Source organism: Henckelia pumila, chromosome 2, assembly GCF_033568475.1.
Source record: "Henckelia pumila isolate YLH828 chromosome 2, ASM3356847v2, whole genome shotgun sequence".
Taxonomy (NCBI): Eukaryota; Viridiplantae; Streptophyta; class Magnoliopsida; order Lamiales; family Gesneriaceae; genus Henckelia; species Henckelia pumila.
Window position 1 is genome coordinate 61,227,581 of NC_133121.1, and position 144,179 is coordinate 61,371,759.

The 144,179-nt window shown below is 38.6% G+C and overlaps 1 non-coding gene across 1 annotated transcript; it reads right to left on the reverse strand.

Annotated features, from left to right (window-relative positions):
• Nucleotides 1-124,830: 124,830 nt before the first annotated feature.
• LOC140885953 (small nucleolar RNA R71) lies at nt 124,831-124,936 on the reverse strand. The gene has a single exon (XR_012151365.1). It is a non-coding gene; the product is annotated as a small nucleolar RNA R71 (small nucleolar RNA).
• Nucleotides 124,937-144,179: the final 19,243 nt, after the last annotated feature.

Here is a 144,179-nt window from a genome sequence, read left to right on the forward strand (position 1 = left end):
TAATTTATTGGAACGTCTTTTAGTTTTAAGTTATATAGATCATTTTCAAGTTGTCCATTTCCAATCAAACATTCATTCTTGTAAATATTGCAAATCCCATTCACAAAATTGCAAGAATAACCATCTCTATCAAGCATAGAAACAGAAATAATGTTTTTAATCAAATCCGGAACAAATAAAACATCTCTCAAAAGTAACTTAAAACCGTTCTGCAAAATTAAAAAAATATCTCCCACAGCTTTAGCTTCAACTCTGGAACCATTTCCGAGCCTCAGCTGGGTCTCACCCATTCTAAGCCTATTACTTCTTGTCATCATTTGCAACTCATTGCAAATATGAGATCTACATCTGGTATCCAATACCCAAGAAATAGTACTAAGAAAAACATTTATTTCAATGTAAAACATACCCTTTGCAGTTCGCAACTGCTCGAGGTATTCCTTGCAGTTACGTTTCCAATGACCGGGTTTCTTGCAGTGATGGCAAACTTGTTTAGACTTGTCCAATTTTGCATGTAACATTTGGCCTTGAGATCATGGTCCAACCATTTCTCTAGTTCGGCCAACCTTTCGGCAGTTACATCAGTCGGGGCTGTTTTCGGAGAAGCCTTTTCTAACACTTAGAAAATCTTTTCCGAACTTAGGACAATCTTAACTTATGGAATCATTCTGTATTGTTTGCGCCAATAAGTTTGTTTTGTTGGAGAATTGAAACATGTGGATTACGAAGATTCATCATAATGATATACTGAGATGAAACAGACAATTATCGATGATTGTTTAATTAATTTACTAAGACATAAAATAGGCGAAATTTATTTTATGAATCTCACTCCCACTATTTTAACGATTTCACTACCCTCTAGTGAAAACGGGAAACTGTTTTCCTTAGTGAGAACATGGAGTCCAATTGACAAACTATGGTCCCGAATAATATCAGCCAACCATAATTTTCAAAAGGTAGAGCCCAATTGCTTTCAAAAAAACCTCCACGTTTTTACTTCATGTCCAATAAGGGCCCAATAATATGACGCCGTTTATTGTGACATGTCAAGATGACCCATCAATATTAAGTTGTGATGGACGGTCGCCATGTGGATCCCCCAATAATATGAGCCGATCCCATGGGAGTTCCACCCAACTTACAACATGTGTCGATCCAATGTACAGCTTTCCGACGAACGGGCCCCCCCAATAATATGAGCCGGACCGTATCCGCGGGTAGCATCTCATACATTGACCGTTGATGGAAGGTAGGAACATTTAAATAATTTTAAATTTCCTTTATTTATCTTGATATCAATTTTAAATCATATTTAAAATGAGGGATTTTAATTTTGAAAATTTGTCTCATCATTTTAAAATTTTGTATGCTTGCCGGATTCACACAATTTTGTCTAAAACATGCATACAACAATAATATCATATATTATATAGGATGATCGATTCCATTTCTAATCGACCCGTGGTTGCCAATCATGAGTCTTAGTCCAATCCTAGGTAATATGCAGTATGCAATGCAATCCTATTACATTGAGCTTCCAATTTACATTTCTTCTGTCTTTATTGTCTGCTGGGCCCACCTCCATCTTCAAATCTTCATCTCCCACTAAATCTAATGTATTTACAATAAATAACAATGACAAGTAGGGGATACATTTTTAAGGGGTGGGAACGGGCCATAAACCAAGCCCACTTTTATTACATATGACAATTCATATTGGGCTATAAACCAGTCCCATTAATAAATCCAACAACAATAAAAACAAATGTAAATTCCTAACATACACCTACAAAATTGGTCATGGCAATCGATCATCCTTATCAAATAACATTTAATTCAAAATTAATTTATTGGATAACATGCATTGGCAATTTAAATTTAAAAGGATAAAATCATATTCCATATATAAAATCTTATTTTACATACAAAATCATATTTTATCTTTTTATCAAATAAAATCATATTTTACATATAAAATCCAATTTTATACATAAAATCATATTTTACTCAATATTTCCATAAGATCATATCTTATCATCAATTGTACCAAAAATAATTAATTTCAAAATTCAATTTAACGGATAAAATATTTAAATTTTCCAAAAATTCAAATTTATCCAAAAATCAATTTTAAAATTTCGGACTCGAACAATTCGATCCGATGCCTCGTGGACCAATCAAAAACAATTTTCGATCGGACCAAAAATAGAATTTTAACATATTAAAATTTAATTTTAAAATTAAAAAATTAATTTTTCGCGGGCCGCCCGGGACACTCCCGGGCTGCCCGCGCCCCAAAGGGGCTCGGGCCGGGCAGCCCGGCTTCCCCTAGGGCAGCGATCACGTCGCTGCCCATGAGCAGCGCCGTGCGCCGCCCTGCGCAGCGCTGCGCTGGGCAGCGCCGTGCGCTGCCTGGCCGTGCAGCGATCCAATCGCTGCCCGGGTTTTGCCCGAAAAAAAAAAATTTTATTTTTAAAATATTTATTTTGTTTCAAAAACCGAGGCTTAAAAAATTTTTGTACAATCGATTAATTTAATCGCTTGATCTGAGCAACCTGGCTCTGATACCACTGTTGGAGAACGCGGCGATCAGATCAATCAGAATTGATACCCGGTGCAGCGGAAGTTTAAAAATTTTATATGGAACGATTCCATAATGGGTATCAAAACTTTACGATTAAATTGTGTGTGTAAAAATTAAATAACAATTATAAATTTTTACCTCCAATCTCGAATCGAGATAATGGACACCAACAGATTGATCTGCTCTTGTTGTATATCCCTAGAACTGATGGACGAACTGTTCTTCAATCAGGTCCACGAATGGATAATTAATCCCTCTGATAGATTGCACTAGAAAATCTATCAGAAGTTTCTACGAAGAGAATTAACGAATTTGATCCGTTAAACCAGACTGTAATTCAAAATTCACAGACTGGATTTTACCGAGCAGAGGGGAAAAAGGGGCGGCCACTTCAGAGAAAAATAATGAGGGTTTTCGAAAATTTGTGACCTGTTGTGTGTAATTTCTGTACTGCAATAACTTATTTATAATGTAGGCCGCTAACAGCTTAGGGCCCATTAGTCATAAGTTCAAGCCCGACAAGCAAAGCCCGCATTTTCAGAAATTAATATAAAATTCATCATGACTCCGATTGATAAACCGATTTCACCAATGTGCACAGAAACCATTTCTGCACCTTTTAAAGTCAAGATAAATTTTTCTGAATCCGAATTCAGTGATTTCCAAAAATGCCCATCCCTATGTCATTTTAGGAAATCTTACTCCTCTACTCTTAAATAAGAAGTCCAACTTCTTTGTTCATTAAATTTAACTCTTTAAATTTAACTATCTCAACGGGGATTAAAAATCCATTACTCTGTGTGACCCTCAATGGTTCAGAGATACAGCTAGCCGTGGGCTCACAACTCCTTGTGACTCGGAACAACAATTTCCGACTTGCCCATCGAATCATGGTAAGAGCGCCTAGCAACATCGCCCCATGATTCCCTAAGTATCACTGATAGTGCCTGCAAGAACCAATAGATTTTGGTTAGCGTACAGTACGGTCCCTTCATCCATATATCCCGATCGAATCAACAACCATTGGTAAATCGAGAGTCGTTCGAGATTCGATAACTATGCAATACATCTTGAAGATCAAATAGTGACATCGCATGTGCTACTAAGAAACCATTTCTTAAACCACATCATGTACTCTGGCCAGAGATTCGACACACTAATATCTCCTCAGATCGCATAGGATATCCACACTCGCAAGTATGTGGTGAATCCTTGACAACAAAGCATCGACTCCTATATGTGTTGTAACTGTACCCAATCCCGACACCTGATGACCCCAATAGAGTCGGTAAACGAGTCAAAGCACAGTACTAGCATATAGAGCCTCAATGATGTTTCAAGTAGTAAGGACTAATGGTGTACAACCAAAACCGCGGACTTTATCCACTCGATAAGTGATAACCACTTGGAAAGTCCGGATAGGGTAGTTCGATCATTCATCGTATGAATATCCATTTGCATTCTTCGAACATCTCTATGTTCCTTACCAATGAAACGTGGTACTCTGCATCGCAAATGCTAGTCTCAAACTCGAGCGATCCTTATCCTTATTATCGGACGGCTCAATCGACTAGGAACAGTTTAGAATACACAGTGACTATAAGATGTGTTTCATGATAGACATCTCCATGTTCTACCACATCTTACATACACTATAGTATATTCAAGGTCTTTATCAAAACAACAATAGTATATCACAATATAACAATATGAAGAAAGATAAAGTCATTGCCATTAATAAAAGTGTAAATTATATTAAACAAAAGATTGTTTATACAAAGAGTCATCAAAGCCCTTAGCCACAAGTTGGCTCACCGGGCACCTACTCTTTCAACAAAAAGGGCGGTTCTGCCCGCTGAATCAACGTAGGCTCAAGATGAATTCATAACAGAAACATAAAACATAAGCCACATAGTCAAAAGCAAATTCAATCAACAAAACACAAGTTCCTCATGCTAGAACAAGTGTAGATGCAATATGTGATTTGAAAGGGGAAACTCGAGAACCAACTGTCCCGAGTATGCTATCCCGCTACGATGACTGCTTTTACCTTTCAAGGCAGTAGTTCCAACTTATGGGAAGCTACAACAAAAGATTAAATCAAAGTCTAACCAATCTAAACAACAACAAGGCTCAAGGTAATTCTCTATACCGTTCTTCGTCCAAATCTCTGAAACGAACAAATGTTGTTAACCCTGGGCTTGACAAACTCCAAACGAATATGTTCAGATACAAATCAAAGATCAATAATCATGATCAACTTACAAGCCAAGTTCAACAACTCAAAAATGGTTCGAAATCCCAAAACTCAAACCGACGGCATAACGGCTAGAAACTGAACAAATCGGAAACGCAGACAGCAGTTCATTACCGATATCAACTCAATTCAATGCTAATACAACAACAACAAGGCAATCCCAACAAATCTCAAAACACACATTTTCGAAAATGATTTCCAAAAATCATAACAATTTCAAACGTCGCTCTATTTCAAAACCGGCAGATAATAAACGATCAGAACTCCGCCAAGAACAACATACTAGAATCTAAATCGATTCTAACAACCTCCGAAAAACTAAACATATCCAATCGGAGAAATACATACAGTATAACGGAGCTCTCACTGCAGTGATCACTAATCTGCCTTCAGAAATAATTTCCAACGGCTGGATCGAGCTCGGACTGAAATCAGAAAGCTTGGAGGCTCAATGGATCGGCTTCAATGGAGATGGCGTGCAAAAAGGAAGAAGGAGAAGACTTTTCAATCTCAATTCTAAGTGTAGATAATATATAAAATCCAATAATTGCGTTTTAGTCCCTGAAATTTCCAAAATTTTCAAAAAGGACCCTGATCAAAATCAAGTCGGCTCGTGAACTCTGTAATATCCAATTAACTCAAATAAACTCATTTAAGATAAAAATGGAGCATTCCAGTCTTCGAAGGAACCGATCTATGATTCCTTCATTTTCATCCATACCGACTAGTTCTTTGGGTCCGAGGGGCCAGTCTTTTAAGAAGCAAGGTGGTACTTCTTCTTCTTCTTTCGGATCTGGTGGAGTGCATCATTTCGGTAGCCAGGGGATGATACGTTGTCGTCAGTGTAGGCGTAATCATCCACCAGGCCCGTGTCCTCGATCGACTGAGCGTGTTTTCAGTGTGGACTGGAGGGGCACATGAAGAGAGATTGTCCTACTCTTCTGGGAGGAGCTAGTGGTTCTGGAGAATCCCAGGCGTCAGTACAGCAGCAGTTTCAGCAGCAGCCTTCTCATCAGCAGCGCCAGCAGTCGCAGCCATCGCAGCGATAGAATTCTTCCCGTGGTCATTCTTCTTTGCGGCCACGTGTTCAGGTGCAGGTCTTTGCACTTAACCAGGAGCAGGCGGAGGCAGACAGTGACCGTATGATTGCAGGTACCTGTAGTTTATGTGGTTTTCCTGCGTATGTTTTGATTGATACGGGTGCGTCACACTCATTCATCTCAGCACATTTTGCTAAGAAGTATAGATTGCCGTTTATTTCTTTAGACGTGTTGTTAGTGGTTTCTACTCCGATGGGTAGCGAGGTCTTAGCTAAGCGTCTAGTGGTTGGTTGCTCTTTGGATTTCGAGGGGTATCAGCTTAGTGCTAACCTGATGATCCTAGCTATGGAGGATTTCGACTGCATTATTGGGATTGATCTCTTGACTACCTACAGTGCGATAGTGGATTGCTATCAGAGGTTTGTTCAGTTTCGTCTTGAGGATGGCGAGGCATGGTACTTCTATGGTGAGGGAGCGCGACCCCCGATGCCAGTGGTTTTTGCTCTAAAATCCCGGCGTGCTTTAGATTCTGGCGGGGAAGGCTACCTTATCTACGCCAACGATGCATCCTTGGAGGGACCAGACATCCAGGAGATACCCATAGTCCGTGAGTTTCCCGATGTGTTTCCAGAAGAGATTCCATGCTTACCACCAGTGAGGGAGATCAAGTTTGGCATTGAGTTAGTGCCAGGGACAACACCGATTTCTAGAGCTCCATACCGTTTAGCACCCTCTGAGATGAGAGAGTTGCATAATCAACTTCAAGATCTTCTTGATAACATTTACATTCGTCCGAGTGTTTCGCCATGGGGAGCCCCAGTACTTTTTGTTAAGAAGAAAGATGGGTCGATGCGCCTTTGTAAAGACTATCGCCAGCTTAACCAAGCGACGGTGAAGAATACGTGTCCTCTTCCGCGGATAGATGATATGTTCGATCAGTTACAGGGTACTTCTGTTTACTCAAAGATCTATTTAGGGTCGGGATATCACCAGTTGAGGGTTAGAGATGAGGACATCTCTAATACAGCATTTCGTACGCGGTATGGTCACTACGAGTTCTTAGTGATGCCGTTTGGATTGACAAATGCTCCAGCAGTCTTCATTGATTTGATGAACAGAGTATTTCGTGACTTTCTGGATAAGTTCGTGGTAGTGTTCATCGATGATATCGTGGTGTATTCTCGCAGGTTCGAAGAGCACATGTTCCATCTTTGTACAGTACTGCAGATACTGAGAGAGAGGCAGTTGTATGCTAAGTTGAGCAAGTGTGAATTCTGGATTGATCGAGTTGTCTTTCTTGGTCATGTGATTTCACGAGACGGTGTTTCCGTTGATCCTAGTAAGACGGAAGTCATTTTGAATTGGTCGCGCCCGACGACATTTTCAGAGATTCGTAGTTTTCTTGGGATGGCAGGCTACTACCGGAGATTCATTGAGAATTTTTCTCAGATTGCTAAGTCTTTGACGCAGCTAACGAGGACGAATGTACCTTTCGTTTGGACGTCGGAGTTCAAGGAGAGTGTTTACAAGTTGCGACACCATCTGACTACAGCTCTAGTGTTGGCTCTACCGTCTGGATCAGGTGGCTTTGTAGTTCACACCAATGCTTCTCTTCAGGGGTTGGGATGTGTGTTATCGCAGAGAGGTCATGTGATTGCCTATTCCTCGAGGCAATTGAAGACTCACGAGGAGAACTATCCCGTACACAATTTAGAGCTTGCAGCCATCGTCTTTGCTCTTAAGATATGGCGTCATTATTTTTATTGTGAGAAGTTTGAGATCTTCACTGATCATAAAAGTTTTAAGTATATGTTCACTCAGGCTGAGTTGAATATGAGGCAGCGTCGTTGGATGGATTTGCGGAATAACTACGATTGTGAGATCAAGTACCATCCAGGAACTTCTAATCCTGTTGCAGATGCTCTTGTTGGAGAACGGTGATCAGATCAATCAGAATTGATACCCGGTGCAGCGGAAGTTTAAAATTTTTATATGGAACGATTCCATAATGGGTATCAAAACTTTACGATTAAATTGTGTGTGTAAAAATTAAATAACAATTATAAATTTTTACCTCCAATCTCGAATCGAGATTATTGACACCAACAGATTGCTCTGCTCTTGTTGTATCTCCCAGGAACTGATGGACGAACTGTTCTTCAATCAGGTCCACGAACAGAGATTTAATCCCTCTGATAGATTGCACTAGAAAATCTATCAGAAGTTTCTACGAAGAGAATTAACGAATTTGATCCGTTAAACCAGACTGTAATTCAAAATTCACAGGCTGGAATTTTCCCGAGCAGAGGGGAGGGGGGCAGCCACATTTAGAGAGAAAATTAGGGTTTTTCGAAAATTGTGACCTGTTGTGTATAATTTCTGTACTGCAATAACTTATTTATAATGTAGGCCGCTAACAGCTTAGGGCCCATTAGTCATAAGTTCAAGCCCAAGAAGCAAAGCCCGCATGTTCAGAAATTAATATAAAATTCATCGTGACTCTGATTGATAAACCGATTTTACCAATGTTCACAGAAACCATTTCTGAACCTTTTAAAGTCAAGATAAATTTTCCTGAATCCGAATTCAGTGATTTCCAAAAATGCCCATCCCTATTTAGGAAATCTTACTCCTCTACTCTTAAATAAGAAGTCCCAATTCTTTGTTCATTAAATTTAACTCTTTAAATTTAACTATCTCAACGGGGATTAAAAATCCATTACTCTGTGTGACCCTCAATGGTTCAGGGATACAGCTAGCCGTGGGCTCACAACTCCTTGTGACTCGGAACAACAATTTCCGACTTGCCCATCAAATCATGGTAAGAGCGCCTAGCAACATCGCCCCATGATTCCCTAGGTATCACTGATAGTGCCTACAAGAACCAATAGATTTTGGTTAGCATACAGTACGGTCCCTTCATCCATATATCCCGATCGAATCAACAACCATTGGTAAATCGAGAGTCGTTCAAGATTCGATAACTATGCAATACATCTTGAAGATCAAATAGTGACATCGCATGTGCTACTAAGAAACCATTTTTTAAAACACATCATGTACTCTGGCCAGAGATTCGTCACACTAATATCTCCTCAGATCGCATAGGATATCCACACTCGCAAGTATGTGGTGAATCCTTGACAACAAAGCATCGACTCCTATATGTGTTGTAACTGTACCCAATCCCGACACCTGATGACCCCAATAGAGTCGGTAAACGAGTCAAAGCACAGTACTAGCATATAGAGTCTCAATGATGTTTCAAGTAGTAAGGACTAATGGTGTACAACCAAAACCGCGGACTTTATCCACTCGATAAGTGATAACCACTTGGAAAGTCCGGATAGGGTAGTTCGATCATTCATCGTATGAATATCCATTTGCATGCTTTGAACATCTCTATGTTCCTTACAAATGAAACGTGGTACTCTGCATCGCAAATGCTAGTCTCAAACTCGAGCGATCCTTATCCTTATTATCGGACGGCTCAATCGACTAGGAACAGTTTAGAATATACAGTGACTATAAGATGTGATTCATGATAGACATCCCCATGTTCTACCACATCTTACATACACTATAGTATATTCAAGGTCTTTATCAAAACAACAATAGTATATCACAATATAACAATATGAAGAAAGATAAAGTCATTGCCATTAATAAAAGTGTAAATTATATTTAAACAAAAGATTGTTTATACAAAGAGTCATCAAAGCCCTTAGCCACAAGTTGGCTCACCGGGCACCCACTCTTTCAATCTCCCACTTGCCCTAAAGCCAACTAGTCATACTACGTAGACCCATTGCTTCGCGATGTTTGTCAAATAATGGTCCTGGCAAGGGCTTAGTAAGTGGATCAGCGATATTGTCTGCAGAGGCCACTCTTTCGACAGTGATGTCTCCTCTTTCCACAATCTCCTGGATGATGTGGTATTTCCTCAGTACGTGTTTGGATCTTTGATGAGACCTTGGTCCCTTTGCCTGTGCAACGGCACCCGTGTTGTCACAGTACACCGGGACTGGACCAACAACTTCAGGAATGACGCCCAACTCTTGGACGAAATTCCTCATCCAAACGGCCTTTTTAGCAGCAGCATCAATGTATTCTGCCTCAGTGGTGGAATCCGCTGTGGTGTTCTGCTTGGAACTCTTCCAAGAGACAGCACCGCCATTGAGCATGAACACAAATCCAGAGGTTGACTTCGAGTCATCCACGTCACTTTGGAAGCTAGAGTCGGTATAGCCTTCCAATTTTAGTTCTCTTCCTCCATATACCATGAACATATTCTTAGTCCTTCATAAGTACTTAAGAATGTCCTTCACGGCTTTCCAATGCATTTGACCGGGATTAGCTTGATATCTGCTCGTGACACTCCGAGCAAATGCTACATCCGGTCTGGTAGATATCATCCCATACATGATACTACCTATGGCTGACGCATATGGTACATGTGTCATTTTCTCTATCTCTTCATCAGTCTTGGGACACATAGACCTGGATAGAGAAACTCCATGACACATAGGTAGATGTCCTCTCTTGGACCCATCCATTGAAAACCGTTTCAATATGGTGTCGATGTAGGTTGCTTGAGTGAGTCCTATCATTCTCTTAGATCTATCTCTATAGATCTGTATCCCTAGAATATAGGATGCCTCACCCAAATCCTTCATCGAGAATCTACCTGATAACCATATCTTTGTTGACTGCAACATCCCTACATCATTCCCAATGAGTAGGATGTCATCAACATAAAGTACTAAGAATGTCACAGCATCCTTAACTACTTTCTTGTACACGCATGGTTCCTCTGGGTTCTTGATGAAACCAAAATCCTTTATTGTTTCATCAAATTTCTGGTTCCAACTTCTTGATGCTTGTTTTAGACCATAGATTGATCTCTGAAGCTTGCATACCTTATGCTCGCTTCCCATGGATGTGTATCCCTCAGGCTGCGTCATATAGATCTCTTCCTTAATGTTTTCATTAAGAAATGCAGTCTTCACATCCATTTGCCATATCTCATAGTCATACCAAGCAGCTATGGCAATAAGGATTCTTATGGACTTGAACATTGCAACTGGTGAAAAGGTTTCATCATAGTCAACTCCTTGTCTTTGAGTATAACCTTTCGCCACCAATCGCGCCTTGTAGGTCAATACCTTACCATCAGGCCCAAGCTTTCTCTTGTAGATCCATTTACACCCTATTGGAACAATTCCATCGGGAGGATCTACTAAAGACCAAACTTGGTTTGTATGCATCGAATCTATTTCCGACTGCATAGCTTCAAGAAATAAATTTGAATCCGCATCAGAAATTGCTTCCTTGAAGTTTCTTGGATCACATCCAACGTCGGGTTCATCTTGATCCCCTTCAAGAAGAAGACCATATCGAATAGGAGGTCTAGAAGTCCTCTCGGATCTTCTAGGTATAGGCGTGTCCATCATTGGTTCCTGAGGTGTAGGATCATTATTTTGTATTTTGGGTTCTTCTCGAATTTCTTCGAGTTCCATCATCTCGCCTTTCTTATCCAATAAGAACTCCTTCTCCAAGAAGGTGGCATTCCTTGAAACAAACACTTTTGTTTCAGTAGGATGATAGAAATAATATCCGATTGAATTCTTTGGATACCCTACAAAATAACATAAGGTGGATCGACTATCCAACTTATCTCCCACTGTCTGCTTCACGTAAGCTGGACATCCCCAAATCCTCAAGTACGAATACTTAGGAGCTTTGCCATTCCATAATTCGTATGGTGTTTTGTCCACTGCTTTGGTGTGGACGTTGTTCAACAACAACTCCGCCATTTCAAGCGCGTAGCCCCAAAACGAAGGTGGAAGATCAGTGAAGCTCATCATGGATCGAACCATGTCCAACAAAGTTCGATTACGACGCTCCGATACACCATTTAGCCGAGGTGTCATAGGAGGAGTCCACTGAGAGAGAATCTCATTCTCTTTCAGATAGTCCAAAAACTCGGTACTTAAGTATTCTCCACCTCGATCCGATCGAAGTGCTTTAATACTTTTACCTAGCTTGTTTTCTACTTCAGCCTTGAATTCTTTGAACTTTTCAAATGCTTCAGACTTATATTTCATTAAATATAAATACCCATACCTTGAATAATCATCAGTAAAGGTAATGAAGTAGGTATGGCCAAATTGAGTACCAATTCTAAATGGACCACAAACATCTGTATGGATCAAATCCAACAGATTTTGACTACGCTCAGGTTTCCCCTTAAAAGGAGATTTAGTCATTTTTCCTTTCAGGCAGGACTCACAAGTAGGTAGAGAGTTAATATCAGACATATCAAACATGCCCTCTCCCACTAGCTTGTTCATCCTCCTTGAGGAAATATGACCTAGTCTAGCATGCCAAAGGTTTGCCGGGTTTTGACTATCGATTTTCCTTTTGTTTGTTGTTACCGGTTTATCAACATAATTTATTGGAACGTCTTTTAATTTTAATTTATATAGATCGTTTTTAAATTGTCCACTTCAAAACAAACATTCATTCTTGTAAATATTGCAAATCTCATTCACAAAATTACAAGAAAACCCATCTCTATCAAGAATAGAAATAGAAATAATGTTTTAATGAAATCTTTGGCACAAATAAAAATATATTTATCATAATACAACTTAAAATTAGTTTGCAAAATTTAAACAAATATTTCCCATAGCTATGGATTTAACTCTGGAACCATTCCCGAGCCTTGACTGGGTCTCACCCATCCTTAGCCTATTACTTCTTGTCATCATTTGCATCTCATTGCAAATGTGAGATCTACATCTGGTATCCAATACCCAAGAAGTAGTATTAAGAAAAACATTTATTTCAATGTAAAGCATACCCTTTGCAGTTCGCAACTGCTCGAGGTATTCCTTGCAGTTAAGTTTCCAATGACCGGATTTCTTGCAGTGATGGCAAACTTGTTTAGACTTGTCCAATTTTTCATGTAACATTTGGCCTTGAGATCATGGTCCAACCATTTCTCTAGTTCGGCCAACCTTTCGGCAGTTACATCAGCAGGGGCTGTTTTCGGAGAAGCCTTTTCTAACACTTAGAAAATCTTTTCCGAACTTAGGACAATCTTAACTTATGGAATCATTCTATATTGTTTGCGCCAGTCAGTTTATTTTGTTCGAGAATAGAGAATAGTGGATTGCGCGCATTCATCTTAATGAAATACTGAGATGAAACAGACAATTATCGGTGATTGTTTAATTAATTTACTAAGACATAAAATAGGCGAAATTTATTTTATGAATCTCACTCCCACTATTTTAACGATTTCACTACCCTCTAGTGAAAACGGAAAACTGTTTTCCTTAGTGGGAACATGGAGTCCAATTGACAAACTATGGTCCCGAATAATATCAGCCAACCATAATTTTCAAAAGGTAGAGCCCAATTGCTTCCAAAGCAACCTCCACGTTTTTACCTCATGTCCAATAAGGGCCCAATAATGTGACGCCGTTTATTGTGACATGTCAAGATGACCCATCAATATTAAGTTGTGATGGACGGTCGCCATGTGGATCCCCCAATAATATGAGCCGATCCCATGGGAGTTCCACCCAACTTACAACATTTGTCGATCCAATGTACAGCTTTCCGATGAACGGGTCCCCCCAATAATATGAGCCAGACCGTATCCGCGGGTAGCATCTCATACATTGATCGTTGATGGAAGGTAGGAACATTTAAACAATATTTAAATTTTCTTTATTTATCTTGATATCAATTTTAAATCATATTTAAAATGAGGGATTTTAATTTTGAAAATTTGTCTCATCATTTTAAAAATTTTGTATGCTTGCCGGATTCACACAATTTTGTCTAAAACATGCATACAACAATAATATCATATATTATATAGGATGATCGATTCCATTTCTAATCGACCCGTGGTTGCCAATCACGAGTCTTAGTCCAATCCTAGGTAATATGCAGTATGCAATGCAATCCTATTACATTGAGCTTCCAATTTACATTTCTTCTGTCTTTATTGTCTGCTGGGCCCACCTCCATCTTCAAATCTTCATCTCCCACTAAATCTAATGTATTTACAATAAATAACCATGACAAGTAGGGGATACATTTCAAGGGGTGGGAACGGGCCATAAACCAGGCCCACTTTTATTACATATGACAATTCATATTGGGCCATAAACCAGGCCCATTAATAAATCCAACAACAATAAAAACAAATGTAAATTCCTAACATACACCTACAAAATTGGTCATGGAAATCGATCATCCTTATCCAATAACATTTAATTCAAAATTAATTTATTGGATAACATGCAATGGCAATTTAAATTAAAAGGATAAAATCATATTCCATATATAAAATCTTATTTTACATACAAAATCATATTTTATCTTTTTATCAAATAAAATCATATTTTACATATAAAATCCAATTTTATACATAAAATCATATTTTACTCAATATTTCCATAAGATCATATCTTATCATCAATTGTACCAAAAATAATTAATTTCAAAATTCAATTTAACGGATAAAATATTTAAATTTTCCAAAAATTCAAATTTATCCAAAAATCAATTTTAAAAATTTCGGACTCGAACAATTCGATCCGATGCCTCGTGGACCAATCAAAAACAATTTTCGATCGGACCAAAAATAGAATTTTAACATATTAAAATTTTAATTTTAAAATTAAAAATTAATTTTTCCGAGGGCCGCCCGGGACGCTCCCGGGCTGCCCGCGCCCCAAAGGGGCTGGGGCCGGGCTGCCCGGCTGCCCCTAGGGCAGCGATCACATCGCTGCCCATGGGCAGCGCCGTGCGCCGCCCTGCGCTGCGCTAGGCAGCGCCGTGCGCTGCCCCGGGCAGCGACCATCGCTGCCCCCCCCCCCCCGGGCAGCAATCCAATCGCTGCCCGGGTGTTGCCTGAGGAAAAAAAATTTTTTATTTTAAAATATTTATTTTGATTCAAAAACCGAGGCTTAAAAATTTTCGTACAATCGATTAATTTAATCGCTTGATCTGAGCAACCTGGCTCTGATACCACTGTTGGAGAATGGTGATCAGATCAATCAGAATTGATACTCGGTGCAGCGGAAGTTTAAAATTTTTATATGGAACGATTCCATAATGGGTATCAAAACTTTACGATTAAATTGTGTGTGTAAAAATTAAATAACAATTATAAATTTTTACCTCCAATCTCGAATCAAGATTATTGACACCAACAGATTGCTCTGCTCTTGTTGTATCTTCCAGGAACTGATGGACGAACTGTTCTTCAATCAGGTCCACGAACAGAGATTTAATCCCTCTGATAGATTGCACTAGAAAATCTATCAGAAGTTTCTACGAAGAGAATTAACGAATTTGATCCGTTAAACCAGACTGTAATTCAAAATTCACAGACTGGATTTTTCCCGAGCAGAGGGGAGGGGGCGGCCACTTTTAGAGAGAAAACTAGGGTTTTTCGAAAATTGTGACCTGTTGTGTATAATTTCTGTACTGCAATAACTTATTTATAATGTAGGCCGCTAACAGCTTAGGGCCTATTAGTCATAAGTTCAAGCCCGACAAGCAAAGCCCGCATGTTCAGAAATTAATATAAAATTCATCGTGACTCTGATTGATAAACCGATTTTACCAATGTTCACAGAAACTATTTCTGAACCTTTTAAAGTCAAGATAAATTTTCCTGAATCCGAATTCTGTGATTTCCAAAAATGCCCATCCCTATGTCATTTTAGGAAATCTTACTCCTCTACTCTTAAATAAAAAGTCCCACTTCTTTGTTCATTAAATTTAACTCTTTAAATTTAACTATCTCAACGGGGATTAAAAATCCATTACTCTGTGTGACCCTCAATGGTTCAGGGATACAGCTAGCCGTGGGCTCACAACTCCTTGTGACTCGGAACAACAATTTCCGACTTGCCCATCGAATCATGGTAATAGCGTCTAGCAACATCGCCCCATGATTCCCTAGGTATCACTGATAGTGCCTACAAGAACCAATAGATTTTGGTTAGCGTACAGTACGGTCCCTTCATCCATATATCCCGATCGAATCAACAACCATTGGTAAATCGAGAGTCGTTCGAGATTCGATAACTATGCAATACATCTTGAAGATCAAATAGTGACATCGCATGTGCTACTAAGAAACCATTTCTTAAAACACATCATGTACTCTGGCCAGAGATTCGTCACACTAATATCTCCTCAGATCGCATAGGATATCCACACTCGCAAGTATGTGGTGAATCCTTGACAACAAAGCATCGACTCCTATATGTGTTGTAACTGTACCCAATCCCGACACCTGATGACCCCAATAGAGTCGGTAAACGAGTCAAAGCACAGTACTAGCATATAGAGTCTCAATGATGTTTCAAGTAGTAAGGACTAATGGTGTACAACCAAAACCGCGGACTTTATCCACTCGATAAGTGATAACCACTTGGAAAGTCCGGATAGGGTAGTTCGATCATTCATCGTATGAATATCCATTTGCATGCTTTGAACATCTCTATGTTCCTTACCAATGAAACGTGGTACTCTGCATCGCAAATGCTAGTCTCAAACTCGAGCGATCCTTATCCTTATTATCGGACGGCTCAATCGACTAAGAACAGTTTAGAATATACAGTGACTATAAGATGTGTTTCATGATAGACATCCCCATGTTCTACCACATCTTACATACACTATAGTATATTCAAGGTCTTTATCAAAACAATAATAGTATATCACAATATAACAATATGAAGAAAGATAAAGTCATTGCCATTAATAAAAGTGTAAATTATATTTAAACAAAAGATTGTTTATACAAAGAGTCATCAAAGCCGTTAGCCACAAGTTGGCTCACCGGGCACCCACTCTTTCAGCTCTTAGCTGCAAAGTATACGTGATTTCGCTTCGTGCCAGCTCAGTTGCGCGAGTGGTAGAGGAGTGTTGTTCCTTGGGTTTCACTTTTTGGCATAAGAAGGAACAGCAGGGAGTTCGCGTTTTGTCAGTGCTTGCTAAACCAGCCTTGTATACTCATATACGTGAGTCGCAGGCCGTTGATCTGAAGACGCAGAAGTTAGCCTGTTTGGCTCGGGATGGGAATACTTTTGGTTTTCATTTGCAGAATGATGTTCTGTTGTGCCTCTCTGGACGTGTGATAGTTCCTGATGATTCCACATTACGAAAGGAGATTCTGTCTCAAGCTCACCGTAGTAGATTTTCTGTACATCCTGGTAGCATGAAAATGTACAAGGATCTACGTACGAGGTTCTGGTGGAAAGAAATGAAGCGCAGTGTATCAGTTTGTATCTCGATGCCTTGTGTGTCACCAGGTCAAGGCAGAATATCGACGACCCGATGGATTTCTCTAGAGTTTAGAGATTCCTGAGTGGAAGTGGGAGCATGTGACGATGGATTTTGTCACCCACTTACCGATGTCTTCCAGGAACTGCGATGCTATTTGGGTTGTTGTTGATCGATTGTCAAAGTCCGCGCATTTCTTGCCTTACAATCGGGACTTTACTTTTGACAGGATGGCACGTCTATACATGCAAGAGGTGGTTCGTCTGCCGTTGAGTATTGTCAGCGACAGAGATCCGAGGTTTACCTCTAGGTTTTGGGGTATCTTCCAGCGGGCTCTTGGCACTACTCTGAGTTTGAGTACAACCTACCACCCGGAGACCGACGGGCAGAGTGAGAGGACTATTCGTACTCCCGAAGATATGCTTCGAGCTACAGTCATGGATTTTGGTCCAGCGTGGCATGACCACTTGGCGTTAGTGGAGTTTTCTTATAATAACAGTTACCCCAGCAGCATTGTCATGGCACCATTCGAGGCCTTAAACGGACGCCGCTGTCGTACGCATTTGTTTTGGGATGAGGTTGGCGAGCGTCAAGTCAAAGGCCCACAGATGATTCAGCAAATGACTGATGCAGTGGAGATGATTCATAAGATGATTAAGGCAGCCCAGGATCGACAGGCTAGCTATGCTAACACTCACCGCAGACCGTTACATTTTGAGGTAGGGGAACATGTGTTCGTGCGAGTGTCACCTTTTCGGAAGGTGATGAGATTTGGACTCAAATTCAAGTTGTCACCGAGATTTATTGGTCCGTTCAAGATTCTTGAAAAAGTTGGAGACGTGGCTTATTGTTTAGCTTTGCCACCGTATCTTTCCAGTATCCATGATGTGTTTCACGTGTCTTTGTTGAGGCAGTACGTGGAGGATGAGTAGCACATCTTGCATCCGACTGAGGTGCAATTAGATCAGGATCTGTCCTACGTGGAGAGATGACCGCGTTAATCAGTGTGAATAAATTCAACTGGCAAGCATATCAGGTCAAGTAATAATATAGTGGACAAAGGTCCAAGTGTCGAACCCACAGGGACTGTATAAAAATGATTACCAAAATATATTTATTTCTAACTAATCTAGACTAATCAAAAATAGCGATTTCAGATTTTAACTAATAATTAAAAATTGCAATTAAAATTAAATTAAGTAAAAACGCAGCTGGAAAATTTTGGATTACTTCAAATTTGGGAAAAGTTCGATCAAGGACTCACGTAGGTACCAGACAATTCATGTAACAAGCAGTAGATATAAGACATCAGATTTAATCTTAATTCACGGGAATTTTCCTAATTTGTTCAAAGAACTATTTCTAGAACAATCAAACCTATTCAAATATTGATGAACTAATCTTTCGTAATTCTAATCAAACTTAAATGCATGAATAACTGTGAAAATTCAGTTTACACCCAAACCGCATAATGAAACCATATTCTATTTCTAGTCATGTTTTACACTATGTTGACTATCAAAGTGATCGAATTCGAAACCTCCTCTGTCGACTTGGAATCGATTAACAAGCAAACAAATAACTGGCCAAGAAATTTGTAAGACAAATATAAATTCGATAATCAATAAAATCAATCAAGTCTGAAAATCTCAAATAAACAAACGAGTTTTATACATAAATTGTCTGGCCCAATCACGTGGCCTTGATCGAAAGGGAAAACTACTCAAGAATCAATTTCATAATTCAAACAAAGTTTTTGATCATGAATTGAAAATAAAAATAAGAAAAGAAGAAGAAATGAGAAATCTTCTCTCCCAAGTTGTAGTAGCCTGTAGCCGCCTCTGAAAATCTGGAACTGGAACCCTTATTCTGATGCTAAAAAATATATTTATAGGTCCCAAATATTAAAAAGATAAAATCCTTCTCGAGCAAGAATTTTTCAAAAAATAAAACTCTGGTCCCGCGGCTCGCTCGAGCGAGCATAGGGTCTCGCTCGAGCGAGCACTCTTCTGCTCCGAAGAATTTGAAATCACGTCTCGCTCGCTCGATCGAGCACCACCTCTCGCTCGAGAGAGCATGTTTCTGCCCAAAGAATTAATTCATACATAGACGTTGCGTGATTGCTTCCTCTTCAGCGCTATCGCACTTGCTCTCTTCTCTTCATCACAACTCCACGCTCTATCGCGCTTCATTCCTCCTTGTTAGCGCTAGTTTCAGCTATTCCCATCTTCTCTTGCTCGTTAGCACTCCCTCATGCGCCCTTCATCTTCAATCATGCGTGATAGCACCTTCCTTTAGCGCAGATCACAACTGGTTTGCACAACACCTTGCGATGTTCACTATGCTCACTTGCGCGTTTGCGCTTCCAGCTGCGCCCTCCATCTCTTCATCAGCGCATGATCTTCATTTGTTCTTATTTGACGCAGCTCGAAGTCCATGCTTCTGTTCTTGAATCCTTTGTTCCGGCTTCTGATCATTCATTCACGTAATTGTTGCTGAAGCTTGCACTAAATCATGCGCCTAAACTCGATCTTCAATCTCCAAGGAAATAGCGTCTTGTCATCGCAAATGTCGAGTTTCCTATAAATTAAACCAAGGGGAATGATGTGAACAATATGCATGAAACGACACAAAATGCGTATAAAATAATACGAAGTAATGCAAGAACGATATAAAAACATCACAATAATATGCATACAAAATGTAGTTATCAACACCCCCATACTTAACTTTTGCTCGCCCTCGAGCAAAACATGCAAAACAAAATGCAAACAAAAACATAAGTAAGGACGATTCATAAATGTGCAAAGCCTCCGAGAAGTTCAATCATAAAACCAAAAACACAGGCATGCTCTCAAATTTTCATAATACACCTTCGATTTAACGTGAACGTGTGTGTGTGAAATGTCATTCCAGTTTCATACAACTCAGACCGAATTCGTCTCAAATCTGCTTAGCGACCTATAACAAATCAGTGCAAGTTTCACTTTTCATGTGCACATTCCTTTCAACGACCTCTAGACATACCCACCTCCCTTGAGATAATGAATTACACACCTCCGAATTTTGCACCCGGTATTGCTTTATCCCCAATAATTACCCGCTGACTTAGCTATAACTGGCTAGGATACAAAAAATCATTCAATTTTTTTTTTCTAATCCCCTCGTCTATAGCCCGGATGGAGCATCAATCCCATTTAATCCGCATACTTAGCCTTAAATTTAATTTTTATAGGATTTTAATCCTATCAAGGCTCGTATGGAATTGTATAAAAAAAAAATTTCTAGGTGCGCCCAAGATCATAAGTGTCTTACTAGAGCCTCATCAAAATTCATAGAACACAATCAAGATCCACAAACCACCTATTGCCATGCAATGGTCAAACAGACAGAAACTTCATCAAATCTTTCGCTACAATTCACTGGTCTAACATTAGTGCTTAAAAATATTCACGGTTCAACCTACAGTTTCTCATGTCCAGTCAAGAGCAAAATTTAAAAAAAAAAAAAAAAAAACTTCATCATCATTGGTTATCATGACTCATCCTACTCATGTCAGACAACATAAACACAAAACATAACGATATGCATGAATACGAACTATATGCAATAAACTATACCAAAAGAATGCAAACAACAACACAAACAAAACTAATCTACCCCCCCCCCCCCCCATACTTATCCATAGCATTGCCCTCAATGCTTCAGAACAATGAACAGAATGCATAACAAACACACAAATGCAAAGACGAACAAAAACACAATGAGAAAAAAAATAAAACTCCCCTGGTTTTCGATGCATCCTCTTCCTTCTTGACAGTAACCTCTGGGACGGTATCAGCAGTCTAGATATATCGGCAGGCATGACAACTGGCATGGGAAAGAAACAAAAATCAAATAAAAACAAAACAAAAACAGAATAAAAATCAAAAGCAAAAACACTGGGTTGCCTCCCAGTCAGCGCTAAATTTATAGTCTATAGCCCGACTTTACTCCTCTCTGAGCGGTGAAATTCAAGGTGGTTTATCCACCGTCTGTGACAAACTCAAATCAGTCCTGCACTTGCATGCTACACCATTAAAGAATTTGTGCACTTGACCAATTCCTGCAGACAACTGCACTTGCTGACATGCATCACCAACAACATCAAGTATATCAATCAAACGAATAGCAGAACAAGCTTTCAAAATTGGGCTCTCAGTAGCCGACTTAGACATAGTAAAAACTACTTGTTCATCGTTCAGTCTCAACACCAACTCTCCTCTCTCAACATCAATCAACGCCCTACTAGCAGCAAGAAAAGGATGTCCTAAAATCAGGGGAACCTCTAAATCCTCTACCATGTCAAGGATAACAAAGTCTACAGGATAAATTAAATTATCAATCTTGACTAGGACATTCTCTACAATCCCTCTTGGATATTTAATAGAACCATCAGCAAATTTGAGAGATATAGCAGCAGGTTCAATATTCTCTACACCTAATTTTTGAGCAATAGAATATGACATTAAATTTATGCTCGACCCTAGATCACACAGCACATTATCAAAATACAGACTTCCAATATGACAGGGTATAGAAAAACTCCCTGGATCTTGAGATTTGATTGGAAGCTTCTTCTGCATCACCGCCGAGCACTCCTCATTCAGTGTAACCTGCATCGGATCATTCAATTTCTTCTTGTTTTTCAGCAGGTCTTTCAGAAACTTTGCATATCTCGGCATCTGAGCTAAAGCATCTGCAAAAGGTATGTTAATATGTAGTTTCTTAAAAATTTCAAGAAACTTTTTAAATTGAGATTCAAACAACATTTGCTTAGCTCTATGAGAGAAAGGTAGGGTAGATATATCAACATTATCATTAACTTCAAATTTTGAAGTCTTACCTTTCTTACCTGCCGTGGAGGAATTTTCAGCAAGCGCATCCTCCTTGACTTCTGAGATTTTCGGCCCCTCAATCATCTTCTCTTCTTCCGACTGCTTCTCAGATTGCGCTCGAGTCACGACCATAATCGCATTAACGCCTCTGGGATTTGGTTTAGTGTTGCTAGGCAATGCCCCAGTAGGACGAATAAAGAGTTGGGTTGCTATCTGAGCCATCTAAGTCTCCAAATTCTGTAGCATGCTCTCCTGATTCTGCAAGAAAGCCTCAGTACCCGCCACGTACTTCATCATGATCTCCTCAAAACTCGGCTTTTTCTCCTCTTGCTTGGCCTGCCAGTTCTGACTGTAGTTGTTGTTCGAGTTGTATGTCTGCCTTCCTTGATTGCCCATAAAATTCACAGCCTCAACTTCAAACAACTGCTGGTCTTGTTGCATATTCCCTTGTGCTTGATTGACTGGCGCTGTTTTCATGAGTGCCACTTGGTGTGTCAGCGCGTCAATCTTCGCATTCAGGGCCATTAAAGCATCAACCTCTAGAACTCCAGCCTTCTTCTCTCTCTTCACATCCGGCCACCCAATGTTACTCTCTGCCATGTTGCCAATGATTTCCCAAGCTTCAGCTGGTGTCTTCCTGAATAAACATCCATTAGCAGCAGCATCCAGCATAGATCGAACCGACTGATCGGCTCCATTATAGAACGTCTGGGTTTGCTGTCCTTGTGTGAGATTATGTTGAGGACACATCCTCAACATCTTTTTAAATTTGGTCCACGCCGCATGTAGAGATTCCCTCCTTTTGCTTGAAAGATATAATATCTGAGAACAACTTCACCATCTTTGTAGGAGGGAAATACTTGTTCAGAAAATTCTGAACAAGTTGATCCAATGTAGTAATGGAACCAGCAGGCAGATCATCTAACCACTCCGTAGCTTCCCCTTGTAGAGAGAATGAGAATAACCGCAGTCGCACTGCATCAGATGTTACCCCATTCACCTTGAACGTGTCACAGATTGACAGAAAATGCTCCAGATGAGCGTAGGGGTCTTCAATAGATGTGCCCCCAAATCTAGCTTGCAATTGTATTAGCTGAATAGTAGAGGGTTTCAGCTCAAAATTTTTTGCCTCAACAGCGGGGCGAACGATGCTAGATCCATAGCCTTCAACTGGCGGCCTAATAATATCCCAAACAGTACGGTTGTCCGCCATGTCTTCTTCTGATTCAAATTCTGTTTCAAGTACTAGATTAAGATTCTTCCTTGCTTTCCGGATATTGCTGAGCGTGCGTTCGATCTCCAAATCAAGTGGTAGAAGTTCCTTAGATCGAATGTTATGCATGCACAACAAGCTAGTACCTGAAAATCACAAAGAACAGAAGAAAATTCAGAATTTTTAATAAAATAAAAAAAATAGTCTAATCTCAAGCGAAATAAAAATTCTGATATCTAAACAGTCCCCGGCAACGGCACCAAAAACTTGACCGCGTTAATCGGTGTGAATAAATTCAACTGGCAAGCGTACCAGGTCAAGTAATAATATAGTAGACAAAGGTCCAAGTGTCGAACCCACAGGGACTGTATAAAAATGATTACCAAAATATATTTATTTCTACCTAATCTAGACTAATCAAAAATAGCGATTTCAGATTTTAACTAATAATTAAAAATTGCAATTAAAATTAAATTAAGTAAAAACGCAGCTGGAAAATTTTGGATTACTTCAAATTTGGGAAAAGTTCGATCAAGGACTCACGTAGGTACCAGACAATTCATGTAACAAGCAGTAGATATAAGACATCAGATTGAATCTTAATTCACGGGAATTTTCCTAATTTGTTCAAAGAACTATTTCTAGAACAATCAAACCTATTCAAATATTGATGAACTAATCTTTCGTAATTCTAATCAAACTTGAATGCATGAATAACTGTGAAAATTTAGTTTATACCCAAACCGCATAATGAATCCCAATTCTATTTCTAGTCAGTTTTACACTATGTTGACTATCAAAGTGATTGAATTCGAAACCTCCTCTGTCGACTTGGAATCGATTAACAAGCAAACAAATAACTGGCCAAGAAATTTGTAAGACAAATATAAATTCGATAATTAATAAAATCAATCAAGTCTGAAAATCTCAAATAAACAAACGAGTTTTATACATAAATTGTCTGGCCCAATCACGTGGCCTTGATCGAAAGGGAAAACTACTCAAGAATCAATTTCATAATTCAAACAAAGTTTTTGATCATGAATTGAAAATAAAAATAAGAAAAGAAGAAGAAACGAGAAATCTTCTCTCCCCAGTTGTAGTAGCCTGTAGCCGCCTCTGAAAATCTGGAACTGAAACCCTTATTCTGATGATAAAAAATATATTTATAGGTCCCAAATATTAAAAAGATAAAATCCTTCCCGAGCAAGAATTTTCCAAAAATAAAACTCTGGTCCCGCGGCTCGCTTGAGCGAGCATAGGGTCTCGCTCGAGCGAGCACTCTTCTGCTCCAAAGAATTTGAAATCACGTCTCGCTCGCTCGAGCGAGCACCACCTCTCGCTCGAGCGAGCATGTTTCTGCCCGAAGAATTAATTCAAACACAGACGTTGCGCGATTGCTTCCTCTTCAGCGCTATCGCGCTTGCTTTCTTCTCTTCATCACAACTCCACGCGCTATCGCGCTTCATTCCTCCTTGTTAGCGCTAGTTTCAGCTATTCCCATCTTCTCTTGCGCGTTAGCACTCCCTCATGTGCCCTTCATCTTCAATCATGCGTGATAGCGCCTTCCTTTAGCGCAGATCACAACTGGTTTGCACAACACCTTGCGCTGTTCACTATGATCCCTTGCACGTTTGCGCTTCCAGCTACGCCCTCCATCTCTTCATCAGCGCATGATCTTCATTTGTTCTTCTTTGACGCAGCTCAAAGTCCATGCCTCTGTTCTTGAATCCTTTGTTCCGGCTTCTGCTCATTCATTCACGTAATTGTTGCTGAATCTTGCACTAAATCATGCGCCTAAACTCGATCTTCAATCTCCAAGGAAATAGCGTCTTGTCATCGCAAATTTCGAGTTTCCTATAAATTAAACCAAGGGGAATGATGTGAACAATATGCATGAAACGACACAAAACGCGTATAAAATAATACGAAGTAATGCAAGAAGGATATAAAAACATCACAATAATATGCATACAAAATGTAGTTATCAAGAGACCTCTCAGGATTCTTGACAGAAAGGACAAGGTGCTTCGCAATAAGAGCATACCTCTAGTGATGGTGCAGTGGCAGCGCAGAGGAACTGAGGAAGCAACTTGGAAGCTGGAGAGCCGTATGCGAGCTGAGCATCCAGAGTTGTTCTGATGTTTTTGTACTTTTCTTAGTAAGAAAGATTTGTACATTGTAATGTTCAATTGCAATAAAGAACAACTATTGACTTTTCGTGTTTTCCTCTAGACTTAAATTTCGATGACGAAACTTCTTAAGTAGGGGAGAATGTAGTGACCCGCAGTCAGAATTAAGGATTAATTGTAATTAATCCAAAGATCATGTTTAGATTTAGTAAAACATGATTAAGGGGTTTCCAAAATGATCTAAGGAGTTCAAAAATGGGTTCAGAACGCTCAAAAATGGCCTGGATGGTTCCGAGGGTTCGGAGGATCCGAACCAGGTTAGGAGGCTCCGAACGGGTTCGGAGGGTCCGAACCTGAGATCGGAGGCTCCGAACTTGCATGGCCAGCTGTCCGAGAAAAATACGTCATTGGTGACGTAACTGATGGGACTTCGGAGGATCCGAAGTCAGGATCGGAGGATTCAAAGTCAAGAACGGCTCCGATCCGGTTCGGGTTTGGAGGCTCCGAACTTCGCCTATAAGTAGAGGGTCCGAGAGCTCATTTCACTCGCACTTCTCATCTATTTTCTGTCGATTCCTAGGCCTTCTAACTCATATCTACGGAGATCTAGGCGTCCTATGGGGAATCCGGAAGTGGCATAGCGATCCAGGCGTCGTAGCGGAGCTGTGGCCTAGTTTTGAGGCAAGCGGCAGCAAAGGGCTGACGACGGATGCAGGTATAGCTTTGGCCTCCTAAAAATATATAGGAGTATGAAATAGCTTAGTTAAGTCTTTTAGAGCTTATTTAATGATGCATGGATGTTTGCATTGTAGACACATTAGTGTGAACTTGTAGGCGTGGGATCTAGACCAGTGGTGCTAGGATTTGCCTGCAGTGTTAGAGGTACGTAAGTACTGACCGAGATAGCCGACATGATATATATGCTTATATGTTGCATGAGTATGTGCTATATGTTTTACCATATTTTACGGCTTTAGCACATGCATGTTTTTACATCGAACTGCATCTGGTATGATATGAGTCATGACAGTTTCCATCGGTGATGAGTTACTCTTTATGGATTCGTGTCTGGGGACACTTAGCCCCTGGTTTTGCTATCACTAGGAGCGACCACGACGGTGGAGTAGACGCTATAGTGGATAGGGGAATATACGAGTATCCCGCGGAGTCGCTCTCTTAGCACGGTACTGTATATTCATGGCGCCCTGAGTAGACTGTTTTAACCAGTATTTTAAAGTCATTTGTTTGCTGCATATTAGTCTATATATCATTGCTTTCGTATTGAGTGTTGTCGCTCACGCCCCTGTGTTGATTTCTTTTTGGATTCCTTGTGACGGGGCAGGTTTGAGGCTGGACGGTCTAGGTGATTTGCAGCAGGGTTGAGATTGTTACCTGTTACAGCGAGGTTTTAGTGGTAGGGTTTGTTACCCTAAGACTTTCGATTTGGTTGTATAAAAGTATTTATACACTATTTTGTCGTCGGTTGTATTCTGCCAATTTGATTTGTTGTATTTTAAATATTTCGCTCTTTAAGCTTTTAATGTTAATGCATGCGCTATTTAAACTCTGATTAGGTAGTGGATTCGTGTAGGTTCGCTACAGTGAAGGTCACTCACCTCTCTCTTTCTCTTGAATGATTGGACACCAGGACCGCATTCGTCGACTACATTGTTAGAAACATTGGTCGTCAACTATCTAGATTTGGTGTAGGAGCCATCTCTTTATGCGACAACGCTGCATCCTGCACACCGTGTCGCCTCCAAAGTGAGCATTGCGGATCTTGTTGATCTCTGGTATCATGTACATGTGTATACATGTATCATATAGAACTACTTGCTCATACTTTTTTACAGGACAATTTATCACTTGCGTCATCGGATTTTGTTTTCCTTGACATCCATTCCACAGGACAAATCCTAGGTTAAACAAACCGATGAAAGCGGGCAGTGAACCATGGTTGTCGGAGCATCAAGGGGAGTTATATGTATTTGCTCTATTTAAATTTGGGCATAGGATGAATTGTATAGCTTCCGATGTTAATATTTTGATTTTTACTAAATTAAAATTTTATAAGTTTTGATTAATAAAATTTTGTTTTCCCTAAAATTTTGGTTAATGTATTTATCGTTTGAATTAAACAGTTTCTAATTCAATTTAATTCGCTCAGCTTCAACTAAAAGTTCGATTAGTTATGTCCTGCTTCACTGAATCAATGAATGCTCGGGTCCGTTGTAGCAGCTGGATCAGATCCAATGGAGGAAATGAGCATCTTCAATTCTCATAACACCTGCTGCTGCTGCATGTAAACAAAACAAACTCTTGATCAATAATAAATACCACAATTCTAACTATAGCAATAATGCAAAACCATTACTAACAATAATAATAATAACGATAAATCACAATAACAATCATGATTATAGTTTTAACTACATTTTTTACTCCTTGGATAGGTTACTTAAACTTAAAATCTAACACAATTTTATTTTATTGGAAAAAAGATCCAACTGGTGGGACAATAAAAGACCATCGGAACAAGGATTGACCGGTTCAAATCTTACGTAAAAAATTTTGACAAGAAAGACAGAACCCTGTCGGTTCAATGGTTAAATCCACCCAAACCGTTGAATTATCGTAATTTTAATTTGTTAAGTACCCGAGATTTGCTATATTCTGCAAATCTGGTCCAAAACTTGTCATATTTACCAAAACACAACCAATCTCAACCGGATAGAACAATCGCCAAAATCATTCGTCCATGTTTTAAAGATTATTCCAGAAATGAGATTCGACTTCAATTTTTTTTTTAAAAAAAAAATTAAAAATAAAGAAAGACAAGTGAATAAAGCAACACTAGCAACTTGGACATGTGTGAAATGACAAAACTGCCCTCATCCAAGTTCAAACCCCACCGGTTCAAACCTTGTATATACAAAAACATCGAAAATTTGGCTATAAGCCGTCGGCTTTGAACATCACGGAGAGCCGGCTCTTCTGCGGCCGGAAATCCACGCGGCGGCGTTGGCTGTGGGAAGACGGGCGGATCAGAGCGGAGAGGGCTCTTCTCAGCAGATCCCCCTCCACCGTGCCGATCCGAACCAGAGAATTCGTCATCGCAGATCTCCGCATATTCAGGTGGTGTTGGCTCGGACGATAGGACGTTTGATGAGTGCTGTACCCAGGGGAGAGGCTTCCCTTGTGGAGGCTGCACCTGAAGGAACCCGGATGCGAAGTAGGGGAGCACATACACGTCTTTTTGGGACCCGGATTCAAAGATCGAGGGCTAGGTCTCTGGTGGTGGTGTGCGGCGGCGAGGGGGTGCCTCCGGGAGGCCGAGAATTTGACGGACGGAGACGGGGAACCGGATCTGCCGAGGGTGACCCGGGTGGGGCTGGTCGGGCGGGGCAGAATCGGATCGGAACGGGGCGGAAAGGCGGTGGAAGAGGAGGCGGAGATGGAGGAGGGGAAGAAGCGGCCCGACGGGGAGAGGGAACGCTGGAAGTGGCCCACGAGTGTGGTACCTTGCGGGGATCTATTTCTGCTAGATGCTTCCATGGCTTGTACCTTCGATTCAACTCATCGATTTCTCCGAGAACCAAAAAAAATATTTAATTAATATATTTTTTCTTTAAAAAAAAAAGAAAATATAGAGAGAATTATTATTTATGGAGAGCCGTTTGGCTATCTATTTTGGCAAACACCACAAGAAGTGAAGCATCGTTTATATAGGAGAAGACAGGGAATGGTGTTTTGGTAGATAAGATGGGATATGAGGGTAATTTTGGTAATCTGCAGTTGACCGGCCGTTGGGTTGGGATTAAAAAAGGTGGTGAGTTGTGCCCCATTATCCAATGGGCTGTTGGAGGGAGAATCTACCACGCTCTATTGTAGTGCGTTTAGGGGACGCGCTTATGTTGATGTTGGAAGGAAGGACGAGATTGGTGCGTGTAGTCCACTTCCGATCTGATTGGAGTGGGAGTGTGGGGTCTGGGGAGAAATCCTAGAGGCGCCGAATTTGCCGCCATATGTCACGACATTATTGAGACAATTTCATGTGATAGATCTTCAAAATATTGTAAATTAAATATAAAGGACATGTTTGGATGTTTTTTTTGTTAGATGGATAACTCATAGTTTTTTCTAAAAAAACGTAAAATGTGTCGAATCGTGCAAATCAATTTTCAAGTTTTTCAAGCTTGAGCGAGTTTAGAACGAATTTAATCGTGAAAAAACGTTTTTAATTTTTACTATAATTTTAATTATTTTAAGACAAACATTAAATAAAATGTTAGATTAACCATAAATATATGATTTAATAGAAAATTCAAGTTCTAAACTATAAATATACATATTTATAAAAATGTTTTCATTTTAAAAAATAAATGAAATATTCCGTTCTAAAAAACGGTCACTTAATCGAGCTTAAACAAGCGTATTAAAACTTGAACGAGATTAAATGTCGCTTAAGCGATCTTTTTAAAACATTGATATTTTTTATAGCACCAGATCGTTACGATTCGATTCCAGCCATATATAGAACAACCATCTCGCAAGTGCGGTTCATGAAAGCTGAATATGTGATTTCGGATTTTGTAAGATTTTTTTTAATGTTTTCTTACCTATGAAAAATTTTGTTTGTGAACATTTAGAATTCAAATTTTATTAGTTATCGCATTGTTAAATTTTACTCTCTTTAAGGTAACGTTTTGTAAGTATGATAAGATAAATAATACATAAATAAGTAATATAATGTAATAAAAAATAAATAAAAAATGATACTTAATATATTATTTGATTTGATTGATAGATTATAGTTTATTTGATTTGATTGGTTAAATTTTATCTAAAAATAATAAATTACCATTTTGTTCTTTTAATAATAAATAAAATATGAATAATATTATTTATAAGTGTAATATAGTAATTTATATCAATGATTTGATTGATGTAAGATAAATAATTAATAATTTGATTGATGTAAAAATAAATAATTAATAGATGGATATGATGAGTAGAATACGAGATTGAATAAAATAATTTATACATATATTAATAATACAGAATATCAAACGATACCTTACTGTTAAATTCTCGCACCTTCCATGTTTTGTCTGTCATACAGTGGTACTACCAAATCATCAAAACATTTTTGTACAAATAATCTTTTTTATATTCTAGATAATGATTATTAATTTATTACTAGCACTTGAGCACATAATATATGTGCAATAGAAACATATTTTCATATATAAAATATTATATAAATTTAAAAGATACTTTTTTGTTTTGTTATTTCTTCGACTCTTTCTTTTGTTTAGAAGTTTGAGAATTTTTCTCGTTGGTTAATCTTGTAATAAACGATCTTTTACAATAAAATTACAAGCAATATCGTTAAAAAAAGATAGTTTTTTTAATCCAATTTAAAAGATACTTAATCATTTAAAAATATTATTTCCAAAATATAACTTATATGATTTCGTTAATTATAGGATAAAAAAATGTAAAACATCTCCTTGAAGATTTTTTCAAAAAAAATTTATTTTTAGAAAATACAAAAAAAATATTCACGGGGAAGATTATTATTTAGGATAGGGCTAAATGGCCAGAATCTGGCCAGCTAGAATGAAGTTTTTGGTTATTTTGAGGCTCATTATTAAGGATATCCATGTAATATCATATTTTATGAGACAAATATTTAAATTTAAAATTTATCTCTCACCACATTTAATTGATTGCATTTCCAAGAAAGTAGTTGAAAAGACATCCAATCATCTCCAACACTTTGTCCTACAAATTTAAATTTAATAAATTAATATTTTATATTAACTATTACTCAAAATAACTACTAATATTTTTTTTTCACTTCTTGTTTTTATTATAATCCAAGAATATTTAGTATTTATGAAATATTGATATATAATAAAAATCATTGATTTAAAAAAATTTATTTTATTTAAAAAATATAACACTATAAACATATATGCTTTTTAAAATATATTTGTACGTGCAAATATTCATAATTTTCATTAAAAAGAGATAAGAGTCAATTATGAATAAATCCCCAAACCCAAACCTTTCTTTCTCCCAACTCTCTCCCTTAAAGATTCTTTCTTTGCACTCCCTAAGAACCACAAAACTTGATTATTTTAATATTTAATTCTTGTACTCAATATGGGTTGTTTTGTGCTTAGATCTGAAGGTTTTATACTTATATCTAAATATCTAAAGATCTCTGTGCTTATATCTCATGTTTTAATGCTTATTTTGGAACAAAGAATTATGTGCAAGATTATGAGAAAAAATCCAACGTTACAAAAGTACCAGGGATTTTCGGCAGGACAAGTAGAAAGAGTCTTAGGCAACCTAGGGCTTAGACAAAGAAGACATAATTTGATTTACAAAGTATCCAGAAGGGAAATGGCAATCCCCATAGAGTTAACAAGTAATCAAATAGAGATGCAGTTAATTCCTTTTGAAGAAATGTGAAGAAGATTTGCCAAAAATTGCTGGATGAGATTTCTCTCGAAGAATTTTAATTCTTTGCAAAGGAATAAAACAAGCAGAGATCCTTATAGGAGGAGTAGGTCAGACACCTTGGTACAAGGTAAAGACACCACCAATCTATTTCCATGATACAGGAGCTGATATCCTGTCAGGAAATAACTTCTTACAAATGTTTAAGAAGTACACACAAGACAATGAGTCAAGAAGACTTATGTTCACTACAATTTGTGATCATAAAATTATCGTTCAAAGACTCAAAGTTGCTTTTTATCGATAATTGCCGATAATATTTTGTAGCCAGCGTGGTGATAAGGGACAACTTTTTCACCAAAAAATGAAAGATCCAAGAAGGTTTGGAGAAACCATGTTGAAAATAACAACAGAACAAGAACTCCAAACAGAGGATATGGAGCTTCTCAAGGTAACTCTAAATCATAGAGATATAGAGTTAGAAAATAAGGTATCCCTTGAAGATGTCAAAAAGAGGCCCAAAGAAAGTTATAATGAGCATCCTTTGGCATGGTGGGATAGAAATCAACTCAAAGTCAGTCTTACTCTAAAGGAAGGCAAAGAGTACGAATTCGTCAGATATAAGCCTATCCCGATGAACATAACAGATCAAAGGGATATGAGAATGATTATCAAGGAATATTTGGACCTTGGTCTAATCAAAGAAGGAGTTTCACCATATAGTAGCCCAAGTTTTCTGGTCAGAAATCATGGTGAAATAAAAAGAGGAAAACCCAGGTTAGTTATTAACTACCAAGGTATTAATAAAATCCTGGAGTTTGACGGGTACTTCATACCTAGTAGAGAACATCTAATTAGCTGTGTACGAAATGCTAGAGTGTTCTCAAAATTTGATTGTAAGTCTGGATTCTACCAGATAAGAATGGAAGAAGGCAGTAAGAAATTCACAGTCTTCTCTACTCCACAAGGACACTATATTTGGGAAGTTATGCCTATGGGATTGGCTAATGCACCCCAGATATTTCAAAGAAAGATGGATAACCTTTTTAAAGATTATTTCAACTTTATGTTTGTTTATATTGATGATATTCTTATAGCATCAAAAAATATAGACGAACACGTTAAACACTTAGAGATTTTCTCTAAAATTTGTAAACAAGAAGAACTGGTGTTATCTGAAAAGAAAGCAGTCATAGCAACAAGGAAAATTGAATTTCTCGGTATTGAGATTGATGAAACTGGAATAATTCTACAACCCCATATTGTGGAAAAGGTAAAGAATTTTCCAGATAAACTCAAAGATGTAAAACAACTCCAGAGTTTTCTTGGAGTATTTAATTTTGCAGGGATGTTCATTAACAATCTAGCAATGTACAGAAAGGTGTTCAGTCCTTTGTTAAAAAAGGATGCTAGGTTTATATGGACCGATGACCATACTAAAGGGATAAACAAATTAAAATATATATGTAAGAATCTCCCAAAAATGGCTATACCCGTAGATGAAGATGATCTGGTATTATTTACGGATGCCAGCGACGATTGGTGGGCGGCAGTCCTTACCAAAATCACTCCAGATGGGGAAATACCATGCATATACTGTAGCGGTCTTTTTTCAGAATCTGAGGCCATTAGATGGCATATCAACGAGAAGGAATTTTATGCGGTTAAAAGGGCTTTTGAAAAATGGCCATTATTTTTATTTGCTAAAAAATTCACTCTGAAGGTTGATAACACCCAGGTAAAAGCTTTCCTAAAGAATAAGATTGAATCTAAACCTGAGAAAGCTAGGTTATTAAGATGGCAAGCATTATGTCAAAATTATATTTTTGATATTGTTATTATTAAATCTCATGAAAATATTCTTGCAGATTTTTTAACAAGAGATGGAAGGCAGTGACGTGGATTCCATCCTGAAAATGCAGAGGCATCTCAGGGAACACCTTGGGTTTCTTCAAAACGAGTTCAACCAGTTAGCCATTAATGCTGAAATGGCCGGCAGGTTACAACAAGCTGATCGGATCAAAGTATCTAATCGAATTACAGGATGTATGCAAGCTCAAACACAACTATGGGCTGCTATTCAAGGGCCAATTATGAAGGCTATAGAGAAACCATTGGTTTCTCATAAACAAGATATACTAAAACCATTGGTTTTACAAGAACAAGAAATACAACCACCGGTTGTGAAACAAGATGTTGAGGAATCTAAAACTCAAGAAACAAGAGTTAATCTATCATCAGCCTTTGATGATCTGGATGAAGCAACAATTGATGAGGATAACTCATCAAGTCAACCCTCCGCCTCTGGGGTAAAAGAGGAAGAGATCAATCTTAGGCCCAACACTGACAAGGGAAAATCTAAGATTGATACTAATCCATCTATTATTTCTCCATTCCAGGTTTATCAACAGAAGTTGGAGAAATTGAATACAAGGAATGAAATCAACCCGAACACTTGCAGGGTTGATGCTGCAGGAATATATCCAAGGGTTTGGCTAAAAAACAATGTCAATCCTAAAGATGTAAAACTATGGTATGAATTTGGGGCTTTGGCCTCAGTTTATACAACGTCACCAAGCTTTCTGGAGATATCATAGTTACCAAAATGGATTCAGGAAGCAGTCCAAGAAACATGGGCAAATAATGATCATTTTTCCAGAGGAGATGTGCTTGAGTTATATTTTTTCAGTGCAGCTCCAGAACCAATAGTGAAAGGATCACACGAACCCTTTCATTTTATCAAGCTGAGGAGACCTGATATAAACAGTCATAAATTTATCAAGGATCCTAAAACTGAAGAAATACCCTTGGTGTCCACTTTCGGGGAAAATGAGATCTCAACCAGAAGGGCATAGGGTATTTGGGTCTGTCTTACTGAGATGGACAAAGTCAAGTTTCCATTCAAATTTTATCAGAATTCTGTGAACGGATCGTTCCTGTTGAACACAATGATAGGAAAAACTACAGCATTTGCAAAAGAACTCTTCGAAAAGAAGAGAAATCTTTTGTGGAACAACAAGCTGCCGGGGAGTAAAGAAACTCGCCGAAAATTTTGTAACATGGCTCATATTGGACGATGGTCAGAGAATATCTGCCCAGAATGCCCAAATCAGAAGGAGCCAGAATTTGGAAAAACCTTTAGACCCCGAACGGATCAAAAGGATTTTTTCGAGACAAACAAAGGTGGACAAGGACCACCAAAGATGCATTTTCACAGGGGTCTACTTCAAAAACAAAAGATGCCCCGACAACAATAAAGCAGGCATGTGAGAAGAATAAAGCCAAAAGAAAGTGGCAGACATGTGATTCCTCCACTAGTAAAAGATGCCATCAATAATGGCATAAAGAAATACAAGACAGCTGTAAGATTCCCTGAAGTTTTTCGGTGAAACGAGTGGAACTACAGCTATAAATACAGGTATTTGAGGAAGCTGAAGACATCGATCATTCCCTTCAGTTTTTTTACAAATAAAATTGTTGTAATATATCTCTTTCTATTGTAATAAGTTTTCGTTTATGTATTTCAAGAACGAGGCTACTATGAGTAGCTAAACAAGTTGTCTTCTCCTCTTCAAAGGAGTTGATTTATGCAATAATATTATGTCTGAATAATTTTTCTAAAGTCTCTTGTTCTTTCATGTTCATATTTTATAATTAAATTTATATACCATACGCCTTAAGGTAGAAAACGAATTAAGGCTGTGCTGGGTGTCGTTGAAGGAGCTTGTGCAGAAACCATCTGTTGCGACTGCGTGGTTGTAGTGTGAGGAGCACTTCGTAAAACTCGGCAGGTATGACCCGACGACATTATGATCAAAGAGGTATTTAAATTTAATTTACTTTACGGAAGCATGTTGGACCCTAATCTAAAGTATATAGGCTGGAAACCTTGCGCAACCAATAGTTCTTCACGACATGAACTGGTTCGATAGGTAAACTAATGCCAAAGTACAAAAGATTAGTTAAATACTTGTTTAATCAAAATTGGGGACCACTAGAGAGTGCAAACTAAAAAATTTGAATGTAGGGAGTTAGGATAAATTTATGTTTAGGTTTAGGGATTTTAAAATAATTACCCCAAGAGATAAATGCATATTGATTAAAATTTAAGGTAGTAAATTGTTTAGCTAAATTAGTTCGAATTCAGCTTGAGAAAATATTATAAAAAACTAACTTATTATAAGAAATATTTAACTATGGATATCAATATTTCTATTTTTAAATATAAAAATTAAAAAAATTCTTTTTTCATCAAATCTCAGCATTTGTGAAAGTATTAAAATATCATATTAAATTATAACAAAAAACAAAACACTATATGTATTTTATTTTCTTCGTTTTATAAAAAACAATAAAATATTTCTATCTGAAGCAAAAAAAAATAAAAATCAAGTGCATTGTTATTACCATTTGTTGTTATTAAAACATGTAATTTTATCCATTCATTTTGCTCTTACATGTAACTCGATTAACCATGTTTTATCAATTTATTTTTGAAATAATTCACACGTATATAATGTTAGATGATATTAAATAGATCACTAATATCAGTTATTCAATTAATCACGAGATAGACATTAATTCGAGATAATTTATACAACTTGTATACTTATAATATTACTAGTACATATAACTTGTGGTATACATTGACATCAGTTACTGATGCATGTTAACACAAATCAATATTTAATATGATGTTATTTTATTTTGTTTTTTTTCAAAATTTCAAATATAATTTACTGGAATCAATTGCTGGTATACATTGAAAAATCGAATTACTGAGATTATTGTTTATAAGTTAATTAAATGAGTTAGAAAGAAATTGTATTACTTGTTGGTTGAGAAAAATTGGATTAGATTGATCAAACAAAGGGGCAAAAATGTGCTTATTAAACTATTTAAGATGTATATGGAATAATGATTGATAAATAATATCATGTTTATTAATTTTGTTTAATTAAATTAGAGATAAAGTTATAAACACTGTTTTCAGAATCGAACCGGGAACCGTTCGCCGGACCGGTCCGAAACTTCACCAAAAATTGAAAAACCGGTTCAATCGATCAGAACCGAGAAAAACAGGTCAAGAACCGATTGGACCGGTCAATAACCGGCAAACCGGTTCAGCCTGCCGATTGAATCGATTTTTCGAATTTTTTTAAATTAATTTTTTTTATTTTTAAAAATTTAAATTTAATATTTGTTTATATATATACATGATTTTTGGAATTTATACTTCATTAAAAAAATTATTTTAATAATTATTGGTTTTTTAAAAAATAAATAATTTTTTATTTAAATAATGTAGAACTATAATTGATATTTTGAATATATTTACATATGTATTTAGCTTTCAAACTATGACAAATATATATATTTTTGTCTACTTATATATATTTTGTAGTTTGTAAAACTCAAAATATATTATTTATTATATTATATTGTATAAACGGTTTTTCGGTTCGATCGTCCGGTTAAAACGGTCTTGTTGAATCCGATATTTTGGTGATAACAAACAAACAACTCATTGTATAGGAATGTGCTGCCAACCATTGCATTTCAGGAACCTACTACAACTTCTACCGGAAGCTTGTCAACCGCCTTTGCTCTCGACCGGCTGAAGTCACAAGCCTATCAACTGGCTATCAAAACCAGCAGAGGATAAATCTATCTACCGGAAGCTTGTCAACCGCCTTTATCTCTCGACCGGTTGAAGTCACAAGCTTATCGACTGGTTATTCAAACCAGCAGAGGACAAATATCTCTACCGGTAGAATGCCAACTGCCTATCTAGATATCTCGAGACAAGTACCTGTGACAAGATGTTCTTTGCAGGATCTTTTATTAAAAGCAGAACCGGCGTTTCAGAAGATTTGTTGACTCCTGCAAATCAAGACAACAGGTTGTACCAAAATGGCAAAAATACAGAATGACTGCAGATAAAGCATTCGACCGTTTATTCCAGTTTTGGACCCTGGAAGTTGTCTGCAGTGTACGATCCTCATGCAGAATCATCAATGCATTTATGAGCATTAAATGTGCATTCAATGCAGCATCAGAACGTTCAAAATAAAGACGTTGATGATTGACCTATATAAAGGGAAGATTGCTCAAACAACAACAAGAAGTGATACGAGACAACGAAGAGAGACAAGCAACTCAGAAAAATTTCAATCACTTGACTAATATCAGAAGTCCTCATCTGATATACTTGAGCACACTTACAAGATCATTCATCTGCTGCTCAAATAAACCCTCGCCTACAGTTCACATATCTGATCGTCAAGGATCATCCTAGGGTTTTCAAGCCTCTCGACCGCTCTGCAGTCTGAGAAGCTCAACTCAACTATACTCAGTGTTGAAGAGACTTGAAGCTGCTCTGAAAGCTTCCACCAGTCTGATAAGAACTGAGAATCTTATCTGTGTAAATCTAGGAGTTTCGGATTAGGCATTGGATAAGTCCTAAGTCTGAAGTGGGTGTATTACAAGACGTTGTAATAACCAAAGTCTTCTAGTGAATTCCTTCCTAAGTGGAAGAAGGGGAGACGTAGAAGGATTAAGCCTTCGAACTTCCATAAAATCGTGCTTTAGCATTTACTGCCACTTATCTCACATCCTGCTCATACATTGCATTATAAACTTTGCATCACTAAAACCTCTGAACTTTTTCCGCACTATTTAAGTTGTTCAAAACGTTTTAGAAGTTGAGAAAACTGATTAAGTGAACTAAACCTCACTTGATCATTTTAAAGAAGAAGAAGATAAGTTTCAGAGTGTATTCACCCCCCCCTCTACCCTCTGAACCGATCCCAACAAGTGGTATCAGAGCGGGTTCCTTTCTCAACTGCTGATCTGAAGTTTTCAAATCATGACTTCTTTCAACAGAATTCCTATGTTTTCTAAAGAAGAGTATGATGATTGGAAAATTCGCATGCAGGCACATCTTGCAGCACAGGATGATGACATGCTATATGTCATAACAGACGGTCCTATCAAAATTATGAAGGTCAACCCAGCTCTAGCCGATGGTGCAGGACAAATGATTGAGAAACCAAGAGCTGAGTGGACCACTGAGGACAAAAAGAAGGCCAATCTTGACAATGTGGCCCGGGACATCCTATACAAAACACTGGACAAGAATATGTTCAGCAAAATCAAGTCATGTTCCACAGCAAAGGAGATTTGGGAGAAGCTCACTCAGCTGTGTGAAGGGAATGACCAGACAAAGGAAAACAAGCTCACTCTGGCCATTCAAAAATATGACAACGCCAAAATGAAGCCAGGGGAAACCATGGCTGAATTTGATGAACGGTTCAGTAGTATCATCTGTGATCTTACTGCTTTAGGTAAAACTTATACTAACCGTGAAATTGCTGTGAAGGTTATGAGAGCTCTGCCCAAAGAATGGGAGATCAAGACAGTGGCCATGAGAGAGTCAAAAGACTTGAGCAAGGTTGAACTGCATGATCTCTTTGCTGATCTCAAAGCCTACGAGTTCGAGCTCAACATGAGAACAGAAGATGAACCATCCACATCTCAACCAACCAAGGCCTTAACCTCAACCGTGATACGTCCACCGGTCGAGGAACCTCCAAAGAGATCAGCTGAGCAAATCAGCAATGAAGCCATGACACTCTTTGTCAAGAAATTTGGTAAATTTATGCGTAAAAACAATTCTAAATTTAAAAATTATCATAAATCGGACCATACAAACGATGGTCCTACTTGTTTTAACTGTGGAAAGCCAGGCCATTTCATTGCAGACTGCACCAAGCCTAAGAACAATGATCAGAAGCAATTCTCCGAAAGAAGAAGGGGTAAGGAGGATAAAAGGACGTTTAGAAAAGGAAAAGACCAAAGGGTTCTAGTAGCAGATGAAAGCAAAAGCAAGTGGGCTGAGTCTGACTCTGACAACTCCAATACCGGAAGCTCTTCAGATGACAGCGATGATGAAAAAGTGGAATGCCTTATGGCCGACATCGAAGAAGAAGCTGAGGAGGTATTTGACTTTGGCTCACCTGAATTTACTCACAGTGATTTAGTTACTGCTTTACACGAAATGGCTAATGAATACAAAGCATTATCCAAGGAGTTCGAGGAAGTAAAGGCAGAAAGAGCTAACCTAAAAGATAAGTCAAGCAAATCAAGCTGCATGCAGCAAAAAGAGCTTGATGGTCTTAAGGTCAAGCTAAGTCTGCTGGCTACTGAGAACGACACCTTGAAAAGAGTATTCCAAGCTACCTTGATTGAAAATAAAAAACTACTTGAAACCATTAAGGCTTGGAATAAATCTTCGGTAACCATTGACAAGATTCAAGAAATCTAAAGACCGGTACATGATAAAACCGGTCTAGGGTTTGGAACAAATGAACAGTCCATGGAATCCTGTATTCAGTCAAGCCTGGACAAAGGCAATCTTAACAAAATAAGATTTGTCAGGTCCAGCACGATATATGAACACGATAAGTGCAGCTTTGACAAAAATCAGAAAGTATCGAACGAACGAAGCTCTAAGCATAGAGGGCTGGGATATGTGGATCCCCAGACCTCTAATCAAAGAGGAACTTGGATCAAACCAAAACCTAATGAAAGAAGAAAGGGAAACCAATCTAATTTCAAAAGGCCATGGAATGAGTCTAACTACTCTAAGAAAATATGGTCAAAGGAGAAGCCTTACCAGTACTTTAATTGCAGGCCAGTTCAAAAGAGGTACATGCTAACTGATGAAAATAAAAAAGGCAAGCAGCACACAGCAACCTCACAAGCACACACATTTACTGCCTATCGACCGCACAGATTTCTGGACACACACACGGGCAAACCTGTAAGGGTGTTCCAGGTGTGGGTCCCGAAAGGGCTAATCCGACCTGGACCCTACTAGATATGGGTACCAAAAGTTCTTCACTCTTTGCAGGTACTAAAAGTCCAAACGGGCGAGAAAACCACTTCTATCAAGGACACTACCTGGTATTTAGATAGCGGTTGCTCACGACACATGACAGGGAATCCAGAACTTCTAACAGAAGTGGTGTTGTGCAAAGGACCAAAGATCAGCTTTGGAGACAACTCCAAAGGTAAAACCGTGGGTAAGGGTAAGATCATCCATGGTAACATCATTATTAAAGATGTGTTACTTGTTGACAAACTATGCTATAATTTGATAAGTATTAGTCAACTATGTGACAATGATCATTCGGTCGAGTTTCACAAACACACTTGCCTCATAAAAAATGACAAAGGTGAGACTCTTATGACCGGTGTACGAGACCTAAACACCTACAAGGTAAACTGGTCTTGCTCACATATTTCTTCACCCACTTGTCTTACTGCTCATCATGATAAACATTGGTTGTGGCATAAGCGGTTAAATCATCTAAATTTTAAGTCCATTTTTAACTTGAGGAAGCATGATTTGGTTTCTGGTCTGCCCGAAGGAGATTTTATAAAAGACAAAGTTTGTCCTGCTTGTCAACTAGGAAAGCAGGTGAGAGCAACTTTTAAAAATAAAGGGTGTATGTCTTCTTCCAAATGTTTAGACTTACTTCACATGGACCTATTTGGTCCTATACCAGTAAGAAGCATAGGGGGAATGAGATATGCTCTTGTTGTTATAGATGACTTTTCTCGATTTACTTGGGTCATCTTTCTCTCTTCAAAAGATCAAACTGCACCTCACCTGATTAAGCTTTTTAAACGCTTGCAAAATGAACAATCTACTGTGATAGATAGAATCAGGAGTGATAGAGGGACTGAATTTTTAAACACCACTCTTATGACTTATCTAGATGATCAGGGAATCAAGCATGAGTTGTCAGCTGCTAGATCCCCACAGCAAAATGGGGTGGCTGAAAGAAGGAACCGTACTTTAAAAGAAGCAGCCAGAACTATGATTGCTGATTCAAATGTTTCTCAAAGACTTTGGGCAGAAGCAGTTAACACAGCTTGCTATACTCAAAACAGATCTATGATTAATAAACGATTTAACAAAACTCCATATGAGATCTGGAATGGCACAAAACCTGACATTTCTTATTTCAAAATTTTTGGGTGCAAATGCTTTATCCACAACAATGGCAAAAACCATTTGACAGCCTTCGATGCCAAAGCAGACGAAGGAACTTTTATTGGTTACTCAGCCGTTAGCAGAGCTTATCGAGTGTTCAATCAAAGATCACTAACGGTCGAGGAAACCATTCATGTTGTTTTTGATGAATCTACTCTATGTACAGAACAAACTCAAGGGAGCATAAATGATCTGAGTCACAGACTGGAAAACACAAATCTACAGGAAGAGAGTGACAGTGATCTATATCCTCCAAAGAAGGATGATCCAGTTCCCTCTACCGGGTGTGATCAAACAAGGCCAGAAGTGGATCCACCGGTTGATAACAATCCTCCAGCCAATGATGATCCAGTAAACGAGGACGTTCATCAACCAATTGATGACAACCCTTTAGGGAATTATTTTAGGTGGAACAAAGATCATCCACCTGGGTAGAGCCCAAGAAAATAGATGAAGCTCTATCAGATGCCAGCTGGATTGAAGCTATGCAAGAAGAGTTGAATCAATTCACCCGCAACAATGTTTGGCATCTAGTTCCTCGACCGAAAAATCAAAATGTGATTGGAACTAGATGGGTGTTTCGTAACAAGCTCGATGAACATGGCACTGTTGTGCGTAACAAAGCTCGACTTGTTGCTCAAGGATTCAGACAAGAAGAAGGCATAGACTTTGAGGAATCTTTCGCGCCAGTTGCAAGACTAGAAGCAATCCGCATCTTTCTTGCTTATGCAGCCTTCAAGAATTTTAAAGTTTATCAAATGGATGTGAAGTCTGCATTCCTCAATGGTCTACTTCAAGAAGAGGTGTACGTTGAACAACCACCAGGTTTTGTCAATCCTACTCATCCTCAATATATCTATAAACTTGACAAAGCTCTCTATGGATTAAAACAAGCACCGCGTGCTTGGTATGACACTTTGCTAAAATTTTTACTGGAACATGATTTCCAAATTGGAACGGTCGATAAGACCCTGTTTAAATTTGTAAAAGGTGATCATGTGTTACTAGTACAAATTTATGTTGATGACATTATATTTGGGTCAACTAACCCCAAGTTGTGCTCAAAGTTCTCTAAACTGATGAAGGAGAAGTTTGAAATGAGCATGATGGGCGAGCTAAAATTCTTTCTTGGACTTCAAGTAAAGCAACTTGAAACTGGAATATTCATCAATCAGTCCAAGTATGCCAAGGAATTGGTAAAGAAGTTTGGAATGGAACAATGCTCAACTGTATCTACCCCCATGAGTACATCAATTAAGCTTGATAAAGATGAAGGGGGAATTCCGGTTGAGGTAACCATGTATCGAGGCCTTATTGGTTCACTGCTCTATTTGACTGCCAGTCGACCGGATATCATGTATTCAGTTTGTTTATGTGCTAGATTTCAAGCCGCACCTAAGCAATCTCATTTCATTGCTACCAAACGAATACTTAAATATATTAAAGGAACTACTAATGTGGGTCTTTGGTATCCCAAAGATTCAAATCTTAATCTTATTGGCTATTCAGATGCAGATTATGCAGGTTGTAGAATTGATCGTAAAAGTACAAGTGGCACATGTCAATTCCTTGGAGATAGACTAATTTCGTGGTCAAGTAAGAAGCAGACATCAATTGCTACCTCGACCGCCGAAGCAGAATACCTTGCTGCTGGCAGCTGTTGTGCTCAAATACTCTGGATTCAACAGCAGCTTAATGATTATGGGATTCGGTCGAGTGAAGCTCCAATCTACTGTGACAATACAAGTGCCATAGCCATCACTCACAATCCAGTGATGCACTCTCGGACAAAGCACATTGATGTCAGGCATCACTTTATCCGAGATCATGTCTTAAAGAAGGAAATTAGGCTGGAATACATCTCTACCGATCAGCAAGCAGCAGACATATTCACCAAGCCTCTACCGGACGCTAAGTTTTCATATTTTCGAAATATTCTTGGCTTAGTAGATTTAAGTTAGTATGCATGTGTTTAGGGGGAATGATTGTCAATATGACATTAATAGATTAGCTGTTACGTTGCCATTAATATTGGCATATCATCCGCCTTTAACTAGTCTCTGACAGGCTTCGTACTAGCAGCTTGGTGCTTTGAACCAAATGACATTAATTGGGCGCCGTGATTATGCTCTTCAAAACTTTTTGAATTTCAAAAATACTTTTCATGACATCACCCTATGGCCCATAGGTTCCTATATATACTTCTTTACACTCGTATATCAATCTTTCACCTTTGCTAAAAACTTTCATATTGTATTAAACGCTCCATCGAATTACTCTCAAGCTTTTGCTTACTCTTTGCTCGAGTTCTTATCTATAGATATCATGTCGATCCAGAAGACTTGCCTCGCCATCAACTTTGATTCCGTTGTTAAGGCAAACAACGCAGGAATAACTGAGGTCTTCACCATGCTTGAAGCCTCTGGACTGAAGAAATTTCTGGAATGCAGCGCCATCTGCGATTTGCCTGTTTTGAAGGAGTTCTTCGCAACCGCTCAAATCGAGCATGGGACTATCAAATGCTTGATCAAGACAGAGGTCTACTCCTTCAATCAGAAGTTCTTCGCCAGCACATTTGATCTGCCCTCCAGGGGTTTGACAAAATGCACGGATCTTCCAGATGGTAACTGCTCTTATTGGTTGAAGGAGTTCTCAACTACTGATGCTCCGATCAAACTGCCGGCCCAGAAGACATCTCTCAAAGCTCCATTCAGGCTACTGACTAATATCGTGGCCAAGAATCTTCTGGCCAAGGCTGGATCTTACGACAAGGTGACGCTGGAGAAATTTCAATACATGGCTTGTATTGCCTCCAAGATCAACATAAACTGGTCAGACATTCTGTTCAATATTCTATGTGAAATGATCAGGGGCAAAGGGCAATCCGAGGGATTTGCTTTGCAAATCTGCCACATCTTGGGCGTCCTTGGAGTGGACTTTTCCAAGACTGAGCCTCTGCATCCCACCAAATGGCTCAACAAGTCTACGATTCTCAAATTCCTGAACAAGAAAGAGACTGCGGTCGACACCTTGCCCTCAACCGCAAAGGTTATTGCTATCCCTCAACCGCTTTCAACGGTTTCGGTCGTGGCCAAACCAGTCCATACCAAAAAGTCTGCCAAGCGTCAACTGATCATCGAATCTGACTCTGAAGATGAATCACGTGAGAATGTTCCACTGATTCAAGCTTTCAGCAGGTCATCCCCTTCGGTCTCCAAAGCAGCTGTGTCATCCACGCCTGCAGGCGAGAAGAAGAGGCAGCACAAGAAGCTAAAGTCTCTTTCTGGACTTGCTCCTACCCTGCCAACGGTCGAGACTACTACCGTTGTTGCTTCTACTGCTCCTCGTCCTACAAAAGGTGTGATAATCCGGGAAGGTGCCTCATCAGCTCCTGAGGTCATTCTAGCTGATCCCAAAGACAAAGGGAAAGGTGTGATGATCTACACACCCAAGGCTCAACCAGCAGCTACGATAGAACTCAATATGATCATCTCTCACGTACTCCGTACTGTCAAGCGTCATCTACAACGTTTTGACAGATGGCATCACTCCCGCACTCACTTGACACTCGCTCAAATATTTCCTAAATGGAAATCTCTAAACGTCATTGAGCAGAAGATGCTTCTATTTGCTGATACTGAAGACATCGTGGAGGCTCTGGGAAGAAGACATCTCATAGACTTGAAGCTTCGAGGAAGCCTGCTATCACTGCTAATTAATGAGCGTGTCAAGAATTTCAAATCCAAGAGTCCTACCGCTGCCGATGACTTTGTGATTTTGACTGGACTACAGGATAGTCTACGTCAAATCACTCAACTACTTCAGCACTTCCAAGCTCTCAACAATGTCAAAACACCAGCTTCAGCAGCCTGTTTGCAAGCTTATGTGCTGGAAGCACAAGTGATGATGAAAACCTTTCTCACTCAAGATCAGGGTGAAGAAGACGTCTATGCTCTTCCTTCTTCAGATGGGATTCTGACCGATCTCATCACTGCTGACCTCTTTCAATCATATGCTCTAAGATCGAGTGTAGCAGCATCTTCATCGGTCGACCCCTCCTCAACCGCAGTCCAAGCAGTTACTCAACCGGAAGCAGTTGTGATTGCTCGCTCCTCTCCCGTGACGACCGCTCACACTTCTCCCGGTCATTCACAAGATGTTTTAGAAGTGGTTGCACAAGAGATACCTGTCACCTCTGTGACAGAGGCTCCTTGCAGTAGTGAAGCAACAGTGCCCCCAACGGAGATATCAAGCACTATTGTATCACCTGCATCTCCAGAACAGCAAGTGACTGATGCTGATCCAGCACTTCAACCGTCTCCATCTACTGAAAAGTTTATGGAAGATCTCATTATGGATGAACCAAGTGCTGATCCTGGTACTCCACCAACCATATTGGCTGCAGTCGAAACTATTACATCTCCAACTGTACCATTATTGGAAGGTCCATCGGGTAGCTCTCCAGCAAGTTCACCCGCACCACATCATCGTGAGTCTAGCCCTGTTTCACCAAGAAATGACTCAGAAGGGCAAATGATTCAGACTGATGATTCTTTAATTGAAGCCATGGCCGCAGCTCTAGATCATACCTTGATAAATCGGCTTCATGAGCTCATGCAAACGGTTAGGTCCTTCTCTCAAGACATAACAAACTCATCCTTATCGGTCGATAATTCACGCCAGACGATGATTCGGCATTTCGAGACCGTGTCTCGAGACCTCGCTCGTCTGTCCACAGAGATCACTAATCATCATCGCACTCAAATCAACACGCTCTCTACCGTCTCCGAACAAGTTATCCGATCCGAAAATCTCCTTCATAAGCAGTTGAATGATCGGATGGACTCTATGCAAGCCACTCTACTTGCTCAAATCGATGCAAAAATAGACACTATGCAAGCCTGCCTTGGCACTCAACTCACTGAGGTCATCCTTCGGCTCAACCAAGGTGATGCCAAAAAGGGGGAAGAAGAGCAACGTAGAGCAGCAGAGGCAAGAAGACGTGAAGAAGAGTCCAGAAGAAAAGAAGAAGCCGACAGAGGAAGAAGAGAAGGCGATAGGTCAGGAGGAGCCAGTTGGTTCAAAAGATGAACAACTTATCTCTTCTTTACTTATCGCAGCCGCATCTTTTTTTTTTCTGTAGGTGTAATAAAAATGCTTATTGTACTTAATGAAATTCATTCTCTCAATGAAGTTCATTTTAATGCTTTCATATTGTTCTTGGAGCACTTAAGTTTTGTCATCACCAAAAAGGGGGAAATTGTTGAATCCGATATTTTGGTGATAACAAACAAACAACTCATTGTATAGGAATGTGCTGCCAACCATTGCATTTCAGGAACCTACTACAACTTCTACCGGAATCTTGTCAACCGCCTTTGCTCTCGACCGGCTGAAGTCACAAGCCTATCAACTGGCTATCAAAACCAGCAGAGGATAAATCTATCTACCGGAAGCTTGTCAACCGCCTTTATCTCTCGACCGGTTGAAGTCACAAGCTTATCGACTGGTTATTCAAACCAGCAGAGGACAAATATCTCTACCGGTAGAATGCCAACTGCCTATCTAGATATCTCGAGACAAGTACCTGTGACAAGATGTTCTTTGCAGGATCTTTTATTAAAAGCAGAACCGGCGTTTCAGAAGATTTGTTGACTCCTGCAAATCAAGACAACAGGTTGTACCAAAATGGCAAAAACACAGAATGACTGCAGATAAAGCATTCGACCGTTTATTCCAGTTTTGGACCCTGGAAGTTGTCTGCAGTGTACGATCCTCATGCAGAATCATCAATGCATTTATGAGCATTAAATGTGCATTCAATGCAGCATCAGAACGTTCAAAATAAAGACGTTGATGATTGACCTATATAAAGGGAAGATTGCTCAAACAACAACAAGAAGTGATACGAGACAACGAAGAGAGACAAGCAACTCAGAAAAATTTCAATCACTTGACTAATATCAGAAGTCCTCATCTGATATACTTGAGCACACTTACAAGATCATTCATCTGCTGCTCAAATAAACCCTCGCCTACAGTTCACATATCTGATCGTCAAGGATCATCCTAGGGTTTTCAAGCCTCTCGACCGCTCTGCAGTCTGAGAAGCTCAACTCAACTATACTCAGTGTTGAAGAGACTTGAAGCTGCTCTGAAATCTTCCACCAGTCTGATAAGAACTGAGAATCTTATCTGTGTAAATCTAGGAGTTTCGGATTAGGCATTGGATAAGTCCTAAGTCTGAAGTGGGTGTATTACAAGACGTTGTAATAACCAAAGTCTTCTAGTGAATTCCTTCCTAAGTGGAAGAAGGGGAGACGTAGAAGGATTAAGCCTTCGAACTTCCATAAAATCGTGCTTTAGCATTTACTGCCACTTATCTCACATCCTGCTCATACATTGCATTATAAACTTTGCATCACTAAAACCTCTGAACTTTTTCCGCACTATTTAAGTTGTTCAAAACGTTTTAGAAGTTGAGAAAACTGATTAAGTGAACTAAACCTCACTTGATCATTTTAAAGAAGAAGAAGATAAGTTTCAGAGTGTATTCACCCCCCCCTCTACCCTCTGAACCGATCCCAACAGGTCTGACTGGTTGAACCGTTTTTTTAGGTAGATCGATTTGATTAACGGTCCGGTTATGAAAACACTGGTTATAAATATCAATTTTACTTTTTTATTAATTATAATTAATAAATATTAATAAAGAAACTATAGTATTTTAATAAAGCTATTCTATGGATAAATAATAGTAAGTAAATATTTGATTGAATTTGATTAATGTTGGATTATTAAACCAATATGACTCAATATCGTCAAGTAAACAAGGTTTAAAAAATTATTTAAGTTGTTCAGATTTTAATAGCTATAATATTTAAATTGTTCAGAGTTTACTAGCTATAATACTTTTATTAATAAAATATTTAAGTTGTTCAAAGTTTACTAGCTATAATACTTTTATCGTTGTTATATTTGCTATTTTTTTGATATCTCTAAACTATTAAATTATGAAACCAAAGTTAAAAACTAAATTGTTAGTTGAATTTATTGATTTTTAACAATAGTATTATTCCTACAATAACATATTATTAATCTCAATAATTTTATTATATGATTAAATAACAAAATAATAATTGAAATACATTATGCAGTTTATTCGTTTTATCAGAATTATAAAATTAAATAAGAAATTTTCTTTGAACGGCTAAATAATATTTAATATGACCTTCGCCAAAAGTTGCAGTGTGAGACCTCGATTCTAAACAACTAATCTCGGATTAAACAATTAAAAGGCATAAGAATTTTTTTTAAACGCCTCGCGCTCGCACGCGCGCAGGCTAAGCATCCAGAGTCCCAATTGAAGGCTTGTGCCCGCGCGAGATGAAATCTCGCGCGCGCGGCCCATCAATCCAGAACTCTGGATAGGCACCCCGCGCTCGCGCGAGGTACCATCTCGCGCGCGCGCAGGTAGTCTGGGCAGAAATGCCTAGACCAACAAATAAATCTTCCCGCGCTCGACTTCAACATGCATTCAAATCCATACACATCACGGGGTGTAAAAATACACGCAAAAGCAATAATCCATAATAAAACATGCTCCGATCTAAGTTAAACAACTTCCACAATACAACAAATTCGAAACATAATCTAAGTTCGATTACAAAAATCGACTTCTACACATCAAGGCCTCACTCTATCAACTAGACCACCTAGCCATGCGATCTGTAACTCGGTCCTGCCCCACCTGTTGCCATGCGCACATACAAAAATAAGACAACAGCCGGATAATCCGGTGAGAATAACATTCCCAGTATAAGCAACAAACATGCAATATCATTCAATATATCAACTATATAAGGATATAAACATCTCAAACATGCAATTCAAGAAGAAATCAAGAATGAAATTCATTTCTTTAAAACTCTGGGATTATCAAGTCTGGATAATCAAAAGGTAGTCTGAATCTTTTCTTCCTCAATGGGGATCCCGAGGATGAACTATCCCACAAATCACACCGACCCTCCATTCGGGGTAGATAGTGTATAGTTCAATCCTCTAGACTCTGAAGCAACTATAAAGGGTTAAATCAGTCATTGCAGTAAATCGACTGCCAATTCCCCCTACTATAATCCTCAGATCGTCTAAATCAAAATGAATGAATTCAAAAGGCTCAATATGAATGCAAGTGCAAGTCATAGCTCATTCAATAATCCAAGTAAACATTAACATGCAAGTATGTGATTTCTCCAGAACACTCGAATCAAGTCGGATTCGAGATAAAAGTTCCATTCCACTCTAAGTTATCTTATACCTCTTCTCAATAAGTCGATGCTCCAACCTGGAAACAACAACAATATTCTCATTCAAGATTCAAACAAACTTCCTAGTCGATAATAAGAGAATCGATGATATACCGGCTACAATCTATAAAATGATACAACTCCTGCAACCTCGCAACTCAACGACCTTCAAACGAATCTGCAGAAAGAAGTAATAAAGGCTCGAGATCAATATCGACAATCCAACTCGACTGAAAATGGTTCAATTCAATTCAAACCAAACTATAGCCCAAAACTTAAACCGGCGGCACAACGGTTATATTCTGATCAAATCGAAAACACAGACAGCAGTAGTATAGCGATACCCACTCATAGCAATGCTAATACAACCAAAAATGGCTCAAACCCAACAAATCTCAAAACTCAAATTTTTGAATAATCTTTTAAAAATCAAAACAAATCCGAACGACGCTCTATTTCAAAACCGACAGAAAATAAACGATCAGAAATCTGTCAAGAACAGCATAACCGAAACTCAATCGATTCCGAAGACATCCAAAAATATAAGTCTAGCTAATCGAAGAAAAACTTACTATAGAACAAAGGTCTCGCTGCTGTGATCGCTAATCTGCCTTTAGAAATAAATTCTAACAGGCGGATCTAGCTCGGGAAGAAATCTGGAAGCTCAAGAACACGTTGGGGGAGTCTTCAATGGTGGAGAAGGCGACGGGGAAGAGGATGGAGTGAAGGAGAAGCTGAAACAAGCTATAAATATCTATTAAAGTCCAAAATTGCGTTTTAGTCCCTGAAATTTCTGAAAATTGCAAAGTAGTCCCTGATCAAATACAAGACGATCCTCGAATTCTATAATCTCTGATTATCTTAAATAAGCTCAATTAAGATAAATTTTGGGCTTTACAATTCTCCCCCTCTAAGAAAAGATTTCGTCCTCAAAATCAAACACGGTTCCAACACGAACTCTATCTCTCAATTGACTCCTTCAAGTCCGTCAATCCAAAAGTCGACTCATCCGATCTGACTGTCCGTCGTTCTGAGGATATCGAACTGAAATAAGTTGTAATCAAAACCACAAAGTCTCTTCGAAGTCTTTGACGAAAGAACGAGTGCCACGAGGATCTCTATCTAAACTGACAGACTTCGGCAAAACAAGACATCTGATGACCTCTGACAAAATATCAATCCTCTGATCCTGACTAAAAGTCATTATGTACGGAATACGGTAGCAGATTTCATCAATCAGTCAATCATAAACAGATAGTAGATAAAATAAGATCAAATCCTACGGCTCAAGACATCAGCTGTTGCATTCAATTCCTCAGGTAAAAGATTCGCAGTCAGAATCTCAAAAAATCTGATTTTCTTCTCTGTCCTCATAATCGGTTTCGTCTGCAAAACAATTTCTCCAACTCTTAAGATTAGAGAAGATCACGGAAATCTCCTCATAAGACAATAGATCACAGATCCTCAAATCAATAAGATCGCTGCGAGCTCGAAGTCCAGATTCAGACCTTGAGTCTCGAGCATCTTCAGCTGTCTCGATGGCCAGACTAGAGCGTGATTATTCTGAATAAGAATACATCCCAAAATATCGATAAGAAGAATTCCAAGCACTTAAATATCACTAGTATTGAAAATCAGTATACTGGAGCGCTGATCGACCGAATTTCCATCACCAGATCATAAAATCGAGGAAGACAACTCGATCCAAATAGAATTCAGACATCGAAGAATAGCATACAACTGCTCGGCACCAAAATCTGCTAAACGATTCTCAAAAGCTTTGAATGATCAGTACGATTCTTAACCCAAAAAGATAAGAAATCACCGATAAAATTTTTAGTCCCAACTAATTCTTTTGAAAGATTCGGTTAATAGAAATTTAACAACACTACGGGAGTGTTCGTCAATTTGAACGACTCAACCAAAGTTAAGGAGCACGATAAACATTAATAAACAGATTCTTCAATAAGAAGGCAATAGACTCACCAGTATCTATCAGTCAATAAGAGTAGGAAAACCAAAATCGAACGTTTACCTGATATGTCATTCTCGGGTGCAACCTGAGTCTGCGGATCCTCAGACAGAGCAAAAACTCGTGCCTGCTGTCTGGGAGGCTGGTTTGCATACTAATTACCTTCCTGTCTATTCTGCTGCTGAGGTTGGAAAGAGTGGACCGTAGATGCTTGCCGCTGAGGTTGAGGTGACTGTCTCAAATAACTTCCACTCTGTGCTTGCTCAGAGCCCCTCTGAGGACACAATCTGGAAAAGTGCCCCGCCTGGTTACAGATATAGCAGCTTCCAAAAATACCTCTACACTGATCACTGGAGTGACGACCTCCGCAATTGGCACAAGACATGCCTGACTGACCCAAACTTTGTCTCGATCCAAACTGCCTCGAGCCACTAGAGCTCAAAGAACTGCTTCCATGCTTCTTAAACTGTTTCCCCTTCGGAAGATAGTAATCCTTCTTATTACCTCCACTGCTTCCACCCTCAGATCTCGGTGGATGATTCTGAAACTGAAAATATTGATTCTGGTATTGGGACAATTGGTTCTGGTATTGAGAAGGTTGTGCTTGGAACTGTCCCTGCTGCTGCTGAGGCACAAACTGACTTCCTCTCTGTCTCAACAGACCTGCTTCAGCTCCTTTTGCATGATTCATGGCATCAGCAAAATTATCAGGCCTAGCAGTGTTGACCAACGTGAAGATATCAGGGTTCAGACCATTAATGAACTGATCAGCTTTGGCTTCTTCATTGTCAGCGATATGCGGTGCAAAACGCAACAGACTATCGAATTTGGCAACATACTCTTCAATGTTTAAGTTCCCTTGCCTCATATTGGCAAACTCTACTCCCTTGTCCTTTCGGTACGAAACAGGGAAAAACCGCTTATAAAACTCAGTTTTGAAAAGAGACCAAGTAACAACTGTACCTCGATTTTCCATGGATCTCTTCGTTGTGATCCACCAAAGCTGATGAATGACTAACCTAGTTCGGCGGTCGTCAGAGTAATCAAGGGAATAGACCAACTGATCAATGTCATCCAACCAACTCTCATAGTCAACCAGATTCTCTGTACCTAGCAACAAAGGCGGATTAAATGACTGAAACCTCTTCAGCAAGGTTTCCATAGGAGTCGCTGAAGCATCCATCTGAAAATTTTCAGTACTAGCTTGCTCATTCGGTGGAGTAACTGGCGGTGGGTTTCTGTTAATAACTAGACGAGGACCCATCTGATAATCAAAGGTTAGGACACAAGATATCTCAATTGCTACAATGCGGTGCCCTTTCAACCTCTCAGAATATCGGATACCAGTCGATAAACAAAACATTTATATCTCAAGTAGATCATGCTTTATAAATTTAAATCACATAGTCATGTAATTCAAATAATTCTCAATAATAAAGCATGCTCGCATGGAATTAATTAAACAACAAATAATTCAAACACATGAGAGGAGCCAATATACACAGACTCGATCTACCACGTTCACTCTAGTTCAAGCAAGAACTTATCGCTCTGATACCACTTAATATGAGACCTCGATTCTAAACAACTAATCACGAATTAAACAATTAAAAGCCATAAGAATTTTTTTTAAACGCCTCGCGCTCGCGCGCGAGCAGGCTAAGTAGCCAGAGTTCCAATTGAAGGCTCGCGCGCGCGCGGCCCATCAATCCAGAACTCTGGATAGGCACCCCGTGCTCGTGCGAGGTCCCATCTTGCGCGCGCGTGGGTAGTCTGGGCAGAAATTCCTAGACCAACAAATAAATCTTCTCGACTTCAACATGCATTCAAATCCATACACATCACGGGGTGTAAAAATACACGCAAAAGCAATAATCCATAATAAAACATGCTTCCATATAAGTTAAAAAACTTCCACAATACAACAAATTCGAAACATAATCTAAGTTCGATTACAAAAATCGAATTCTACACACCAAGGCCTCACTCTATCAACTCGACCACCTAGCCATGCGATCTCTGACTCGGTCCTGCCCCACCTATTTCCATTCACACATACAAAAACAAGACAACAACCGGATATTCCGGTAGTATAAGCAACAAACATGAAATATAATTCAATATATCAACTATGGATATAAACATCTCAAACATGCAATTCAAGAAGAAATCAAGAATGAAATTCATGTCTTTAAAACTCTGGGATTATCAAGTCTGGATAATCAAAAGCTAGTCTGATTCTTTTCTTCCTCTATGGGGATCCCGAGGATGAACTATCCCACAAATCACACCGACCCTCCATTCAGGGTGGATAGTATATAGTTCAATCCTCTAGACTCTGAAGCAACTATAGAGGGTTAAGTCGGTCATTGCAGTAAATCGCCTACCAATGCCCCCAACTATAATCCTCAGATCGTCTAAATCAAAATGAATGAATTCAAAAAGCTCAATATGAATGCAAGTGCAAGGCATAGCTCATTAAATAATCCAAGTAAACATTAACATACAAGTATGTGATTCCTCCAAAACACTCGAATAAAGTCGGATTCGAGATAAACGTTCCATTCCACTCTAAGTTGTCTTATTCCTCTTCTCAAGACGTCGATGCTCCAACCTGGAAACAACAACAATATTCTCATTCAAGATTCAAACAAACTTCCTAGTCGATAATAAGAGAATCGATACTATACCGACTACAATCTCTAAAATGATACAACTCCTGCAACCTCGCAACTCAACGACTTTCAAACGAATCTGCAGAAAGAAGTAATAAAGGCTCGAGATCAATATCGACAATCCAACTCGACTGAAAACGGTTCAATTCAATTCAAACCAAACTATAGCCCAAAAACTCAAACCGACGGCATAACGGCTATATTCTGATCAAACCGGAAACACAAAAAGCAGTAGTATAACGATACCCACTCATAGCAATGCTAATACAACCAAAAATGGCTCAAACCCAACAAATCTCAAAACTCAAATTTTTGAATAATCTTCCAAAAATCAAAACAAATCCGAACGACGCTCTATTACAAAACCGACAGAGAATAAATGATCAGAACTCTGTCAACATAACCGAAACTCAATCGATTCTGAAGACATCCAAAAATAAAAGTCTAGCTGATCGAAGAAAAAATTACTATAGAACGAAGCTTTCGCTGCTGTGATCGCTAATCTGCCTTCGGAAATAAATTCTAACGGACGGATCTAGCTCGGGAAGAAATTTGGAAGCTCAAGAACACGTTGGCGGAGTATTCAATGGTGGATAAGGCGATGGGGAAGAGGATGGAGTGAAGGAGAAGCTAAAACAAGCTATAAATATCTATTAAATTCCAAAATTGCATTTTAGTCCCTGAAATTTTTGAAAATTGCAAAGTAGTCCCTGGTCAAATACAAGACGATCCTCGAATTCTATAATCTCTGATTATCTTAAATACGCTCAATTAAGATAAATTTGGGGCTTTACATGCAGCTAATAACACGTGACAATACTTATAGTTTCTTATAACAGTACATGCGGTGAGTGCTAGGGGATTCTGACAAGTGACATATAACATTACTTATCAATTTGTCTTAATCTTAAAATATTATCTGACTTTTTAAGTCTAGCCGAATGTAAATATGTTATAGTTAAGAATAAATATCAGCTTTAACTTTGAGTTTTATTAACTTATGAATTCAATTTGGTATTTTTTAATTTATCATAACATTACTTAGTCATTAATATATTATAATAATTTTTAATATATGAAATTGAAAATTTGTTATAAAATTTTTAATATATATAATTTATAATGATAAGTTACCAAAAATTATGTTTTTTTACTATATAATTAATGTTTTTATTATTTATAATAAATTAATGAATAATATCTTTGCTAGTTCTATAATTTCTATAATTTGTGAGAATAAGTATGTATAAAAAAAGTGAATAATAATATATAAGAAAACCAAATAAAGAAGAGAAAATAAAAAAACAAAATGTATTACAAGAACTTTTTTTTTAAAAAACCGAAAATGATGAGTAAATTAAGGAAAAAATTTAAAGTCCCAAGGAGTTGAAAAAAAACAAGAACAATGAATAATAAAAAAAATGACACGTGTCATTTGATGAGAGATGATTAAGCTCTCAATAATTAGGGTTAAATTAGTCCTTTTTATAGATAAATAGCCTTAATTATTCCCCAAATAATTTTCTGATTGGCCAGATTCTAGCTATTTAGATTTATCCTATTATTTATTAGGTACATGATAAGCATTTTAAATTCATACTTATTAATTATTATGCTAAAAAAATAAAAATAAAATGCTATTCACGAGGCACTTAATTACATGTCTGCAAAAGCTCTAGTAAGAAATAAATGCCTTAAAAAACTAAATAAACTTTCACATGTTTACTAACTTCCACATAAATATATTTGATGGTCTCAATAAATAAATAATTTCTGTGCATTGATACACTAAAACCTATTAATCACATAATCCAAAGATGAGATCTCAAGTTAGAAGTGTTTGCAATAAAAAACAGATGAATTTTTTTTTACAAATTTTTTAATAAAAAATTCATAATCATTTTTTATAAGTTACAAATATTATGTTCACTCCTTTTCATTAACCACATTTCCTTCATGAAAAAGTATTATATCATATTCGTCTCATTCATTTAGACTATTTTTTTTCATCGGTCTCAAGTTTAAGTCTACTTTACTTATTTAATGTTTATATTTCTTACTCTTTTGCTAATTTATCACTATTAATTAATATCAATAACTACTTGTGCAATTATTTTATTCTATCAAAATATTCATTAAATAAGGATAAAAATGAGAAATTTGTTTTCTAAAATTTACTTTTCCAAACAATCTTTTAATTGTATATGTGAAAACACACACTTAATATCAGTGAGACGGGGAGAGTATTTCTTTATGCCTAAAATATTAATATTTATTGAAAATATGAACATGATTGACCTGTTTCATAATTAAATATCTATTGAGACCATCTCTTAAGAGACCTATTCATTAACAAATTGGTGAATTTGAAATTCATCTAACATAAATTCGTCCAAACTATCAGATGAATTTATTTTGTAATCTGCTTATGTCAAAATTAATGTTTGATATGAAAATAGTTCTACAAAAATCTTTACAGCTTATTTTTAAACCATGCTCTAAGTTTTTCAAGTTTGAAAGATATTTCGGATATGCTAATAACCATTTAATTTTTTTGACTTTTAAATAAGGTAGTGTTTGAAACTTTTAAAAATAAATGATTATGATTTTTTTTCACGAATTTGTTAAGAAAAAATCTATAATCACTTATTTTTAGAGGTTGTAAACACTACCTAATAATGTGATGAATTATTTTGGAAATTAAAGAGGGATTTGAATCTATGAATTTCATAACCATGGATTTAAAGTTAATTTGATTGCTTTGATTAATTTATGTTGAATGATTTTAAATCCAATTCACCCTTAATTTAAAGCCATCATAAAGGATTTGAAATCCACCAAATATGAGTGTCGTTCTAAATTTTTCATTCAAATCTATCATCCAGATCAAATTTTTCTATACATACACAGCCTTATAATTGATTTGGATCAAACGATTTCATTAGATCTGATTGATATCCTGGGAGGTGTCCGAGCCATCTTTGAACCCATGTCGAGAGGAAAAACTTTGGAGGAAGGTGGAGCAGAGCCCAGGTACATTTGATAAACCAAGAAAAAGGGCCCTGGGAGTTTAGGAGCAAGGAAACCCGAAAGAAAGAGGGCATCCAATCGAGCAAGGAGAACCCAGGAAATCTGAGTAATTATACGACGGTTTTCCATGGCGAGCGGAGGAAGGAAGATCAAGTCAAATTATTGTGGACCACTTATATCGATAACCAAGGGACATGTTCCCTACCACGTCCATCAGTCTAAGTATAATTAGAATGTGTTCCACGATCCTGCATTGTGACCACCACCCAAGAATCTTGGAAGGACAACTGAAGCTCTATAAATATTCTTGACATTGGTAAAATCAGGGACTTCAATTCGCTCTATATTTGTTGAAATATTACATATTTTTGATATTACGAAAATGACCTACCAAATTCGCTTAACTACACTCCTTAACTTCCATTAAGAATAGCAGAGCAAGACATAAACTGACGAGCTAAACTGAAGACATCAACTGAGTTGATCATTGACCACAACGTAACTAAGTCAAAAGAGATAAACTGCAGTGGAAGTCAAACTGAAACCTTCAGTAGCATCAAACAAACATCAAGCAGTTGATCACGAGAATGACATCACACGACAAACTGCATTCAGTAGAGGGAGATAAACTGAATGAGTTTTCCTAAGCTAAACATGTTTGAACTCAACTAACTAAGAGACTGAGTTGGCTAAACTGAATCAAACACAACTCATTTGGTTAGACTTTTTCCGTACCTGACCAACACCTCCAAAAGCAGAACACTTTAGCGTATGATGGTGTCAGAGAATGTCTGCGGATGAGACAAGTTAACGACCACTGATTTGAATTCAAAAGAGTCATTGCCCACCCAGTATAAATACCTTTCAAGGGCATCATGTTACGCCTTAAATGCATACAAATCTCTTAAACGAGATTAATGTTTTTAATGCGATAACTTATCTTGTTTTGATAATTACAAAACTAGGTTATCATTTCTAATCGTTTAAAGTGAGACTTTGCAGATTATATTATTACAAACATTATTATGGTGAAGAACATTGCAAAAAATACTGAGCTTTTTTGAGTCATCCAATTCCGATCTCCACCAGTCCTATTAAGGTTTAGGATGCTCAAAATCTACGGTTCAAATCTCAGTTCAATCCAATGGCTAGATCATGAGAAATGAATTTTTCAAAAGTGCCGCGTAGAACAAAAAGCAAAAATACGACTAAGTAACTTCAGAAAAATACTGGAATCATTTGAGGCATCCAAATCCGATCTCCACCGTTCACAATGAAATTCAGGATTTTTAAAGCTTTTGTCCAAATTTCAAGTCAATCCGACGGACGGATTGTGAGTTATGAATTTTTGAAGTTTGTCGCTCAGTCTGCAACGAACCCAAACGGAAGCAACGTTCCTTGTCAAAAACAAGATCCAATTTTTAAGGAAGAAATTCGCCCGACCAAAGCCGCAATGCGCCGAACGGACGCAACGAACCTAGGAACGGATGCAACGTTCGTCACCAACGCTGAAAGAATTAAATGTGCACAGAACGGATGCAACGAAGCCAGAACGGACGCAACGAACCTGCCCGAATTTTCAGCTATAAATAGATGCATTCCAAGGCCATTTCAAACATAACTCAAGCAATCCTCTCCTCTACTTCTCAAGTGTTCATTCAAGAGTTTCATACATATTTCTTTCAATTAGAGAGTTGATTGTAAAAATTGTTTGTGAGTTGTTGAGCTTTCGTTGTAATCTCGAGTGTGAAGCCCGAGTGTGTAATTGTTGTTGAGGCTATCCTTGGAGCCCTTAAGACCAAGTGTTCGAGTTGTATCGGCGCGGTGATCATGTTGAGTTGTACGGCTATCCTTGGAGCCATCAAGGCCAAGACGTTGAAGTGCTAGTGGATCCTTGGTTAATCGATCTTAACCAAGAAGGGAAGACGTAGACGATTTATCGTCGAACTTTCATAAACATCTCTTATCCCTTTTACTGCTTTATTTACATTACACATTTATTTACTGCATTTATTATTGATTGCTTTAAGTCTTCCGCTTGCGTATTTGCATAATCGCTTTAAATTGCTAAAGTTGCCAATAGAACCTAAATCCCCCCATTAGGTTCTAACAAGTGGTATCAGAGCCACCTTTTTACAAAATATTTTCAAAAAGGCTCTATTGCAAATCTAGCTAGCGATTATGCTCAAGGGCAATCAACCAATCGTCTTCCTCTTTTCAACGGCATAAACTACGAATATTGGAAAAATCGAATGTCCTTATATATCCAATCCGTAGACTATGACCTTTGAAAAGTAACTGTGAAAGGTCCCTACATACCTACGAAAGAGGTTGAGGGAGTCAAAATTCCTAAGGGAATGGACAACTTTTCAAAGGAGGATATGAAATTAATATCTCAAAATGATAAAGCTATGAATATTTTGCATTGTTCCCTAGATATGAACGAGTACAACCGGATCTCTATGTGCTCCTCCGCAAAATAGATTTGGGACAAATTAGAGATATGCCACGAGGGAACCAACCAAGTCAAAGAGACAAAGATAGATATTCTACAACTCAAATACGAGACATTTGAGATGGAATCGAATGAAGATATAGACACAGTGTTCCGAAGGCTCTCTCAAATCATCAATGAGCTAGCCCAACTTGGATAACAATATCCAACCAAGCAATTATGGAGGAGAGCTCTACGCGCCCTACCCAAGGAGTGGGATGCAAAGAGGACGACCATCATCGAATCCAACAAAGGCAACACTGCATCTTATGATCTTGATCAACTTCATGGGACCCTTAAAACCCATGAGTTAGAAGTATCTACAAGGAAAGAATCAAAGAGGGAGGATGAAAAGACCAAGGCAAAGGGGATTGCCTTATCCACCCAAGTCGAAGAAGAAGATGATGATGATATGGCACTCTTCGCAAGAAAGTTCAAAAGATTTATGCGAGGAAACAACTTCAAGAAGAAGACGGACAAGGAAGTAACATGCTACAACTGTCAACAACAAGACCACTATGCAAATGAGTGCCCCCTCAAGAAGAAGGTTGACAAAGGTAAGAAGAAAGCCCAAATAGCGACTTGCAGCGACAACGATAATGACGAGGAGGAAGCTAACATCTGCCTCATGGCTAGGAGTGATGACATCGTCTCTGACGACGATGACGAGGTACCTTCTTATGATGAATTACTACATGCATATAAACATATGTTTGATATGGCTAAATCACTTAGAAAGGAAAATAGAAACCTCAAAAATGAATTAGAAACTAAGGAGCATGAAAACCTAAGATTAAAGGATGACATAGCTTACTTAGAAAAATCATTTGATAAATTCAATGTTAGTAGTAATAAATTGAATAATTTACTAAGCATGCAGAAATGTAGTTTTGATAAGGGTGGAATAGGGTATGGTAAGAAATCTATAGACTTTACTAGCCTCATTGCTAAAGCTAAAATGAGATCACCCCCTACATGCTCTTACTGTTGTAAAATAGGTCATGCTAGACATAAATGTAGATCTTTGAATTATCAATATGATAAAAAGAGCTATATGAAATGGAGGCCTAAGAGTACTTAACAACTCATCAGTCGGTATTATGAGATCATGATCTAAGGGAGTTCATCATAGACCGGTTTAAAATGCCTTGACTTGCGACTGGTCTTCCTGATGAACGCTGCTCTGTCCAAGGAAATAGGTTTTTAAAGAGGCCATAGCCCTACCTACTACTGGGAGCACTCTTGGAAAGTGGCGATGATGTTGCTATGAGAGACTGAACTCTTAGAAGTCCATTTTGCATCTCTCTTTTCTAACACTGTGGACCCAAAAGAACTAAAAGGTACCAAAATAAATTCTTGTAGGGAAATAGAAAAACTGTTTTTCCTAGAATATGGTATCTAGACAGTGGATGTTCTATACATATGACGGGGAACAAAGAACTACTCCAATTGGTCAAACCAAAGGAGAAAGGAACTGTCACCTTTGGAGACAACAACAAAGTTATCGAAGGAATCAGATCAATATGTATTTCTAAATCCTGCTTGATTGATGATGTACTCCTAGTGAAAGGACTTAAGCATAACCTACTAAGCATAAGTCAATTGTGCGATAGAGGTTATGAAGTCAAGTTCACTCCCCAACACTGCACTATATCACTCACATCTGACAAATCCATAAATTTCAAAGGATATAGAAGTGAAAATGTATACAAGGTTTCTTTAAATAATTTATCTTTATCAAATATTAAAAGCCTTGTATCCTTGAATGTTGATGAAAACATTCTTTGGCATAGACGACTAGGTCATGTTGGTTCTAGTACCATTGAAAAACTTTTTAAACTTGATTTTGTTGTTGTTATGCCAAAACTCAATTTAAAATTAGATTCTGTTTGTGATGTGTGTCAACTTGGCAAACACACAAGGGAATCTTTTAAAAGCAAAAATTTTGTATCAACTTCTATGCCCCTTGAACTTCTTCACCTAGATCTATGTGGTCTCTCGAGGAACGCTAGCCTAGAAGGGAAGCTTTATGCATTTGTCATTGTGGATGATTTTTCACATTTCACGTGGACACTGTTTTTAGCCCACAAAAATGATGCCTTTGATTATTTCAAAACTTTTGTCAAACGTTTTGAGAATGAGAAAAATCTTTCAATAAAACAGATCCGTAGTGACCACAGAACTGAATTTTAAAATGAGAGTTTTACAAATTTTTGTGAAGAGAAAAGCATCGGTCACAACTTTTCTTGTCCTAGGACTCCTCAACAAAACGGGGTCATTGAGAGGAAAAATAGGACACTTGTAGAGATTGCAAGGACCATGATATGTGAGCATTCTCTACCAAAATATTTTTGGGCTGAATCAATGAACACTGCCTATTACATTATCAATCGTGTATCAATAAGGCCAATTCTCAAGAAAACTCCATATGAATTATGTAGAGGGAGAAAGCCTAACATTTCATACTTTCGGGCTTTTGGATCAAAATGCTACATTCATAATAATGGTAAGGATAATCTCGGTAAGTTTGATGCCAAGTCTGACAAAGGTATCTTTCTCGGATATTCTACCTCGAGTAAGGCTTTTAGAGTATTTAATAAATGCACTTTACTTGTTGAAGATTCTATGCATATTGTATTTGATGAATCTATGTCTGTAGTTTCTCGTAACACTAACGATGATGTAGAATTACTTGAAGAAGAGATGGCCTCCTCAAGCTTAAATGATATAGATATTTCTGTTGAGAAAACAACACTTCCGAAGGATTGGACGCTTCACAAAGATCATCCTATAGATCTTATCATTGGAAGTCCCTCGAAGGGAGTAATCACTCGATCTTCTCTTAATAATATTTGCAATCATCTTGCTTTTGTTTCGCATGTTGAACCTAAGTGCATTGATGATGCTTTATTAGATGATTCCTGGATTATTTTTATGCAAGATGAATTAAATGAATTCAAGCGCAATGATGTTTGGTGTCTTGTTCCTAGGCCGCATGATAGATCTATTATTGGTACTAAGTGGGTCTTTAGAAATAAACTTGACAAGCATGGTACTATCACTAGAAATAAAGCTAGGCTTTTAGCGAAAGGATATAGTCAAGAAGAAGACATTGATTATGATGAGACTTATGCGCCTGTTGCTAGACTAGAATCTATTCGCATGCTACTTGCTTTTGCTTGCTCTAGAAATTTCAAGTTATTTCAAATGGATGTTAAGAGTGCATTCCTAAATGGTAAACTAAAAGAGGAAGTTTACATTGAACAACCTGATGGCTTTGTTGCATTATTGTCTGATCATGTGTTTAGATTTAACAAAGCTTTGTATGGTTTAAAACAAACTCCTCGAGCTTGGTATGAAAAACTATCAACTTTCCTTCTCTCAAATGGTTTTTCGAGAGGAAAGATTGATATTACTTTATTTACCAAAAAATGTCAAAGATGATTTATTGATTGTGCAAATTTATGTTGATGACATAATTTTTGGTTCTACTAACGAAACTCTCTGTCAAGATTTCTCCAATCTTATGCAGGAACACTTTGAGATGAGCATGATGGGGAAAATTATTTCCTCGGAATGCAAATCAAGCAGTGCAAGGATGAGATCTTTGTGAAACAAAGCAAATATATCAAGGAGATTCTAAAGAAGTTTGAAATGGAGAATACAAAATCATCATCCACACCGATGAGCACAACAATCAGACTCGAAAAGGATGAAAATGGTAAATCTGTAGATTAATCTTCCTTTCGTAGTATGATAGGCTCCTTACTTTATGCTACTGCTAGTAGACCGGACATTATGTTTCGTGTTTGCTTGTGTGCACTATTTCAATCATGTCCAAAGGAATCACATTTGTTCGCCTTAAAACGCATTTTCAAATATCTTTCAAATACTCCAAATCTCGGCTTGTGGTATTCGAAAAATTCTTTCTTTGATTTAAAAGCTTACTGTGATGCCAACTTTGGTGGATATAAGGTGAAAAGGAAAAGCTGTGAGACCTCGTTTATAATCAACTAATATCGGACAACAATCGATAAGTAAACAAGAAACCAAGATTAGAAACAACCAATTATATATATATTTTTTTAAAGAAGGCTCGCGCGCCCGCGCTGACATCAGCGCGCCCGCGCCTAAGCTTCGCTAAAACCAGCGTGCCCGCGCCTAAGTCAGCGCGCTCGCGCCGATGCTACGCAAAAACCAGCGTGCCCGCGCCCTTACCTCGCAAAGAGGCCGTGCGCCCGCGCCAATAACCGCGCGCCCGCGCCGTCCTCTCGCCCAGAAAAGTTAAGGCACCGAAATAAACTCAACAAAACCTAAACACTTGCATTAAAAGTATTTGACATGCCAATAACAATACAAGTAAGGTTTAGGGAAGAGAAACATTCAATTCGGTAGTACCTACATCGATTCTTGCTTACAAAACAAATACGAGAAGTTCGAATGACTAAACATGTTCGCAAAACATAACTAGATTGACATGCTGATTCGACTTCTAAACGAGTCTCACTTCTATCTCTTGCTTTGGACGCTAACCAGGTTTATGCTGACTTGATCCTGCCCTTCCTGTTTCCAAGTACACATACAAAACAAAGCAACAGCCGGATAAACCGGTGAGAATGATAATCCCAGTAAAAGCAACATATCAAGTAATACAACAATAAACATGCTTTCAAGACAACAACACAATCAATAACAACGTAATGAAATGCATGTCTTTAAACCGGGATATCAAATCTGATAAACGAAGGATTGCTGCTGTGCTTTTGGGATCCCGAGGATGAGATCATGTGACGACTCACCGACTTTCCCAATAGAGGTGGTGCCACATATCTCAATCCTCTAGACTTTGAGCAACCATAATGAGTATGCTAGCACTAGGCCATCCGACTACGACCTAGGCCACTCAATCATAGTTCCCAAATGTCCAAACAAAAAGGGCGGTTCTGCCCGCTGAAATCAACGTAGGCTCAAGATGAATGCATAGCAGAAACATAAAACGTAAGCCACATAGTCAAAAGCAAAATCAATCAACAAGACACAAGTTCCTCATGCTAGAACAAGTGTAGATGCAATATGTGATTTGAAAGGGAAACTCGAGAACCAACAGTCCCGAGTATGCTATCCCGCTACGATGACTGCAACTATACAACCTAAACAACAAACAACGGTTCAAGGAAATCTCTTTACCGTTCTTCGTCCAACTCTCGACGAACAATGCTGCTAACATAGGGCTCGACAAACTCCAACGAATTTGTACGAATACAAGAGTTGATCAACAACCATGATCACTCACAAGACAAAGCTTCAATCAATACAAAAATGGTTCGAAATCTCCAAAACTCAAACCGAGGGCATAACGGCTATAAACTGAACAAACCGAAAACGCAGACAGCAGTTCAATACCGATATAACCTCATATCAATGCCCAAAACAATAACAAAGCAAACCCATCAATCTCAAAATTCGAGTTTTTGAAAATGGCTTCCAAAAATCATAACAAATTCAAACGTCGCTCTAATTCAAAACCGACAGATAATAAACGATGAGAACTCTGTCAAGAACAACATACTCGAATCTCGAACGATTCTAACAACATCCAAAAACTAGAATGTATTCGATCGTAGAAGAACTTTCAATATAACAGAGCTCTCACTGCAGTGATCGATAATCTGCCTTCAGAAATAAATTCCAACGGCCGGATCGAGCTCGGACTGAAATCTGGAAGCTTGGAAAAGCTTGGAGGCATCTTCAATGGAGCTCACGGTTTGGAGGAGGAAGAAGAAAACTTTGTCAACAAAATTCTAAGAGTAGATAATATATAAAATCCACAATTTGCGTTTTAGTCCCTGAAAAATCCAATTTTTTCAAAAAGGACCCTGATCAAAATCAAGTCGGCTCGTGAACTCTGTAATCTCCGATTAACTCAAATAAACTCACTTAAGATAAAAACGGGGCATTACAATTCTCCCCCACTAAAAAGAGATTTCGTCCTCGAAATCAACAAGAACCACAACTCATAAGATAGAATAAAGAACTAAAGACAGTAAGAAGAACTAACGTCATCCGAATAACTCCGGAAATCGTTGTCTCATGCCAGATTCTGTCTCCCAAGTCGCTTCCTCGACTTCGTGATGGCTCCACTGCACTTTCACTAATGGGATCGACTTGGTTCTGAGTTGTTTCTCCTTCCGATCAAGGATCTGAAGCGGTCGCTCAAAGTAGCTCAGAGTCTCGTCTAACTCGGCTTCGTCAGGCTGAAGAATATGAGAAGGATCTAGATGATACTTTCGCAGCATAGAGACGTGAAAAACTTCGTGAATACCAGATAAAGACGGAGGAAGTGCAAGTTTGTAGGCAAGATCGCCTATCTTCTCGAGAATCTCGTACGGCCCGATGAATCTCGGAGATAACTTTCCTCTCTTACCAAATCTGACAGTGCCTCTGAACGGAGAAATCTTCAGAAAGACTCAGTCTCCCTGATCAAAACTCAGAGGTCTACGCCTGACATTCGCATACTTCGCCTGTCTATCTTGAGCTGACTTCATTCTGGTCTGAATGATCTTAACCTGCTCTGCCATATCTCTAAGCATCTCCGGTCCCAAATCTGGTGACTCGGACAAATCATCCCAAAACAACGGAGATCGGCACTTTCTACCATACAAAGCCTCAAAAGGCGCCATACCGATACTCGCTTGGAAGCTGTTGTTGTAAGAAAACTCGACAAGAGGCAAAGAATCCTGCCAACTAGTGCCAAAGTCTAGCACTACCGCTCGCAGCATATCCTCTAACGTCTGGATAGTCCGCTCTGACTGTCCATCGGTCTGAGGGTGATAAGCTGTAATCAGATGCAATCGAGTACCAAGTGCCTTTTGCAGACTGTGCCAGAAGTGCGAAGTGAATCTAGGGTCTCGGTCTGAAACGATCGACTTCGGCACACCATGCAATCTCATAAAATTGCTAACATAAAACTCAGCCATCTGATCATGACGATACGTCATCCTGTACGGAATAAAACACGCAGACTTCGTCAATCGGTCGATCACTACCCAAATGGCATTGCATCCTCAAACGGATCGTGGAGCTTCGTGACGAAATCCATGGAAATGTGATCCCACTTCCATTCAGGAACATATAGACTGTGCAACAGACCTCCTGGTTGCTTTCGTTATGCTTTAACTTGCTGACAGTTCAAACACCGAGATACAAACCTCGCAATATCGCTCTTCATTCTCTTCCACCAGAACTGGTTCTTCAGTTCGTTGTACATCTTACGACCTCCAGGATGAATACTAAACCGACTGCAATGAGCCTCTCGAAGAATACGCTGCCTCAACTTCGAAATATCAGGCACAACAATATGGTTATTCACAAACAAAACATCATCTCTAACCTGGAATTCAGACTGATGCCCAGATCTAACTTTCTCTACTGGAACCTGAATGCTCGGCTCAGACTTCTGTGCTTCTCTGATTGCAACAAACAACTCCGGTTCGGCTTGAATAGCAAACACTCTGATAGTCTCCCTATCTGTTTCAAACTCTAAACCAAAAATGCAACAATCATCGATCAACTGAGAAACACCAATAGTAGAAAGATATAAAGAACAAAGCTTTCGGCTCAAGGAATCTGCAACTGCATTCGACTTTCCTGGATAACACTTGATTTCACAGTCGAAATCCTTCAACAGATCTAACCATCTTCTCTGTATCATATTCAGCTCTGCCTGTGAAAACAAGTACTTAAGGCTCTTATGGTCAGAAAAGATATCAAAAGACTCACCATATAGATAGTGACGCCAGATCTTCAGAGAAAAGACAATCGCAACTAGTTCAAGATCATGAACCGGATAACGAGTCTCGTGCGGTTTCAGCTGCCTCGATGCATACGCCACCACATTCTTATGCTGCATAAGAACACAACCCAAGCCTCGGTTAGAAGCATCACAATAGAATGTGAAACCTCCAGTACCCTTCGGAATAGAAAGAATCGGAGCACTGGTCAGTCTCCTCTTCAGATCAACAAAGCTAGCCTCACAATCTGCAGTCCAGACAAAAGGCGCATTCTTCTGAGTTAGCTGGGTAATTGGCTTGGCAATAGACGAGAAACCCTCGATGAATCGGCGATAATAACCAGCTAAACCCATGAAGCTTCGGATCTCAGGTACTGATGTCGGTCTAGGCCAATTCATAACCGCTTCAATGTTGCTGGGATCGACAGAAATCCCATCTCCAGAAATGATATGACCGAGAAAGACAACTCGATCCAACCAGAATTCATACTTAGACAACTTGGCAAACAACTGCTCAACTCGCAAAATCTGCAGTACGGTCCTCAAGTGCTCCGCATGGTCAGTACGGTTCTTTGAGTAGATAAGAATATCATCGATAAAGATAATGACGAACTCATCTAAATAACGCTGAAAGATATGGTTCATCAAACCCAAAAAAACCGCTGGAGCGTTAGTCAAACCAAATGGCATGACTATAAACTCGAAATGACCATACCTCGTTCTGAATGCGGTCTTAGGAACATCTTCCTCTCGCACTCTCAGCTGATGATAGCCTGACCTCAGATCAATCTTCGAATAGACAGAAGAACCCTGCAGCTGATCAAAAAGGTCATCTATTCGGGGTAAAGGATACCTGTTCTTAACTGTAGCCTGATTCAATTGACGGTAGTCGATACAAAGCCGCATAGAACCATCCTTCTTCCGAACAAACAGAACAGGAGCACCCCAAGGCGATACACTAGGTCTGATGTATCCCTTGGCAATCAAATCTTCAAGTTGCTCCTTCAACTCTCTCAGTTCAATAGGTGCCATACGATAAGGAGCTTTGGAAATAGGTTGAGTACCTGGCACCAAATCGATGCTGAATTCGATCTCTCGAATAGGTGGCAATCCAGGAACATCTTCCGGAAACACATCAGCAAAATCTCTAACCACTGGTAAATCTACCAAAGCTGGGCTAGATTTCAGTACATCAACCGCATAAACCAAAAATCCTTCTGCACCTCTCTGTAACAAACGAGTCATAGATAACACTGAAATCAAAGGAATTCTAGATTGAGAACCCTTACCAAAGAATTTCCACTCGTCTGCCATTTCAGGTCTGAATCTGAAAACCTTCAAAAAACAATCAACTGTTGCCCTGTACTTGGTCAAAGCATCTATACCGACAATACAATCAAAATCTGACAGCACAAGCACAATACAGTCGAATTCTAACAAATTCCCCTCAAAACAAAGTTCACAGTTCCTGACTAGTCTGACAGAAACAATTCCTCCACCCAACGGTGAAGTAACAACTACTAAAGTAGGCAACAACTCAGTAGGCAAGGCATGCAATAACACAAATTTCTCAGAGATAAAGGAATGGGAAGCACCTGTATCTATCAAAACATGATCAAAATAACCAAAAATCGAACAGTTACCTGCTATAAAATCGTCAGGTGCTGCTTGAGCCTGATCCTCTGTCAAAGCAAAGACTCGTGCCTTCTGTCTCGGAGGCTGGTTCGCACTAGAGTTACCTCCCTGTCTGTTCTGCGGCTGGGGCTGGAAGGAGTGCACTACAGAAGACTGCCTCTCGGGTTGAGCTGCAGGTCGAGATGAACTTCCACTCTGAGCTCTATCTCTGTTACGCTGAGGGCACACCTTAGAGAAGTTTCCCGGTTGCTGACATGTGTTACAATTACCAAAGACTCCCACACACTGATCCGGTGGAGATCCAGAACTCTGTCTTGAACCGAATTGCTTGGAACCACTGGAACTAGAAGAACTGTTCCTCTGCCTCTTGAACTGTTTACCTCTTTCATTGTACTGATCCTTTCTGTTTCCCCCACTGTTTCCACCTTCATACCTTTGCTGCTGGTTTTGATGCTGAGGTGGCGGATTTTGATACTGAGATGGTTGGTTCTGATACTGCCTCTGTTGCTGAGGTGCCACCTGATTACCTCTCTGCCTCCACAAGCCTGCTTTTTCTCCCTTTGCGTGATTCATGACATCCGCAAAGTTGTTAGGCCTGTTGGTGTTTACCAACGTGAAGACGTCGGGGTTCAAACCATTGATGAACTGATCTGTCTTAGCTTCTTCATCTCCGGCAATTAGCGGTGCAAAACGCAACAGACTATCAAACTTAGCCACGTACTCTTCAATGTTCAGATTCCCTTGCCTCAGATTGGCAAACTCTGCTCCCTTATCTTTGCGATACGAGATAGGGAAAAACCGCTTATAAAACTCAGATTTAAAAAGATTCCAAGTAACTTCCGTACCTCTACTCTCCATTGCTTTCTTTATCATGATCCACCAGCTCTTAGCAACCCCACGTAGCTGATGAATGACTAACCTGATTCTGCGGTCATCTGTGTAATCAATGGAATCGAACAGCTGATCGATATCATCCAACCAACTCTCACAGTCAACTGGATTTTATGAACCCATCAATAACGGCAGATTGAACGACTGAAACCTCTTCAGCAAGGTTTCCATAGGCGTTGCTGAAGCATCCAACTGATCAACTTCAGTGCTAGCTTGCTCAGTCGCAGGGATAACTGGCGATGTGTTTCTGTTTATCACTCGACGAGGACCCATCTGAATAACAAAGGTTAGGGCACAAGATATCTCAATCGCTACAACCAGTGCCCCTTTACAACCGCTCAGAAAAACTGGATACCAGTCGATAACATAAGCAGTTATATCTCAAGTAGATCATGCTTTATAAAAGTAAATCACATAACCATGTTATTCAAATAATTCTCAACAATAAAGCATGCTCGCATGGAATTAAGTATACAGTTAAATAATTCAAACACATGCGAGGAGCCAATACACGCAGACTCGATCTACCCACTCACTCTAGTTCAACCAAGAATCTTATCTCTCCGATACCACTTAATGTGAGACCTCGTTTCTAATCAACTAATATCAGACAACAATCGATAAGTAAACAAGAAACCAAGATTAGAAGCAACCAATTATATATATATTTTTTTAAAGAAGGCTCGCGCGCCCGCGCTGACATCAGCGCGCCTGCGCCTAAGCTTCGCTAAAACCAGCGCGCCCGCGCTCAAAGTAAGAGTGCCCGTGCCCTTACCTCACAAAGAGGCCGCGCGCCCGCGCCAATAACCGCGCGCCCGTGCCGTCCTCTCGCCCAGAAAAGTTAAGGCACCGAAATAAACTCAACAAAACCTAAACACTTGCATTAAAAGTATTTGACATGCCAATAACAATTCAAGTAAGGTTTAGGGAAGAGAAACATTCAATTCGGTAGTACCTACATGTTGGAACATGCGTTCTCAGATCACACGGATGTGATACCCGGAGCAGCGGAAGTTTAAAATTTTTTTATTTTTCGATATGGAACGATTCCATATCGTGGGTATCAAATCCTAACGATTAAAATTGTTGCAAGTAAAATAATAAACACAGTTAAATATTTTACCTCTTCAAGCTAAGGCTTGATTATGGACTCCAACATAATTTAATCTACTCTTCTTGTAAATCCCGGGAACCGATGACTTGCTCGATCAATCTCCGGAATTAGGTCCACGAATAGAAAACAGAAACCCTCTGATTGATTGCACTAAAAATCAATCAGATGTTTATTGAAGAGATTAAACAGATTTGATCTGTCAATTCAGAATGTAATTTTTCAGAAAAATCACAGACTGAATTATCTCAAAAAGGAGTAAAGGATTTTCGAAAAATCCCCTTGAAAATATATGTGTGTAATTCGAAAATTGCAAGAGGAATTGTGTATAATTTTCGAACACTACACATGTATTTATAGATAATTTCTAGACTAGATTAAGTTATAATTGTATTAGGACTCTAACTCCTTAGGGCCCACAATCCATAACTTAAGCCCAACAAGCCAAGCCTGTTATTATAGAAATTAATATAAAATTCATCGTGACTCCGATTGATAAACTGATTTTACCAATGTGCACAGAAACCATTTCTGCATCTTTTGAAGTTAAGATAATTTTTCTGAATCCGAATTCAGTTATTTCCAAAAATGCCCATCCCTATGTCATTTTAGGAAATTTCACTCCCTTTAGTTAAGAAGTCAAACTTCTCTTTCATTAAATTTAACTCTTTAAATTTAACTATCACAACGGGGTTTAGTAATCCATTACTTGTGTGACCCTCAATGGTTCAGGGATACAGCTAGCCGTGGGCTCACAACTCCTTGTGACTCGGAACAACAATTTCCGACTTACCCATCGAATCATGGTAAGAGCGCCTAGCAACATCGCCCCATGATTCCCTAGGTATCACTGATAGTGCCTGCAAGAACCAGTAGATTTTGGATAGCATACAGTACGGTCCCTTCATCCATATATCCCGATCGAATCAACAACCATTGGTGTATCGAGAGTTGTTCGAGATTCGATAACTATGCATTACATCTTGGAGATCAAATAGTGACATCGCATGTGTTACTAGGAAAACCGAGTAACCTAAAACACATCATGTACTCTGGCCAGAGATTCGTCACACTAATATCTCCTCAGATCGCATAGGATATCCACACTCGCAAGTATGTGGTGAATCCTTGACAACAAAGCATCGACTCCTATATGTGTCATTACTGTACCCAATCCCGACACCTGATGACTCCAATAGAGTCGGTAAACGAGTCAAAGTACAGTACTAGCATATAGAGTCTCAATGATGTTTCAAGTAGTAAGGACTAATGGTGTACAACCAAAACCGCGGACTTTATCCACTCGATAAGTGATAACCACTTGGAAAGTCCGAATAGGGTAGTTCGATCATTCATCATATGAATATCCATTTGCATGCTTTGAACATCTTCATGTCCATTACCAATGAAACGTGGTACTTGGCATCACAAATGCTAGTCTCAATCTCGAGCGATCCTTATTCTTATTAGCGGACGGCTTAATTGACTAGGAACTGTTTAGAATATACAATGACTATAAAATGTGTTTCATAATAGTGATCTCTCTTTATTCACTATCTCATCTTACTTACACTATAGTATATTCAAGGTCTTTATCAAAACAACAATAGTATATCACAATATAACAATATGAAGAAAGACAAAGAAAATTTAATTAATGAATGTAAATTATATTAAACAAAGATTGTTTATACATAGAGTCATAAAAGCCCTTAGCCACAAGTTGGCTAACCGGACACCCACTCTTTCAATCTCCCACTTGCCCTAAAGCCAACTAGTCATACTACATAATCCCATTGCTTCGCGATGTTTGTCAAACAATGGTCCTGGCAAGGGCTTAGTAAGTGGATCAGCGATATTGTCTATAGAGGCCACTCTCTCGACAGTGATGTCTCCTCTTTCCACAATCTCCCGGATGATGTAGTATTTCCTCAGTACGTGTTTGGATCTTTGATGAGACCTTGGTTCCTTTGCCTGAGCAACGTCACCAGTGTTGTCACAGTACACCGAAACTGGACCAACAGCTTCAGGAATTATGCCCAACTCTTGGATAAAATTCCTCATCCAAACGGCCTCTTTAGCAGCAGCTGATGCTGCAATGTATTCTGCCTCAGTGGTGGAATCCGCTGTGGTGTCCTGCTTGGATTTCTTCCAAGAGACAGCACCGCCATTGAGCATGAATACAAATCCAGAGGTTGACTTCGAGTCATCCACGTCACTTTGGAAGCTAGAGTCGGTATAGCCTTCCAATTTCAATTCTCTTCCTCCATAAACCATGAATATATTCTTAGTCCTTCTTAAGTACTTAAGAATATCCTTCACGGCTTTCCAATGCATTTGACCGGGGTTGGCCTGATATCTGCTCGTAACACTCAGAGCAAAGGCTACATCCGGTCTGGTAGATATCATCCCATACATAATACTACCTATGGCTGACGCATATGGTATGTGTGTCATTTTCTCTATCTCTTCGTTAGTCTTGGGACACGTAGACTTGGATAGAGAAACTCCATGACATATAGGTAGTCCTCTCTTGAACTCATACATAGAAAACCTTTTCAATATGGCGTCGATGTAGGTTGCTTGAGTGAGTCCTATCATTCTCTTAGATCTATCTCTATAGATCTGTATCCCTAGAATATAGGAAGCCTCACCCAAATCCTTCATCGAGAATCTACCTGATATCCATATATTTGTTGACTGTAACATCCTTACGTCATTCCCAATGAGTAGGATGTCATCAACATAAAGCACTAAGAACATCACCGCATCCTTAACTACTTTCTTGTACACGCACGGTTCCTCCGGGTTTTTGATGAAACCAAAGTCCTTTATTGTTTCATCAAATTCCTGGTTCCAACTTCTTGATGCTTGTTTGAGACCATAAATTGATCTTTGAAGCTTGCATACCTTATGCTCGCTTCCCATGGATGTGAATCCCTCGGGCTGCATCATATAGATTTCTTCCTTAATGTTTCCATTAAGAAATGCAGTCTTCACATCCATTTGCCATATCTCATAGTCATACCATGCTGCTATGGCAATAAGGATTCTTATGGACTTGAACATTGCGACTGGTGAAAAGGTTTCATCATAGTCAACTCCTTGTCTTTGAGTATAACCTTTTGCTACCAATCGTGCCTTGTAGGTTAGTACCTTGCCATCAGGCCCAAGTTTTCTCTTGTAGATCCATTTACACCCTATTGGAACAATTCCATCGGGAGGATCTACTAAAGACCAAACTTGGTTTGTATGCATCGAGTCTATTTTTGACTGCATAGCATCAAGCCATAAATTTGAATCCGCATCAGAAATTGCTTCCTTGAAGTTTCTTGGATCACATCCAATGTCGGGTTCACTTTGATCCCCTTCAAGAAGAAGACCATATCGAATAGGAGGTCTAAAAGTCCTCTCAGATCTCCTAGATGTAGGCGTGTCCACTGAAGGTTCTTGAGGTGTGGGATCGTTATTTTGTATCTCAGGTTCTTCTCGAATTTCTTTGAGTTCCATCATCTTACCTTTCTTATCTAATAAAAACTCATTCTCCATGAAGGTGGCATTCCTCGAAACAAACACTTTTGTTTCAGTAGGATGATAGAAATAATATCCGATTTAATTCTTTGGATATCCTCAAGTACGAATACATACTTAGGAGCTTTGCCATTCCATAACTCGTATGGAGTTTTATTCACTGCTTTGGTGTGAACATTGTTCAACAACAATACCGCCGTTTCAAGTGCATAGCCCCAAAACGAAGGAGGGAGCTCAGTGAAGCTCATCATAGATCGAACCATGTCCAACAAAGTTCGATTGCGACGCTTCGAGACACCATTCAGCTGAGGTGTCATAGGAGGAGTCCACTGAGAGAGAATCCCATTCTCTTTTAGATAGCTCAAAAACTTGGTACTTAAGTATTCTCCACCTCGATCCGATCGAAGTGCTTTAATACTTCTACCTAGTTTGTTTTCTACTCCAGCCTTGAATTCTTTGAACTTTTCAAATGATTCAGACTTATATTTTATTAAATATAAATACCCATACCTAGATTAATCATCAGTAAAGGTAATGAAGTAGGTGTGACCAAATTTAGTACCAATACTAAATGGGCCGCAAACATCCGTATGGATCAAATCCAACAGATTTTGACTACGCTCAGGTTTCCCTTTGAAAGAAGATTTAGTCATTTTTTTTTTAGGCAGGACTCACAAGTAGGTAGAGAGTTAATATCAGACATATCAAACATGCCATCTTCCACTAGCTTGTTCATCCTCCTTGAGGAAATATGAGCTAGCCTAGCATGCCAAAGGTTTGCCGGGTTTTGACTATCGATTTTCCTTTTGTTGGTTGTTACCGGTTTATCAACATAATCAACTGGAACGTCTTTTAATTTTAAGTTATATAGATCATTTTTAAATTGTCCATTTCAAATCAAACATTCATTCTTGTAAATATTGCAAATCCCATTCGCAAATTTTCAAGAAATATCTTCTCTATCAAGAATAGAAAAAGAAATAATGTTTTAATGAAATCTTGGTACAAATAAAAAAATCTCTCTCAAAATATAGCTTAAAATTGTTTTTGCAAAATTAAACAAATGTTTCCCATAGCTTTTGGATTCAACTTTGGAACCATTCTCGAGCCTTAACTGAGTCTCACCCATCCTAAGCTTACGACTTCTTGTCATCATCTGCAACTCATTGCAAATATGAGATCTACATCTGGTATCCAATACCCATGAAGTATTATTAAGTGAAACATTTATAAAATATATCCTCTGCAGTTCGTAACTACTCGATATATATTCTTTGTAGTTGCGCTTCCAGTAATCGGGTTTCTTGCAGTGATGGCAAACTTCTTTAGACTTGTCTAGTTTTGCATGTAACATTTGGCCTTGAGATCATGGTCCAACCATTTCTCTAGTTTGGCCAACCTTTCCGAAGTTACATCAGCCGGGGCTGTTTTTCAGATGAGCCTTTTCTAACACTTAGAAAATCTTTTCCGAATTCAGGACAATCTTAACTCATGGAACCTTTCCGTATAGTTTGTGCCAGAAAGTTTATTTTGTTCGAGAATTGAAACATGTGGATTATGAAGATTCATCATAATGATATACTGAGATGAAACAGACAATAATCGATGATTGTTTAATTAATTTACTAAGACATAAAATATGGCGAAACTTATTTTATGAATTTCACTCCCACTATTTTAACGGTTTCACTACCCTCTAGTGAAAATGGGAAACTAGTTTCCTTAGTGGGAACATGGAGTCCAATTGACAAACTATAGTCCCAAATAATATCAGCCAACCATAATTTTCAAAAGGTAGAGCCCAATTGCTTCCAAAGCAACCCCCATGTTTTTACCTCATGTCCAATAAGGGCCCAATAATATGACGCCGTTTATTGTGACATGTCAAGATTACCCATCAATATTAAGTTGTGATGGACGGTCGCCATGTGGATCCCCAATAATATGAGCCAATCCCATAGGAGTTCCACCCAACTTACAATATGTGTCGATCCAATGTACAGTTTTCCGACGAACGGGCCCCCCAATAATATGAGCCGGACCGTGCCCACGGGTAGCATCTCATACATTGATCGTTGATGGAAGGTAGGAACATTTAAACAATATTTAAATTCCCTTTTATAAATCTTGATATCAATTTTAAATCATATTTAAAATGAGGGATTTTTAATTTTGAAAATTCGTCTCATCTTTTAAAGTTTGTATGCTTGCGGGATTCATACAATTTAGTCTAAACATGCATACAACAATAATATCATATATTATTTAAAGGATGATCGATCTCAATCACTAATCGACCCGTGGTTGCCAATCACGAGTCTAAGTCCAATCCTAGGTGATATGCAAGTATGCAATGCAATCCTATTACATTGAGCTTCCAATTTACATTTCTTCGGTCTTTATTGTCTGCTGGGCCCATCTTTGTCTTGAAATCTTTATCTCCCACTACGTCAAATAAATTTACAATAAATTTCGATGACAAGTAGGGGATACATATTTAAGGGTGGGAACGGGCCATAAACCAGACCCACTTTTTATTACAAATGACAATTCAAATTGGGCCATAAACCAAGCCCATTAATAAAACTCAACAACAATAAAACCAAATGTAAACAACCTAACATACACCTATAATATTGGTCATGGCAATCGATCATCCTTTTATCTAATAATTAATTCAATAATTAAATAATTGGATAACATGCAATGACATCATTATTAAAAAGATAAAATCAAATTTTATCTCATCCTTTCATAAGATCATATCTTATCATCAATTGTACCAAAATAATTAATTTTTATAAAATCTAATTTAACGGATAAAATTTATAAATTTTCCAAAAATTCAAATTTATCCAAAAATCAATTTTAAAAATTTCGAACTCAAACAATTTGATCCGACGCCTCGCGGACCAATCAAAAACAATTTTCAATCGGACCAAAAACTAAAATTTCAAAAATTTAAAATTCTGGAAAAAATAAAAAAATTTAATTTTCCGGGCTGCCCGGGACGTTCCCGGGCAGCCCCGCCCCCACAAGGGGCTGCCCTGGGCAGCGATCTCGCTGCCCTGGGCAGCAACAATTGCTGCCCTTTTGGGCAGCGATCTCGCTGCCCCGGGCAGCGACTATTCAAATTTAATTTTAAAAATTTTTCGTTTTGTTTCAAAAAACCAAGGCTAAAAACTTTGTACAATCGATTAATTTTAATCGTTTGATCAAAGTACGACCTGGCTCTGATACCACTGTTGGAACATGCGTTCTCTGATCACACGGATATGATACCCGGAGCAGCGAAAGTTTAAAAATTTTTATTTTTCGATATGGAACGATTCCATATCGTGGGTATCAAATCCTAACGATTAAAATTGTTGCAAGTAAAATAATAAACACAGTTAAATATTTTACCTCTTCAAGCTAAGGCTTGATTATGGACTCCAACAAAATTTAATTTGCTCTTCTTGTAAATCCCGGGAACCGATGACTTGCTCGATCAATATCCGGAATTAGGTCCACGAATAGAAAACAAAAACCCTCTGATTGATTGCACTAGAAATCAATCAGATGTTTATCGAAGAGATTAAACAGATTTGATATGTCAATTCAGAATGTAATTTTTCAGAAAAATCACAGACTGAATTATCTCAAAAAGGAGTAGAGGATTTTTGAAAAATCCCCTTGAAAATATATGTGTGTAATTCGAAAGTTGCAAGAGGAATTGTGTATAATTTTTGAACACTACACATGTATTTATAGATAATTTCTAGACTAGATTAAGTTATAATTGTATTAGGACTCTAACTCCTTAGGGCCCACAATCCATAACTTAAGCCCAACAAGCCAAGCCTGTTATTATAGAAATTAATATAAAATTCATCGTAACTCCGATTGATAAACTGATTTTACCAATGTGCACAGAAACCATTTATGCATCTTTTGAAGTCAAGATAATTTTTTTGAATCTGAATTCAGTGATTTCCAAAAATGCCCATCCCTATGTCATTTTAGGAAATTCCACTCCCTTTAGTTAAGAAGTCCAACTTCTCTTTCATTAAATTTAACTCTTTAAATTTAACTATCTCAACGGAGTTTAGTAATACATTACTTGTGTGACCCTCAATGGTTCAGGGATACAGCTAGCCGTGGGCTCACAACTCCTTGTGACTCGGAACAACAATTTCCGACTTACCCATCGAATCATGGTAAGAGCGCCTAGCAACATCGCCCCATGATTCCCTAGGTATCACTGATAGTGCCTGCAAGAACCAGTAGATTTTTGTTAGCGTACAGTACGGTCCCTTCATCCATATATCCCGATCGAATCAACAACCATTGGTGTATCGAGAGTTGTTCGAGATTCGATAACTATGCATTACATCTTGGAGATCAAATAGTGACATCGCATGTGTTACTAGGAAAACCGAGTAACCTAAAACACATCATGTACTCTGGCTAGAGATTCGTCACACTAATATCTCCCCAGATCGCATAGGATATCCACACTTGCAAGTATGTGGTGAATCCCTGACAACAAAGAATCGACTCCTATATGTGTCGTAACTATACCCAATCCCGACACCTGATGACCCCAATAGGGTCGATAAACGAGTCAAAGTACAGTACTAGCATATAGAGTCTCAATGATGTTTCAAGTAGTAAGGACTAATGGTGTACAACCAAAACCGCGGACTTTATCCACTCGATAAGTGATAACCACTTGGAAAGTCCGAATAGGGTAGTTCGATCATTCATCATATGTGTAGTAGCCCGTATCCAGAATTAACGATTAATAAGTATTTAATCGTGTAATTATGTTTGGATTAAGTAAAACATGATTAAGGAAATTCCAGAAGGGTTAACGGAGTCCAGAAATGGATCCAGAACACTCGAAAATGGTTTAGAGGGTCCCAAGATTCGAGTGGGATCGGAATCACCGATCCAAGATCGGAACTTCCGATCTTGGTGAGTTCGGAACCACATCGGAAGCAGGGAGATCGGAACGTCCGATCAGGATCGGAGCTTCCGATGACTGTCGGTGATAGGTGTGTGGTTACATGTGGACCGAATTGACACGTAGCGAACAGAGCTTCCGATCGGGGGAACAGAGCTTCCGATCTACACGTTCGGAGCTTCCGATCGAGGAACGGAGCTTCCGATCGAGGAACAGAGCTTCCGATCGATGCCTATAAATATGAGGTCCGAGCTCCTCATTTCTTGCCAATTCCGAGTTCCTCTCCTTTGCCTAGTAGCTCTATTTTAGGGCTTTGTGTACTCTTATTTTAGAGTTGGAGTAGGGAATATATTTTAGTATAGTCAGACAGTGTCTGACATAGTAGCGGAGCAGTGCTCGAGTAGCGGAGCAGCGCTCGTGTAGCGGAGTAGTGCTCGAGGCTGTGGAGCTGCAGCAGGGGTGTGCCCCTAGTTGCGGGATAATCGCCATCAGTGGGCTGACGACGGAAGCAGGTATAGATATGGTCTCCTTAAATTATTTAGGAGTATGCAATAGCTTAGTTAAGGCTTTTAGAGCTTATTGAATGATGCATGGATATTTGCATTGTAGACTTGATGATAGGCTTGGAACCTAGAGTGGGACTACTAGGACTGCCTTAGAAAGGTACGTAAGTACTGACTGAGATTGCCAGCGGATATGCATGCTTATATGTTGCATTTATGTGTTTGCATGTTATTATTGTTATGCGGCATGTGCATATCATCTTGTGCATGTACATCTGTATATCTTTCGAGATGAGCCAGTTAGGGTTGCTCAGCCCTGTTAGGACGTTTGATATCGAGTACCCTTAGGTACTGATACCTGGAGGACTCCGTGGTCCGCGTACGTGATTCGAGAATGAGTGGTCGCACACAGTGGTTAGCTACCCCGATGTGACGAGCTTATATCCCAGGCGCCAGTCTGAGCAGTTGTATACAGTTATCCCAGATATGGACACCCTGTCATTTGCATGCATCATATTTGTATGTTTATCCGTGCTTTCGTATTGAGCTTAGAGCTCACGTCCAGTATTTTTTGTGTATCTGGATACCCTATTTCGACGGGGTAGGTGTAGGTGCAGGATTGAGCACCAGGAGCCTGGAGGAGCCAGCGACCTTGAAGACAGCAGTATTTAGCTGTAGGTTTTTATCTAAGTAATTCGATTGGGTTGTATAAATCGAGTTTGTTAGCCGGTTGTATTCTGCCGGTCTGCTTGTATTTAAGTCTTCCGCAGCGATTTTATTTAATGCATGCTTAATTATGCTCTTAACTCTGATTAGGTAGTGGATCCGGGTCGGGTCGCTACATTTATGGTATCAGAGCATTGCATGCAAGAGACTTAGGAAATTGATAATAAGACTTCTTGATTATCCTTGTAGGATTGATTGAGGCCTAGGGAAGGAAGATTTGGTTCTTCATTGCCAAGGTTTGCGGCATAAGTTTTTACTATAAGGAATGCAACAATGATGAGAACACCAGTAGTAGCATATCGATAGATAGACTGACTGCTGTGGACGGTTCATCATTCGATGCATTGGGATGTTGATCGAAGAACATATGGATTCCAGCCAGGGAAGACTGGAAGAAAAGATCGAGTATATCGCGTCAGATACCTCTGAGGGCTTTTTGGAACGAATGGTGTTTAGTAATACATGTGGTTCCAGTCCTTGAAGATTCTCCACTCGTAGCTGGAGAGATTGTCAGATAGACCTTCACAGGAGATACCTTGAGTGCCTAAGGCATGACAGGTTTCGAACGTAAGGTCTGTAAACTCGTGCAGAACATGGTTTTGCCAGTATGCTTGTATCGATGCTTTTGGTAGGCATACGGGAAACTTCATGTTCAAAAGCATGATTTGGATACAAGAAGAACGCTGATGGTAGATCGTGAGCAGAAAAAGTCGACTGATATGCACTGACGCAGAGCATAGCTAGTTAGCTAACACGTTCCATTTCTCCGGAGTTCTTCGCAGGAGGACATGTAGAGAGACTTGGACGGAAGTATGCTTGTATCGATGCGTGTGTCGATTGGAAGCTTCATGCTCAAGGAACGAAGACTAGTACGATGATTTCAAATACTTTATTGTTGTAGTTGTAAACAGTATTTCAGTTGTATTGAATCATCAGAATTTGGCTGTATCAGTTCAAGTTATTGGATGTACATTTTGTTGTATTTTGAATACTGTATGTATTACATGGGATTGTAATAAAGGAAATTGTATATAACTTGAAGTAATGATACATGTGTTACTTATTCAGCAATTCGTGATTGATTGCAAGTAATTTTATATAGTTTGGCTTGGAATTAGTTTATTGGTAATCAACTAGGATAGCTCATGGATTTTGGGTAAGCCAGCGGTAACGGATTGACATGGGGTTAGTCTAGGTGTTTTCCTAGGGCTGACCTAATTAGTCGTTTGACTGGGTTAGTGCCATTGATGAGGTAATTCATCTGGGGGCATGGAAATATTGATCTTGTTTGGAATTTTGAGTTTTTGTTCTAAGTTGTTTCCTTAGGACAGTATTTTGATTGACCTTCATAGGTTGAGACTTCGTGATGATGGGATTTCATCGGGATACCAAGTCGAGTATATGCCGAGAGTTGTGGACTATGACCATGACTATACATGATGGAGCGCGACCCTATGCCAGTGTTACTTTGGGAGTCTTTCGTACTTCGGAGAATGCCTGGAAGCCTTCGTGCTTCAGGATTTGGCGGTGGGAAGGCTATTTAGTCTAGAGTTTTGGTAACAGCCACGACGGGGTATGACATTGGATAGGATGCCTGGTTAGGTATCGGCGGTATAGATATCGTCTGACTATCGTCAGAGATATTGGTTTGCAGTTTTTGTCTTAAGAACCAGTCTTGGAGGGATTTCCTTGAAAAGTGCGTACTCTGAGCAGATAGTTTTAGCCTATCGAATATTGCTAGACTAGTGGATCTAGTTGGTGTTTGGATGCTCTGGTGATAAGGGCTATTCAGAAGTTGTGTTAGTGAATTTCCTAGAGCATTTGACTCGGGGATGAGTATTTTTCGGCAAGGATAGTTTTTCTTCAGTGATAGATTATATCTAATGCTAAGGATTGTAAATGACTATTTGAGGCGTGAGGAAAGCGTGACTTATACCAGTGTACACTTGGTGGTGCTTCCAGGTGGTACATTTTGACAGGTTACCTCAGTCTCGATTTGTTGCAATCTTAGCGAGAGATATAATTAACAGGAGCATGTTCAGCGTTATCTGGAATCTTTCGGACTTGTATTGTGATTTGAGTTGAACAAGTCCTTATGATAATCTTGAACGAGTATAGACAGTGGTTAGTATGTCTAGACGGATGCTGGCTCGGCACTGGTGATTACTCGTGGTTATTATCTGACTCTGACAAAGATGAGTGGTTGAATCAGCTGTGATTCTTTTAATTCCAAGTATTTGGGATCTGCGGACGTGTGGCAGGGAGATCATCGATATTAATCATCCATGAGAGTTCATTGATCTGTGATCGTCTGACTAAGGTTGATATCGTCAGGAAGATCGAGAGCTACAGTAGATTGACTTGATCGATCATATTATTCCAATTGATGTTGATTGGGATGTAGTGACTCAACAAGTGCTGGAAATAGTACTTTAAGTATTGTATGCTTGATATAACGATTCAAGTGTATTTAGGGGATTCTTCATCGCTAAGGATCTTCCAGAATGCGAAGATCTGGACTTTTGGATTCTATGGATCACGAAAGTGGTCATAGAGTGGCTCTTGTGATCGTAGTTCGTTGACAGCGTTGCTGAGATTACCATTGACGGATTTTGATTTGAGCATTGCTTGGTTTTAGCAATGATTGATTCAGCATGGGAAATAGGATTCAGTGATTGTCCAAGGATTGTTAGTGGACAAATTCTAAAAGACTGTTAATCGGAATGATTAGTTTGGGTGCTTCCAGTGGATTTCTTGAGATTTGTTCTTTGGAGGCGCATCACGCTAAGTTAAGTATTCATCCGGGGAAGCAACAGGTTGTGCAAAGATCTACGTACTCGGTTCGGATGAAAGGGAATGAAACGCTATGTTTATCAACTTGTCTCAAGATATTTGGTGTGTCAACAGGTCAAGGCAGAGCACCGAAGACCTGGAGGTTTGCTTCACAGTCTGCCTATTCCTGAGTGGGAAATGGGAGTTATCACGATGGACTTTTTGTGACCCATTTTCCGGTATCCTCGAGGAATTGTGATGCTATTTGGGTTGTGGTGGACCGACTCACCAAGTCAGCGCATTTCATTTTCTGTAGCCGAGAGTACAATGTGGATCGTTTTGACTCGGTTATGTATTCAGGAGATCGATCGACTTCATGGAGTGCCTATGAGCATTATCAGTGATCGAGGCCCCAGGTTTACTTCCAGATTTTGGGGGAGGGTTCGACGTGTATTGGGCATTACTCTCAGTTTGAGTAATACATATCATCCAGAGACAGATGGTCAGTCAGAGCGCACAATCCTTACTTTGAAGGATATGCTGCGAGCATGTGTTATAGATTTTGGTTCAGTCTGGCAGGATCAGTTGCCATTGATTGAGTTCGCGTACAACAACAGCTATCATAGTAGCTTTGGGATGACACCATTTGAGACGTTGTACGGACGACATTGTCATACTCCACCCTTCTAGGGGAGGAGTGGGGGAGAGACATACTGAAGGACTGGAGTTAGTCCAGCAGTTAGCAGACATAGTTGATCAGACCAAGAAACAAATTAAGAGTGCACAGGATCGTCGGGACAGCTATGCCAGATACTAAGCATGAGCCTTTGCAGCTTGATGCTGGGGGAGAAAGTAACTCTGAGAATGTCACCTTTCTGCATGATTCTCAGATTTGGCCTTAAAGGGCAAGTTATCTCCTAGGTTTATGGTTCGTTCTAAAGCATTGGCAATTTGGATTATCGGCTAGCTTTGCTACCTTATTTTCCCAGTATTCACGACGTATTTCACGTATCTCTGTTGCGATGATATGTGGTGGATCAGTCTCATATTCTGCAGCGGTCTGAGATTCAAGAGGATACTAATTTGATTTACGTGGAAAGACCTACTCGTATCCTGGACCATAAAGATAAGGTCTTGCGTAATAAAATTATTCCTCTGATTGATAGTTCAATGACGACATTGAAGTACTGAGGAAGCTATTTGGGAACTTGAGAGCAGGATGTGTTCAGAACATCCTGAGTTGTTTTCATTCGGTACTTAAGATCTGATTTCGAGGACGAAATATCTTAAGTGGGGGAGAATGTAGTAGCCCGTATCCAGAATTAACGATTAATAAGTATTTAATCATGTAATTATGTTTGTATTAAGTAAAACATGATTAAGGAAATTCCAGAAGGGTTAACAGAGTCCAGAAATAGATCCAGAACACTCGAAAATGGTTTGGAGGGTCCCAAGATTCGAGTCGGATCGGAACCACCGATCCAGGATCGGAACTTCCGATCTTGGTGAGTTCGGAACCACATCGGAAGCAGGGAGATCGGAACGTCCGATCAGGATCGGAGCTTCCGATGACTGTCGGTGATAGGTGTGTGGTTGCATGTGGACCGAATTGACACGTAGCGAACGGAGCTTCCGATCGGGGGAACGGAGCTTCCGATCTACACGTTCGGAGCTTCCGATCGAGGAACGGAGCTTCCGATCGATGCCTATAAATATGAGGTCCGAGCTCCTCATTTCTTGCCAATTCCGAGTTCCTCTCCTTTGCCTAGTAGCTCTATTTTAGTGCTTTGGGTACTCTTTTTTTAGAGTTGGAGTAGGGAATATATTTTAGTATAGTCAGACAGTGTCTGACATAGTAGCGGAGCAGTGCTCGAGTAGCGGAGCAGCGCTCGTGTAGCGAAGTAGTGCTCGAGGATGTGGAGCTGCAGCAGGGGTGTGCCCCTAGTTGCGGGATATGTTGTAGTACGCGGCGATCAGATCAATTAGGATTGATACATGGTGCAGCGGAAGTTTAAAATTTTTGTATGGAACGATTCCATAATGGGTATCAACCTTACGATTAAATTGTGTGTGTGTAAAAATTAAATAACGATTATAAATTTTTACCTCAATCTCGAATCGAGATTTTGGACACCAACAGATTGCTCTGCTCTTGTTGTATATCCCTGAAACTGATGGACGAACTGTTCTTCAATCAGGTCCACGAACGGATATTTAATACCTCTGATAGATTGCACTAGAAAATCTATCAGAAGTTTCTACGAAGAGATTAACGAATTTGATCTGTTAAACCAGACTGCAATTCAAAATTCACAGACTGGATTTTACCGAGCAGAGGGGAGAGGGGGTCGGCCACTTCAGAGAGAAAAATAGGGTTTTTTCGAAAATTGTGACCTTGTTGTGTGTAATTTCTGTACTGCAATAACTTATTTATAATGTAGGCCACTAACAGCTTAGGGCCCATTAGTCATAAGTTCAAGCCCGACAAGCAAAGCCCGCATGTTCAGAAATTAATATAAAATTCATCGTGACTCCGATTGATAAACCGATTTTACCAATGTGCACAGAAACCATTTCTGCACCTTTTAAAGTCAAGATAAATTTTTATGAATCCGAATTCAGTGGTTTCCTAAAATGCCCATCCCTATGTCATTTTAGGAAATCTTACTCCTCTACTCATAATTAAGAAGTCCAACTTCTTTGTTCATTAAATGTAACTCTTTAAATTTAACTATCTCAACGGGGATTAAAAATCCATTACTCTGTGTGACCCTCAATGGTTCAGGGATACAGCTAGTCGTGGGCTCACAACTCCTTGTGACTCGGAACAACAATTTCCGACTTGCCCATCGAATCATGGTAAGAGCGTCTAGCAACATCGCCCCATGATTCCCTAGGTATCACTGATAGTGCCTACAAGAACCAATAGATTTTGGTTAGCGTACAGTACGGTCCCTTCATCCATATATCCCGATCGAATCAACAGCCATTGGTATATCGAGAGTCGTTCGAGATTCGATAACTATGCAATACATCTTGAAGATCAAATAGTGACATCGCATATGCTACTAAGAAACCATTTCTTAAAACACATCATGTACTCTGGCCAGAGATTCGTCACACTAATATCTCCTCAGATCGCATAGGATATCCACACTCGCAAGTATGTGGTGAATCCTTGACAACAAAGCATCGACTCCTATATGTGTTGTAACTGTACCCAATCCCGATACCTGATGACCCCAATAGAGTCGGTAAACGAGTCAAAGCACAGTACTAGCATATAGAGTCTCAATGATGTTTCAAGTAGTAAGGACTAATGGTGTACAACCAAAACCGCGGACTTTATCCACTCGATAAGTGATAACCACTTGGAAAGTCCGGATAGGGTAGTTCGATCATTCATCGTATGAATATCCATTTGCATGCTTCGAACATCTCTATGTTCCTTAACAATGAAACGTGGTACTCTGCATCGCAAATTCTAGTCTCAAACTCGAGCGATCCTTATCCTTATTATCGGACGGCTCAATCGACTAGGAACAGTTTAGAATATACAGTGACTATAAAATGTGTTTCATGATAGACATCTCCATGTTCTACCACATCTTACATACACTATACTATATTCAAGGTCTTTATCAAAACAACAATAGTATATCACAATATAACAATATGAAGAAAGATAAAGTCATTGCCATTAATAAAAGTGTAAATTATATTAAACAAAAGATTGTTTATACAAAGAGTCATCAAAGCCCTTAGCCACAAGTTGGCTCACCGGGCACCTACTCTTTCAATCTCCCACTTGCCCTAAAGCCAACTAGTCATACTACGTAGACCCATTGCTTCGCGATGTTTGTCAAATAATGGTCCTGGCAAGGGCTTAGTAAGTGGATCAGCGATATTGTCTGCAGAGGCCACTCTTTCGACAGTGATGTCTCCTCTTTCCACAATCTCCCGGATGATGTGGTATTTCCTCAGTACGTGTTTGGATCTTTGATGAGACCTTGGTTCCTTTGCCTGAGCAACGGGACCCGTGTTGTCACAGTACACCGGGACTGGACCAACAACTTCAGGAATGACGCCCAACTCTTGGACGAAATTCCTCATCCAAACGGCCTCTTTAGCAGCAGCTGATGCTGCAATGTATTCGGCCTCAGTGGTGGAATCCGCTGTGGTGTCCTGCTTGGAACTCTTCCAAGAGACAGCACCGCCATTGAGCATGAACACAAATCCAGAGGTTGACTTCGAGTCATCCACGTCACTTTGGAAGCTAGAGTCGGTATAGCCTTCCAATTTTAGTTCTCTTCCTCCATATACCATGAACATATTCTTAGTCCTTCGTAAGTACTTAAGAATGTCCTTCACGGCTTTCCAATGCATTTGACCGGAATTAGCTTGATATCTGCTCGTGACACTCAGAGCAAATTCTACATCCGGTCTGGTAGATATCATCCCATACATGATACTACCTATGGATGACGCATATGGTACATGTGTCATTTTCTCTATCTCTTCATCCGTCTTGGGACACATAGACTTGGATAGAGAAACTCCATGACACATGGGTAGATGTCCTCTTTTGGACCCATCCATTGAAAACTGTTTCAATATGGTGTCGATGTAGGTTGACTGAGTGAGTCCTATCATTCTCTTAGATCTATCTCTATAGATCTGTATCCCTAGAATATAGGATGCCTCACCCAAATCCTTCATCGAGAATCTACTTGATAACCATATCTTTGTTGACTGCAACATCCCTACATCATTCCCAATGAGTAGGATGTCATCAACATAAAGTACTAAGAATGTCACAGCATCCTTAACTACTTTCTTGTACACGCATGGTTCCTCCGGATTCTTGATGAAACCAAAATCTTTTATTGTTTCATCAAATTTCTGGTTCCAACTTCTTGATGCTTGTTTTAGACCATAAATTGATCTCTGAAGCTTGCATACCTTATGCTCGCTTCCCATGGATGTGTACCCCTCAGGCTGCTTCATATAGATTTCTTCCTTAATGTCTCCATTAAGAAAACCAGTCTTTGTTGGAAAACTGGCGTTCAGATCAATCACGATTGATACCCGGTGCAGCGGAAGTTTAAAAATTTTATTATGGAACAATTCCATAGTGTGGGTATCAACCGTTCAACGATTAAATTATAAGTGTGTGTAAAATTTAAATAACAATTATTAAATTTTACCTTCAATCTCGAATCGAGATTATTGGACTCCAACAGATTTCTCTGCTCTTGTTGTCTCTCCCTGGAACCGATGAACTCCTTCAATCAGGTCCACGAATGGAGGTTTAATCCCTCTGATATATTGCACTAGAAAATCTATCAGAAGTTTTCTGCGAAGAGAATAACGAATTTGATTCTCTTATTCCAGACTGCAATTCAAAATCACAGACCGGAATTTTTCTGACAAAGAGGGAGGGGTCGGCCGAAATATTCTTGAGAGGAGGCTAGGGTTTCGAAATTTTGCTCTCAAAATTATGACCAGTTGTGTGTAATTTCTGTACTGCAATAACTTATTTATAATGCAGTCCACTAACAGCTTAGGGCCCATTAGTCATAAGTTGAGGCCCGACAAGCAAAGCCCGCACGTTCAGAAATTAATATAAAATTCATCGTGACTCCAATTGATAAACCGATTTTACCAATGTGCACAGAAACCATTTCTGCACATTTTAAAGTCAAGATAAATTTTCCTGAATCCGAATTCAGTGGTTTCCAAAAATGTACATCCCCATGTAATTTTAGGAAATCCTACTCCCTTACTCTTATTTAAGAAGTCCAACTTCTTTATTCATTAAATTTAACTCTTTAAATTTAACTATCTCAACGGGGATTAAAACTCCATTACACTGTGTGACCCTCAATGGTTCAGGGATACAGCTAGCCGTGGGCTCACAACTCCTTGTGACTCGGAACAACACTTTCCGACTTGCCCAACGAATCATGGTAAAGCGCCTAGCAACATCGCCCCATGATTCCCTAGGTATCACTGATAGTGCCTACAAGAACCAGTAGATTTTGGTTAGCGTACAGTACGGTCCCTTCATCCAAATATCCTGATCGAATCAACAACCATTGGTATATCGAGAGTCGCTCAAGATTCGATAACTCTGCAATACATCTTGAAGATCAAATTAGTGACATCGCATGTGCTACTAAGAAACCATTTCTTAAATCACATCAAGTACTCTGGCCAGAGATTCGTCACACTAATATCTCCTCAGATCGCATAGGATATCCACACTCGCAAGTATGTGGTGAATCCTTGACAACAATGCATCGACTCCTATATGTGTTGTAACTGTACCCAATCCCGACACCTGATGACCCCCATAGAGTCGGTAAACGAGTCAAAGCACAGTACTAGCATATAGAGTCTCCATGATGTTTCAAGTAGTAAGGACTAATGGTGTACAACCAAAACCGCGGACTTTATCCACTCGATAAGTGATAACCACTTGGAAAGTCCGGATAGGGTAGTTTGATTATTCATCCTATGAATATCCATTTGCATGCTTCGAACATCTCCATGTTCCCTACCAATGAAACGTGGTACTCCGCATCGCAAATGCTAGTCTCAAACTCGAGCGATCCTTATCCTTATTATCGGACGGCTCAATCGACTAGGAACAGTTTAGAATATACAGTGACTATAAGATGTATTTCATGATAGACATCCCCATGTTCTACCACATCTTACATACACTATAGTATATTCAAGGTCTTTATCAAAACAACAATAGTATATCATAATATAACAATATGAAGAAAGATAAAGTCATTGCCATTAATAAAAGTGTAAATTACATTAACAAAAGATCGTTTGTACAAAGAGTCATCAAAGCCCATAGCCACAAGTTGGCTCACTGGGCACCCACTCTTTCAATCTCCCACTTGCCCTATAGCCAACTAGTCATACTACGTAGACCCATTGCTTCGCGATGTTTGTCAAACAATGGTCCTGGCAAGGGCTTAGTAAGCGGATCAGCGATATTGTCTGCAGAGGCCACTCGTTCGACAGTGATGTCTCCTCTTTCCACAATCTCCCGGATGATGTGGTATTTCCTCAGTACGTGTTTGGATCTTTGATGAGACCTTGGTTCCTTTGCTTGAGCAACGGCACCCGTGTTGTCACAGTACACCGGGACTGGACCAACAAATTCAGGAATGACGCCCAACTCTTGGACGAACTTCCTCATCCAAACGGCCTCTTTAGCAGCAGCTGATGCTGCAATGTATTCAGCCTCAGTGGTGGAATCCGCTGTGGTGTCCTGCTTGGAACTCTTCCAAGAGACAGCACCGCCATTGAGCATGAACACAAATCCAGAGGTTGACTTCGAGTCATCCACGTCACTTTGGAAGCTAGAGTCGGTATAGCCTTCCAATTTCAGATCTCGCCCTCCATATACCATGAACATATTCTTAGTCCTTCGTAAGTACTTAAGAATGTCCTTCACGGCTTTCCAATGCATTTGACCAGGATTAGCCTGATATCTGCTCGTGACACTCAGAGCAAATGCTACATCCGGTCTGGTAGATATCATCCCATACATGATACTACCTATAGCTGACGCATATGGTACATGTGTCATATTCTCTATCTCTTCATCAGTCTTGGGACACATAGACTTGGATAGAGAAACTCCATGACACATGGGTAGATGTCCTCTCTTGGACCCATCCATTGAAAACCGTTTCAATATGGTGTCGATGTAGGTTGATTGAGTGAGTCCTATCATTCTCTTAGATCTATCTCTATAGATCTGTATCCCAAGAATGTAGGATGCCTCACCCAAATCCTTCATCGAGAATCTACCTGATAACCATATCTTTGTTGACTGCAACATCCCTACATCATTCCCAATGAGTAGGATGTCATCAACATAAAGTACTAAGAATGTCACAGCATCCTTAACTACTTTCTTGTACACGCACGGTTCCTCCGGGTTCTTGATGAAACCAAAATCTTTTATTGTTTCATCAAATTTCTGGTTCCAACTTCTTGATGCTTGTTTTAGACCATAAATTGATCTCTGAAGCTTGCATACCTTATGCTCGCTTCCCATGGATGTGAACCCCTCAGGCTGCTTCATATAGATTTCTTCCTTAATGTCTCCATTAAGAAAGGCAGTCTTCACATCCATTTGCCATATCTCATAGTCATACCATGCAGCTATGGCAATAAGGATTCTTATGGACTTGAACATTGCAACTGGTGAAAAGGTTTCATCATAGTCAACTCCTTGCCTTTGAGTATAACCTTTTGCCACCAATCGTGCCTTGTAGGTCAATACCTTACCATCAGGCCCAAGCTTTCTCTTGTAGATCCATTTAAACCCTATTGAAACAATTCCATCAGGAGGATCTACTAAAGACCAAACTTGGTTTGTATGCATCGAATCCAATTCAGGCTGCATAGCTTCAAGCCATAAATTTGAATCCGCATCAGAAATTGCTTCCTTGAAGTTTCTTGGATCACATCCAATGTCGGGTTCATCTTGATCCCCTTCAAGAAGAAGACCATATCGAACAGGAGTTCTAGAAGTCCTCTCGGATCTTCTAGGTTCAGGCGTGTCCAGTAATGGTTCCTGAGGCGTAGGATCGTTATTTTGTATTTCGGGTTCTTCTCGAACTTCTTCGAGTTCCATCATCTCGCCTTTCTTATCCAATAAGAACTCCTTCTCCAAGAAGGTGGCATTCCTAGAAACAAAGACCTTTGTTTCAGCAGGATAATAGAAATAATATCCGATTGAATTCTTCGGATACCCTACAAAATAACATAAGCTGGATCGACTATCCAAATTATCTCCCACTGTCCGCTTTACGTAAGCAGGACATCCCCAAATCCTCAAGTACGAATACTTAGGAGCTTTGCCATTCCATAACTCGTATGGTGTTTTGTCCACTGCTTTAGTGTGGACGTTGTTCAACAACAATACCGCCGTTTCAAGCGCATAGCCCCAAAACGAAGGTGGAAGCTCAGTGAAGCTCATCATGGATCGAACCATGTCCAACAAAGTTCGATTACGACGCTCCGATACACCATTCAGCTGTGGTGTCATAGGAGGAGTCCACTGAGAGAGAATCCCATTCTCTTTTAGATAGTCCAAAAACTCGGTACTCAAGTATTCTCCACCTCGATCCGATCGAAGTGCTTTAATACTTTTACCTAGCTTGTTTTCTACTTCAGCTTTGAATTCTTTGAACTTTTCAAATGCTTCAGACTTATATTTCATCAAATATAAATACCCATACCTTGAATAATCATCAGTAAAGGTAATGAAGTAGGTGTGGCCATGTTGAGTCCCAACTCTAAATGGACCACAAACATCTGTATGGATCAAATCCAACAGATTTTGACTACGCTCAGGTTTCCCCTTAAAAGGAGATTTAGTCATTTTTCCTTTTAGGCAGGATTCACAAGTAGGTAGAGAGTTAATATCAGACATATCAAACATGCCCTCTCCCACTAGCTTGTTCATCCTCCTTGAGGAAATATGACCTAGCCTAGCGTGCCAAAGGTTTGCCGGGTTTTGGCTATCGATTTTCCTTTTGTTTGTTGTCGCCGGTTTATCAATATAATTTATTGGAACGTCTTTTAGTTTTAAGTTGTATAGATCGTTTTCAAGTTGTCCATTTCCAATCAAACATTCATTCTTGTAAATATTGCAAATCCCATTCACAAAATTGCAAGAATAACCATCTCTATCTAGCATAGAAACAGAAATAATGTTTTTAATTAAATCCGGAACAAATAAAACATCTCTTAAAAATAACTTAAAACCGTTCTGCAAAATTAAACAAACATCTCCAATGGCTGTAGCTTCAACTCTGGAACCATTCCCGAGCCTCAGCTGGGTCTCACCCATTCTAAGCCTGCGACTTCTTGTCATCACCTGCAAATCATTGCAAATGTGAGATCCACATCCGGTATCCAATACCCAAGAAGTAGTATTAAGTGAAATGTTTATTTCAATATAGAACATACCCTTTGCAGTTCCCAACTGCTCTAGATATTCCTTGCAGTTGCGCTTCCAATGACCGGGCTTCTTGCAGTAATGGCAAACATCCTTGGATTTTCCATTGTTTGAAGCCTTTGTCTTGTGCTTCTTCTCGGGTTCGACTTTCTTGGGTGGGGCAGAACGTTTCTTACCCTTCGTACTTGGCCCCTTCTTAGCAGAAGATGAGGAGCCCACCAAGAAAGCTGGCTTATCCTTCTTAAGTGTGGATTCATATGTCACAAGCATATTGACCATCTCTTCAAGGGTGGCCTCTATCTTGTTCATATTAAAATTTACCACAAATCCGTCAAACGAAGAAGGAAGAGACAGAAGCAGTAAATCCACGTTGAGTTCATGCTCCAACACCAAATCAAGGGTCGCTAACTTTTGTATGAGCCAAATCACTCGTACCCCATGATCACGGACCGAAGTCCCTTCACGCATGCGACACGTCATCAGCTCCTTAACAGTAGCGAACCTTTCAGCCCTCGATTGAGCCCCAAAAAGTTCCTTGAGTTGAGCGTGAATGTCAGCAGCATTCACGGTGTCCTCAAATCGCCTCTGGAGTTCATCAGACATCGAGGCTTGCATATAGCATTTGGTCTTGATGTCATGGTCCCACCATGCATAAAGTTTGGCCAATTCCTCCGGACTTACGTCAGCTGGTGCTTCCTTCGGAGGTGATTTCTCTAACACGTAGAGCATCTTCTCCGAAGTCAAGACAATCTTCAACTTCCGGAACCATTCCGTATAGTTTGCGCCAGTCAACTTGTTTTGTTCGAGGATCGAGAATAATGGATTACGCGAATTCATTGTATGAAATACTGAAAAGAAAAACAGACATATATCAATGATTGTTTAAGCAATTTACTAAGACATAAAATAGGCGAATTTAATTTTATGAATCTCACTCCCACTATTTTAACGATTTCACTACCCTCTAGTGAAAACGGGAAACTTTTTCCTTAGTGAGAACATGGAGTCCAATTGACAAACTTATGGTCCCGAATAATATCAGCCAACCATAATTCTCAAAAGGTAGAGCCCAATTGCTTCCAAAGCAACCCCCATGTGTTTACCTCATGTCCAATAAGGGCCCAATAATATGACGCCGTTTAAAGTGACATGTCAAGATGACCCATAATTATTAAGTTGTGATGGACGGTCGCCATGTGGATCCCCCAATAATATGAGCCGATCCCATGGGAGTTCCACCCAACTTACAACATTTGTCGATCCAATGTACAGCTTTTCGACGAACGGGCCCCCCCAATAATATGAGCCGGACCGTATCCGCGGGTAGCATCTCTTACATTGACCGTTGATGGAAGGTAGGAATATTTAAACAAATTTAAATTTCCTTTATTTATCTTGATATCAATTTTAAATCATATTTAAAATGAGGGATTTTTAATTATAAAAATTTGTCTCATCAATTTCAAATTATTGCATGCTTGCCGGATTCACGCAATTATGTCTAAAACATGCATACAATCATAACATCATATATTATATAGGATGATCGATTCCATTTCTAATTGACCCGTGGTTGCCAATCACGAGTCTTAGTCCAATCCTAGGTAATATGCAGTATGCAATGCAATCCTATTACATGTGGTTCCAATTTACATTTCTTCGTCTTTATTGTCTGCTGGGCCCACCATCTTCAAATCTTGATCTCCCACTAAATCTAATGTATTTACAATAAATAACAATGACAAGTAGGGGATACATTTTTAGGGGGTGGGAACGGGCCATAAACCAAGCTCACTTTTATTACATATGACATTCATACTGGGCCATAAACCAGGCCCATTAATAAAACCAACAACAATAAAAACAAATGTAAATTCCTGACATACACCTACAAAATTGGTCATGGCAATCGATCATCCTTATCCAATAACATTTAATTCAAAATTAATTTATTGGATAACATGCAGTGGCAATTCAAATTTAAACAGGATAAAATCATATTTTATATATAAAATCTCATTTTACATATAAAATCATATTTTATCTCTTTATCAAATAAAATCATATTTTATCTACAAAATCCAATTTTATGGATAAAATCATATTTTACTCAATATATTCATAAGATCAAATCTTATCATCAATTGTACCAAAAATAATTGATTTCAAAATTCAATTTAAGGATAAAATATTAAAATTTTCCAAAAATTCAAATTTATCCAAAAATCAATTTTAAAGTTTACGGACTCGAACAATTCGATCCGAAATCTCGTGAACCAATCAAAAACAATTTTTGACCGGACCAAAAATAAAATTTTAACACATTAAAATTAATTTTAAATAAAAATTTAATTTTTCCCGCGGGCCGGCCCGCACACGTGGGCGCGGGCCGGGGCAGCCCGGCTGCCCCTTTAGTGCAGCAACAGTTGCTGCCCTGGCGGCGCCTGGCGCCGCCCTGGGCGGTTCCGAGCGTCGCCCATGGGCGGCGCCGTGCGCCGCCCGGTGCAGCAACAATTGCTGCCCCACCGGGCAGCGATCCAATCGCTGCCCGGGTTTTGCCCCGAAAATTTTTTTTATTTTTTATTTAAAAATATTTATTTTGTTTCAAAAACCGAGACTCAAAAATTTTTGTACAATCGATTAATTTAATCGTTTGATCTGAGCAACCTGGCTTTGATACCACTGTTGGAAAACTGGCGTTCAGATCAATCACGATTGATACCCGGTGCAGCGGAAGTTTAAAAATTTTATTATGGAACAATTCCATAGTGTGGGTATCAACCGTTCAATGATTAAATTATAAGTGTGTGTAAAATTTATATAACAATTATTAAATTTTACCTTCAATCTCGAATCGAGATTATTGGACTCCAACAGATTTCTCTGCTCTTGTTGTCTCTCCCTGGAACCGATGAACTCCTTCAATCAGGTCCACGAATGGAGGTTTAATACCTCTGATAGATTGCACTAGAAAATCTATCAGAAGTTTTCTGCGAAGAGAATAACGAATTTGATTCGCTTATTCCAGACTGCAATTCAAAATCACAGACCGGAATTTTTCTGACAGAGAGGGAGGGGTCGGCCGAAATATTCTTGAGAGGAGGCTAGGGTTTCGAAATTTTGCTCTCAAAATTATGACCAGTTGTGTGTAATTTTTGTACTGCAATAACTTATTTATAATGCAGTCCACTAACAGCTTAGGGCCCATTAGTCATAAGTTGAGGCCCGACAAGCAAAGCCCGCACGTTCAGAAATTAATATAAAATTCATCGTGACTCCAATTGATAAACCGATTTTACCAATGTGCACAGAAACCATTTCTGCACATTTTAAAGTCAAGATAAATTTTCCTGAATCCGAATTCAGTGGTTTCCAAAAATGTACATCCCCATGTCATTTTAGGAAATCCTACTCCCTTACTCTTATTTAAGAAGTCCAACTTCTTTATTCATTAAATTTAACTCTTTAAATTTAACTATCTCAACGGAGATTAAAACTCCATTACACTGTGTGACCCTCAATGGTTCAGGGATACAGCTAGCCGTGGGCTCACAACTCCTTGTGACTCGGAACAACACTTTCCGACTTGCCCAACGAATCATGGTAAAGCGCCTAGCAACATCGCCCCATGATTCCCTAGGTATCACTGATAGTGCCTACAAGAACCAGTAGATTTTGGTTAGCGTACAGTACGGTCCCTTCATCCAAATATCCCGATCGAATCAACAACCATTGGTATATCGAGAGTCGCTCAAGATTCGATAACTATGCAATACATCTTGAAGATCAAATTAGTGACATCGCATGTGCTACTAAGAAACCATTTCTTAAATCACATCAAGTACTCTGGCCAGAGATTCGTCACACTAATATCTCCTCAGATCGCATAGGATATCCACACTCGCAAGTATGTGGTGAATCCTTGACAACAATGCATCGACTCCTATTTGTGTTGTAACTGTACCCAATCCTGACACCTGATGACCCCCATAGAGTCGGTAAACGAGTCAAAGCACAGTACTAGCATATAGAGTCTCCATGATGTTTCAAGTAGTAAGGACTAATGGTGTACAACCAAAACCGCGGACTTTATCCACTCGATAAGTGATAACCACTTGGAAAGTCCGGATAGGGTAGTTCGATTATTCATCCTATGAATATCCATTTGCATGCTTCGAACATCTCCATGTTCCCTACCAATGAAACGTGGTACTCCGCATCGCAAATGCTAGTCTCAAACTCGAGCGATCCTTATCCTTATTATCGGACGGCTCAATCGACTAGGAACAGTTTAGAATATACAGTGACTATAAGATGTATTTCATGATAGACATCCCCATGTTCTACCACATCTTACATACACTATAGTATATTCAAGGTCTTTATCAAAACAACAATAGTATATCATAATATAACAATATGAAGAAAGATAAAGTCATTGCCATTAATAAAAGTGTAAATTACATTAAACAAAAGATCGTTTGTACAAAGAGTCATCAAAGCCCATAGCCACAAGTTGGCTCACTGGGCACCCACTCTTTCAGTCTTCACATCCATTTGCCATATCTCATAGTCATACCATGCAGCTATGGCAATAAGGATTCTTATGGACTTGAACATTGCAATTGGTGAAAAGGTTTCTTCATAGTCAACTCCTTGTCTTTGAGTATAACCTTTTGCCACCAATCGCGCCTTGTAGGTCAATACCTTACCATCAGGCCCAATCTTTCTCTTGTAGATCCATTTACACCCTATTGGAACAATTCCATCGGGAGGATCTACTAAAGACCAAACTTGGTTTGTATGCATCGAATCTATTTCCGACTGCATAGCTTCAAGCCATAAATTTGAATCCGCATCAGAAATTGCTTCCTTGAAGTTTCTTGGATCACATCCAACATCGGGTTCATCTTGATCCCCTTCAAGAAGAAGACCATATCGAATAGGAGGTCTAGAAGTCCTCTCGGATCTTCTAGGTACAGGCGTGTCTATCAATGGTTCCTGAGGTGTAGGATCGTTATTTTGTATTTCGGGTTCTTCTCGAATTTCTTCGAGTTCCATCATCTCGCCTTTCTTATCCAATAAGAACTCCTTCTCCAAGAAGGTGGCATTCCTTGAAACAAACACCTTTGTTTCAGGATAATAGAAATAATATCCGATTGAATTCTTCGGATACCCTACAAAATAACATAAGCTGGATCGACTATCCAACTTATCTCCCACTGTCCGCTTCACGTAAGCAGGACATCCCCAAATCCTCAAGTACGAATACTTAGGAGCTTTTCCATTCCATAACTCGTATGGTGTTTTGTCCACTGCTTTAGTGTGGACGTTGTTCAACAACAATACCGCCGTTTCAAGCGCATAGCCCCAAAATGAAGGTGGAAGCTCAGTGAAGCTCATCATGGACCGAACCATGTCCAACAAAGTTCGATTACGACGCTCCGATACACCATTAAGCTGTGGTGTCATAGGAGGAGTCCACTGAGAGAGAATCCCATTCTCTTTTAGATAGTCCAAAAACTCGGTACTTAAGTATTCTCCACCTCGATCCGATCGAAGTGCTTTAATACTTTTACCTAGCTTGTTTTCTACTTCAGCCTTGAATTCTTTGAACTTTTCAAATGCTTCAGACTTATATTTCATTAAATATAAATACCCATACCTCGAATAATCATCAGTAAAGGTAATGAAGTAGGTGTGGCCATATTGAGTACCAACTCTAAATGGACCACAAACATCTGTATGGATCAAATCCAACAGATTTTGACTACGCTCAGGTTTCCTCTTAAAAGGAGATTTAGTCATTTTTCCTTTCAGGCAGGATTCACAAGTAGGTAGAGAGTTAATATCAGACATATCAAACATGCCCTCTCCCACTAGCTTGTTCATCCTCCTTGAGGAAATATGACCTAGCCTAGCGTGCCAAAGGTTTGCCGGGTTTTGGCTATCGATTTTCCTTTTGTTTGTTGTTGCCGGTTTATCAACATAATTTATTGGAACGTCTTTTAGTTTTAAGTTGTATAGATCGTTTTCAAGTTGTCAATTTCCAATCAAACATTCATTCTTGTAAATATTGCAAATCCCATTCACAAAATTGCAAGAATAACCATCTCTATCAAGCATAGAAACAGAAATAATGTTTTTAATCAAATCCGGAACAAATAAAACATCTCTTAAAAGTAACTTAAAACCGTTCTGCAAAAATAAATAAACATCTCCCACAGCTTTAGCTTCAACTCTGGAACCATTTCCGAGCCTCAGCTGGGTCTCACCCATTCTAAGCCTGCGACTTCTTGTCATCACCTGCAAATCATTGCAAATGTGAGATCCACATCCGGTATCCAATACCCAAGAAGTAGTATTAAGTGAAACATTTATTTCAATATAGAACATACCCTTCGCAGTTTGCAACTGCTCTAGATATTCCTTGTAGTTATGCTTCCAATGACCGGGCTTCTTGCAGTAATGGCAAACATCCTTGGATTTTTCCATGTTTGAAGCCTTTGTCTTGTACTTCTTCTCGGGTTCGATTTTCTTGGGTAGGGCAGAACGTTTCTTACCCTTTGTACTTGGCCCCTTCTTAGCAGAAGAAGAGGAGCCCACCAAGAAAGCCGGTTTATCCTTCTTTAATGTGGATTCATATGTCACAGGCATATTGACCATCTCTTCAAGGGAGGCCTCTATCTTGTTCATATTGAAATTCACCACAAATCCGTCAAACGAAGAAGGAAGAGACAGAAGTAGTAAGTCCACGTTGAGTTCATGCTCCAACACCAAATCAAGGGTTACCAACTTCTGTATGAGCCAAATCACTCGTACCCCATGATCACGGACCAAAGTCCCTTCACGCATGCGACACGTCATTAGCTCCTTTACAGTAGCGAATCTTTCAGCCCTCGATTGAGCCCCAAAAAGTTCCTTGAGTTGTACGTGAATGTCAGCAGCATTCACGGTGTCCTCAAATCGCCTCTGGAGTTCATCAGACATCGAGGCTTGCATATAGCATTTGGTCTTGATATCATGGTCCCACCATGTATCAAGTTTGGCTAACTCTTCCGGACTTACGTCAGCTGGTGCTTCCTTCGGAGGAGATTTTTCTAACACGTAGAGCATCTTCTCCGAAGTCAAAACAATCTTCAACTTACGGAACCATTCCGTATAGTTTGCGCCAGTCAACTTATTTTGTTCGAGGATCGAGAAAAGTGGATTACGCGAATTCATCTTATGAAATACTGAAAAGAAACAGACAAATATCAGTGATTGTTTAAGCAATTTACTAAGACATAAAATAGGCAAAATTTATTTTATGAATCTCACTCTCACTATTTTAACGATTTCACTACCCTCTAGTGAAAACGGGAAACTGTTTTCCTTAGTGAGAACATGGAGTCCAATTGACAAACTATGGTCCCGAATAATATCAGCCAACCATAATTTTCAAAAGGTAGAGCCCAATTGCTTCCAAAGCAACCTCCATGTTTTTACCTCACGTCCAATAAGGGCCCAATAATATGACGCCGTTTATTGTGACATGTCAAGATGACCCATCAATATTAAGTTGCGATGGACGGTCGCCATGTGGATCCCCCAATAATATGAGCCGATCCCATGGGAGTTCCACCCAACTTACAACATGTGTCGATCCAATGTACAGCTTTCCGACGAACAGGCCCCCCCAATAATATGAGCCGGACCGTATCTGCGGGTAGCATCTCATACATTGATCGTTGATGGAAGGTAGGAACATTTAAACAAATTTAAATTTCCTTTATTTATCTTGATATCAATTTTAAATCATATTTAAAATGAGGGATTTTAATTATAAAATTTGTCTCATCATTTTTAAAATTTTGTATGCTTGTCGGATTCACACAATTTTGTCTTAAACATGCATACAACTATAATATCACATATTATATAGGATGATCGATTCCATTTCTAATCGACCCGTGGTTGCCAATCACGAGTCTTAGTCCAATCCTAGGTAATATGCAGTATGCAATGCAATCCTATTACATTGAGCTTCCAATTTACATTTCTTCTGTCTTTATTGTCTGCTGGGCCCACCACCGTCTTCAAATCTTGATCTTCCACTAAATCTAATGTATTTACAATAAATAACAATGACAAGTAGGGGATACATTTTTAAGGGGTGGGAACGGGCCATAAACCAAGCCCACTTTTATTACATATGACAATTCATATTGGGCTATAAACCAGGCCCATTAATAAATCCAACAACAATAAAAACAAATGTAAATTCCTAACATACACCTACAAAATTGGTCATGGCAATCGATCATCCTTATCCAATAACATTTAATTCAAAATTAATTTATTGGATAACATGCAATGGCAATTTAAATTTAAAAGGATAAAATCATATTTCATACATAAAATCTTATTTTATATACAAAATCATATTTTATCTTTTTATCAAATAAAATCATATTTTATCTATAAAATCCAATTTTATACATAAAATCATATTTTACTCAATATATCCATAAGATCATATCTTATCATCAATTGTACCAAAAATAATTAATTTCAAAATTCAATTTAACGGATAAAATATTTAAATTTTCCAAAAATTCAAATTTATCCAAAAATCAATTTTAAAATTTTCGGACTCGAACAATTCGATCCGACGCCTCGTGAACCAATCAAAAACAATTTTCGATCGGACTAAAAATAGAATTTTAACATATTAAAATTTAATTTAAAAATTAAAAATTAATTTTTCCCGCGGGCCGCCCGGGACATTCCCGGGCTGCCCGCGCCCTAATGGGGTCGGGCCGGGCAGCCCGGCTGCCCCTAAGGAAGCGACCATCGCTGCCCCCCCGGGCAGCGATCCAATCGTTGCCCGGGTTTTTGCCCGAAAAAAATTTTTATTTTTAAAATATTTATTTTGTTTCAAAAACCAAGGCCTAAAATTTTTTTGTACAATCGATTAATTTAATCGCTTGATCTGAGCAACCTGGCTCTGATACCACTTTTGTAGTATGCGGCGATCAGATCAATTAGGATTGATACCCGGTGCAGCGGAAGTTTAAAATTTTTGTATGGAACGATTCCATAATGGGTATCAACCTTACGATTAAATTGTGTGTGTGTAAAAATTAAATAACGATTATAAATTTTTACCTCAATCTCGAATCGAGATTTTGGACACCAACAGATTGCTCTGCTCTTGTTGTATATCCCTGGAACTGATGGAAGAACTGTTCTTCAATCAGGTCCACGAACGGATATTTAATCCCTCTGATAGATTGCACTAGAAAATCTATCAGAAGTTTCTACGAAGAGATTAACGAATTTGATCCGTTAAAACAGACTGCAATTCAAAATTCACAGACTGGATTTTACCGAGCAGAGGGGAGAGGGGGTCGGCCACTTCAGAGAGAAAAATAGGGTTTTTTCGAAAATTGTGACCTTGTTGTGTGTAATTTCTGTACTGCAATAACTTATTTATAATGTAGGCCACTAACAGCTTAGGGCCCATTAGTCATAAGTTCAAGCCCGACAAGCAAAGCCCGCATGTTCAGAAATTAATATAAAATTCATCGTGACTCCGATTGATAAACCAATTTCACCAATGTGCACAGAAACCATTTCTGCACCTTTTAAAGTCAAGATAAATTTTTCTGAATCCGAATTCAGTGGTTTCCAAAATGCCCATCCCTATGTCATTTTAGGAAATCTTACTCCTCTACTCATAATTAAGAAGTCCAACTTCTTTGTTCATTAAATTTAACTCTTTAAATTTAACTATCTCAACGAGGATTAAAAATCCATTACTCTGTGTGACCCTCAATGGTTCAGGGATATAGCTAGCCGTGGGCTCACAACTCCTTGTGACTCGGAACAACAATTTCCGACTTGCCCATCGAATCATGGTAAGAGCGTCTAGCAACATCGCCCCATGATTCCCTAGGTATCACTGATAGTGCCTACAAGAACCAATAGATTTTGGTTAGCGTACAGTACGGTCCCTTCATCCATATATCCCGATCGAATCAACAACCATTGGTATATCGAGAGTCGTTCGAGATTCGATAACTATGCAATACATCTTGAAGATCAAATAGTGACATCGCATATGCTACTAAGAAACCATTTCTTAAAACACATCATGTACTCTGGCCAGAGATTCGTCACACTAATATCTCCTCAGATCGCATAGGATATCCACACTCGAAAGTATGTGGTGAATCCTTGACAACAAAGCATCGACTCCTATATGTGTTGTAACTGTACCCAATCCCGACACCTGATGACCCCAATAGAGTCGGTAAACGAGTCAAAGCACAGTACTAGCATATAGAGTCTCAATGATGTTTCAAGTAGTAAGGACTAATGGTGTACAACCAAAACCGCGGACTTTATCCACTCGATAAGTGATAACCACTTGGAAAGTCCGGATAGGGTAGTTCGATCATTCATCGTATGAATATCCATTTGCATGCTTCGAACATCTCTATGTTCCTTACCAATGAAACGTGGTACTCTGCATCGCAAATGCTAGTCTCAAACTCGAGCGATCCTTATCCTTATTATCGGACGGCTCAATCGACTAGGAACAGTTTAGAATATACAGTGACTATAAGATGTGTTTCATGATAGACATCTCCATGTTCTACCACATCTTACATACACTATAGTATATTCAAGGTCTTTATCAAAACAACAATAGTATATCACAATATAACAATATGAAGAAAGATAAAGTCATTGCCATTAATAAAAGTGTAAATTATATTAAACAAAAGATTGTTTATACAAAGAGTCATCAAAGCCCTTAGCCACAAGTTGGCTCACCGGGAACCCACTCTTTCAGGATCTTGGTGAGTTCGGAACCACATCGGAAGCAGGGAGATCGGAATGTCCGATCAGGATCGGAGCTTCCGATGACTGTCAGTGATAGGTGTGTGGTTGCATGTGGACCGAATTGACACGTAGCGAACGGAGCTTCCGATCGGGGGAACAGAGCTACCGATCTACACGTTCGGAGCTTCCGATCGAGGAACGGAGCTTCCGATCGATGCCTATAAATATGAGGTCCGAGCTCCTCATTTCTTGCCAATTCCGAGTTCCTCTCCTTTGCCTAGTAGCTCTATTTTAGGGCTTTGGGTACTCTTATTTTAGAGTTGGAGTAGGGAATATATTTTAGTATAGTCAGACAGTGTCTGACATAGTAGCGGAGCAGTGCTCGAGTAGCGGAGCAGCGCTCGTGTAGCGGAGTAGTGCTCGAGGCTGTGGAGCTGCAGCAGGGGTGTGCCCCTAGTTGCGGGATAATCGCCATCAGTGGGCTGACGACGGAAGCAGGTATAGATATGGTCTCCTTAAATTATTTAGGAGTATGCAATAGCTTAGTTAAGGCTTTTAGAGCTTATTGAATGATGCATGGATATTTGCATTGTAGACTTGATGATAGGCTTGGAACCTAGAGTGGGACTACTAGGACTGCCTTAGAAAGGTACGTAAGTACTGACTGAGATTGCCAGCGGATATGCATGCTTATATGTTGCATTTATGTGTTTGCATGTTATTATTGTTATGCGGCATGTGCATATCATCTTGTGCATGTACATCTGTATATCTTTCGAGATGAGCCAGTTAGGGTTGCTCAGCCCTGTTAGGACGTTTGATATCGAGTACCCTTAGGTACTGATACCTGGAGGACTCCGTGGTCCGCGTACATGATTCGGGAATGAGTGGTCGCACACAGTGGTTAGCTACCCCGATGTGACGAGCTTATATCCCAGGCACCAGTCTGAGCAGTTGTATACAGTTATCCCAGATATGGACACCCTGTCATTTGCATGCATCATATTTGTATGTTTATCCGTGCTTTCGTATTGAGCTTAGAGCTCACGTCCAGTATTTCTGTGTATCTGGATACCCTATTTCGACGGGGTAGGTGTAGGTGCAGGATTGAGCACCAGGAGCCTGGAGGAGCCAGCGACCTTGAAGATAGCAGTATTTAGCTGTAGGTTTTTATCTAAGTAATTCGATTGGGTTGTATAAATCGAGTTTGTTATCCGGTTGTATTCTGCCGGTCTGCTTGTATTTAAGTCTTCCGCAGCGATTTTATTTAATGCATGCTTAATTATGCTCTTAACTCTGATTAGGTAGTGGATCCGGGTTGGGTCGCTACAATATGAATATCCATTTGCATGCTTTGAATATCTCCATGTCCATTACCAATGAAACGTGGTACTTGGCATCACAAATGCTAGTCTCAATCTCGAGCAATCCTTATCCTTATTAGCGGACGACTCAATTGACTAGGAACTGTTTAAAATATACAGTGACTATAAAATGTGTTTCATAATAGTGATCTCTCTTTATTCACTATCTCATCTTACTTACACTATAGTATATTCAAGGTCTTTATCAAAACAACAATAGTATATCACAATATAACAATATGAAGAAAGACAAAGAAAATTCCATTAATGAATGTAAATTATATTAAACAAAGATTGTTTATACATAGAGTCATAAAAGCCCTTAGACACAAGTTGGCTAACCGGAGACCCACTCTTTCACTACATCGATTCTTGCTTACAAAACAAATACGAGAAGTTCGAATGACTAAACATGTTCGCAAAACATAACTAGATTGACGTGCTGATTCGACTTCTAAACGAGTCTCACTTCTATCTCTTGCTCTGGACGCTAACCAGATCTATGCTGACTTGATCCTGCCCTTCCTGTTGCCAAGTACACATGCAAAACAAAGCAACAGCCGGATAAATCGGTGAGAATGATAATCCCAGTAAAAGCAACATATCAAGTAATACAACAATAAACATGCTTTCAAGACAACAACACAATCAATAACAACGTAATGAAATGCATGTCTTTAAACCGGGATATCAAATCTGATAAACGAAGTATTGCTGCTGTGCTTTTGGGATCCCGAGGATGAGATCATGTGACGACTCACCGACTTTCCCAATCGAGGTGGTGCCACATATCTCACTCCTCTAGACTTTGAGCAACCATAATGAGTATGCTAGCACTAGGCGATCCGACTACGACCTAGGCCACTCAATCATAGTTCCCAAACGTCCAAACAAGAAGGGCGGTTCTGCCCGCTGAAATCAACGTAGGCTCAAGATGAATGCATAGCCGAAACATAAAACGTAAGACACATAGTCAAAAGCAAAATCAATCAACAAGACAAAAGTTCCTGATGCTAGAACAAGTGTAGATGCAATATAAGATTTGAAAGGGAAACTCGAGAACCAACTGTTCCGAGTATGCTATCCCGCTACGATGACTGCTTTTACCTTTCAATGTCGTAGATCCAACTCCGGACAAGCTACAACAAAAGATTGTATCAACAACTATACAACCTAAACAACAAACAACGATTCAAGGAAATCTCTTTACCGTTCTTCGTCCAACTCTCAACGAACAATGCTGCTAACACAGGGCTCGACAAACTCCAATGAATCTGTACGAATACAAGAGTTGATCAACAACCATGATCACTCACAAGCCAAAGCTTCAATCAATACAAAAATGGTTCGAAATCTCCAAAACTCAAACCGACGGCATAACGGCTATAAACTGAACAAACCGGAAATGCAGACAGCAGTTCAATACCGATATAACCTCATATCAATGCCCAAAACAACAATAACAAAGCAAACCCATCAATCTCAAAATCCGAGTTTTCGAAAATGGCTTCTAAAAATCATAACAAATCCGAACGTCGCTCTAATTCAAAACCGACAGATAATAAACGATCAGAACTCAGTCAAGAACAACATACTCGAATCTCGAACGATTCTAACAACATCCAAAAACTAGAATGTATCCGATCGTAGAAGAACTTACAATATAACAGAGCTCTCACTGCAGTGATCGATAATCTGCCTTCAGAAATAAATTCCAACGGCCGGATCGAGCTCGGATTGAAATCTGGAAGCTTGGAAAAGCTTGGAGGCATCTTCAATGGAGCTCACGGTTTGGAGGAGGAAGAAGAAGACTTTGTCAACAAAATTCTAAGAGTAGATAATATATAAAATCCATAATTTGCGTTTTAGTCCCTGAAAAATCCAATTTTTTCAAAAAGGACCCTGATCAAAATCAAGTCGGCTCGTGAATTCTGTAATCTCCGATTAACTCAAATAAACTCACTTAAGATAAAAACGGGGCGTTACAAAAGCACTAGTGGAACTTGCTTCTTTATAGGAAATTGTTTAGTTTCTTGGTTTTCAAAGAAACAAAATTGTGTTGCGTTGTCAACGACCGAAGCCGAATATATGGCTGTCGTTAGTTGTTGTGCGCAAATTCTTTGGATGAAGCATCAATTGCTCGACTATGGTATATCTTTTTCTTAAATCCCTATTTTTTGTGACAACACAAACGCCATATGTCTAACAAAGAATCCGATTCAACATTCGCGCACCAAACATATTGACATTCGTCATCATTTTATTTGTGACCACATCGAACGAAATGAAGTTGAACTTCAATATGTTGACACGACAAATCAAATTGCTGATATTTTTACAAAATTACTAGATGAAAATACTTTTATTTGTTTGCGTGGTGAACTTGGCATGATTGAGTTGTAATCACTTGTCGACATAAATTAAAATTTAATGACATATTAAGGGGGAGCTTAATATTAAAATTCGAGCAAATTAATATTGGATAATACAAATTAATTGTATTTATTCATAATTATAAGCTCACATTTTATGTGTATTATTTGGTATAAATTTTTCTAAAATATAATTCTAAGAGGAAAAATCCGAATTTTTTTTAACTACACGAACGTTGCATCCGTTCCAAGGAACGTTGCTTCCGTTAGCTCACGCATCATTGCAAACATTCTCAGAACGTTGCTTCCGTTCCCTTCTTTTCCCGCCTCAGTTTAAAATTATTTACCGCAAACTTTTACCGCCAAAAGACCAAACGTTGCTTCCGATAGTAGAACGTTGCTTCCGTTCGTGCTTTTTACCGCCTTCTTTTCAAATTTCAGTCCAAAATTCCTGCACAAATTACCCGCCAGGATGAACGTTGCGTCCGTTCGTCCCGAGGCCTATATATAGTGGCCGAACCCATTCAGAATTTTCACACCAAAATCTATCTTCTTTCTTCCTTTTGCACGAAATTTCTCTCCAAAAATGGTTTCTAGACGCCAAGTTGATCCCGCCAATCCAAGGCGATGCACTCGTGCTCATACTCAACCTTTTGTCCACAACCTTAACCAACCCGCTATCTCACGACCTATTCCTGCCGACTATAGTGATAGGCAGATTCTTCCGGGTCGTATTCTTGATCGCTCTTATTTGGCGTCCTCTCATCTTCGTTTGTTGGAACTTATTGATTTCCAACAATGGGGCGCATTTTTCCAACCTTATGATCCAGATTTTATTTATTCCTCCTTTATCCATGAGTTCTACGCCAATTTTGAACTCGAATTGTACAGCGATGACATATATGCTATTACAATTGTTCAAAATCGGTACATTCGTTTCTCTCTAGGTGATCTCGCTGCATGGTTCTCTCTACCTAGAAATGGACCCAGAGAGTTCTTTGCATTCAAATGGCCTGAGGATAGACCTGAGTTTAACCTTTTCGAGGCCCTTTCTGCCATTCTCGGTCGACCACCTCACGCTGGTGATGATCGACCATCTCTTAAGATTCTCTGTCCTGATTTCCAAATTATCCAAAAGCTTATCACTTCTTCGATCATTCCGCGCGCTGGAGACCACTCCAAGTGAAAATATCTGGACCTTTATGTCCTTTTTCAAATTATTGCTCAAAGACCTTTTAACCTATCTAGGTTTCTCATTCAGGACATGCATCACACTGCCAAAAATTCAAAAGAAAGTCATTCTCCCTTTTGCTCGGTTTATTAACCGAATTCTGACTCACTTTGACATTGTCTTCGATGATTTGGAGAAGATACCTATCACTGAGACTTATACTCTTGACCATGCCTCCATCACTAAAATGGAGTTGTCATGGAATCCTTTATTATCTCGATGGGTGCATGATCCAGCTCATATTTTTACTCGCTATCATCCTGTAACCAACTTTCACATTCCATTTTCTCTTATTCCTCCTTCCATTCAAGAGCAAGGATTTCCTGTTGGTTTCACTGACACCGATATTCCTTCCTATTCTACGGTTCCTCCATCTTTTTCACATACGTTTGATTATGGAGATCTACTTTTTTCTCCTCCTATGATGCCTCAGCCTCCACCTACTCCGGCTTCACCTTCCGATCGACTCTTTGAGTATCTTCAGCGGCTTGAGATCAATATGGATCGCAACTACTCCGCCATTCAGTCTATTCAGACATCTATCGCAAACTTGACTGAGGAGATGCGACGCTCTTTTGATGGTGTTCACGAGAGATTTAATACGTTGGAAGATCTCCTTAAGCCAAATTTTTCAGATGCCAGTGCCGGCTAACCCGTCGGTCACGGGGCGCTCGACATCAACCGTCCGAACAGGGCTGAGCGGCCCTACATGGATCATCTCAAAAGATGAAACAGGCACAATATGATATGCACATGCTGCATAATAATATGACTCACAAATGCAACATATAAGCATGCAAAACCCGCTGGCTATCTCAGCCAGTACTTACGTACCTTATTACAGACAGTCCTAGCAGTCCCACTCTAGGTTCCAAGCCTATCAACAACTCTACAATGCAAATATTCATGCATCATGAATTAAGCTCTAAAAGCCTTAACTAAGCTATTGCATACTCCTAAATAATTTAAGGAGACCATAGCTATACTTGCATCCGTCGTCAGCCCACTGATGGAGACTATCCTGCAACTAGGGCACACCCCTGCTGCAGCTCCACAACCTCGAGCACTGCTCTGCTACATGAGCACTGCTCCGCTACTATGTCAGACACTGTCTGACTATACTGAAATATATTCCCTACTCCAAATTTAAAATAAGAGTACCCAAAGCCCTAAAATAGAGCCACGTGGGCGAAGGAGAGGATTTCGGAATTTGCACCAAATGAGGAGCTCGGACCTCATATTTATAGAACACGTTCGGATCGTCCGAACTAGCCTTCGGAGCATCCGAACTGCTTTGGGCCGTCCGATCATCTCATCGGATCGTCCGATCTCTGCCACGTGTCAATCCAATCGCATGCAACAATGCACCTGTCTCGAACACTGTTTGGATCGTCTGATCTCGCCCTTCGGGTCGTCCGAACTCTATCCGGATGACATCACTGATGACTTATTAATATTGGACAGCTGGCTGGGCTATAGTTCGGATCATCCGAACCCACTTCGGATCGTCCGAAGTCTTCAGAGCCTCCAAAGCCTGCCTCTGCCCATGTTCGGATCCTCCGAACTCAGGTTCGGAGCGTCCGAACCCTTAGAACCTTACCCACCATTTCCGAGTGTCCTGAATCCATTTCTGGACTCCATTAATCCATTTGGAATTTTCTTAATCATGTTTTACTTAATCTAAACATGATTACATGATTAATTACACATTAATCGTTAATTCTGGATACGGGTTACTACATTCTCCCCCCCTTAAAAGTTTCGTCCTCGAAATCTAGGGTATAACCTCGAGAACATATTAAAAACACTTGCCCGAGTGTCTGGTCAAAATAGCTTCCGACAAACTCAGACTCTTGTCAAATTCCCGGTAAGTGTCCATTAATGCTGCATCGCATTAATATTCTTCCAACTGCAAATTAGTGCGCTACTGGTCGACAGTCGAACTCCTCTAGCGCTAGAGCTTTTTATATGTATTTCCATTGCACTTTATATCTTCTGTTTAACAAAGTTTTGTGATTATCAAAAAGGAGAAGATTGTTACGCCTTAAACACATATAAATCTATTAAACGAGATTAATGTTTTTAATGTGATAACTTATATTGTTTTGATAATTACAAAACTAGGTTATCATTTCTAATCGTTTAAAGTGAGACTTTGCAGATTAGATTATTACAAACATTATTATGGTGAAGAACATTGCGAAAAATACTGAGCTTTTTTGAATCATCCAATTCCAATCTCCACCAGTCATATTAAATTTTAGGATGCTCAAAAGCTATGGTTCAAATATCAGCTCAATCCAATGGCTATATCATGATAAATGAATTTTTCAAAAGTGCCGTGCAGAACAAGAAGCAAAAATACGACGAATTTTTTGAAAAATACTGGAATTTTTTGAAGCATTTAAATCCAATCTCTACCGTTCTCAATAAAATTCAGGATGTTTAAAGCTACTGTCCAAATTTCAAGTCAATCCAACGAACGGATTGTGAGTTATGAATTTTTTAAGTTTGTCGCTCAGTTCGAAACGAACCCGAACGGAAGCAACGTTCCTTGTCAAAAACAAGATCCAATTTTTAAGGAAGAAATTCGCCCGACCAAAGCTGCAATGCGCCGAACGGACGCAAAAAACCCAGGAACGGATGCAACGTTCGTCACCAACGCCGAAAGAATTAAATGTGCGCAGAACAGACGCAACGAAGGCCAGAACGGACACAACGAACCTGCCCGAATTTTCAGCTATAAATAGATGCATTCTCTAGCGACCCTACCCGGATCCACTACCTAATCAGAGTTAAGAGCATAATTAAGCATGCATTAAAATAAATCGTTGCGGAAGACTTAAATAAAAGCAGACCGGCAGAATACAACCAGATTAAACAAATTCGATTATACAACCTAATCGAATAAATAAGCCTAAAGGCAAAACCTACAGCTAATCTTGCTGTCTCCACTGGTCACTGGCTACTCCAAGCTCCTGGTTCTCAATCCTGCACCTACACCTACCCCGTCGAATGGGGTGTCCAGGTACACAGAAAAGACTGGACGTGAGCTCTAAGCTCAATACGAAAGCACGGGTAAAACATACAAATATGATTCATGCAAATGACAGAGTATCCATATCTGGGATAACTGTATACAACTGCTCAGTATTAATGGTTCTTTCTTGATGTGTAGTAGGATTTAATAAATACAAGTTTTGGCTCTTCCCAAATCAAGAAGGCAACCATCGCAGACTGATTCTGAGCTCAAGTTCATCAGTGAGCATTTCGGGTAAACATATCGATTCTATTAATTTCTTGTTGGTTGTGTATGTCTTGACAATATATTTTTTCTGATATGCAACAGACAACTTTGAGAATGTTGTTTCTTGTTTTAGAAGTCCTCTAAAGACCGTTGATACGAGCTTGTATACATGAGCATTCGATAGATTTGTTTGGACCAGGTGAGCAGATCTTGATAAGGTGACCGGTCGAGAGAATTGAAAAGCTGTAGAGTGTTGCAAGCAGACAAGTGGCTTTTAGGCGACCGATCGAGCAAGCAACCAGGCGAGCAAATCTTCAATGCAAGTGGTCGATAGCTATATTACATAAAAAACAGCAAGATCTACAAAAATGATTTATTGTTTGTTATCACCAAAACTTAGGGATTCAACAAACACCATTTTTTAAAATTGTTCTATATATTTTTTTTTGGTTTTTCGTTTCAAAAAGTAGATTATACAAACACGTAACGTGTGTTTTCGAGTACTAGTATATTATTAAACTTGAGCTCATTTATTTTCATGGTCATTTGCATATGCATACATCAAGCATGGCAAGGATACTATTTTTTTTAAAAATGGGAGTACTCGCGATTTTTTCCCCGGATAATCTTCAATCTATGCTATAAATAGTTCCGAAAGAGTAAATATTATTTTCTTAACTTGTGCACATTTTTTTAGAAAATTTCAAAGTTGATTATATATGTTTGCTTTTTTTGTGATTTTGGTCTTCGTATTGTCAAATTTCAATATTAGTTATGTCTGTATATTTTAAAACTTGGCAAAATTTAGTCATTTTCTTCATGAGTGCTGATATAACACTTGCATGCACAGTGTAATGTAGGTGACATGACAACTCTACATAAAAAAAAACTAAAATTACAAAAAAAATGAAAATATATATCGAACTGAAACTGAAATTTGATAAACCAAAATTACCAAGAGTCAAAATTAGAGTTTTGTTTTTTTTAATTGTCTATTTGAATTTACAAAACATTTAATATTGAATAACTTGTCATCAATTAAATTATTGACTCTTCGAAATAAGTAAAATAATGAGTGCACAATTCAACGAATCGGCTCCTAGAACTAGAAGGTTGTGTGTATGGACATAATCGAGAGTGGAATTGAATATTCAATAATTAAACGTTGATTTTTTTGAAAAATTAGGAGTGCATAATTAATAATTTTAATAATTATTGTTGTGAAAAAGTAAAAATTTATGGTAAAAAGTAAAAACTCCAAAACTCAAAATATATCAAATTCTACACTTTATAAAATTTTTCTCTCTTCACAATTGTGTTTTTCTACACAAATGGAGAGACCTATTTATAGATCTCAATTGGAGATTAGTCAAAAATTAATACATCATTAATTACATCATCACACACTAATTTTCAATATTTTACAATTCAATTTTCAACTTTCAACCTTCAACATTCAACAATAAATAATAATATATATTTATATATATTTTCAACACTCCCCCTTGTGATGATGATCATGATAGAATGACTATCTCCATTACGTGTTGTATACTGCCTCGTTAAAAACCTTACTAGGAAAAACCCATTGGGACAAAAACCATAGTAAGAAAAAAAGAGTGCAGCCACGTAAACTCCCCCTGATGTCAACATGAATGATTCTTCACATATTTCGTAGATTGCGCATCCCAATATTATAAATGTGTTTTCTGAATATTGCCGTGGGAAGTGCCTTTGTGAAGAGATCGGATGAGTTCTCACTTGATTGAATGTAACAGATATCAATATCTTTATTCTTCTCCAGCTCTTGAGTGTATGCAAAGAATTTAGGAGGAATATGTTTAGTTCTGTCACTTTTGATGTATCCTTCTTTCATTTGGGCAACACATGCGGCATTATCTTCATACAGTGTGATTGGATTCTTGTCCACTGATAATCCGCAAGAAGTTTGGATATGCCGAGCCATTGATTTAAGCCAGACACATTCACGGCTTGCTTCATGTAGTGCAATAATCTCGGCATGATTTGATGAAGTTGTAACAAGTGTTTGTTTCTGTGATCGCCAAGAGATTGCAGTGCCTCCACGAGTAAATACATATCCGGTTTGGGAACGTGCCTTATGTGGATCAGATAAGTATCCAGCATCAGCATAACCAATTATTCTCTGATTTGTATCTTTTGGATACAAAAGTCCCAAATCCGTCGTTCCTCGTAAATAACGGAATATATGTTTAATTCCGTTCCAGTGCCTCTTCGTTGGACATGAACTGAATCTTGCCAATAAATTTACTGCAAAAGATATGTCTGGTCTAGTGCAATTTGCAAGATACATAAGGGCACCAATGGCACTTAGATATGGTACTTCAGGACCAAGAACAACTTCATCATTTTCACATGGGCGAAATGGATCCTTTTCTATATTCAATGATCTGACAACCATTGGAGTACTTAAAGGATTTGATTGATCCATATTGAAACGTTTAAGGACCTTCTCTGTATAATTAGACTGGTGAACAAAAATTCCACATTCTTTTTGTTCAATTTGTAAACCAAGACAATACTTGGTTTTTCCAAGGTCTTTCATTTCAAATTCTTCCTTCAAGTATAACATCACTTCTTGAATTTCTTTATTCGTTCCAATGATGTTTAAATCATCAACATATACAGAAATAATCACGCATCCCGATGTTGTTTTCTTGATGAAAACACAAGGGCATATTGGATCATTTACATATCCCTTTTTCATCAAGTGTTCACTTAGCCGATTATACCACATTCGGCCGGATTGCTTTAATCCATACAATGATCTTTGTAATTTCACAGAATAAAATTCTCTGGGTTCTGAACTTTGTGCTTCTAGCATCTTAAATCCTTCAGGGATTTTCATGTATATATCACTATCAAGTGATCCGTATAAATAAGCTGTAACAACATCCATTAGACGCATGTCCAAGTTTTCAGACACTGCTAAACTGATCAAATACCGAAACGTAATTGCATCCATAACAGGAGAATATGTTTCTTCATAATCAATTCCAGGTCTTTGAGAAAAACCTTGTGCAACAAGTCGAGCTTTATATCTCACTATTTCATTTTTCTCATTTCTCTTTCGAATAAAAACCCATTTGTACCCAACAGGTTTAACACCTTTAGGTGTAAGGACTATAGGTCCAAAAACACTACGTTTATTTAGCGAATTTAATTCAACCTGGATGGCATCTTTCCATTTTGACCAATCCTTTCGAGTTTTGCATTCACCAAAAGATTTTGGTTCATTATCTTCATTTACGATGTCACATGCCACATTGTACGAAAATATCTCATTAATATCTTGTACATTCTTTCGGTTCCATATTTTTCCAGTATTAATATAATTGATAGAGATTTCATGATTCTCGTCAGTTTGTGGTTCTGACAAAATATTTTCATCATCGTGTGTTTCTTCTGGAACACCATTTTCTATTTTCTGATCATCATTTTTTTCTATGTATTTTCTTTTCCGAGGATTTTTATCCTTTGAACCGATTGGCCTTCCACGCTTCAGGCGTTTTATGACATCATGAATGTCTTCATTTTGTTTTTTTTGGAATTTCAACTCGAGCAGGGGCATTTACAGCAGGTATATATGATTTTGTTACCCCTTTTGTGTCTGCAAATGCATCTGGCATTTGATTTGCTATTCTTTGCAAATGCACAATTTGCTGTACATCTTTATCACATTGTTTAGTTCTAGGATCCAAATGTAATAATGATGGTACATACCATGTGATTTCTTTTTCGATGTGTTTCTTTTCTCCCCCTAACATTGGGAAGTTATTTTCATCAAAATGACAATCAGCAAACCGTGCTGTAAACACATCGCCTGTCTGAGCCTCAAGATATCTAATGATTGATGGACTATCATAGCCGATATAAATACCATTCTTTCTTTGAGGTCCCATATTTGTTCTTTGAGGTGGTGCAATAGGCACATACACCATACATCCAAAAATTCTCAAATGAGAAATATCTGGTTCTTTGCCAAATACAAGCTGCAATGGGGAGTGTTTATGATATGCACTTGGCCTGATGCGAATCAATGCAGCAGCATGTAAAATTGCATGTCCCCATATAGAAATAGGGAGTTTCGTTCTCATAATCATTGGTCTAGCAATCAACTGCAGACGTTTAATCAATGATTCAGCTAATCCATTTTGTGTATGAACATGAGCTACAGGATGTTCAACAGTAATTCCCATCGACATACAATAGTCGTTAAAAGTCTGGGAAGTAAATTCTCCAGCATTATCAAGTCTTATTTTCTTGATCGTATATTCGGGAAATTGATTCCGCAATTTTATTATTTGAGACATCAATTTTGCAAATGCCACATTCCGAGTGGACAATAAACATACATGTGACCATCTGCTAGAGGCATCGATCAATACCATAAAGTATCGAAATGGTCCACATGGTGGATGAATTGGCCCACAAATATCACCTTGAATACGTTCAAGAAATATGGGTGATTCCTTTTGGATTTTAGCTGGTGATGGTCTTATAATAAGTTTCCCCAGAGAACATGCCTTACACTGAAACTTATTATTCTGAAAGATCTTCTGGTCTTTCAGTGGATGACCACTTGTATTTTCTATAATCCTTCGCATCATTATTGAACCAGGATGTCCCAATCGATCATGCCAATTTGTTAGTATTGAAGAATTTCCAATAACCATATTTGATTCGATTGGACTTATATGTGTATAATGCAATCCAGTAGGGAGCATTGATAATTTCTCAACTACATATTTCTTTCCTGATTTATATGTAGTAAGACACATATATTTCTCATTTCCTTCGGTTATTGTTTCCGTATCATAACCATGAGAATATATATCATTAAAACTCAACAAATTTCTTTGTGATCGTGGTGAATATAAAGCACTATTTATCAAAAATTTTGTACCATTAGGTAACAAAAATTGTGCTTTGCCACATCCTTCAATCAAGTCTACAGGACCTGATATTGTATTCACCATTGTTTTTGTTGGTTTTAATTCCAAGAAATATTTTTCATTTCTGAGGATAGTGTGCGTTGTACCACTATCTGGTATGCAAACTTCCAGTGCATTATTTCCATCTTTGATCATAGCATTTTCCATAATGATCTTCAAAAACAATATGCAATAAAATGAATTAAGAAAGATACATGCAAATTATAATATGTTACAATTTAATTGCAGAATAAAACAATACATGCAAAATATAATATGTTTTATAATATAAAAATTACATTGTTACATTCTTTTCCCACCAGTACATTTAATCAATATCTTCGAAATCATTCAAAAAGTAGGCAGCATCTAAATTCATTGAACCACTTGCATGGTCAATGTTTTCAGTAAAATTGGTCTCTTTTTCTTTCCCCTTTATTGAATCTTTATAGAGCTTACACAGATGCTCAGGGGCTCGACAAGTTCTTGACCAATGTCCTGGAGTGCCACATCTATGACAAACACTCTCAGTTCTTTTTGGATGATTTTCATTTTCACCCGTATTATCATGCTGCCTCTTTTGTGGGTGGTTCGTGACGTTCCTTTGAGATGAGTTATTGAAATAACTATCTCTTTTATTTTCAAATCCACGGCCTCGACCACGACCGCGATCATTTCTACGCCCACGTCCACGCCCACGTCCTCGTCCACAACCTCGACCAAAATCTTGTCTATATCTTTGATTTTGGTTTTCATTTTTACTTACGACATTTGCTTCAGGAAATGCCGTTGAACCAGTAGGTCTGGACTGATGATTTCTCATGAGCAATTCATTATTCTTTTCCGCCACGAGTAAACATGCGATGAGTTCTGAGTATCTTGAAAATCCACGCACTCTATATTGCTGTTGTAGAGTTATATTTGATGCGTGGAATGTGGAAAATGTCTTTTCAAGCATTTCCATCTCAGTAATATTATGCCCACAAAATTTCAGCTGTGAGACAATTCGATACATCGCAGAATTATAATCACTCACCTTTTTAAAATCTTGGAATCTTAAAGTATTCCATTCATCTCGTGCGGTCGGAAGTATAACTTCCCGTATATGCTCAAAACGTTCTTTTAACCCTTTCCACAAAATCATTGGGTCTTTTTCGGTCAAATATTCACATTTCAACCCCTCATCAAGATGTCTGCGTAAAATATCATCGCTTTTGCTTTATCTTGTGAGGATGATATGTTATTTTCTTTGATAGTTTCGTTAAGACCCAATGACTCGAGATGCATTTCTACATCGAGGGTCCATGGCATATAATTCTTTCCGGTTATATCAAGTGCAATGAATTCGAGTTTCGCCAAGTTCGACATGGTGGTACTAGAAAATAACAATGCATTTTATTAGTTAATTTCCATAAATATGACAATACAAAATAATGGAAGAACGTAAATTACAAGTGCGTATACAAATAGAAAAAAATATGTGTTGGAAAATCGCTGGTGAGTAAAAGACTCGTGAGCATAATGATCATAGTCGTTATGAAAAATATCCTTATAAATGTCATCATCTCCATCTTCGAAAAAACCGAGGATAAAATATTTTGAGAGAAAGAATGAATTTGGTGTGATTGAAAATGAGTTTGAGTGAACATATTTATAGGGCAAAACTAGCCGTTTTGTTACCGTTTGTGACCGTTGGGGGTAAAGAAAAAATTGAGTATGTGTTGAATAAAAATTCGTGATAATCATGTAATGCATATAATGATAATCATAATTAAATAATTATGTATATCATATCACATTATTATAAGGTCAGTGTCGTAGACAACCTTTTATATAATGTTGTGAAATTATACCAATATAGTTAGTATAAAGTCAGGTATAGTATATCATATCACATTATTATAAGATCGGTGTCGTAGACAACCTTTTATATAATAACATGAGATTATACAAATATGGTTAGTATATAAATACACAATAATATATATCATATCACGTTATTATAAGGTCAGTGTCATAGACAACCTTTTATATAATAACATGAAATTATATATTAATATAGTTAATATATATACATAATAAATATATATCACGTTATTGTTTAAAAACCTTAGAGGCTTTTATACTTGTCGTATCCCTTACCGGGAGTGTGGGATGTCGTCTTAACATCCTCCCAGGATTTATAACAAGTTTTGAAAAAAAAACTTATTTTTTCATAACATGATATTATATATTAATATATACACAATAAAAATATATAAACAGTAAAATAAAAATTCTTACTTGTTGAATATTTTTGACTTCTTCTTGTATTTTGGAGCGTCGGAAAATATAGAGAACATTCGAGCGATCGTGCTGATAACGTGTTGTGAAAAAGTAAAAATTTACGGTAAAAAGTAAAAACTCAAAAACTCAAAATTTATCAAATTCTACACTTTATAAAATTTTTCTCTCTTCACAATTGTGTTTTTCTACACAAATGGAGAGACCTATTTATAGATCTCAATTGGAGATTAGTCAAAAATTAATACATCATTAATTACATCATCACACACTAATTTTCAATATTTTACAATTCAATTTTCAACTTTCAACCTTCAACATTCAACAATAAATAATAATATATATTTATATATATTTTCAACAATTATGAAATAGTTTGAGAATTTTGATTCGAATATTCGTTAACCTCTTGAATTGAATTCCGCGTTTGGATGACAGGATGAGACTTGCCAGTTGCCACCCAACAATTCATGTGCACGTCGCTTTATTCTATTTATTTCATATTTATATATCATATTATATTATTATACAACAAATGTATATTCGTCCATTTTTGAAAGATTTTCTTTGCAGAAAAATAACATAATTATTTTTTATTGGATACATATATAGACATATAAATAAAATTTAAGCAATTCCCAAGAATAGACTATTTTCATATATATTTTTTAATTAAATAAATGAACGGGTGGTGTTTTTGTCCATATACTAGTAAATACCAATTTTTTTAGTTTAATTGAGAAAGTCTTTCTTTACTATTTTCTATACAAATAAAATTATGTATTAATATGCATCGATATCCCTAAAAAATGAGCAAATTGGTGATAAATCCCCAAACCTAAACTTGACTTTGCCCTAGCTCCCTACCCATAAGATTCTTTGCAATAGCTCCCTAGGACCACAAAACTTGAATATTTAATTGTTTAATTCTTGTACTGGATTTATGCTTTTTTATGCTTAAAATCTAAAGACTTTATGCTAAAATCTGAAGATTTTGTGCTTATTCATGGTACAAAGAATTATCCGTAAAAAATGGTATCAGAGCCTTAGGTTAATTATTCAGACATAATATTATTCGTTAATTCATGCTTTTCTTTGTTAAGGAGAATATTTTTTTAAAAAAAGATGACTTCAAATGAAGGTTTGAATCAAGAGGATTTTATTCATATGAAATCCTATAAACAAGTTAATCTATTCACAATAGATTACTTACAACAGGTTGTGATTAATGCTCTTAATTTTGAAAAGATAAAGAAAAATGATTTCTAACTTTCAATTTTTAGAGATTACCCCAGATTCCTCTAAACTCTCCGGAGATCTTAGAGAAATTCAAAAGACGGTACAATATTACAACAATCAGCTGTATGAAATACCTCGGCAAATTAAAGAAATCCTTAAGAAACAAGAAGAAATTCTTGGAAACCTAAAAGATCTTCAAAATAAAATTATAAATCTAGAACACACTTCGGGTTCTAGAAAAGGAAAAACAGGAGGAAGGTTACCACTCTCATTTGGTACCGAACCTTTGTTACATCAGAAAGGTAAAACCAAAATGGTCCAAAAACCTTTAACCAATGATGAAATGATGATTAATCTTATAAAAGCAGTATCAGAGAAAAACACTATCTGATGACTACTTTAAAAAGATTAAATCTCGAGGATCTACAAGATCTTGCGGATTTTTTTGCGAATCTCAAAGTAGTAGATCTAAAAATGAATTTCCCTGAGGGTGAACAACCCATAGGGAATCCCCCAAGATATGTGGTTAAAACAGAAGAACCACATAGTGAGTTTCAGGTTGGAGAAAATTCACATCCAGCAAGAACCAGATCGAGAAGGAGTAAAATCCCACTCCATCAAACTCCTTACGGAAAAACTGTTTTAGATCCAATACATCCTTACGGGGTTATGTTAAACCTTGATGTTTTGGACTTCAAAAACAGAGAAGATCTTATAGATGATTGGACATCAGCTATGAGAATAGCAGCAGAGACATTAGATCTCAATAAAGAAGGATTCATTAAACTTCTAGAAATGAGTCTAATGGGATCTGTTAAGATCACATGGGAGATGACTATGCCAGAAACTAAGGAATCAATCTTAGCAGGAGAATCCCTCAGTGAGATTGGAGAAAGAATGACCACCCTATGATAAGTGCATTTTGTGCACTTAATTTGTATATGGTTTTACTTGACTTTTTGAATTTATTGGTAGATATTGCGTGAAATTGTTGTTGTTTTTATGCTTGTAGGAAGTTATGGACTTCGATGTGTTCAAGTGGAAATAAGCTTAAAAGATGGAAGTTTACAGGGAAATTCAAGAGTTGGAAAAGAGAAGAAAAAAGCTGAGTTCGAAGTTAAGGGGCGCCCGCCCTATTCATAGGCGCGCCCGTGCAGTTATTAAAGAAACTGAGAAGAAATATCGAGCTTCAGGTGCGCCCGCGCCGACACTATGCGCGCCCGCGCCGATGAAGAAATTCTGAAGTTTGTTTTGCGAATTGGAGGCGCGCCCGCGCCGTCGTCTGTATGGAAAATTAGAGTCCGATTGTTTATGGAAACTTTGGGGTTTTATTGGGTTTATTTTGGACGATTGTTAGGTCATATAAAATGGGGTTTTTCTGAGTCATTAAAGGATCTATCAGCCGCCAATACATACAATATTTTGGAGAGCACTTTTGTGAGTTTTTGAGTTGAAGAATTGAAGATTGCTGGAAACGAAGACGAAGACTTTTCGACCGGACACGGAAGAAAGACTACGGCTTTGTTTCTTCTTTTTATTTTCTTTTGATTGTTGAATTATGTTTGATATATTAAACATGATTGGTTTTTATTGAATTTGAGCATGAACTAAAATTTTCTAGTCTAGAGGTTGACAAGCTTGGTTGAGACATATTCATGAATCTTTGATTTTAATAAATTGAATTTCTATAGATTAATTGTGTTTCTAGAATTGAATGTCTTCTTAATTTACTGGCCATAAATTGAGTTGTTATATTTACTTAGAATCATTGCTCGGGAGAGGGGATTTTGAGTAGGATCAATAGGAACTACACTGTTAATTGTTTATATAGCTCGGGAGAGTATATAGCTTTAATAGAAACTTTAAGGAACATCATTTTACACATATCACTACATCTAGATTTTTAGTAGGGATATTGAAATCGAACTGTAGTTGATACACTCTATTTGTTGCTCGGGAGAGGGGAATAGAATAATCTAAGTGTTCTTGGTTATTAATCGAAGGAAATTTATAAAATAGATTAATTAGGATTGAATATTGTCGAGACCAAGTGAAATCAAAATGTCTGGACTATTTTTCTCTAATTGATAATTCCTCGAAATTTGTGTGTGTGAGAGCTTGATAATTCCTCATTATTTATTTTATTTCTTCTGCAAAATTCTTGAAGTTTGATTTTCTAGATAAAATTAAAACTATTTTAATTACAAGTATTGAATATTTTCATTTTACTCCCTGTGGGATCGACACTCTCTCTTTCACTATACTAAAACTTGACAATCGTACGCTTGCGAGTAAATTTTCACAAGAAGTTTTTGGCGCCATTGCCGGGGAGTAATTTTGATTATTTTTTAGTTTTGTTACCAATTAGTCGAAGTTTTAATTTAGAGCTTTTCTTTATTTTGATTTAAGTTCTAATAAATTGCTATTGTTTTTAATTGCAGTTTATGCGAAGATCTCAAAGTGCGAATTTTTTGCTCTTTGATCCAGGGATTGAACGAATTGCACGAGCATTGAGAAAAGCTAGGAGAGAAGAACAATTAAACATGGCTGAAGAAGATGTCAATGAATTGCCTTTGGTGCCAATTAGAGATCATTTCAGGCCAACGATCCAGGCTCACTATTCTGGAATCTCTAGAGGGACAATAAATGCCAAAAACTTTGAGTTGAAGCTGGCCTTAATCAACATGGTTCAGCAGAACCAATTCAATGGAACTTCCACAGCTGATCCTCACTTACACTTGCACACTTTTCTAGAGATTACTGATACTGTTAAAATAAATGGTGTTTCTGAGGATACAATACGCTTACGTTTGTTTTCTTTTTCTCTCAGGGACAAGGCACGGAGTTGGCTGTAGTCATTGCCACTAGGACACATAACAACTTGGGAGGGCATGACTGTGAAATTCTTAGAGAAATTCTTTCCACCATCCAAGGCAACCCAGCTAAAGATTGAGATCAGTACCTTTCAACAGCATGATTCAGAACAGCTATACGAGGCATGGGAAAGGTACAAAGATTTGTTAAGGCGTTGTCCTAATCATAATTTTGCAGATTGGGAAGAAATAGAGTTTTTCTACAATGGACTGAATACTCCTACAAGAATGTCTGTGGACTCTGCTGCTGGAGGTACCATATTTGCCAAGGAACCCATTCAGGCTTATGATATGCTGGAACAGATGACTATCAATAGTTATCAATGGCCATCTGAACGTATGGGAGTCAAGAAAGGAGTGCACATTGTGGATCCTCTTACATCCATTACTGCACAGCTATCTGCATTGAGTACACAAGTTGCTTCTCTGAACAAGGTGAATATCGCAGAACCTGCAGGTGTGTCGGTTGCCATAGAAGAATCTCATCCACCTAAGGAAGCTCAATATATCAATCCCAGAGGCTATGGAAACTATCGAGGTAACCCTCCACCTAATGCTTATCATCCTAGTTTACGTAACCATGAAAATTTTTCCTATGCCAACAACAAAAATGTGTTGAAACCCCCTCAGGGATTCAATACAAATCAAGGGGAAGGGAAAGCGTCGTTGGAGGATATGGTGTCTACATTTGTTACTGAATCTAACAAGAGGATGTCGAGGACTGAAACTCGAATGGACAGCATGGAGACACACATGTGTAGTTTGGGGGCTATGATGAAATCTATGGAAACACAGATTGGACAACTTGCACATGCTTTGAAGGATCAAAACAGAGGACAATTTCCCAGCAATACTGAAGTGAATCCAAAAGAGCAGTGCAAAACAGTTGAGTTAAGAAGTGGGAAGAAGTTAGAAGCGAAAGAGTAGAGCAAAGCCAAAGAAAGTGAAGAACCAGTGGCTGAAGAAATTGTGGTTGAAGAACCCAAGAAGGAAGCTGAATCTAAACCGATGTACAAGCCACAACTTCCTTATCCACAGCGGTTTAAGAAGAAGGCACTTGATGAGTAGTTTTCCAAGTTTCTAGATATCTTCAAGAAGATACACATCAATATTCCATTTGCAGATGTCTTGGAACAAATGCCTAATTATGAAAAGTTCATCAAAGATGTAATGTCTAAGAAGAGGAGATTGCAAGACAACGAAGTGGTGAATTTGACAGAAGAATGTAGCGCAATCCTGCAGAAAAAGTTGCCACAAAAGCTGAAGGATCCAGGGAGTTTTACTATCCCTTGATTTATTGGTGGTTCTAAGGTAAATAGAGCTTTATGTGATTTAGGAGCAAGTATAAATTTAATGCCTTTTTCTGTTTACAGGACTCTGGAGCTTGGAGAAGTCAGGGCGACCACCATCACATTACAGCTGGTTGATCGGAGTATCACATACCCACGGGGTATTGTGGAAGATGTTTTGGTAAAGGTCGATAAGTTCATAATTCCAGCAGACTTCGTGATTTTGGACATGGATGAAGATGAAGAAACTCCCTTGATTTTTGGGAGACCTTTTCTAGCTACTGCACGCGCATTGATCGATGTCCACAAGGGAGAACTCACACTTCGAGTTGGTGGTGAAGCGGTGATTTTTAATATTTATCACACCATGAGGGGCCCAAATGAGGTAAGTACATGTAAGAGCATTGAAATTATTGATTCTCATAACTCTTTTTCATGTGCAGGAAGTACTGATCCGCTCGAACGATGTTTGGTGGCAGACAAGGTCGTTGATAAGGAAGAGGATTGGGAGTTACATGAACAAAAAGTATTCCTAGACAGCGCTCGGAAAGAAAAAATGGTGAGTTCTAAGGAATCTGAAACATTGGAAAATAGTGCACCAGAGGTATCCCCTGAAACTCATGATCTGAAAGCATTTCCTGCGCACCTATGTTATGAATTCTTTGGTGAAAATTCTACTTGTCCTGTTATTATTTCTGCTTATTTTCCTGCTGTAGAGAAAGATAAGTTGCTGAGAGTTCTGAGAAATTTTAAAACTGCTTTAGGATGGTCAATCTCGGACATTAAGGGTATTAGTCCAACAATTTGCATGCATAAAATTTTGATGGAAGAGTCTTATACCCCTTATGTTGATCAACAGAGGCGGTTAAATCCCGCTATGAAGGAGGTAGTTAAGAAAGAAGTTTTAAAGTTGTTGAATGCGGGAGTGATTTATGCTATTTCTGACAGTAGTTGGGTATCTCCTGTTCAAGTGGTGCCTAAGAAAGGTGGGATTACTGTGGTTAAAAACGAGAATAATGAGTTAATCTCCACACGTACAGTAACTGGCTGGTGAGTTTGTATAGATTATAGGAAGTTGAACAAAGCTACTCGTAAAGATCATTTTCCACTTCCTTTCATTGATCAAATGCTTGATAGACTTGCTGGTTATTGTTATTACTGCTTCTTAGATGAGTATTCAGGTTATAATCAAATTGCCATAGCACCGGAGGATCAGGAGAAGACTACTTTTACGTGTCCCTATGGCACGTTTGCTTTCAGGAGGATGCCGTTTGGACTGTGTAATGCACCTGCAACTTTTTAGCGGTGTATGATGGCGATTTTTGCAGATATGGTGGAGGACGTGATGGAAGTGTTTATGGATGACTTTTCAGTATTTGGTTCCTCTTTTGATCATTGCTTGCATAATCTGTCCCTTGTTTTGCAAAGGTGCCAAGAAAAGAATTTAGTGCTCAATTGGGAAAAATGTCACTTTATGGTTCAAGAGGGCATTGTCCTTGGACATAAAGTGTCATCCAATGGATTAGAGGTGGATCGAGCCAAAGTGGTTGCAATTGAGAAGCTTCCACCTCCGAAGAATATCAAGGGCATCAGAAGTTTTTTAGGCCATGCAGGGTTTTATCGGCGTTTCATCAAGGATTTTTCTAAAATTACAAAACCCCTGTGTAATTTACATGAAAAAGATTCTACATTCATTTTTGATGATGATTGTTTGCAGGCCTTTGAAAAGATCAAGACGACATTGACCACATCACCCATCATGATTGTGTCGGATTGGAAGGAGCCCTTTGAGCTTATGTGCGATGCTAGTGACTATGCAGTGGGCGCTGTATTAGGCCAGCGGAGAGATAAGATGTTTCGAGCCATATATTATGCCAGTCAAACCATGGATGCCGCGCAGCAAAACTACACTACTACAGAAAAAAGAGATGCTTGCAATAGTTTTTGCTTTTGATAAATTTCGTCCATACTTAATTGGTACTAAAGTAGTTGTTTATACTGACCATGCAGCGATTCGCTACTTGTTTGCCAAAAAGGACGCCAAGCCACGCTTGATAAGGTGGATTCTACTTTTACAAGAGGTTGATTTTGAGATCAAGGACAAGAAGGGTAGTGAAAATCAAGTTGCTGATCACTTGTCGAGATTGGAGCTAGAAGACGTGAAGGAGGAGGAGAGCATAAAGGAATTGTTTCCGGATGAACAAATCTTTGAGGTAAGTTCCTTTATCCCATGGTTTGCTGATATTGCGAATTTCTTGTCTTGTGGTGCCATGCCTCCAGAATTGAACCGACATCAGAAAAAGAAATTTTTCCATGAAGTTAAGTTCTACTTGTGGGATGATCCCTATGTTTTCAAACGTTGTTCCGATCAAATGATTCGGAGATGTGTGGCGGGGCAAGAGACAAATGAAATTTTGGGACAATGCAATTCCTCCCCCTATGGAGGACATTTTGGAGCCACCCGAACTGCTGCTAAGGTACTACAATCTGGTTTTTATTGGCCTACGTTGTTTAAAAATAGTTATACCTTGGTGAAATCATGTGATAAGTGTCAAAGAACGGGAAATATTTCAAGAAGACATGAATTACCCCTCACAAATATTTTAAAAGTAGAATTATTTGATGTGTGGGGTATTGATTTTATGGGTCCATTTCCCCCTTCTTTTGGATACACTTATATTTTATTAGCAGTTGATTACATTTTGAAATGGGTGGAAGCCATTGCCACCTCAACTAATGACGCTCGTGTTGTAGTAAAATTTCTGCAAAAGCATATCTTTACGAGGTTTGGAACTCCACAAGCAATAATCAGTAATGAAGGTACGCACTTCTGCAATAAAATTTTTAATACCTTGCTCACTAAGTATGGTTTCAGGCATAAGGTGGCGTGTGCATACCATCCGCAAACCAATGGCCAGGCAGAGATCTCTAACCGGGAAATCAAGCAAATCTTGGAGAAAACGGTTAAGACAAATCGGAAATATTGGGCAATTAAGCTAGATGACGCCATTTGGGCCTACCGCACCGCATTCAAAACCCCCATTGGGATGTCTCCTTACAGGCTGGTTTTTGGTAAGGCATGTCACTTACCTTTCGAGTTGGAGCACAAGGCGTTTTGGGCTATCAAGAAGCTAAACATGGATCTCGAAGCATCCGGGGAGTTGCGGAAACTACAGTTGAATGAATTGGATGAATTTCGCAGTGAAGCATATGAGAATGCCAAGCTATACAAAGAGCAAACAAAAAAGTGGCATGATAAAAACATTGTGCATAGGGAATTCGAAACGGGTCAGAACGTTTTGCTATTTAACTCTCGTTTGAAATTATTTCCAGGGAAGTTGAAATCGCAATGGTCAGGGCCGTTTCTCGTAGAGACCGTTTATCCACATGGTGCCATTGAATTGCGATGTACAGATGGAAGAGTTTTCAAGGTCAATGGGCAGAGAGTCAAGCACTACTTTGACAACGAAGTACCACCCGCATCCAGCGCATTGCTTAATGATCCCAACTAAAGACTAGTGCAAGTCGGGCTGAGGACTTTAAACCAAGCGCTTTTTGGGAGGCAATCCAAACTTTTTAGTTTTTGTCTTTGCTTTCTCGTTTTATTTTTGCTTTTTAGTTTTTACTATTAATTTTGTTATTTTGGAAGTAATTTGTTTTTTTTCTATGATTTTTTTCAGTATTTTGGATGCCAATCTCGAGCAAAAGGGGCGCCCGCTCTACTTGAAAGAGTGGGTGCCCGGTGAGCCAACTTGTGGCTAAGGGCTTTTATGACTCTATGTATAAACAATCTTTTGTTTAATATAATTTACACTTTTATAATGGCATTTGCTTTATCTTTTATCATATTATTATGTTGTGACATATTATAAGATGTTTAGATGAAGACCTTGAATATACTATAGTGTATGTAAGATGTGGTGGCACATGGGGATGGCTATCATGAAACACATCTTATAGTCACTGTATATTCTAAACAGTTCCTAGTCGATTGAGCCGTCCCTTAATAAGGATAAGGATCGCTCGAGATTGAGACTAGCATTTGCGATGCCGAGTACCACGTTTCATTGGTATGGAACATAGAGATGTTCAAAGCATGCAAATGGATATTCATACGATGAATGATCGAACTACCCTATCTGGACTTTCCAAGTGGTTATCACTTATCGAGTGGATAAATTCCGCGGTTTTGGTTGTACACCATTAGTCCTTACTACTTGAAACATCATTGAGACTCTATATGCTAGTACTGTACTTTGACTCGTTTACCGACTCTATTGGGGTCATCAGGTGTCGGGATTGGGTACAGTTACGACACATATAGGAGTCGATGCTTTGTTGTCAAGGATTCACCACATACTTGCTAGTGTGGATATCCTATGCAATCTGAGAAGATATTAGTGACGAATCTCTGGCCAGAGTACATGATGTGTTTTAAGAAATGGTTTCTTAGTAGCACATGCGATGTCACTATTTGATTTTCAAGATGCATTGCATAGTTATCGAATCTCGAACGACTCTCGATTTACCAATGGTTGTTGATTCGATCGGGATATATGGATGAAGGGACCGTACTGTACGCTAACCAAAATCTATTGGTTCTTGCAAGCACTATCAGTGATACCTAGGGAATCATGGGGCGATGTTGCTAGGCGCTCTTATCATGATTCGATGGGCAAGTCGGAAATTGTTGTTCCGAGTCACAAGGAGTTGTGAGCCCACAGCTAGCTGTATCCCTGAACCATTGAGGGTCACACAAGTAATGGATTTTTAATTCCCGTTGAGATAATTAAATTTAAAGAGTTAAATTTAGTGAATAAAGAAGTGGGACTTCTTATATCAGAGTAGAGGAGTAAGATTTCCTAAAATGACATAGTGATGGGCATTTTTGGAAATCACTGAATTCAGATTCAGAAAATTTATCTTGACTTTAAAAGATGCAGAAATGGTTTCTGTGCACATTGGTGAAATTGGTTTATCAATCTGAGTCACGATGAATTTTATATTAATTTTTGAACATGCGGGCTTTGCTTGTCAGACTTGAACTTATGACTAATGGGCCCTAAGCTGTTAGCAGCCCACATTATAAATAAGTTATTGCAGTACAGAAATTACATAACAGAGGTCACAAAAGTTTTCGAAAACCCTAGTTTTTCTTATAGTGGCCGCCGCCCCCTCTCTCTCTGTTCTAAAATTCCAGCCTGTGAATTTTGAATTTGCAGTCTGGTTTAACGGATCAAATTCGTTAATTCTCTTCGTAGAACTTCTGATAGATTTTCTAGTGCAATCTATCAGAGGGATTCGAATTCTGTTCGTGGACCTGATTGAAGAATTGTTCGTCCATCAGTTCCTGGGATATACAACAAGAGCAGAGTAATCTGTTGGTGTCCATAATCTCGTTTCGAGATTTCAAGGTAAAAATTTAATTTTTATTTAATTTTTACACGCACAATTTAATCGTAAAGTTTTGATACCCATGATATGGAATCGTTCCATATAAAATTTTAAAACTTCCGCTGCATCGGATATCAATTCTGATTGATCTGAACACCGTTCTCCAACACTACCTACAGGCGCGCCTGCGCAGGCATATATTCAACCCAAGGATTTTTTTTGAGATTGAGGGGCGCCCGCTCTACCTACAGGCGTGCCCGCGCCGATCTTGCAGTACAATGGTGAAAATTTTCGAGATTAAGGGGCGCCCGCCCCTCTGTCAGCGCGCCCGCACCGTTCCTGTGCCATATGTGTGCCAATTTATCGAACTGGAGGCGTGCGCGCCCTATCCAGCCGCGCGCCCGCCCCAACTTAAACATTATTTTCTACAAACTAGAGGCGCGCCCGCTCCTCTGTCAGCGCACCCGCCCCGCTTTCTTTTTTCTTCCATATATCTTATTCCTTTTCTTTCCTTTCCCCAATTTTTTTTCCTAATTCTTCTTCCACCTTCTTCCTCACGATTCTTTCCCCTCTTCTACTGTTATCATCGGATCTTCTATCTCCTACTCTCCAACCTACACAATCTAATTTCTTTCATCATCATCTCATTGAAGCGGGAAGGTCTTACCAACATTGTCAAGGGCACACCTCAATTCATATTTTGGAGGATTATACAATGGGGAAAATTTTGATTATCTACTTTTCTTGGACTAATTTGGAGTAAGTTCATTCTTTTTGGTGATTATAAAAGTGATTTTGGTGGTGAGTATTCCGAAATTCTATCTCTTGCGATTCGTGGGTATTGACATTTTTGTGCGGATAATCATTCTTTGGAGTTTGGATTCTGTTGGATTGTCGTTGAAGCGTTTGTGTTGTGTGTGGATTGTGGATTAGATTTAAGTTTGGGGGAGTTGTGATTGTGGCAAATTGGTTAATTGTTTGGTGACTTTTGGTGCATAGTAAGTGCTTGATTAATGGCCCCAAAGAAGAAGCAAAAATCTGTTGCATCATCTTATAATGCCAATCCGGAGCCTGAGCCGCAGCGTTTCTGGAATTAGAGCGCCAAACAGCATTATCAAAACTGTCTAGGCAAAACGATATTACCGGAGCGTGGGTTTGATACGACATCGGGATTTGAGAATGATGAGTTTTTGAGTACAATTGGTCGGGCTGTGGCTGGGCGTCAATGGATAAATTTTGTTAAGCCACCTCAGGATGCAATTGTCCCAGTAGTTCGTGAATTTTATGCGAACTTGAAAGTTAAGCACATGCAGTTTAAAGTGCTTGTCCGAGGCAAGTTGGTGCCTTTTGATGGCCACACTATTAACACCTTGTACAACCTCCCGCCAGTATTTCATGATGAGTATGCGGAGTACCGAGCAAATGAAGTGGATTACGCGGCGATTTTGAGACGTATTTGTGTTTCGGGCGCGGAATGGCGCATGGACCGTGATCATCAGCCAGCTAATTCCTGATGCTAAGCTGTGGTATAACTTTGTGTGTGCTCGCCTAAAACCGACTGACCACGAGCATGAGGTGACACGAGAACGAGCGATTCTTGTTTATTATATTTTAGATGGCAAAGCAATCGACTTGGGACAGATCTGTCAAGCAACAATTCAGGGTGTGGTAGCCGGTAAGACGACTGGCAGGTTTGCATTACCCGCACTTATCACTGATCTTTGTGAAGCGGCTGGAGTTGAGTGGGGCCAGAATGAAGAATTGATGAAAGCTACTGCCCCTATTGCTTGTCATAATCCTTTTCGTCTGATACCGGCTTTGAGCACCGAACTCGCGCTGAGAGGCGAAATTTTAATGAGCGAGCAGCTGCACGAAGCGGCCCTGCACCCCGACCTCAAGAACCCCCTGTTATGCCCGATCGTGTTGCTCTTCTGGAGGATGAATTGAGAGCGCACCGTCAAGAGTTTCGGACATTTCAGCAGACTACTGGTGTCTTTATGGACTACATGATGGATTTTACAGATGCTTTGAGACATCAGTTTCCACAGGCTGCTAGTTCGACTCATCCATTTCCTCCGTATCCACAGTGGCCGCCCACTTTTGGCCACTCCGGTCCGTCCCATGATGATGCCGCTGATGATGGCGACGACCACTGACGGTCGTCGTTTGTGGTACATGTCCTTTATGCTTTCTTGTTTTTATTCTTTGAGGAAAATGAATGTACTAAGTTTGGGGGAGTTGTGTCATTTCTGACTTTTGTTGTTTTTATTTTTTGTTTTTAGTTGCTTTTGTTTTGTTTTTGTTTTCTTAGTTGGTTTTTAGAAGTTGTGTTGTGTTGGTTTGTGGCTGAATCTGAGAAATTCATGTAATTGTGGTTTTTGGGTAATGATGTTGAGAAATCATGAATGAAATTGATTGATGGCCAATGATGTTAAATTTTTGTTTTGTAACTGAAATCCATGACTATCTGCCTAGCTGACAAAATTTTTGAATAAACGGAACCAACTGAACAATTGAACTCCTATATACTCTGTGATTTTGCTTGAATCTGAATCTTGAGACAGACAAACATAAAAATGATTGAGGCATTGTTTGGACTTTTTGGGCCTTGAATTTTATTGAATCAATTTATCCTTAGTTGCCCATTTGAGCTTACATGCATATTAGTACTTAGAGGTACGAGAATTCTGAAATTTGTTGTGAAAATCATCGTTTACTGCTGATGATTATTCCTTTCTGCACTGATTGAGATTTGTATGATTTAATTGTGGATTGAGACTTGTCTAGAACTAGTTCGGATACCCCTTGAGTCGAAATACGGGAAAAACTGTGATTAGGAATGATTTAGGCAATTTTTCTGAATTCGTTTGAGCCTTTCAAGCTACCCATTAATACATGTATCCCTAGTACCTTGTTTGAGCCGTATTGAAAATCGAATGGCATGCGTGTAAACGTGTGATAAACCCCCATTCGTCATTATTTAAAGGTCCTACCTTGACTACCTGAATAGCCTATACACTATTTCCTACCTTTAAGGAGGTAATTTGAATGCTAAATTATTATATGCTCCTAGTTTTTATTTGTGAAAAATGGAATGGTGTGGTAGATGAATAGAAATGAGGAAGGTAGTAGAAAAGATAAAGAGTTGAAAAATTTGTGGTTGAAAAAGTTGTGAAAGAAGTTGTGAAAAAATTGAAAAATCAATGAAGTGAAATAAGTGTGAAGTTGTGAATGAAAAGGAGTTGAAATTAGAGTTTGAACATAAGTATGAATTACTCCTTATTTGAATTCTTTTCCTTCATTTGTAGCCATGAGCCAGGCCTTGCATTATAAGCTTATTAAGTCCTATTGACCGAGTCACAGTTGCCCAATATACTAGTTTAGAGGGGTTGCGAGAATTTAGCCTATGGACTGTTGATTGAAACTTTAATGATTATGGATTCTTGATCGAAACACGCAAACAATACGTTCTTTGAATTAAGCCAATTGAGTGTGGTTGTGATGATATATCCTTGAATTTGATCCTGTTCTACCATGAAAGTCCTCATAATTTGTGAATGTTTGAATTGAGTTAAGAGAAGAGTATTTTGAAACGTGAGTTGCGGAGTTTATGAGTTTATGAGGTTGAATTATTTTTCTGGCTAACTTATTTTTCAAGTGTTAGTAGGATAGATATGATTGGATTTAAATTGTTTTGGAATTTCAAACTAAGGTCATTGATCCAGAGTAATTCTTTATGGTTGTTGTTCTTGCATTTGAGTGGAGTTTGTGTTAGTTTTGTTCGAGACGAACAAAAGTTCAAGTTTGGGGGAATTTGATAAGTGCATTTTGTGCACTTAATTTATATATGGTTTTACTTAACTTTTGGAATTTATTGGTAGATATTGCGTGAAATTGTTGTTATTTTATGTTTGTAGGAAGTTATGGACTTCGATGTGTTCAAGTGGAAATAAGCTTAAAAGATGGAAGTTTACAAGGAAATTCAAGAGTTGGAAAAGAGAAGAAAAAGGCTGAGTTCAAAGTTAAGGGGCGCCCGCCCTATTCATAGGTGCGCCCGCGCCGACACTATGCGCGCCCGCGCCGATGAAGGGGTAGACTATTTCAATAATCAAGATACAGAGAAAAAGAGAAGATATACTCAAGCCCTTTATAGCCTCGAGTTACATGATATCTGCTTAGTTGATGAATACATTATGTTATTCACTAAATACAGATGGAATTCGGGAGTCGAGGAAAATATATCTATTCAGCTATTTTTTGCAAAAATGCCAAGTCCCTGGAGAGAAATGCTGATTAAAGAATATGTTCCAGGAAATCTTGATACATTGGCAAGACGTGCCTCCTTTTTGAAAGGAAAATTAGCAGAATGGTGCCATATGGCAGCATTACAGAAGAACTATAAGAAAATAAGGGGTATAGATAAGCGTACACCTTTGTGTTGTAGAGAAAATGATCTTCCAACGATCATTGGAAACAGATCACAAGGATTTAAAAGGAAGAAATTCAGAAATAATCCCTATAATAAAAGAATGAAAAGTTCTTGGAAACCAAGAACATTTTGGTCCAAACAAAAGGCCAGATCCTATAGATCAGGTAGAAGAAGTGGACCTACAAGAACATCCCCAGCAACAGGCTCATCACAAAGCAGGGGAAGAACACCATCAAGAAGAACTTTTAGAAGAACTCATACAAGAGCAAGTGAAAGTTTCAAGGATTGCAACTGCTGGACATGTGGAGCAAGAGGACATATATCTACAAATTGTCCAGAAAACGAGAAAAAAGGAGTTAAACTCTTTGAAGCAACACCAGATATGGATGATGCGGCCTTCTTTCAAGATCTAGTCCAAGTATATCAATTTGAGGATATCCCCTCAGATGAAAGCATATACGAAGAAGAGATATTGTTTAGTCGAGAAGTTTCTGAAGATGAATCAGAATCAGAATCAGAGTAAAGAGGAAGTGTTTCGCCATGAAACACATGAAAGTTTGGCTGGGTTCTTTATTTAAACCACGATATCTCATAATATGGTCCAAAGGATTATGAGAGAAAATTTAACATTACAGAAGTACCAAGGATTTTCGGCAGAACAAGTTGAAAGAGTCTTAGAAAACCTAGGGCTAAGACAAAGAAGACATAATTTGATTTATAAGGTATCCAGAAGGGAAATGGCGATCCCTATGGAACTAACCAGTAATCAAATTGAAATGCAGTTAATTCCATTTGAAGAAATTCGAGAAGAATTACAGAAATTAAAAGCAGAAGTAGCAAAGACAATGTCTTGGATTCATATTGGAGCAATCCAGATTATCATCAAGGCTACTTTTAAAGAGGGAATAGATTCACCCATAGATATCGTAGTATGCGATAAAAGAATGGGGAATATACAAGATGCGGTTCTAGGAACTATCTCGGGAAATTTATGTGCAGGAAAAATTGTGGGATTTATTTATCCAAGAATAGCCTACAATTTAGCTGATAGAGCTTTTAGTCGAGCCTTGACTTTGCATCAAAACTTCAAGGAAAAAAGACTAATGAAGGAAGGTAATATGCCATATTCTATTACATATCAAATTTCATATGCTCTTTCTAATACTCACCATTCTGAATTATTTATTATAAATCAGTTCATTGAAATTCCAGAGATCTTTGGGAAAGTTGCTCAAGAAATATACCCGGAAAGAATCGAGTTTTCTTTAATTCAGGAAACAGACATTCAAATTCAAGACAGACCGGTTCTATACAGAGACCTTAAAATAGAACCCCGAAGGTTATCATTCCAAGGAGACAAAATGACAAGAAGAAGATGGGACAAATCTCCTATTCAAGAAATTCCACCAGAAGAAAAAGAGTTTTCTATAATAGGAAAACTTAGATCTCCAGAAGGATGAAAAGAAGTGAAAATAGTATTCGAAATTACAAGTCATCGGAACTTGTTTCCTTGTAACTCGATTTACTATTTGGAACATTAGGAAAAAGGAACTTACCAAGGAGTGATAAATATTGGAGAATTGGAAGTTCAAATCTGGGGAATTCCAGGAAAAGAAAGAGATCAACTCATTCTTGGTCTAGAATTCCTAGAAGACCATAAACCATGGAAACGCCTTGAAAAAAGAATAGAGTTCATGGCAAAAGAAAAGACTTGGAGAATTCAATAAGAATTCTACGAAATGGAAAACCAAGAGAATTGGATAAGGGACAATCCCTTAATCAGATTCGAGAACTCTGTTCACAGACAGAGAAAGAAGCAATAGTTGAAATTAGTAAGTCATGAACATGATTTACTAGAACGCATTGAAGAAGTAGAAAGGAGTAACCATACTCTACCTTCTGAGGACTTAGGAAAACTAAAGATAAATAGTCTTAATCGGATTACTGAGTTACAACACAGTTTGTTAAAAATGGCGGGGCCATTTAGTAATCCCTTTAAAAAATGACAACAAGTCCTTTCTCCATATACATTCCGATAGGGATGTTATATTAACAATATAAGGCTGAGTATTTTGCAGTTTATATTGACTCGGGAGCAGGAATTTGTACAGCAAAAAGAGGAGTCTTCCCTGAAGAATGTGAAGAGGAATTGCCAAAAATTGCTGGATGAGATTTCTCTCGAAGAATTTTAATTCTTTGCAAAGGAATAAAACAAGCAGAGATCCTTATGGGAGGTGCAGGTCAAACACTTTGGTACAAGGTAAAAACACCACCAATCTATTTCCATGATATAGGAGCTGATATCCTATTAGGAAATAACTTCTTACAAATGTTTAAGAAGTACACACAAGACAATGAGTCAAGAAGACTTATGTTCACTACAATTTGTGATCATAAAATTATCGTTCAAAGACTCAAGGTTGCTTTTTATCAACAATTGCCGATAATATTTCGCAGCCAGCGTGGTGATAAAGGAAAACTTTTTCACCCAAAAATGAAAGATCCAAGAAGGTTTGGATAAACAATGTTGAAAATAACAACAGAACAAGAACTCCAAACAGAGGATATGGAGCTTCTCAAGGTAACTCTAAATCACAGAGATATAGAGTTAGAGAATAAAGTATCCCTTGAAGATGTCAAAAAGAGGCTCAAAGAAAGTTACAACGAGCATCCATTGGCATGGTGGGATAGAAATCAACTCAAAGCCAGTCTTACTCTAAAGGAAGGCAAAGAGTATGAATTCGTCAGATATAAGCCTATCCCGATGAACATAACAGATCAAAGGGATATGAGAATAATTATCATGAAACATTTGGACCTTGGTTTAATCAAAGAAGGAGTTTCACCATATAGTAGCCCAGGTTTTCTGGTTAGAAATCATGGTGAAATAAAAAGAGGGAAACCCAGGCTAGTTATTAACTACCAAGGTATTAATAAAATCCTGAAGTTTGATGGGTACTTCATACCGAGTAGAGAACACCTAATTAGCTGTGTACGAAATGCTAGAGTGTTCTCAAAATTTGATTGTAAGTCTGGATTTTACCAGATTCAAATGGAAGAAGGAAGTAAGAAATTCACAACCTTCTCTACTCCACAAGGACACTATATTTGGGAAGTTATGCCTATGGGATTAGCTAATGCACCCCAGATATTTCAAAGAAAGATGGATAACCTTTTTAAAGATTATTTCAACTTTATGTTTGTTTATATTGATGATATTCTTATAGCATCAAAAAATATAGACGAACACCAAACACTTAGAAATTTTCTCTAAAATTTGTAAACAAGAAGGACTGGTTTTATCTGAAAAGAAAGAAGTCATAGCAATGAGGAAAATTGAATTCCTCGGTATTGAGATTGATGAAACTGGAATAATTCTACAACCCCATATTGTGGAAAAGGTAAAGAATTTTCCAGATAAACTCAAAGATGTAAAACAACTCCAAAGTTTTCTTGGAGTAGTTAATTTTGCATGGATGTTCATTAACAATCTAGCAATGTGCAGAAAGGTGTTCAGTCCTTTGTTAAAAAAAGATGCTAGGTTTATATGGACCGATGACCATACTAAAGGGGTAAACCAATTAAAAGAGATATGTAAGAATCTTCCAAAAATGGCTATACCCATAGATGAAGATGGTCTGGTATTATTTATGGATGCCAGCGACGATTGGTGGGCAGGAGTCCTTACTATGCAGATACTGTAGCGGTCTTTTTTCAGAATCTGAGGCCATTAGATGGCATATCAACGAGAAGGAATTTTATGCAGTTAAAAGGGCTTTTGAAAAATGACCATTATTTTTACTTGCAAAAAAATTCACTCTGAAGGTTGATAACACCCAGGTAAAAGCTTTCCTAAAAAATAAGATTGAATCTAAACCTGAGAAAGCTAGGTTATTAAGATGGCAAGCATTATGTCAAAATTATATTTTTGATATTGTTATTATTAAATCTCATGAAAATATTCTTGCAGATTTCTTAACAAAAGATGGAAGGCAGTGACATGGATTCCATCATGAAAATGCAGAGGCATCTCAGGGAACACCTTGGGTTGCTTCAAAACGAGTTCAACCAGTTACCCATTAATGCTGAAATGGCAGGCAGGTTACAACAAGCTGATCGAATCAAAGTATCTAATCGAATTACAGGATGTATGCAAGCTCAAACACAACTATGGGCTGCTATTCAAGGGCCAATTGTGAAGGCTATAGAAAAACCATTGGTTTCTCATAAACAAGATATGCTAAAACCATTGATTTTACAAGAACAAGAAATACAACCACCGGTTGTGAAACAAGATGTTGAGGAATCCAAAACTCAAGAAACAAATGCTAATCTATCATCAGCCTTTGATGATCTGGATGAAGCAACAATTGATGAGGATAACTCATCAAGTCAACCCTCCGCCTCTGGGGTAAAAGAGGAAGAGATCAATCTTAGGCCCAACACTGACAAGGGTGTAAGAGTGGGTGCCCAGTGAGCCAACTGTGTGGCTATGGGCTTTGTTGACTCTTTGTATAAACAATCTTTTGTTTAATATTATTTACACTTTTATGGCAATGACTTTATATTACTTCATATTGTTATATTGTGATATACTATTGTTGTTTTGATAAAGACCTTGAATATACTATAGTGTATGTAAGATGTGGTAGAACATGGAGATGTCTATCATGAAATACATCTTATAGTCACTGTATATTCTAAAACCGTTCCTAGTCGATTGAGCCGTCCGATAATAAGGATAAGGATCGCTCGAGTTTGAGACTAGCATTTGCGATGCGGAGTACCACGTTTCATTGGTAGGGAACATGGAGATGTTCGAAGCATGCAAATGGATATTCATAGGATGAATAGTCGAACTACCCTATCCGGACTTTCCAAGTGGTTATCACTTATCGAGTGGATAAAGTCCGCGGTTTTGGTTGTACACCATTAGTCCTTACGACTTGAAACATCATGGAGACTCTATATGCTAGTACTGTGCTTTGACTCGTTTACCGACTCTGAGGGGGTCATCAGGTGTCGAGATTGGGTACAGTTACGACACATATAGGAGTCAATGCATTGTTGTCAAGGATTCACCACATACTTGCGAGTGTGGATATCCTATGCGATCTGAGGAGATATTAGTGTGACAAATCTCTGGCCAGAGTACTTGATGTGATTTAAGAAATGGTTTCTTAGTAGCACATGCGATGTCACTAATTTGATCTTCAAGATGTATTGCATAGTTATCGAATCTTGAGCGACTCTCGATATACCAATGGTTGTTGATTCGATCGGGATATATGGATGAAGGGACCGTACTGTACGTTAACCAAAATCTACTGGTTCTTGTAGGCACTATCAGTGATACCTAGGGAATCATGGGGCGATGTTGCTAGGCGCTTTACCATGATTCGTTGGGCAAGTCGGAAAGTGTTGTTCCGAGTCACAAGGAGTTGTGAGCCCACGGCTAGCTGTATCCCTGAACCATTGAGGGTCACACAGTGTAATGGAGTTTTAATCCCCGTTGAGATAGTTAAATTTAAAGAGTTAAATTTAATGAACTAAGGAGTTGGACTTCTTAAATAAGAGTAAGGGAGTAGGATTTCCTAAAATGACATAGGGATGGACATTTTTGGAAACCACTGAATTCGGATTCAGGAAAATTTATTTTGACTTTAAAATGTGCAGAAATGGTTTCTGTGCACATTGGTGAAATCAGTTCATCAATCGGAGTCACGATGAATTTTATATTAATTTCTGAACGAGCGGGCTTTGCTTGTCGGGCCCCAGCTTATGACTAATGGGCCCTAAGGTGTTAGTGGCCTGCATTATAAATAAGTTATTTCAGTACAGAAATTACATACAACAGGTCATAATTTTTGAGACAGAGCAAAAATCGAACCCTAGTCTCTCTCTCAACAAATCGGCCGAACCCTCCCCCTCTGCCCGAGAAAATTCCGGTCTGTGATTTTGAATCGCAGTAAGGAATAACGAATCAAATTCGTGTATTCTCTTCGCAGAAAACTTCTGATAGATTTTCTAGTGCAATCTATCAGAGGGATTAAACCTCTGTTCGTGGACCTGATTGAAGGCGTTCATCGGTTCCAGGGAGAGACAACAAGAGCAGAATTGTTCTGTTGGTGTCCATTAATCTCGTTGCGAGATTTGAGGTAAAATTTATTTAATTGTTATTTAAATTTTACACACACACGTAATTCAATCGATGAACGGTTGATACCCATACCATGGAAACGTTCCATGAAAAAATTTTTAAACTTCCGCTGCACCGGGTATCAATCGTAATTGGTCTGGGAACTCGCCAGTTTTCCAACAGTGGTATCAGAGCGAGGTTGCTCAGATCAATCGATTGAATTAATCAATTGTACAAAATTTTTGAGTCTCGGTTTTTGAAACAAAATAAATATTTTTAATAAAAAAAAAAAATTTTTTTTTCCGAGGGCGAAACCCGGGCAGCGATTGGATCGCCGCCCAAAGGGGGCGCACGGCGCCGCCCAGGGCGGCGACCGTCGCCGCCCAGGGCGGCGCACGTCGCCGCCCAGGGCAGCGCACGGCGCTGCCCAGGGCAGCGCTCGGCGCCGCCCAGCGGCGGCGCCAGGCGCCGCCAGGGCAGCAAGCGTTGCTGCCCTAAGGGGGCAGCCGGGCTGCCCCGGCCCGCGCCCCGGGTGCGGGCCAACCCGGGAGTGTCCCGGGTGGCCCGCGGGAAAAATTAATATTTTATTAAAAATTAATTTTAATATGTTAAAATTTTATTTTTGGTCCGGTCAAAAATTGTTTTTGATTGGTTCACGAGATTTCGGATCGAATTGTTCGAGTCCGTAAATTTTAAAATTGATTTTGGATAAATTTGAATTTTTGGAAAATTTTAATATTTTATCCGTAAATTGAATTTTGAAATCAATTATTTTGGTACAATTGATGATAAGATATGATCTTATGATATATTGAGTAAAATATGATTTTATTTGTAAAATTGGATTTTATAGATAAAATATGATTTTATTTGATATGGAGATAAAATATGATTTTATATGTGAAATGAGATTTTATATATAAAATATGATTTTATCTTGTTTAAATTTGAATTGCCACAGCATGTTATCCAATAAATTAATTTTGAATTAAATGTTATTGGATAAGGATGATCGATTGCCATGACCAATTTTGTAGGTGTATGTTAGGAATTTACATTTTGTCTTTATTGTTGTTGGTTTTATTAATGGGCCTGGTTTATGGCCCGATATGAATGTCATATGTAATAAAAGTGGGCTTGGTTTATAGCCCGTTCCCACCCCCTAAAAATGTATCCCCTACTTGTCATTGTTATTTATTGTAAATACATTAGATTTAGTGGGAGATCAAGATTTGAAGATGGTGGGCCCAGCAGACAATGAAGACTGAAGAAATGTAAATTGGAAGCATATGTAATAGGATTGCATTTGCATACTGCATATTACCTAGGATTGGACTAAGACCCGTGATTGGCAACCACGGGTCAATTAGAAATGGAATCGATCATCCTATATAATATGTGATATTATGATTGTATGCATGTTTAGACATAAATTGCGTGAATCCGGCAATGCATGCAATAAATTAAATATGATGAGACAAATATTTTTATAAATAAAATCCCTCATTTTAAATATGATTTAAAATTTATATCAAGATAAATAAAGGAAATTTAAATATTGTTTAAATGTTCCTACCTTCCATCAACGGTCAATGTATGTGATGCTACCCGCGGATACGGTCCGGCTCATATTATTGGGGGGCCCGTCCGTCGGAAAGCTGTACATTGGATCGACAAATGTTGTAAGTTGGGTGGAACTCCCATAGGATCGGCTCATATTATTGGGGGATCCACATGGCGACCGTCTATCACAACTTAATATTGATGGGTCATCTTGACATGTCACTTTAAACGGCGTCATATTATTGGGCCCTTATTGGACATGAGGTAAACACATGGGGGTTGCTTTGGAAGCAATTGGGCTCTACCTTTTGAGAATTATGGTTGGCTGATATTATTCGGGACCATAAGTTTGTCAATTGGACTCCATGTTCTCACTAAGGAAAAGTTTCCCGTTTTCACTAGAGGGTGGTGAAATCGTTAAAATAGTGGGAGTGAGATTCATAAAATTAAATTCGCCTATTTTATGTCTTAGTAAATTGTTAAACAATCATTGATATATGTCTGTTTTCCTTTTCAGTATTTCATACAATGAATTCGCGAAATCCTTTATTCTCGATCCTCGAACAAAACAAGCTGACTGGCGCCAACTATACGGAATGGTT